Here is a 144179-nt window from a genome sequence, read left to right as displayed (position 1 = left end):
TTATCTCCGTAACGCTTTCGCGATTACTAAATGATCCTGTAAAGAAGCGCGCTGCTCTCCGTTGCATCTTCTCTATCTCTTCTATCAACCCTATCTGGTACGGATCCCACATTGCTGAGCAGTATTCAAGCAGTGGGCGAACAAGTGTACTGTAACCTACTTCCTTTGTTTTTGGATTGGATTTCCTTAGGATTCTTCCAATGAATCTCAGTCTGGCATCTGCTTTACCGACGATCAACTTTATATGACCATTCCATTTTAAATCACTCTTAATGCCTACTCCCAGATAATTTTTGGAATTAACTGCTTCCAGTTGTTGACCTGCTGTATTGTAGCTAAATGATAAGGGATCTTTCTTTCTATGTATTCGCAGCACATTACACTTGTCTACATTGAGATTCAATTGCCATTCCCTGCACCATGCGTCAATTCGCTGCAGATCCTCCTGCATTTCAGTACAATTTTCCATTGTTACAACCTCTCTATATACCACAGCATCATCCGCAAAAAGCCTCAGTGAACTGCCGATGTCATCCACAAGGTCATTCATGTATATTGTGAATATCAACGGATTTGGGGTGTGAGGGGAAATGGCACAGGAGATCTGTTTGCGGACTAGGTCTGGGGGATAGTGCCTACTCAGTATGCTGAGGATCTCACGAAGGCCTTCACAGGCAGGCACTATCTCCCAGACCTTGTCTGCAAACAGCTGTGCCATTTCCCCTCACACCCCCAATCCTCCCACCAACCTCAAAAACAAGCCAGAAAGGAGTGCCCTTTTATCACCCAGTATCACCCCAGATGGGGAAAACTGAACCACGTCTTTCGCCAGGGCTTTGATTAGCTATCATCGTGCCCTGAAATAAGGGACATCGTACCTGAGATACTTCCCATCCCTTCTAATGTGGTTTTCGATCACCCATCCAACCTCCACAACATCCTAGTCCATCCGTATGTCACTCCCAATCCCAACCCCTTACCACAAGGATTGTGTCCCTGTGGAAGACCCAGGTGCAAAACCTGTCCAATCCACCTATGGAGGACTTCCTATTCCAGTCCTGCCAGAGGTTTATCCTACCCCATCATGGGCTGGGCCACCCATGTCATTAATCAGCTCTGCTGCAATCATTGCACAGCTTTTGACATTGGTATGACTACCAACCGGCTGTCCATGAAGATGAACGCCCACCAAGAGCCAAGTGGACCATCTTGTGGCGTAACATGCAGCTGAACGTAACACATTTGATTTCAATCGCTGCTTCACTACCTGAGCCATCTGGATCCTTCCCTCCACGACCAGCTTTTCTGAACTGTGCCGATGGGAGTTATATTTACAACACATGCTCCGCTCCTGTAATTATACCAGCCTCAACATATGGTAAGATACTGTCCCCATACCGTACACCCAACAGTTTCCACTGCCTATCATCTCCTCCCCATCCGCCTGTCTTTTCCTGCCCCTCTCTTTTGTTTGCTCCTTTTTCCCCACCTTACTGCCCCACAACCTCCTGATGCTGCACCTACTGGCAGTCAAGTCCATGCACACTCCACCAGACAGCGTTCATACATTACTGTCTCTTCCCATTCCCCTTCCTGACGCCCTCCAGATTGCTACTTGCATCCCATGCATTTTGGCCGAAGTGCTGGAGATGGCAGTCGTGTGTGCGTGAGGTCTACTTGCTTGCTTGTGTGTGTGAATGTTGTGTGTGTGTCTCTCTCTTTTACTGACAAAGGTTATGGTCGAAAGCTATAGGTGAGTATCTTTTAACGGTGCCTGTCTACAACTTAACGTATCTTCTTTATGGTGAGTAGCAATCTTTCTTTTCCTACATTGTTGATATTCCTACCTGGAGTTTCCGTTGTATGAAACTACCGAATGTGCCAGGAAAGGGAGTAAATAATTCGACGACTGTCTACGTCATGGCTAGTACAGAAAATATCATAATTATATCAGTATGTGTAGAGAGCTGAAAATCTATTGCACTACGTCTCTGTATACAAAGTTCGCAGACATCTTGTCTTCTGTGTGTGATCTATAGCTCTCGATATAGGCGAGCAGCCAACATAGAGCTGTACATTCGAGAAATATGGGGTGCTCAGATGAATACCTGCCACGTTTAAAGTTTCCCCTTGAGTCTTATTTATACTGATCGAAAAGGCCACTTTCAGTGGGAACTACAAAAGTTTAAACTGGAATGGCAAGTTTGTTGGGGTTATGTGGATTCGAGGTGTCAATACTGTCCATACCTTGGCTCTGCCAGTGATTATGGAGGCCTTCACGATATACCTTTCAGATCCGTGACGCATAATTTAGTGCTATTGCACAATCGTGGCGCATCCAGGTTAAAAAGGACAACCACCTTCAGCTCCAACTTGTGACATGGAATCCAAGACAGCACCGATGAGTTTAGAAACTCTGTAGGGTATGAAGTGGCGTCATCTCTTGTCGTCACCGTATGGACTGACGTGTAGGTGGTCGCCTCAACAGATACTTGAGCAATAATTTTTTATTGATGTTTCTCACCGATTCATTCTTAGACGCCAAGATAACTTTCACATAACCACTGATTGTTGCTCAAGTTTTTATGTAAATCGGAAAAACCTCATTAATTAGGTTATATTCTCCTTTATGCAGCATCTGGTACTGGACGTACTTTGGACTGTCCCCGAATTTATAAGAAAAAAGTGGTGTATTTGTCACACAAAAAATTGTCGGAGTATTTTGATAGGTACTGATTTTAACTGTATATTGCGTCCTGGAGATCAGTCTCGATAGGGAATTGCAGGATGTAGTTCGTTTCTTTAAACTGCAAAGTGTATGGATCTGTAATTATGTGCTTATCATTCAGTTTACTTGTTATACTGCTGCTTCTACCAGAAGGCTCGACAGATTTATCTGATTTGATGACGCATGAGAGGATTTTGGCTGTCGATGTCATTCCTCCCAGCTTCACGGACCACTGCGCAGTGTCTGTTACTTGAAAAAACGCATGACAGTTGGAAAAAGTGTTTCTTTTGCCTTGATTGCTGAATGTGGTGCACTTCGAGAATCCCTATGCAGATGAGGCAATGAAGGGAGTGTGGAACAATATTATCCGTTCAACTGCCTCCATTTTGGAATTGTAGCGCATCGTTTGTACTTGGTAAAAAAGTATGCCAAAGCGGCAGTGAGTTGCAACAGAACCACTTGCAGGCACGCAAGACCGTTACTGTTGAAAAGAAAAACACTGCCGACAGGCATTGCGAAGCAGAGCCAGCTGGGTACGGTTTAGCAACAGCCAACACTGAAATTTGCTAGCAGGACAGAGGCCTTTCATCATTTGTTACCACAGAAGTGCTTATACTATATGCTTTAATCCCAAAACGAACGTAGTCTGGAGCTTGTAAATACTCAGCCATTTTTGTACTAAAATATTCTCGTCTCACAGTATCACAGCCTACACCACGAGCATGTGACACGCAGAGCGATATCCTGGAATGCAGTACGGGATCTGCTGTTCGATCACAGAAGAGGGCAGCCTGCCTTGAGTCACGAGAGAGCTGGGTGCCACTCGCTTGCTACAGGGAGGTCATGGACATTGCCAGTTGCGCCACCGTGCTGTCATCATGGGTGCAACCTGGCAGGGGCATGCATGTGACGCCATTCTCGGCCCTGCTCTTGTGCTGTCATCTTTGCTGGAGGTATATTGTTTCGCATGAGACGCAAATGGATGTCTCCACCAAGCTGCCCCTGAGGTACTAGAGCTGAGGGATAGAATACAGAAGTTAAATGAACAACTCCACTGGCCTCCTGTTGCCTCATTTCACTCCCAATGGATGATGACAATCCATGAGGCATCTAACACCAACATTGATGTCGCCTTCTTAGAGCAACCTCTGAACTTAGAGCCTGTGGTATAGTGGATCCAAAAACAGATTTTGATTGTATTTTGGTCATGGAGAAGAAGTAGGATGGTTGTGCATTTTCTAAAGTAGATTTTCTTGAAAGTAGGGAACCATTGGATTCGTCAAGTTTTAGAGGTAATGGAAGTCACAATTGGTTAGTGCCTGTCAGAAGGGCACAGCGTATCCTCGAGGTCATTCAGCGCCATGTAAGGGACACATTCCGGTAAAATGTTATACATGTAATCGTTAGGGGCAAATTAGTAGGCAGTGCTGGGAGTCGAGATGGCTCATCATTAGAATTAAGAATTAAATTAATGTATTTTGTTGTCTTGTCTTGTGGATGTTAGTTCTCAAAATGACTGTTGTCAAGGACAAAGCTCCGACAGAACCAGAGACACAAGGTGTGTCAGAACCGGAAACAGTACACACATTGCTAGAAAATGTAGCACAATTAACAGCGAATATTACTTAGGTTGGTAGAATAGCGATCATCACAACAGGTTGTAAATTTATCAGCTACACGTTGAACTACTCCTTTTTCTGGTAAGGAAAACGAGGATATGCAGGTAGGCTGTGTGGTAGACCTTGGAAATCTGGCTCAGATGTAAGTTTAGTCTGATAAGGAATTATTGAGTGTTTCAAGATCGAGACTAATATGGAAAGCTAAAACTTACGTTGGATGTACAGAAGCCCTTAAGGAAGCCACAACATTCGAAGTATTTAAAGAAGGATTAATTCAGAGATATACTACGAAACGAAATAGTGCCAGACATTATAGGAAACAGTTAGGGGTAATAACTAAGAAAAATATGGAATCTTTGGAACAATCTGCAGATAGGGTATGTAAAATTAATGGATGTGTCTATGATTTACGATAGGATGCTGCAGTGAATGAAATTATTTTGCAGCAAACAGAGCAGAAGGTGCTCGATGCTATTTTAAGAGAGTTGCATACGAAAATGTCAAGACATATACGGAGAAGGGGGTCTGATGTACTTGAACAATGCAGTGCAGTTTGCTGTAGAGTGTGAGGAGATCGTTTTATCGAATGGAATGCAGGGTAAATGGACAGTGATTGTAGCTAATACAAAATGTTTCAGGTGTGGATGAATGGTGATAGAAGGAGGCAGTGTTACCAGCCTGAGGGTGGTGTTGGTAGAGTAAGGGGAAGTAATAGTTTTATAAACATAGGACCAGGGAAGAATAAAGTGTTAAACGCCAACAGGAACCCCCAGTCCACCTACAGTTGCTCCCAGTAAGACTGAATGGTACGAAATCAGATGCAGAGGTGGGTTTGTGCAATAAGAAGGGTAGTAGGAAAAAACGGTTGTAGGATTTTGTTGGACACATGGGCGCGTGTGTTACCCGCCAGTAGCGATCTGGTGAAACATAAGCAGTGGGACCCACCACGGTACAGATTGTGTGGAGTGGGTGATAAAGGTGTCATACCATTAGGATCGGTGTACATAAACTTTTGCCTGGATACACAGTTCAAATTAAACATTGTGTAGAAATTGTGCCACACATGGGTGAGCTCTATGACACGACTCTGGGATTAAATTTTTTATATCAGCATTGTGCCATAGATAATTGAAGCATAAAAGACATAGATTTAACAAAGCGATTGTTAATGGCTAATATGGATATCCTGGAGGAAAAAGAGTGGTACAATAGGGCTGTCAGCCACGGGCAATCGTTGGACGCCATTGAAACTACATTACGAGCAAAAGTGAAGCCCTAGGGAGTGGACGAAAAAGTACTTTCGGAATTTAAGGATTTATTTTTTCCATAAAGACCATTACGAGCTACGTATATTACACAGAACCGCGTACCAATGGAAGGTAAATCATCAATCTACCGTGAACCATACAGAATACATAGGTAGTTGCAGCCAATTTTGGAGGAATTCATCGATCAGTAGCTGGACAATGGAATAATCGAAGGAAATAATACTGCATGGGGGCAGGAACACACATTGTGCCAAACAAATCTATGAATGGAACACGAAAATATAGGTTCTGTTGTAATAGGGACATCTAAATGAGAAAGCCATAATGGATGTTTATCCTTTGCAAGCATCACAGAAACATTGGCTCATTTAGGGCAGTATATATATTTTACAGCAAAGGATTCGAAGATTGGCTATCACTAGATAGAGACTGCACTGCTGGATCGACACAAAACAGCGTTTCTGGCACCCTGGGGACACAAACAATTCAGAAGAATACCATTCAGATTTAAAAAAATGCACCTGCAATGTTGCAGAGATTATTGATTGGAGTACTCAGCGGTTTAAAACCTTGTCAATGCTTAGTGTATTTCGATGGCGTAATCGAGTATGGGAGGGATCTGGGACAGCGTATGCAGCGATTAAGGGAAGTATTCCTAAGGTTAAAAGCAGCGAAGTTAACATTGTGTACAGGGAAGTGTAATTTTGTCATGGAAGCGGTAGCATACCTAGTTCATAAGTAAAGATGTGATTAAAGCAGACCGAAAATTAATTAGAGCTGTATGTAAATTTCCTGTGCCAGAATCCGTGAAGGAGTTGCATCGTTAGTCGTTCTTGGGACTCACGAACTATTGCGGGCAGTTTGGAAAATGATTTGCAGATATTGCCAGACCGTAGAAACAATTGTTAAGAAAGAGTACTAAATGTGTGTGGTCAGAAGAGTGTCAACACGCTTTTGAGAACCTAAAAGAAGCTGTAACATCGAGTCCGATGTTTGTACTTCCGGATTTTTCACAGAGAATTTGTTTTATTAAGTGATGCATCAAACAATGCACCTGGCTGTGTGTCATAACAAGAGGTTGAGGTTGAGGTTGTTTTGGGGAAGGAGACCAGACAGCGAGGTCATCGGTCTCATCGGAATAGCGAAGGATGGGGAAGGAAGTCGGCCGTGCCCTTTGAAAGGAACCATCTCGGCATTTGCCTGGAGCGATTTAGGGAAATCACGGAAAACCTAAATCAGGATGGCCGGAAGCGAGATTGAACCGTCGTCCTCCCGAATGCGAGTCCAGTGTGCTAACCACTGCGCCACCTCGCTCGGTCATAACAAGAGGTAGAAAGCGCAGAATATCCAGTAGCATATGCATAAAAAAAACTAAAATTCAACGAAAAGCATTTATTCCACAACAGAAAAAGAGATGTTAAACTTTATGGAACCACGTATTTCAATGTTACCGTCTGTACGGTAAAAAGTTTAGGGTAATAACAGATCATGCGGGATTAAAATGGTTGTCGTGGTTAAACAAACCTTTTAGTAGGTTGACATGATGATTAAAAGGACTAAGTGAATTGGATTTCAAAATCACAAATAAACATGGAAAGAAGCATAGAAATACGGATGGTTTAAGTAGAATAGTAGCTGTATTAGATATCGGGGTAATAAGTGTAAGACATGAGAAAATTCGCAGAGAGCAGATAACGAATGTGAGCAGTATTTTAAAAGGCCAAAACCATAAACACTTAAAAATAAAATAATGTGAACTAACTTCAAACAATAAAGAAAAATATAAAGTATTAACGAAATCGTAAACCTTAAACAAAATTAACATAAAGGTAATCTAGCAGTCACAGTTTTGTATGCAGGACGGATTGCTATGCAGAGATACCAAGTTGGGATTGTGGATATTGGTACCACCGAAGATAAGGAATAGAGTGCTACAAGAAACTCATTATCACATATTAGCGGGTCATGGAGGTTGCATATCTACCGACAGAAGAGTAGCAGAAAAGTATTGTGGAATAATAGGCAGACAGACGTAAAACAGTATGTGTGGTGCTGCATATGATGCATATAATGTGCACAGGGAGCGGAATTGTATCGAACGGGGCTACTCCTGGAAAGGTTTGCACCGTTTGAATTTCTGCGGATTGATGTTTTAGATCGATTCAATAAAACACCTACAGGGAATACGATGTACTCACAATCATAATTCATTTTTCAAGATACATAGAAATAGTCGCGATAGAAAACCAGCAAGCAGCAACAGTTGCACAAGCACTTAAGAATAATTGGGTACTGAAGTTTGGAATACCTGAACCAACAGTAACAGACCAGGGAACGAACTTCATGTCAGGTAACTGTGGGTTACTGAATGTGTAGAAGTTAAGGACGGGTCCTCTCCATCCACGAGACAATGAGACACCTGAAAGAGTGCATAGGACAGTTAGAACGATGCCTGGATACCACGATGACTCACACTAACTGGGCCGTCAGTTTGAGGTACGTCGCCACTGCCTACAACTCAAAACAGCCTTCCAGTACAGGATTATCGCCATATGAAGTAGTATATTGTCGTAAAATGCCATCACCATTCGACATATTGAAAACGAAGAGAGGGAAGACTGGAGAGTCAGTTAAGGTATTCGCCCGAGTGCTTCGGGAACTCTGGAATAGAGTCCAGAAGGGAAATACACGAGCACTGGATGAACAGGAAGAAGCAGTGGACCGTACGGCATAAATGCTACTTTATAATTTAGTCAGTGGGTAATGATGATGATGATTGGTTTGAGGGGCGCTCAACTGCTCGGTCATTAGCACCCGTAAAAAGTTCCAGTTTTTACATAGCCCATTTTCTTTTCACAATCGAATCTAGTCACTCTCACAAATGATGATGATGATGATGACGACGAAGACAACACAAATACCCAGTCCCCTGGGCAGAGAAAATCCCCAATCCGGCCGGGAATCGAACCAGGGACCCAATGATCCTGAGGCATCAACTCTAGCCCCTAGACCACGAGCTGCGGACCCGAAGGGAAAGACAAAGAAGTTTTTTGCAAAATATCAGGGGTCATACCAAATGGTAGAGACTGTATTGCCAGTAAATATCAAGATTCAATTGCCGACGAGAACGACAATTATGCATGTAGGGCGGTTGAAATCTTTAAAGGGGATCAGGAAGTTATTCTAGGGATAGGAGACGCGGACAAGAAAGAGGGACTGAGGAGAAAGGTATCGGAAGCTAAACAAGAGGTTGTGAATGAAACGGTAACGAGGAACCCATATGGATTAAGGCGTAGGAGATTGTAATTTAATATTTTTAGGTTACTATTGAGCAAGCAGTGAAGGAAACAAAAGAAAATTTGGGACTAGGTATTAAAACCCATGGAGAAGAATTAAAAACTATGAGGTTCGCCGATGACATTGTAGTTCTGTCAGAGACAGCAAAGGACTTTGAAGAGCAGTTGAACGGAATGGATAGTGTCTTGAGAGGAGGATATAAGATGAACATCAACAAAAGCAAAACGACAATAATGTAATGTAGTCGAATTAAGTCGGGTGACGCTGAGAGAATTAAATTAGGAAATGAGACACTTAAAGTAGCCGGCCAGAGTGGCCGTGCGGTTCTAGGCGCTACAGTCTGGAGCCGAGCGACCGCTCCGGTCGCAGGTTCGAATCCTGCCTCGGGCATGGATGTGTGTGATGTCCTTAGGTTAGTTAGGTTTAATTAGTTCTAAGTTCTAGGCGACTGATGACCTCAGAAGTTAAGTCGCATAGTGCTCAGAGCCATTTTGAACACTTAAAGTAGTAAAGGAGTTTTGCTATTTGGGGAGCAAAATAACTGATGATGGTCGAAGTAGAGAGGATACAAAATGTAGACTGACAATGGCAAGGAAAGCGTTTCTGAAGAAGAGAAATTTGTTAACATCGAGTATAGATTTAAGTATCAGGAAGTCGTTTCTGAAAGTATTTGTATGGAGCGTAGCCATGTATGGAAGTGAAACATGGACGATAAATAGTTTTGACAAGAAGAGAATAGAAGCTTTCGAAATGTGGTGATACAGAAGAATGCTGAAGATTAGATGGGTAGATCATATAGCTAATGAGGAGGTATTGAATAGGATTGGGGAGAAGAGAAGTTTGTGGAACAACTTGACTAGAAGAAGGGATCGGTTGGTAGGACATGTTCTGAGGCATCAAGGGATCACCAATGTAGTATTGGAGGGAAGCGTGGAGGGTACAAATCGTAGAGGGAAACCAAGAGACGAATACACATAACAGATTCAGAAGGATGTAGATTGCAGTAGGTACTGGGAGATGAAGAAGCTTGCACAGGATAGGGTAGCATGGAGAGCTGCATCAAACCAATCTCAGGATTGAAGACCACAACATCAACAAGAGGTTACTTGCAGATTTAGTGTAATTAGAATGAGCAGATGCGAAGCATCAATGAATTCGAAGGAGAGGAAGGTAATAGCTGTTCCTGCCTATAGGTGAGGTCCAGAGAAGGCGAAAGAATGCGGTTTCTAGCGGGACTACTGATCTTCGTCGGGGCGGTAGCGTTACGGAACCAGTACCTGGAAGGAAGTGTTTCGTTCGCCAACGAGGATGATGTAGTGGTCACCAGTCATCGCTGGATGATACGGGTGGTATTCAATGCATGGGATATGTGTAACAAGGTGAGAAGATTGGAAGAAACATTCGACAGATTCAGTCAGCAAACGAAAAGGCACAATATACGCAAAGGAAGTGCTGGTGTACGTAAGAGAATACCTGGTGTGCACTAAAAATTAAAGAATGAGATAGCCACGTACAGGGAGTTATTCTGCATACGTGAAGGAAGAGGGATTGGATCGAGGTTGAAGATTGGATTATGACAACGATATTTTGCACTACTGATGAGGAAGACATTTGAAGGGTGAAGACACCATAGAAGAGGTTAAGCAGTAGGCAAAAGGGGACAAAGCCGTGAGTGACTGGCACACTACGCAGATTACAGGTTTAGAGAAAGACGTATTGAATAATAAATGACTGCTACGACTACTGACTGGAGAAGTAATGCTGTATACCAGAGCTACAGAACACTCAGATAGCCGGCCGAAGTGGCCGTGCGGTTAAAGGCGCTGCAGTCTGGAACCGCAAGACCGCTACGGTCGCAGGTTCGAATCCTGCCTCGGGCATGGATGTTTGTGATGTCCTTAGGTTAGTTAGGTTTAACTAGTTCTGAGATCTAGGGGACTAATGACCTCAGCAGTTGAGTCCCATAGTGCTCAGAGCCATTTGACCCATTTTTGAACACTCAGATAAGCAGAATATCAGGGAACTACAAATCGAAGTTTTAGATAGGGAAGTAGTCATGACAAAATGGTTGCAGTCCGTAGAAGATAATGTTTGCGAAGCACGAGGGAAAGTAGCACAACTACATGAAGCTATGCAGCAGGCTCTAAGAGGTCGTCCAGGGGTGAAGTTATTGTCACCAGAGTAGTACGTAGAGGGTCTAAGGAAAGTAGTACAGTAGGAACTATTGCCGGAGTTGGGATTGGTTTTAGAACCCGAGCACAACAACTTACTTTTCATTTTAAGATAGCCACAGTATTGGTGAGAACTGATGGAGCGACAGTTTACATTTCCGTTTCTATACCAGTAGCAGGGAAAAGAAGCATATTACGAGTACTACATAGTTCATCCGTATCCTGTCAAGTAAGGGACATTAAACAAATCTGTAAGAGTAAAAACGCACCGACTATTACTAATTGTAAAAGACAAGAGAAGATATGTAGAAACACGGGGGAAGCAAAGTTACAAAAATGCTACCGAGGGGAAATCGGAGTTTGTCCGAATACGGTAATAATAGGGGCTGTGAAATTGGTAATGAGACAAAATCAGGTTAGAGAATTGAATAAAGAAGTTATCGAGCCAGAATTGTACTTACAGTGGGTCGGCGCGCTTTGGTTTTACTGTACCTTCGGCAAGATGGTAGTATTGGCTAGTTGTTTCGACCGCGGAAAGTAAGTCAGCAAAGAGGCTAGAACTAAAAGGGAGTGGTTTGTTATTAAGTGGAACAACGTGTGAGATAATGGGCCCTACTTTCCGTCTGCCCGCCGCCATGTCAGGGATAACTCACCTGCATGTTTCGCAGCCTCGTTGGTATTGGCCAGAGGAGCCCATCGAAGTGGTACCTGCCGCGAATCTAACCAGCTTACTATCAAACTCTAGAGCCGGTATTAATGCAGTCAATAAACGTGCCTCTGAACCAGCAGGAGGGTCGAGAGTCTCTGGAAATCTTTATATCGGGAAAATCAAGACCAGAAAGAGACAACATTGATTATTGTCATATCAATAACTGGAGCCTTACTTATTCTTCTGAACATAGTCCTTGTATGGTGAGTAGAAGATCAAGCACAAGACTGAGTTCGTACCCCAGGCACCGTTCAGACTCCAATGGATTGAATACCCTGAGTGTGAAAGCAGCAGAAGGAAGATGAACGGAGAAGGGGTTAGTATTGAGGATAACTGCTTCATTTAGCCTGTGTGTTTTGAATAGAGAGTTTGAAGTTATTGTGTATGAAGTCTACTAATGAAACAAGTTCCATCTTGGGCAAGGGCAAGGGGCCCTGCAGAAAAGTGTAAGAATAAGTGATAGGGTAGGGAAACCAATTGTTAGAATAATTCTTAGGAGGCGAGACAGAAGGACTGGTCACCAGGAACTCTAGTGAAAAGGATAATCTAGTTTGGTCGGAACAAGGGAGCGGGTCTTGATAAAAAGGAGGGAAATGTAGCATATCGATCGTATTTGGTCATAAAGTAGGCCAGAGCGGAAATGAGTTGCAACAGAGCCACACGCAGACAGGCAAGAGTGTTTTGCGTAGCGGAGAAAAAGACAGCTGACAGGCATTGCGAAGCAGCACCAACTGGATGTGGTATAACAACAGCTGACACTGCAATATACTAGCAGAAAGGTAGAAGCCCTTCCTCACTTGCCACCACGGTGAAGTGTTTAGAGTACATGCCCTAAGAACCAAACCAACATAGTCTGTAGCCTATAAGTACCCAGCCTATAAGTATTAAAATGTTCTCGTCTCAGTATCACAACCTACACCACAAGCCTGTGACACACGGAGCGACATCCTGGAATGCAGCATGAAGTCTGCTGTTCAACCAGCCTCTCGTGGCTCAGAAGAGAGCATCCGCCAGAACAGGGGCCACCCGTTCACTGGTCGCAGCCAGGGACGTCGCTGACACAGCATCCGAGTGATACCACACTCGGCCCTACTCTTGTGCGGTTCGGCAATGCCAGACGTCTATTGTTTCACATAAGAGCAGTTGGATGCCTCCACCAAGCTGTTCATAATGCACTGCGTCCAAAGTCTGGAATAAAGAAGTTAATTGAACAACTCCACTGTCGTCCTGCCGTCTCATTTCACTCTCCATGGTTAGCAATCCACGGGCATCTAACATAATGGTGGATTCAACTGGAAAAGCGGAGGCTTCGATAAATGTTGATACGATGCTGCGCTGATAGAGCGCAAGAATTTTGGAGGATACAAGAATTTTACTATTTTCTCTTTCGTAGCGTCTATGAAATTACTCGTCAGGCTCCCCATTGACTGCAGACATCAAGAATGTAAAGGCGCAGTTGTTATGGTTGAACCAACACCAAATAGAAGGGTTAAGGATGTGATCCAAACCACGTTCTATGGTAGTAGATGAACTGACTACTCTACATAATCTGATTCGACATCATGTCTCCTTTCTCTCAAGACCAAGGATGGCAATGTTGTGGTGGCACCGAAAGACACATTGTATGCTCTACATCAATTCTGTGTGGCCTGTATGAGGTACCCATCCCTGTCACTATGTCATCCGATTTCTTTGTTCGAGCTCTGGTTGCTGGACATGCACTTACTCATAATCCTGCGAGTTTAGATGCGCGACGTCTATAACCCTGTTGTCAGATCGCCTTTTGGTAAATCGCTAGGATTGGATGGTCTGCCTAGGAAGATGTATGTACGCTTTTGTCGTTTGTTGGGTACTACTTTCACACTGTTTCTGATCGAATTGTTGAGAGAGGGATTAGTGCACATCTCGTTTGAAGTTAGCAAAGTCGTGTTAATTCCTAGGAGTTCTCCTCAGGCAGGAATTGATAAATTTCACCTGATTACTTACATTTTGATTATTAGTCCGTGGCGAGGGCGGTGAATAGTCGGCTGTCTGGGTTGCTGGAGAAAGTTGTTGCAGGCCATCAAAGATGTATTCCTGGTCGTACAGTTCTGACTGGAGTACCTGAAATTCTAGGTGTCATACTTGTGGCCACTGTTACTTCTGTACCTAATGCTCTGCCTTTTTGGTTTTTGACAAGGCGTTCGACGAGACCAGCCATGGCTTCCTTCTGAAGGTATAAATGACCTGGGTGGCAATCTGAGCAGTTCTCTTAGGTTGTTCGCAGATGAGGCTGTAATTTACCGTCTAGTAAGATCATCCGAAGACCAGTATCAGTAGCAAAACGATTTAGAAAAGATTGCTGTATGGTGTGGCAGGTGGCAGTTGACGCTAAATAACGAAAAGTGTGAGGTGATCCACATGAGTTCCAAAAGAAATCCGTTGGAATTCGATTAGTCGATAAATAGTACAATTCTCAAGGCTGTCAATTCAACTAAGTACCAGGGTGTTAAAATTACGAACAACTTCGGTTGGAAAGACCACATAGATAATATCGTGGGGAAGGCGAGCCAAAGGTTACGTTTCATTGGCAGGACACTTACAAGGGAACCTCCCCATCGCACCCCCCTCAGATTTAGTTATAAGTTGGCACAGTGGATAGGCCTTGAAAAACTGAACACAGATCAATCGAGAAAACAGGAAGAAGTTGTGTGGAACTATGAAACAACAAGCAAAATATACAAACTGAGTAGTCCATGTGCAAGATAGGCAACATCAAGGATAAACTGAACGCAGGAGCGCTGTGGTCCCGTGATTAGCGTGAGCAGCTGCGGAACGAGAGGGCCTAGGTTCAAGTCTCCCTTCGAGTGAAAAGTTTGATTGTTTATTTTCAGACAATTATCAAAGTTCAGACACTCATACATAATCAACTTCGCTCTCCAAAATTCCAGGACATGTTCAGATTTGCTTGGACATAGGCAGGATTTGACGGTCTACACACGGAAAAATTTGAAAACATACGTTTTGACAGAGCACAGAGAAAAGTGAGTGATTGTGAAACTGTTATATTCATTTGTTGCAGTTTATGTGACAAACTCATGTTTTCATCACTTTTTGGGAGTAATTATCACATCCACAAGAAAACCTAAATCGGGCAACGTAGAAGAATGTTTTTACCCATTCGCCAAGTGTACAAGTTAGGTGGGTCGACAACATATTCCTGTCATGTGACGCACATGCCGTCACCAGTGTCGTATAGAATGTACCAGACGTGTTTTCCTGTGGAGGAATCGGTTGACCTATGACCTTGCGATCAAATGTTTTCGGTTTCCATTGGAGAGGCACGTCCTTTCGTCTACTAATCGCACGGTTTTGCGGTGCGGTCGCAAAACAGAGACACTAAACTTATTACAGTGAACAGAGACGTCAATAAACGAACGGACAGATCACAACTATGCGAAAATAAAGAAAGTAAATATCTCACTCGAGGGGAGACTTGAACCATGGACCTCTCGTTCCGCAATTTCTCACGCTAACCACGGGACCACGGCGCTCCTGAGCTGAAATTATCCTTGATGTTGCCTATGTTCGCATGGACTACTTAGTGTGTATATTTTGCTTATTTTTTCATAGTTCCACACAACTTCTTCCTGTTTTCTCGATTGGTCTGTGTTCAGTTCTTCAAGGCCTATCCACTGTGCCCACTTATAACTAAATCTGAGGGGGGTGCGATGGGGAGGTTCCTTGTTAGAAGATGCAACAAGTCCACTAAAGAGACAGCTTACACTACACTCGTTCGTCCTCTGTTAGAATATTGCTGCGCGGTGTGGGATCCTTACCAGGTGGGATTGACGGAGGACATCGAAAGGGTGCAAAAAAGGGCAGCTCGTTTTGTATTATCACGTAGTAGGGGAGAGAGTGTGGCAGATATGATACGCGAATTGGGATGGAAGTCATTACAGCAAAGACGTTTTTCGTCGCGGCGTGATCTATTTACGAAATTTCAGTCACCAACTTTCTCTTCCGAATGCGAAAATATTTTGTCGAGCCCAACCTACATAGGTAGGAATGATCATCAAAATAAAATAAGAGAAATCAGATCTCGAACAGAAAGGTTTAGGTGTTCGTTTTTCCCGCGCGCTGTTCGGGAGTGGAATGGTAGAAAGATAGTATGATTGTGGTTCGACGAACCCTCTGCCAAGCACTTAAATGTGAATTGCAGAGTAGTCATGTAGATGTAGATGTAGATGTAGATGTACTGGAGACCGGTGGTTTACAACTGACGTGCACAGCGTCTTGTCTAATTTGTTTACGGGTATCCAAGTTTCTGTAGCTGTCAATGGCCAACTGACACCCTCAATCAATATCGATAGGTATTTTCCTTATGGGAGCACGTCTCCACTGTCGTTGTTTGTTATATCACTTGTGCTCCTTTTTCCAAGGATCGTCGCTCCGTTACGAGTATGGAATTTCATGGGCGTGACGATCCCGATGCATACGTGGAGGATCTGATTGAGTTACTCTGTTCTGCTGCTGAAAATTCGTTGGTCTGGACTATGTTGGATGCCATTTCCCTTGTATCTAGTATCCGAATCAATGAAGGCAAATGCTGGATGATGAAATTACGGGGTTTTGAGAATGCTGTCATTTCGAGGGCAACAGTAATCGATCTTCGAGAGCCATAATTGAGCAGTCTCTACTCCAAATGGCTACACTTAACTGGAAGATGTAAGGTGCTTTCTTGGAAATTGAACGGGGTTCCCTTAATCTGCTTCAGAAAATTCAGATCCTCGATACCAACATTTTTGGCAAAGCATATCACATCGCTCAGATCTCTCTGCTTCGCACCATGATGGCTAGGAAACTAAAGTACTGTCTAGTCGTTATTTATGGAAGCATCACATCTTTCCATTGCGATATGAGGTGGCTGGGCGTGCGCATTTCCTCGTGGATTCGGACTTACCGTTATTCAATGAAAAGCGTCTGTGTTATCTGTGTGGCCAACAGTGCTGACTATCCCTCAAGCAATTCGCACGTTCAAAACTAGTTTATTTTACTGTCTGAGGCCTGGCGATCTTTAAGCGCCTGTCGATGTTGCTCGATTGAATTCCAGTTAAAACATTATGAATTTTATATTACTGTCAGTTATTAGGGGGCTGATTACAGGGGCAGCATCTCACCACCACATTTTTGTTAATGCGTCACGAAGGGATTAACTATACAGCGCCTGTTGAAAAGGCATCACCGCAAAGTTCTTGGAAGACGCTGTGGTTTCATCTTAACTTTTCTGTTGTATTAGGTGGTACACAACCTGTCACCCATCAATAGCGCCTATTTCGTACGAGTCTTAGTGTCACGGACTAATGCAGTAGCTGTCGCGCCGTATACACGCTACAACATAGATTTGCCTGTCATGGTCACGAAGCAATTAGCGCTACGCCAGAACTATAGGTGCTTCATAGCTCTGGCATCACCCCCCTTAAAAACCGCCAAGCAACAGGTGGATGAACAGAAACCCAAGTACGATGAAATGGCAAAGGGGTAAATTCTTTGAGGGTATGTTACCAGCATGGCGGCCTTTATGGATTCCGCCATCTTGGTGCAGCTGGTAATTTTCATTGTTAATTGGGGGGGGGGGGGCTAAGGTGCCATATGAAACGTATGGAGAATTACACGAGAAAAACAACGGTACCTTCCATCTGAACAAAGCTTTAGACGTTCTCGATTTGTGACTAATATTCTTTCGTTCAAAAAATGGCTCTGAGCACTGTGGGACTTAACTTTTGAGGTCATCAGTCCACTAGAACTTAGAACTACTTAAACCTAACTAACCTAAGGACATCACACACATCCATGCCCGAGGCAGTATTCGAACCTGCGACCGTAGGGGTAGCGCTGTTCCAGACTGTAGCGCCTAGAACCGCTCGGCCACTGCAGCCGGCCTATTATTCTTTCGTTACAGAATATGTGAAAGCTAGTGGCTGCATAAGATTCATTGACTTTTTCCAAGGCTGCATTTGGAGAACAAGGGCCCGTCATCCGTTAAATTCTGTGCGGCAGTGGTGCTGCAGTTAATCTGCTTTGCGCAGCGAAATTCCACCACCGTTTCCCATGCAGCACCACGAGGAGGGGGGGGAGGGGGGTGGAGATCTTGTTGGAGAGCTTTTGTCCTTTTTTGTGTAAGATACAACTGTGATTACTCCTTGAAATAATAATTCACGAAATTTAGAAATGGAAAATTATAACATTTCAGGGAATAAATAACACGTACGTGTAGCCGGCCGGAGTGGCCGTGCTGTTCTAGGCGCTACAGTCTGGAGCCGAGCGACCGCTACGGTCGCAGGTTCGAATCCTGCCTCTGGCATGGATGTCTGTGATGTCCTTAGGTTAGTTAGGTTTAATTGGTTCTAAGTTCTGGGCGACTGATAACCTCAGAAGTTAAATCGCGTGGTGCTCAGAGCCATTTGAAACATTTTTTTGAACACGTACGTGTAAACAATTTTATTTGTCCGGGATGACTGGTACAACAAGATGCTGCCACTGTGGTGTCACCGCCAGACACCACACTTGCTAGGTGGTAGCCTAGCAAGTAGTTCTAAGTTCTAGGGGACTAATGACCACAGCAGTTGAGTCCCATAGTGCTCAGAGCCATTTGAACCATTTGAACCAAACCTTATTGGTCGGTAACCTATCACACATACAATCGTCACATTATGTGACGAACGTACACTTTGCTTCCTACACTTAACGGGTATCTCATGTGGCAGACATTTAGTATTTCATCGTCTAGCGCATTAATTTGAAGCTTGGTTATCATACATCACCAAGGACTGCATATATAACAGATTCTGTCTCATCACTTAGATAAAATACCAAATAACGACCTCGGACTCAGCACAGTTATTCGATTTTCGTTATTGCTGTTTTCTTAAATGCTCCCGTTTACAGTAATTCTTGACGCACAGCATGGATAGCAGACATCCTCTTCGAGCTGGATGACCCATTGACGTACGTACTATTACGACCCATTCATAGCTTTAATTGCACCAGTCTAAATTACTTTTATAGTATATATCATTTCAGTTGACTCTGTAACAGAAACCTAGCACACAGCAAGGCTTTGCACCTGAATCAGATGATGTTTGAAGTTAGAGCCGCCCCGCGTGATGTTTTCCTACGCCCCACCCCTCCCCCTTTTCATGGGTGATGTACTTCGCTGGACCCCTCCAAGTCTGGCCGGTTTAGCATCAGCGTTCGAATCAGTCTGTTTTCTTTCTCTGTCACGCATGTTCGTAAATTAAAGGTAAGAGTTTTTAAAATTTTTGATTATTACTGCTGTTTTCTCAGTGTCAATAAACACGCAGTACGTAATTGCTATAGATTTTACGTGGAGCATATGCCAATGGTAATTTTATATTCATGCTTAGATGGCATTCCTAATTGTGATAGCGGGAACTTTGAAAAATCCACCTTCATTTGTGGAGTACTGCTATTCATTACTTGTAACCACAGGATGTGATCATTTAGCCTGTGCTACACACGACACCTGTCGTGCGGAGTGGCCACACGGTTTGAGGCACCGTGTCACGGATTGCACGGCCCCTCCCGCCAGAGGTTCGAGTCCGCGCTCGGGAATGGGTGCGTGTTTTGCTCTTAGCATAAGTTAGTTAAAGTTGTGGTGTCACCGCCAGACACCACACTTGCTAGGTGGTAGCCTTTAAATCGGCCGCGATCCGTTAGTATACGTCGGACCCGCGTGTCGCCACTGTCAGTGATTGCAGACCGAGCGCCACCACACGGCAGGTCTAGAGAGACTTACTAGCACTCGCCCCAGTTGTACAGCCGACTTTGCTAGCGATGCTACACTGACAAATACGCTCTCATTTGCCGAGACGATAATTAGCATAGCCTTTAGCTACGTCATTTGCTACGACCTAGGAAGGCGCCATTACCAGTTTATATTCAGTGTAATAATGTCTAAACAAGAGCGATGTACACCGATTGTGGATTAAAGTTAAGTATTAAATCAACTACGTACTTTATTTGCTACTATTAATTCCCTTAAATGTTCCAGACCTCGCGCCAGCCTGCGGGAGCTTAAGCTCGTGCCTTTCGCTTTCCTCTCCTAGTGACTTGGCTGTCTTGCCAAGTCACAAGAAAAGTAGTGTGTAAGTGTAAGGACCAATGACCTCAGCAGTTTGGTCCCTTAGAAATTCTCTCTCTCTTTCTTTCTTTCTTTCTTCCTCTCTCTCTCTCTCTCTCTCTCTCTCTCTCTCTCTCTCTCTCACACACACACACACACACACACACGCAACCCAGCGGCGAAACATGTAACGTCGTAGCGGATCAGCCACCTCTATGTCAACAACACAGCTGCGCCGTAGTGCTGCGCCGCAAGCCTGGGAGGGTCATGTTCACCGCCAATGTGCATGGATGCTACGAGGATTTCATCGACTGTGTCAATTTTATCAACTGTGTGCTTTAGACCAACTAGATTTTTATCGATATATGTACACGTGTAGCGTTGCCTATCATGTTTCTGATTTTATGCAATGTGGCGGTGAAGACCATACACACAGCGACAGATGAGAAAGAGTATTTTCGAACGATGAATCTGGCAGAGAAACTACACTGAAGAGCCAAAGAAACTGGACACCTGCCTAATACCGTACTGGGCCCCCGCGAGCCCGCAGAAGAGTCGCAACACGACGTCTCGTGGACTCGACTAATGTCTGAAGTAGTACTGGAGGGAACTGACACCATGAATTCTGCAGGGCTGTCCACAAATCAGTAGCAATACAAGGGAGTTGAGATCTCTTGTGAACAGCAATTTGCAAGGTATCCCAGATATCCTCAATAATGTTAATGTCTGGGGAGTTTGGTGGCCAGTGGAAGTGTTCAAAACTCGGAAGAGTATTCCTGGAGCCACCCTGTAACAATTCTGGTCGTGTGGGGTGTCGCATTGTCCTGCTGGAATTGGCAAAGTCCGTCGGAATGCACAAGGTACATGAATCGGTGCAGGTGGTCAGACAGGACCCTTACGTACTTGTCACCTGTCAGAGTCGTAGAGGTATCAGGGTCCTATATCGATCCAACTGTACAAGCCCCACACCATTATAGAGCCTCCACCAGCTTGAACAATCCTCTCCTGACGTGCAGGGTCCATGGATTCATGATATTGTCTACATACTCGTACACGTCCATCTGCTCCATACAATTTGAAACGAGACTCTTCTAACCAGACAACAGTACAGTGTCTGTGTTCACGGGCGAGGCGTAAAGCTTTATGTCGTGCAGTCATCAAGGGTACAGGAGTGGGCTTTTCGCTCCAAAAGCCCATGTCGATGATATTACGTGGATTAGTTCGGTCGCTGACAGTTGTTGATAGCCCAGCACTGAAAGCCGCAGAAAACTGCAGAAGGGTTGCACTTCTGTCACATTGAACGATTCTCCTCAGTCGTGGTTGATCCTGTTCTCGCTGAATCTTTCTGCGGCAGCAGCTATGTCGGAGATTTGATGTTTTACCGGTTTCCTGATATCCACGGTACACTCGTGAAATGATCATACGGGGAAATCCCCACTTCAACGCTCCCTCGGAGAAGATGTGACCCATCGCTTATGAGGCGACTATAACACCACGTTCAAACTCAAACTGCCATTGTAGCAGCAGTAACCGATCTAACAACTGCGTCAGACACTTGTCTTAACAGGCTTTGCCAACCGCAACGCCGTATTCTGCCAGTTTACATATCTCGGTATTTGAATACTCATGGCTATAACAGTTTCCTTGGCGCGTCAGTGTATATTTCTCTTTGGGAGCAAAAATGTACAAACAACAACAGTACCCCAGAGGGGCGGCTGCAGACAGCGTCTGACTATTAGTGAGTGACTGATTTTAGGCTGGACAATCTATTGTCAATGTGGTACGGGAGGGGACACCACTAGATTAATTTCCCAAGCATTACAAGGTATGCCCCACCATGTAAACGAGTCCGGAGTTAAAGCCTCACCTCACTCGGATCTCCGGGAAGGGAACACACTGAGATAATACATACATGAAACGAAGGAGGAGAGAATGAAGGAAGGAAGGAAAAGGATGAAACGTGGACTTCCCTCACACTGCTACAAGCAGGAAAACTGGAAAATGCAAACCAGAAGATGAAAACGGACATATTAGATGCGCTTGGTACGTGTGAAGTCAGATGGGGAGAGAACGGAGATTATAAGCCTTTCTACACAGGGGAAATCAAGAATGTGAAAACCAAGTAAGAATACTGTTTGAAAGGAAATAAAGAAAAGGTAATAAAGGTGCAGTATATTGATGGAAGATTGATGATGATACGACTGCAGAGTAGTTCGAAAGATGGATTAATACAGGTATACATGCAGACCAGCCAGCATAGAGATGAGGAGGTGGAATAATATTATGAGAAGATTGAAGAATTTATTGAGGAAAAAAGTATAAATGCCTGAATAATTGTTATGGGTGACTGGAATGCCGTGGTGGGCGAAGGAAGAGGCGAAGACAAGGTGGGAAAATTTGGGTTAGGTGTAAGAAGTAAGAGAGGGAAATGGCTAATCAGCTTCTTCAAAGAAAATTCACTAGTATTGAGTGACACATTATTTGAAAATAACAAAAGCACACGCTATACATGGATCTCAAATCTGAATTGAGAAAGGTATTAGGCGGATTACATCCTGATACAAAAAAGGTCCAGGAAGTGTGGTGTCTGAAGAATGAAAACGCTTACCTAGTAGCAGAAATAAATTCAGGCTGCAATTTCATAATGTTAGCAATACAAATGAAGTTGAAGAAAATGTGGCGAGATAAAGCAAAAGGAAGATTAAACTTGGAGATACTCAAGGAGGTAAGTAACGCTTCAGGACTGGAAAACAGGTATACGAAAAAATGGGAAAGAGGTAGAAATGAAGAATGAGTAAATGACAAATGGATAAAAATGAGAGAAAGACTCATGGACTCTGCCAAAGAAGTACTAGTAATTAAAGTGTCCAAAGGACTCAGGAAAAAATGAATAAGGGAAAACACGGTGAAAAAGATGGAAGGAAGAAAAACTATAAAAAATGTGGAAAATGAAGAAGGCAAAAAGAGGTACAAGGATCTTAATAACGAATTAAGAAAAGAATCTGAAAAAGCAAGAGAAAGACGGATGAAAGATACATGTGAGAAAATAGAGAAAATGGAGAGAGAGGGAAAGAGTGAAATGATGTGCAGATTGGCTAGGGAGATAATTTTTGAAAGTAAAAGAAGGAAGACTAACACTAAAATAAAAAGAGTGGTTGGTGCATTAGCTGAACGACCACAGGATTTTTTGAGCAGATGGCAAGAATAGGTAGAATGGCTCTGTGAGATGGATGATATACCCAGTGGAATCAGCTTAAAGAGGAGGAACAGGTACCGGAAGATGGAAAGCGGTACTGCATCTTGGAAGAAGTAGGAAAGGTGCTGCATGAGTTGAAGAATCAGAAGGCATGTGAAATCGACAACTTGCTTGCCAGCAGAAGTGCTGAAGAGTTTGGGAAATATCGGAGGGCAGGAAACAGTATACCTCTGTAATGAGACATACGACAGAGTGGAATAGCCTGATGACTTTCTTGCAACGTTGGTGAAAAGAAGAAATACCAAAAAAATATAAAGAGTAAAGGATTATTAGCCTAATTTCTCACGCAGCTAAAGTATTCCTGAGAGAGCTGAATAGAAGGCTGTACGACAAGTTGGATACGTACATTGTGGGAGAACCGTTAGGATTTCCAAGAGGGAAAGGAACAAGCTGATAGATATTTTGAAGAGGAAAGGAAGAGACTGGAAAGAGAGACGGTTGGTACATTACCTATATTTACACTACAAACTAAGAATAAGAATTGGAAATGAAATGTCTGAAGGTAGCAGTATTGGAAGGGACGCTAGCGCTACACAAAGTTGTCTCTCCCCTTAATTGTTCAATTTATACCTGGAAGAGATTATTGTGAAAGTCTAAGATGCAAAAAGAAGTGTGTCTATTACTGGAAAGAGAATAGAACTGTAGGGTTTGTTGATGACACCGGTATTAGTGGCAGAAAGTGAACGAACTGTAAATAAAATGTTAAATAAGATCTGAATAACCGTTGTGTGGAATACGGGGTGAGGATCAATACAGCAAAAACACAGAGTACGGTGATCGGCAAAAGAAGAAGAGTGCCAGATATTAAGATTAGACTGGGAATTATTATTCAAATAAGAGCATTTCAAAATCTTGGGACTACGATTATTGAAGACTCGAGATGCTATCTGCTGGTGAAAACTTGCGTTGCTACAGCGAAAGAAGCGATCAATAGAAAGAAGAGATTATTACGTGGCAAACTAGACAATGTTCTAAGGGAAAAGAAATGGCAAGTGTTTTGTCTGAAGTATGGCACTCTATAGGGCAGAAATACGGACACTGGGACAGGAAGATGAGGAAAGGCTAGATGTGTTTGAGATGTAGATGCGGAGGAGAATGGAATGGATAAGCTGGATGGAAACAGTGAGTAATGAAAGTGTATTGGAAAATGTTGGTGAGGTAACTTACAACATAATATTGTAATTTTTAATTAGAGGAAAGAAAGAAAAAGCTAAGAATAGTGTTGGAGATACAGTAGTTGTTCCTTCACCGGCGTTGCTCAGGGAGGTGGGCTCGGAATATGTCCTCGAGGATGACGTTCGTGGGCAGCGCATCCCATGATTCGTTTATTGCGCGAGAAAATCCACGTCTCGGATGTCACGAGTCGATTCATCTCTCGCGTAAGTGTTCCTGTATCTGAGTTCTGTCACCGTTTTCTCACTGTTTGTGTGTTATTTAGTTAGATTACTCGCTTTACTGTTGTTGTATGTTAATGATGTCTAATTACGGGTTTAACGTGGTGCGTGATGCACGGCCACGAACTCTCCCATTTAATGCTCTCATAGATTTCTGTTCTAAGTAGTCTGTGTGTTACTATTTCATCACTTAGTGTAGTAAATATTCTTCGTTCGTCTCGTTATTGGTGGTAGTGATAGAAGCGCCCGTTGTTCTGGAGTCTTCGTCTGAACTAACGCATTCGTATCGCTGGAGTCTAACTTGTTGTCGATATGGTCGCATTTCTTTGTAGAGAAGGTGTTCCATTTTGGAGATTTCAGCTGTCTGTTTGTTTAATAGTTCTCGTTTGTCTGCATCCCTGAGTGCTTCTGGTAGTGTCTTTGTAGTAATTTCTCGTGTGTTTCTACGTAAGGGGCTGTGCTGCCCACAGTCCAAAGTAAAATGTTCAGGATATCCACACTCCCTATACTGGCAACCGCCAATGTCGGTAGGTGAAACGCGCTGCAAATGTGCCGTATAAGGGCCGCACCTAGTTAGAAAGTTAGTCATGCCACGGCTCGGTTTGTTTCATTCGTAGCCACTCCCTGTAGTCGGGGAAAAAACGTATAGCCTACGACTCCTATCACTTTGCTGTCACTCTCGCCAGATGTGAAGAACTGAGTTGCCGTTTCTGCTCGATATTTTTCCTGCAATTTCCCTCATCTTACAGTGCCTTTCCACCTTCAGCCTGTATGAAACACCTCGATTTTTTACACCCAACGCCACACTAGGTGCCACTGCTGAGGTAGTGCTTAATTCCTCTGACGGCCTCAGTAGCACACTGCTTTATCCATGCCACACAACTATCCTGTTCATCACATGGACTATTCCATGTGCCCTCACACTTACCACAAAACATACCACTGATACATAGAGAGCACATTGGTATGCGCTAATGTGCGTGATGAATAATTGTGATACGTGGTATTTAAACGAGCTAAATTATGTAAAAAAATTTTGCCCTTATTTGTTGTTAGTTTTTTGTGTTGGTTGAAGTTATGTTTGTGCTCGCATTCCAGCACATGTGTTACTGAACAATGGGTAACAACCACCTCACAAGGGGCTGGACAACTCATAGAGTAGATTCTGTAGACTTCATGTTGTTATCACTACCTTTTGCCTCGATCTGTGAAAAATGGAACAATAGTCGAGGATGAATGAAGCAGAGCTCAAAAGAAAGACAATTTTTTTTCTTGTGTATTCTCTATATGGTTTAACATGTTACATAACCTCCTTTCCATTGGAAAATTTGGTTTTGTATCTTGGAAACATAGCACCACAGGTTTTCCTAGTAGACTATCTCGTAGTATTCGACTTTAAATTTCTGTTTATGACCCTTTTTTGTTTCAGAATGGTGATTCCGCACCTACGCATCACAGTGTACATTAAGGACGTCTGTTCATTACTTTCATAGAACCTGCCTTCACAGTTATAATCCCAACGCGTTCCACATGAATTTACTCCTCATGGTAATGCTGAAACTGCCAGCATGAGGAACCAACTGCTGGAAATTGATACTTCAAGCAGAGCTAGATCCTCAATGAGGTGCTGGTGAAGTAAGCGTCCCTGCACCGATTAAGTTCCAGGGATCAGTTGCATCGGAATGACGTAGAACGGGTCATTTTATATTCAAAATTATGTTGTAAATATGCCAACATGCTGATCAGCTATAAGTTTTTCTTTTGAGTTAGTTATTCCTACGCACCACCATTTACTCATTACTGTAGTAGATATTCTTCTGTGGAGTACGAGCTGTCAGGGAGAAAATTTTTCAGTTTACAATCAAATTCCACTTTGCTAACCATCAGACAGTTTATATCAGCTGGGTACGTGATCAAAAATTTTGGTTGCAGCATTGTACACCCCTTGTTATGCTAAACACAATCTTAATGTGGTGTAGGGAATAAATATATTGTGAAGCAGTAGTCAGAATATCCAACTCCTTAAACAGATGTCTACAAGACTGTAGTGAGTGAGCACCGCATATTATCCTTATAGCACGTTTTTGAGCAATGAGGACTTTATTAAAGATGCAATACTCCAGAACATTATTCCAAATTATGCGAAATGTCAACTTACTGTTTTGTCTCTTCCCAAAATTTAAAATGATTGTGGCTCAACTAAATTGTTTTACGAGTTCGAAAATTTCCTTTTTTGATTTTGCAAATGTCATCAATATGTACTAACTTTGAAGTTTTCACTCTTTGTGTTATTTTCTCAACACCTGTTGCGCTTATCATTGGTGTAGTACCCATAGACGTACAGAGCGTAATAAGCTGTACATTTTGAAAATCAAGCGTGAGACCATTCGCAGAAACTCTGTCAATGGTATTTTTTTGAACATTGCTTACCACATTACTTCTGTTGCTGCATGTATGCTTCGACTAATTACAATACTAGTGTCACATGCAAAAAGAACTAATTCCGCTTGTTGTATATTATATGGAAGATGGTTTACGTATGTGATAAACAGTAGTGGAATCCCATATGTGATTTCTTTCTAGCAAGAGTAATGTCCTCAGACTGCAATGGTTGAGTTAAAAAGTGTAAATTTATGCATTATTTTGTTTCTATATGACATTATCCATTGGTTAGTTATAATACTAATCCTATAAAATTTCATTTCATCTAGACGAATATTGTGATAAACACAGTCAAATGGCTTATACAGGTAGCAGAAAATGCCAACCGGCGAAATTTTGTTATTTAATGCTTGCAAAACTTAGTGAGTGGGCACGCAATTGTATTTCCCAATGGAAGAAGTCTTCTGAAATCCAACCTGTGATTTGCTGAGGATATTATTGTTGCACAGGTGAGAGACTTTTCTAGAATATACCACAATCTCAAAAGTTTTGGAAAATGATGTCAATAGTGAAACAAGTCAGTTGTTACTGACATCCCTCTTATCACTTTTCTGAAAGAGGCGTTCAACCATATTTCAGTCTCCCTGGAAAAATACCTTGAGTTAGTGATGCATTATATATTTCAAATAAGAAAGGGCTTATTATTTGAGACAAATATATAGTAATCTACTGGGAACACAATTAGATACAGATGACTTTTATTTTTGAGAGAATATATAATTTTTATAAATTCAGAAAGAGTAGTATGTGATACATTCATATGATTGACTTTCGTGAGAGTTGTTTTTTCAACATGCTACTGTGATTTTTCTGTTAAAATGTTTGCTCCCACGTTTTTTACTGTATTTAAGAAATGATTATTAAACCCATTTGACAGCTCTGATTCATCATTTATGATCCTGTTATACTGTTCTATAGCTGGTGGACCTCTCTCTCGTTTTTCTACAGTCTATATAGCCTTACGTTTGTTGTCGTAATTGTTGATTTCTGACATTATCTGCATGTTCCTTGACTTTTTAATAACATTTCTGAATAATTTTGATTAATTTTTGTAATACGCAACTATTCCTGGATCTCTTGAAAATTTCTCGGGTATTCAGCCGGGTAGCGTCGTCCAAAAGGCGCGATATTTCGGCAGGACAACTTCTTGCCATCTTCAGGCGTTCTTGGTGTCTGACTGATCTCTGATGGATGCCGACTTTTCATAATCTCCACCCCTCTCCCGCAATTCGAACCAACAGTAATGAAAGTTTTCGAAATCGTACTTACGTCAACATACTTTCCGTTCGATGGGAACTACTACGAACAAACTGAGTGAGTAGCGATGGGCTGTCCGCTATCACCGGTAGTGGCCAATATGTTTATGGAGGCTTTTGAAGAAGAAGCTCTCGAGTCGGCAGCCTACAAGCCCTCTTGCTCTTTTCGATATGTAAACGATACATTCGTAATCTGGCCTCACGGACGACAACGCCTCCAAGTCTTTCTGCAGCATCTGAACTCGCTGCACCAGAAGATCAAGTTCACGATGGAGGTAGAAGAAAACAACCAGCTTCCATTTCTGTATATGCTCGTCAAGCGAAGACCAGATGGCACACTAGGACACGGCGTCTACCGTAAGTCTACACATACTGATTTGTACCTGCATACCTGCAGCTGTCATACTCCTTCACAGCGAGAGGGTGTTCTAAGCACTCTGGTGCACAGAGAACGCGAAATCTCGGACTGTGACAGCCTAGCGGCTGAATTGCAGCACATGCAGGCCGTGTTCCGCACGACCGGTTACAACAACCGGCAAATAAAATGCGCCTTTAAGACCGAAGAAGCCGAGACCGCAGCCTTCCGAGGACGAAGGCAAACCGGTTGCGACAGTGATCATACCATATGTCGGCAACACATCGGCAAAGATAGGCAGAATACTCAGAAAATATAACGTCAAGTGTGTATTTCGCCATCCATCCAAAACGAAAACATTATTAGGATCAGTAAAAGACGACTTAGGACTTCGGAGACCAGGAGTTTAGAGCATCCCTTGCCAATGCGAGACGGTACAGGAGAGATGTAGTGAGCATAAACGCCTCACAGCCGACCAAGTCCGCCGTGGCACAGCACCTCACATGGACATGAGGTGAACTACGATGGCACAAAGGTGTTACAGCAATCGAACACCTTCTGGGATTTCCTCAAAGAGGCAGTAGAGATCCGGCTGCATGACGAACTAATAAATAAAGACAGTGGTTTCCAGTTAAGGGGAGCCGGAGGTGCCTATGCTGCCCATGTTTAAATCACTAAGTTTGAGGAACATTTACGAATAAACTACCAAAGAGAAAAATTTGAATTTTTTTTGCATATAAAGTGGTTTAGTATTGCAGTTATGACAGAGGGATTTTGGAGTATCTTTTCTAGTTTCCTTCCAATTATTTTTTTATTAATGACCCAATTTTTTTTTACAAATAATTGCTTTATAATTAAACTGAAATCAAACTACTGAACATATTGCCAAATGGCTGTGTTACAATATAAGTTTGACCACTAGGAGTGCTGTATAAAAATTTCATCTCTCTAGCTTGAGTGGATTTTGAGAAAATGTTCCTTATATTCGAAAATTTCTAATTTACAGGAAATGGCTATCAAAGTTTCTCAATACATTCCTGCATTATAGGATGGATTATCAGGGTCTTCTTCTTCATCCTCCAAAAGCTTCCTCTTCTGTCTTCTTTTCTGGCCTGTTGTTCCACCATACTTCATATGCCTTTCTCTTCTTTCTGCTCCTCTTATCCTTTTTCTGTCAATATTTCTTAGTGCTCGTACAGTGTTCACCCCAGCTGTAAATCCTAATGCCTTCAGAACTTCACACTTCACACTGTTCCCTTGGTTGTAGGTTGCTATTGCATCATAAATGCCAAAGTGCAGTGTTTTTATGCTTACGAACACCCTTTTAGGAATCACTTTCCAAATCAAATTGTTTACGCTCTCATTAGGATTCTGCGTCTTTCCGTGTAGACATTTGTGTAACAATTCTTGCTGTGCTAAGTCATGAAAAATTGGTTTTATTGTTCCCTCCTGATTCTTGTACATACTGCATACTACCCGCTTTATACAAGAAGTATAATACTACCAACAACAGGCGCAACACTGAACTAATTCGAAACGGTAAAGAGCAAAGAGACGATGTTCCGCGCTCTTATTCATTGCAGTATCGCAACTTGGTATTATTGTTAATTTTCGTTTCCCTACGTTCTTCCTCTTCTTACATACACGGTTACTAAAACGTGGCATCGTAACCAGAACAAAAGTGTACGACAATATTAAATGGAGCAAGATGTTCGAAATTTTGAGGAAAATAGGAGTAAGCTGTACGGAAATACGGGTAATATTTGTCACAGAAAACAATGTAGCCAACCCTTGCACAATTGCTGTATGCGTAACATAAGGCGCTGTATGCGTAACAGTCCGAGAAAATCCCAAGCAGTTCGCCAGGAAGTCACGAGAGGGTGTTAGATGCATTCAGCGGCCGACCATTTCCTCTGCAGGCGTGGGGGAAAATGGTAATAACTCCACTTCTAGGGCGAGTAGAACAATAATTCAAAGTTTACATTAAAGAGTAATGTGCCAATTAATTTTCGGTAGCAAAAAAAAAAATCGTAATTTTTTGGATATGACCACCTCCGGCTCCCCTTAAGCAAAGCATGGGATCCAGCTTTGAGTATGATTAAAACACAACGACAGTCTGCACGGAAATCCGCTCCTGTCAGGACACCTGAAGAAGAGAAGAAGAAGAAGCATTTCTCACCACGACGGCAGATTTCCGTTAGCGGCTGTAGCCGCGGTAGGACTGCGGCCCATGATGTGTCGCGGGGCGCCGTGCTTCCCCCACCACGCAGCGCCGCTCTTCCCTCATCGCCGGCTGCGGACCGCTCGGAAATGCCCAGACGGAGATTGCGGGAGGGGGGTGGAGATTATATAAAGTCAGCATCGATCAGAGATCAATCAGACACCAAGAACGCCTGAAGATGGCAAGAAGTCGCCTTGCCGAAATATCGCGCCTTTTGGACGACGCTACCCGGCTGAATACCCGAGAAATTTTCAAGTTTTCTGTACGCCGGGAAAACCTCAGATCACACATTCCTGGATATCTAATTGCCGTGTGGAGTGGCCGCGCGGTTTGAGGCGCCTTATCACTAACTGCGCGGGACCTCCCGCGGGAGGTCCGAGTCCTCCCTCAGGCACGCGTATATGTGTTGTTCGAGGCATACGTTAGTTTAAATAGTGTGTAAGTGTAGAGCAGTTTGGTCCCTTAGGAATTCACACACATTTGAACACTTGAACATCTCTAATTGTCCTTGTCTACCCTTTTCATTTCACAAGATAATACACTGAAGTGATAGCAGTCATGGGATAGCTATGTTCACATGTGCAGATGGTGGTAGTATCGCGTACACGAGGAATGAAAGGGCAGTGCACTGGCGGAGCTCTCATTTGTACTCAAGAGTCTCACGTGAAAATGAGTCCGACGTGGTTATGGCCGCACGGCAGGAATCAGCAGACTCTGAACGCGGAATGGTACTTGGAGCTAGAAGCATCGGACATTGCATCACGGAAACAATTAGCGAATTCAGCATTCCCAGACCCTCAGTGTCAATACCAAATTTCAGTCATAACCTGTCACCACGTACAAGGCAGTGGCCGACGGCCTTCACTTAACTACCAAGAGCAGCGGCGTTTGTGTAGAGTTGTCAGTGCTAACAGACAAGCAACACTGCCAGTGCTTGAAACAACCGCAGAAATAAATGTGGAACATGTGACGAAAGTATCCGTTAGGACACTGCAGAAAATTTGGCGTTAATGGCGTATGGCAGAAAACGACAGACGCGAATGCCTTTGCTAACAGCAAGACATCGCCTGGAGCCCCTGTCTTGGGCTCGTAACCAAATCAGTTAAACCTTAAACTACTGGAAAACAGTGTCCTGGCGAGACAAGTCCCGGTTTCAGTTGGTAAGCGCTGATGTTAAACTTCGGGTGTGGTGCAGACCTTACGAAGCCATGGACCCAAGTTGTCAATAAGACACTGTACAAGCTGGTGGTGGCTCCGCAATGGTGTGGACTATGTTTATACGGAATGGACTGGGTCCTCTGGTCCAACTATACCCATCATTGCTTGTAAATAGTTATTTTCGTCTACTTCGAGACCATTCACAGCCATCGATGGACTTCGTGTTCCCAAACAACGATGGAAGTTTTATGGATGATTATGTTCCCACACTCCCCATGAACCATGGACCTTGCCATTGGTGGGGAGGCTTGCGTGCCTCAGCGATACAGATAGGGGCAGCAGCCTTTTCAGTAGTTGCAGGGGCAACTGTCTGGGTGATTGACCGATCTGGCCTTGTAACACTAACCAAAACGGCCTTGCTGTGCTGGTATTGCGAACGGCTGAAAGCAAGGGGAAACTACAGCCCTAATTTTTCCCGAGGGCATGCAGCTTTACTGTATAGTTAAATGATGATGGCCTCCTCTTGGGTGAAATATTACGGAGGTAAAATAGTCCCCCATTCGGATCTCCGGGCGGAGACTACTCAAGACGACGTCATTATCAAGTGCAAGAAAACTGGCGTTCTACGGATCGGAGCGTGGAATGTCAGATCCCTTAATCAGGCAGGTACGTTAGAAAATTTAAAAAAGGGACATGGATCGGTTAAAGTTAGATATAGTGGGAATTAGTGAAGTTCGGTGGCAGGAGGAACAAGACTTTTGGTCAGGTGAACACATGGTTATAAATACAAAATCAACTAGGGGTAATGCAGGAGTAGGTTTAATAATGAATAAAAAAATAGGAATGCGGGTAAGCTACTACAAACAGCTTAGTGAACGTATTATTGTGGTCAAGATAGACACGAACCCCACGCCTACTACAGTAGTACAAGTTTATATGCCAACTAGCTCTCCAGATGACGAAGAAATTGATTAAATGTATGATGAGATAAAAGAAATTATTCAGATAGTGAAGGGAGATAAATATGTAATGGTCATGGGTAACTGGAATTCGATAGTAGGAAAAGGAAGAGAAGGAAACGTAGTAGGTGAATATGGATTGAGATTAAGAAATGAAAGAGGAAGCCACCTGGTAGAATTTTGCACAGAGCATAACTTAATCATAGCTAACACTTGCTTCAAGAATCATGAAAGAGCCGGCCGGTGTGGCTGTGCGGTTCTAGGCGCTTCAGTCTGGAACCGCCTGACCGCTACGGTCGCAAGTTCGAATCCTGCCTCGGGCATGGATGTGTGTGATGTCCTTAGGTTAGTTAGGTTTAAGTAGTTCTAAGTTCTAGGGGACTGATGACCACGGACGTTAAGTCCCATATTGCTCAGAGCCATTTGAACCAATCACGAAACAAGGTTGTATACATCGTAGCAGCCCGGAGATACTAGAAGGTATTTCATAGATTATATAATGGTAAGACAGTGATTTAGGAACCAGGTTTTAAATTATAAGACATTTCCAGGGGCAGATGTGCACTCTGACCAGAATCTATTGGTTATGAACTGTAGATTAAAATTAAAGAAACTGCAAAAAAAAGTGGGAATTTAAGGAGATGGGATCTGGATAAACTCACTAAACCAGAGGTTATACAGAGTTTCAGGAAAAGCATAAGGGAACAATTGACAGGAATGGGGGAAAAATATAGTAGAAGAAGAATGGGTAGCTTTGAGGAATGAAGTAGTGAAGGCAGCAGAGGACCAAGTAGGTAAAAAGACGAGGGCTAGTAGAAATTCTTGTGTGACAGAAGAAATATTGAATTTAATTGATGAAAGGAGAAAATATAAAAATGCAATAAATAAAGCAGGCAAAAAGTAATACAAACGTCTCAAAAATGAGATCGACAGGAAGTGCGAAATGGCTAAGCAGGAATGGCTACGGGACAAATGTAAGGATGTAGAGGCTTATCTCACCAGGGGTAAGATAGATACTGCCTACAGGAAAATTAAAGAGACCTTTGGAGAAAAGAGAACCACTTGTATGAATATTAAGAGCTCAGATGGAAACCCAGTTCTGAGCAACGAAGGGAAAGCAGAAACGTGGAAGGAGTATATAGAGGTTTTATACAAGGGCGATGTACTTGAGGACAATATTATGGAAATGGAAGAGGATGTAAATGAAGATAAAATGGGAGATATGATACTGCGTGTAGAGTTTGACAGGGCACTGAAAGACGTAAGTCGAAACGAGGCCCCGGGAGTAGAGAACATTCCATTAGAACTACTGACAGCCTTGGGTAGAGCCAGTCCTGACAAAACTCTACCATCTGGTGAGCAAGATACATGAGACAGGCGAAATAACCTCAGACTTCAAGAAGAATGTAATAATTCTAATCCCAAAGAAAGCAGGTGTTGACAGATGCGAAAATTACCGAACTATCAGTTTAATAAGTCACAGCTGCAAAATACTAACGCGAATTCTTTACAGACGAATGGAAAAACTAGTAGAAGCCGACCTCGGAGAAGATCGGTTTGCATTACGTAGTAATATTGGAACACGTGAGGCAATACTGACCCGACGACTTATCTTAGAAGATAGATTAAGGAAAGGCAAACCTACATTTCTAGCATTTGTAGACTTAGAGAAAGCTTTTGACAATGTTGACTGGAATACTCTCTTTCAAATTCTGAAGGTGGCAGGGGTAAAATACAGGGAGCGAAAGGCTATTTACAATTTGTACTGAAACCAGAATGCAGTTATAAGAGTCGAGGGACATGAAGGGGAAGCAGTGGTTGGGAAGGGAGTGAGACACTCCCCGATGTTATTCAATCTGTATATTGAGCAAACAGTAAAGGAAACAAAAGAAAAATTATGAGTAGGTATTAAAATCCATGGAGAAGAAACAAAAACTTTGAGGTTCGCCGATGACATTGTAATTCTGTCAGAAACAGCAAAAGACTTGGGAGAGCAGTTGAACGGAATGGACAGTGTCTTGAAAGGAGGATATAAGCCGAACATCAACAAAAGCAAAGCCGGCCGGTGTGGCCGTGCGGTTCTAGGTGCTTCAGTCTGGAACCGCCTGACCGCTACGGTCGCAAGTTCGAATCCTGCCTCGGGCATGGATGTGTGTGATGTCCTTAGGTTAGTTAGGTTTAAGTAGTTCTAAGTTCTAGGGGACTGATGACCACGGACGTTAAGTCCCATATTGCTCAGAGCCATTTGAACCAATCACGAAACAAGGTTGTATACATCGTAGCAGCCCGGAGATACTAGAAGGTATTTCATAGATTATATAATGGTAAGACAGTGATTTAGGAACCAGGTTTTAAATTATAAGACATTTCCAGGGGCAGATGTGCACTCTGACCAGAATCTATTGGTTATGAACTGTAGATTAAAATTAAAGAAACTGCAAAAAAAAGTGGGAATTTAAGGAGATGGGATCTGGATAAACTCACTAAACCAGAGGTTATACAGAGTTTCAGGAAAAGCATAAGGGAACAATTGACAGGAATGGGGGAAAAATATAGTAGAAGAAGAATGGGTAGCTTTGAGGAATGAAGTAGTGAAGGCAGCAGAGGACCAAGTAGGTAAAAAGACGAGGGCTAGTAGAAATTCTTGTGTGACAGAAGAAATATTGAATTTAATTGATGAAAGGAGAAAATATAAAAATGCAATAAATAAAGCAGGCAAAAAGTAATACAAACGTCTCAAAAATGAGATCGACAGGAAGTGCGAAATGGCTAAGCAGGAATGGCTACGGGACAAATGTAAGGATGTAGAGGCTTATCTCACCAGGGGTAAGATAGATACTGCCTACAGGAAAATTAAAGAGACCTTTGGAGAAAAGAGAACCACTTGTATGAATATTAAGAGCTCAGATGGAAACCCAGTTCTGAGCAACGAAGGGAAAGCAGAAACGTGGAAGGAGTATATAGAGGTTTTATACAAGGGCGATGTACTTGAGGACAATATTATGGAAATGGAAGAGGATGTAAATGAAGATAAAATGGGAGATATGATACTGCGTGTAGAGTTTGACAGGGCACTGAAAGACGTAAGTCGAAACGAGGCCCCGGGAGTAGAGAACATTCCATTAGAACTACTGACAGCCTTGGGTAGAGCCAGTCCTGACAAAACTCTACCATCTGGTGAGCAAGATACATGAGACAGGCGAAATAACCTCAGACTTCAAGAAGAATGTAATAATTCTAATCCCAAAGAAAGCAGGTGTTGACAGATGCGAAAATTACCGAACTATCAGTTTAATAAGTCACAGCTGCAAAATACTAACGCGAATTCTTTACAGACGAATGGAAAAACTAGTAGAAGCCGACCTCGGAGAAGATCGGTTTGCATTACGTAGTAATATTGGAACACGTGAGGCAATACTGACCCGACGACTTATCTTAGAAGATAGATTAAGGAAAGGCAAACCTACATTTCTAGCATTTGTGGACTTAGAGAAAGCTTTTGACAATGTTGACTGGAATACTCTCTTTCAAATTCTGAAGGTGGCAGGGGTAAAATACAGGGAGCGAAAGGCTATTTACAATTTGTACTGAAACCAGAATGCAGTTATAAGAGTCGAGGGACATGAAGGGGAAGCAGTGGTTGGGAAGGGAGTGAGACACTCCCCGATGTTATTCAATCTGTATATTGAGCAAACAGTAAAGGAAACAAAAGAAAAATTATGAGTAGGTATTAAAATCCATGGAGAAGAAACAAAAACTTTGAGGTTCGCCGATGACATTGTAATTCTGTCAGAAACAGCAAAAGACTTGGGAGAGCAGTTGAACGGAATGGACAGTGTCTTGAAAGGAGGATATAAGCCGAACATCAACAAAAGCAAAGCCGGCCGGTGTGGCCGTGCGGTTCTAGGTGCTTCAGTCCGGAACCGCGTGAACGCTACGGTCGCAGGTTCGAATCCTGCCTCGGGCATGGATGTGTGTGATGTCCTTAGGTTAGTTGGGTTTAAGTAGTTCTAAGTTCTAGGTGACTGATGACCACAGATGTTAAGTCCCATACTTCTCAGAGCCATTTGAACCATTTTTTTTTAACAAAAGCAAAACGAGGATAATGGAATGTAGTCGAATTGAGTCGGGTGACGCTGAGAGAATTAGATTAGCAAATGAGACACCTAAAGTAGTAAAGGAGTTTTGCTATTTTGGGAGCAAAATAACTGATGATGGTCGAAGTAGAGAAGATATAAAATGTAGACTGGCAATAGCAAGGAAAACGTTTCTGAAGAAGAGAAATTTGTTAACAAAGAATATAGATTTAAGTGTCAGGAAGGCGTTTTTGAAAGTATTTGTATGGAAGTGAAACATGGACGATAAATAGTTTGGAATAGAAGAGAATAGATGTTTTCCAAATGTGGTGCTACAGAAGAATTCTGAAGATCCGATGGGTAGATCATAACTAATGAGGAGGTACTGAATAGAATGGGGAAGGAGTTTGTGGTACAATTTGACTGGAAGGAGGGATCGGTTGGAAGGACATATTCTGAGGCATCAAGAGATCACCAATTTAGTATTGGAGGGTAAAAATCGTAGAGGGAGACCAAGAGATGAACACACTAAGCAGATTCAGAAGGATATAGGTTGTAGTAGGTACTGGTGATGATGAAGCTTGCACAGGATAGAGTAGCATGGAGAGCTGCATGAAACCAGTCTCTGGACTGAAGACCGCAAGAACAACAACAATGTGCCCACTGTTATTCGTGACTGACATGAGGAACATTCTCGACAATTCGAGGGAATGATTTGGCCATGCAGATCACCCGACATGAATCCTATCGAACGTTTACAGCACGTAACGGTGAGGTCAATTGGTGTACAAAATCCAGCACCAGTAATACTTTCGCTATTATGGATGGCTATAGTAGCTGCATGGCTCAGTATTTCTTTAGCAGATATCAGCGACTTTTTGAGTCCATGATACGTTGTGTTGCAACACTATCCCTGGCAAAAGGAGATCCAACATGATATTAGGAAGTATCCCACGGCTTGTGCCACCTCAGTGTATATTCCCTGTATTGATCCGTGTTTTTTTGCATGGGTATTTCATGTTCTTTCTAATTGACTTATAAGGAAATGTTTTTGAAAATAAAGGTATGAATTTATCATGGAATAAAATGAATTCTATGTTAGAATTTGGTTCATTATACATTTTGTCCTAGAACATCTCTTGTAAACTAATCTTAAGTGAGTTTATCCTGGCCTTATCAATTATTCCAACTGAGGTCGTGGTAAGTTCTTTGAATCAAACTGCTGAGGTTATCGGTCCCTAGGCTTACACATTGTGGTGTCACCGCCAGACACCACACTTGCTAGGTGGTAGCCTTTAAATCGGCCGCGGTCCGCTAGTATACGTCGGACCCGCGTGTCGCCACTATCAGTGATTGCAGACCGAGCGCCGCCACACGGCAGGTCTAGAGAGACTTCCTAGCACTCGCCCCAGTTGTAAAGCCGACTTTGCTAGCGATGGTTCACTGGCAAATTACGCTCTCAATTGCCGAGACGATAGTTTGCATAGCCTTCAGCTACGTCATTTGCTATGACCTAGCAAGGCGCCATTACCAGTCAATATTCATTCTGTAAAACATGTACTGTCAAGAACGATGTTCACCAATTATGGATTAAAGTTAAGTATTCCAGAAGCTACGTATCTTTTTTGCTAGTCTCCATTACTTGACCGGTTCCAGACCTCACGCCAGCCTGCGTGAGATTAACGCGTGCCTTTCGGCTACCTGTCATAGTGGATTGGCTGTCTTGCCAGTCCACAACAGTTGGCGACGAGAATTCTGCGTTCGTAACTATATTGCCCCGATTTACTTGTGTCATGGCTTCGCCACAATCTCCAGATGTACTGTCCGAATTTTATCGCTTGCAGAATCAGCAGACGCAGGCCTTATTGGATGCCCTTGGACAGCTCGTCCAGGGTCAACGTGCGATGCACAACGATGCGGCGACCGCCGCTCCCCCGCTACCGCAGCCACAACATGCTGTTGCAGCAACTTTTCGTCCTTTTGATGCTGCACTGGAAAGCTGGATGCAGTGGTCACGCCAATTTGGATTCCATCTCGCCGCCTACAGAATTCAAGGTAATGAGCGGCAGCCTTTTCTCCTTTCCGCCGTAGGCGTCCAGACGTACCGTGTGATAGTGAAATTATTTCTCCAACGCGACGTAGCAACTCTGTCCTACGACGAAATTTTGTCTGCATTACATGCATCTTTCAAAGAATCAGTCAATGTAGTTGCAAATAGGTATACCTTCTTTCGTACAAAACGTACGGCCGCTCAAACTAATCGGGAGTGGGTTGCAAAGGCCTTACTAGGGATTGTGCACTTGAGTGTCAATGTGGACTCCCTTATTCAGATACTATGGTACGTGATGCAATTGCACAGAATGTTTCTGATGTTCGTATAAGAGAACAGATTTTGAAACTAGTCAGTCCCTCCCTTCAACAAGTGATGGACATATTGGATCGACAGGACACACTTGACTTTGCTCAGGAATCATTTGAATCTTCACCGGCCGTGTGTTACGTTAATCGGCCCGCCACGGAACAGTAAACAGCCCTCACGCCCGTCCGCGCAGCTGCCGCCAAGCTCTCCACCACATGTGCCGTGCAAGCAAGCAAATGCAGTGATAAAATCATGCCCACAGTGTGCTACTAGACATTCGCGGCAGAATTGCCCGTCACGCATAGCTATTTGCTTTTTCTCTAATAAAAAAGGACATGTTCAAAGTGTTTGCCAGAAAAAGCTCAGATGGGACACTCACAACCATTCCAGGCCCTTTGCTTCGCGCTGGAAGCGGAATCGAACCAAGGATACTCAGGCTCGTGACCCTTTGCCCATGGAAATTCATGTAGTTCATTCCACTCCACCCAGTGCCACTCTCTCTAACAGTGACTGTGTTCGTCCCACAAACAATGTGCGTCGACATCGCCAGAAATCCCGTCAAGTCGCAAGAGCTTCTGTACCAGTGTCAGTTCACGTTGCACGAGACAGTCGCTCTTGTCGTCAGCAGGACAATAAACTTTTTGTCGACTTGGACATTAACGGCAAAGTGATAACATTCCAGCTCGATACCAGAGCTGCGGTTTCACTGATCAATCAAGACACGTACAAACAGCTGGGCACACCTCCATTGTGTGCCGCAAATGTTAAGTTAAATAGTTATTCAGGACAAGCTATCCCAGTGTTAGGGCAGTGCAGCCTTCTTGCAACATACAAGGGACAAACAAAACTTGTGTCATTTTACGTACTTCGTTCTTCTTCTGCAGTGAACTTGTTTGGTTTGGATTTATTTCAGTTGTTTAACTTGTCTATAGTCAATCAGGTCCTATCAGTGAACCAGACTGTGCCTTCAGACAGTGTTTCTCGTCTATGTGAAGAGTTTGCAGACATTTTTGCACCGGGCCTCGGTTGCGCTAAGAACTATAAAGCACATTTGGAACTGAAAGTCAACGCGCAACCGAAATTTTTCAGAGCGCGCAATGTTACCCATGCATTGCGTGATGAGGTCGCAAGAACGTTAAACGATTTGGAATGACAAAGTGTGATTGAACGTGTGCAGGCTTCTCCCTGGGCTTCACCCTTAGTAATTTTGCCAAAACCTTCCGGGAAATTGAGACTTTGTGTGGACTTCAAGGCAACAGTCAATCCACAACTAGTGATTGCAACTTTTCCATTACCCCGCCCGGAAGATCTTTTTGACAAACTGTGCCCGGGTAAATATTTTTCGAAGTTGGACCTAGCAGATGCGTACCGGTGGACGAAGAATCCCAGTGCGTTTTGGTGGTTAACATGCATCTTGGTTTGTATCGCTTCAAACGACTGCCATTCGGGTGTGCATCCGCCCCTGAATTGTTTCAGCAGTATCTGCAAACTGTTTGTGCGTCGGTCCCTACTGCAGCAAACTATCTGGAAGATATTGTGATCTCCGGAAAGACGGAAGAAGAACATTTAGCCAACCTCAGAACATTATTTCAGGTCTTGCGACAACATGGTCTTCGCTTGCGGAAGGACAAATGTGTGTTTTCTGCTCGTGACTTACCCTACCTGGGACATGTAATCAATGCCCAAGGCATACATCCCAGTCCCGAGCACCTCCGTGCCATACTTGACTTACCTTCGCCACAGAATTTGAAGCAGCTACAGAGTGTGCTGGGAAAAATCAATTATTATCATCGCTATGTGCACCACGCCTCTTCCATTTCAGCTCTGCTTCATCGCTTACGCCGTAAAGGTGTTCCGTTCGTCTGGACGACGGAATGCGAACGTGCCTTTCGCCAGTTGAAATCGGCGTTGCTTTCCAATACTTGCCTTACGCCATTCGATTCCCAGAAACTCCTTTTGTTGATGGTAGATGCATCGGATTTCAGGATCGGTGCTGTGGTTGCGCACAAAGCTGGTTCGCACGATCGCCCTATTGCCTTTGCGTCCAAATTGCTCTCGTCTGCGCAAAGAAATTATTCACAGATCGAGAAAGGAGCCTTGGCTCTCGTATTTGGTGTTACTAAGTTTCATGATTTCTTGTATGGTCGTCACTTTACCATCATCAAAGACCACAAACCTCTGACATCGCTTTTTCATCCGAACAAGCCTGTACCTCCGCGTACAGTGCAGAAATTCATTCGCTGGTCTATTTTCCTCTCGCAGTACCGCTACGATATCTTGTATCGGTCCACTGCTAAGCACGGAAACGCCGATGCGTTGTCCCGTTTGCCTGTTGCTGAGGATAGAGCATTCGATTCCTCCGAACTTGCTTGCATGTTCATTGATTCGGAAACCGATGACGTGGTCGAAACGTTTCCGATTGATTTTCGTCGTGTAGCTACAGCCACAGCTGCTGACCCTGTCCTTGCTACCGTTCTGCGTTTTGTTGCGACGCAATGGCCCTTGTCAAAGTCACGGATCGAGGATCCGTTGGTTCGCCGATTTTTTGCTCACAAGGACAGACTTTTTGTTCGACGTGGTGTTTTGCTGTTGCGTTCTGATAATGATCAGTCCAAGGGTCGTGTTCCACGTTCGTTACAGTCCTCTGTCTTACGGCTTCTCCACCAAGGACATTGGGGTATAGTGAGAACGAAACAACTTGCTCGTCAGCACTGTACTTGGTTCGGAATCGATGCTGCGATTACGAATATGTGCTCTTCTTGCATGGCGTGTGCCGAACAACAATCCGCACCACCGCGGAAGTTCTTTGCATGGCCAAAAGCCACTTCCCCTTGGCAACGCTTACACATCGATTTTGCTGGTCCATTCTGGAATGCTCGATGGTTGGTTGTGGTAAATTCATTCAGTAATTTTCCTTTTGTTGTCCGGATGTCTTCCACGACGTCATATGCCACCATCCAAGCGTTATCTGCTATTTTTTGCATTGAAGGTCGTCCACAGACTATTGTTTCCGACAATGGCCCACAATTCATGTCCGCAGAATTTCAGTCATTCTGCAAGGCCAATGGTATTCAACATCTGACATCCGCGCCGTTTTCGCCTCAGTCAAACTGTGCCGCTGAACAATTGGTCAGGACTTTCAAGTCACGGATGTTGAAGTTGAAAAAGTCGCATTCTCTGGAGGACGCGTTATTGCTCCTTAGTCAAACTGTGCCGCTGAACAATTGGTCAGGACTTTCAAGTCACGGATGTTGAAGTTGAAAAAGTCGCATTCTCGGGAGGACGCGTTATTGCTCCTTTTGTCCTCGTATCGCTCTCAGCCCCGAGATGGTCGCTCGCCGGCTGAGTTGCTTCACGGTCGTCCTCATCGAACTTTGATGTCTTTGCTACATCCGCCGCATCAGGTTCCTGTGCAGCGGCAGGCACCTGCTTTTGCTCCGGGCGACGTTATCTACTATCGTAACTATCGAGGTTCACGGCGTTGGCTCGAAGGGCGCATTCTTCGCTGCCTCGGCCGCGCTATGTATCTGGTTTTGGAGGCCTCTGGTGAGGTGCGTCGGCATCTCAATCAGCTGCGCCTCTGTCGTCGCACGGGTTCTGCCGCTCCCCGTCTGCTTTCAGCGACGGTGCCGTCCGGTCAGCGCCCCGGGGACCCATCTACTGGCTCGCCTCAGCCCCAGGTGTTACCGACGCTGCCTTCCATTTTGCCCCATGGCGACGCGCCGCCGCCTGTTCTCCCGCCGGCGACGCCCGCAGTGGACGCGTCGCTGCAACAGCCGGGCGCCTCCCTGGGTCGCTGGCCGCCGATCGCTTCCCGTGACCAGCTGTCCTCCGACATGGAACTCTTGCCCGGTCCGGTCCATTTGTCGTCTTCGCCCGTCGGGTGCCCCGGCCTGATGGAGGTCGACCCTTCGGCCCCTCCTGTCTCTCTACGGGCGCAATCACCACATGTTGGCGTGCACCCTGGAGTAGGTTTTCAGGCGTTTCCTAGCTCTTCTCAGACCGAATGGCAGGGTGCGGGTGGCACAGCCTTGCCTGTTGTTAGGCTCCCCACCTCGTCGCATACGTCGACATGAGGTCCTCCCCACGGCGGGCGGAAGCCTTATAACACAACCGTACGCCGATTTGCGGGGGAGGAATGTGGTGTCACCTCCAGACACCACACTTGCTAGGTGGTAGCCTTTAAATCGGCCGCGGTCCGGTAGTATACGTCGGACCCGCGTCGCCACTGTCAGTGATTGCAGACCGAGCGCCGCCACACGGCAGGTCTAGAGAGACTTCCTAGCACTCGCCCCAGTTGTAAAGCCGACTTTGCTAGCGATGGTTCACTGACAAATTACGCTCTCAATTGCCGAGACGATAGTTTGCATAGCCTTCAGCTACGTCTTTTGCTACGACCTAGCAAGGCGCCGTTACCAGTCAATATTGATTCTGTAAAACATGTACCGTCAAGAGCGATGTTCACCAATTATGGATTAAAGTTAAGTATTCCAGAAGCTACGTACGTTTTTTGCTAGTCTCAATTCTTTGTCCTGTTCCAGACCTCACGCCACCCTGCGTGAGCTTAAACGCATGCCTTTCGGCTTCCTTATAGTGGGTTGGCTGTCTTGCCAATCCACAACAATTATCATGTGGAAGAAAACTGGCATTCTACGGATCGGAGTTTGGAATGTCAGATCTCTTAATCGGACAGGTAGGTTAGAAAGTTTTAAAAGGGAAATGGATAGGTTAAAGTTAGATATAGTGGGAATTAGTGACGTCCAGTGGCAGCAGGAGCAAGACTTTTGGTCAGGTGAATACAGGGTTATAAATACAAAATCAAATAGGGGTAATGCAGGAGTAGGTTTAATAATGAATAAAAAAGTAGGAATGCGGGTAAGCTACTACAAACAGCATAGTGAACGCATTATTGTGGCCAAGACAGACACAAAGCCCACACCTACTACAGTAGTACAAGTTTATATGCCAACTAGCTCTGCAGATGACGAAGAAATTGGTTAAATGTATGTTGAGAAAAAAAAAGTTATTCAGATAGTGAAGGGAGATAAAAATTTAATGGTCATGGGTGACTGTAATTGGATAGTAGGAAAAGGAAGAGAAGGAAACGTAGTAGGTGAATATGGATTGGGGCTAAGGAATGAAAGAGGAAGCCGCCTGGTAGAATTTTGCACAGAGCATAACTTAATCATAGCTAACACTTGGTTCAAGAATCATGAAAGAAGGTTGTATACATGGAAGAACCCTGGAGATACTAGAAGGTATCACATAGATTGTATAATGGTAAGACAGAGACTTAGGATCTGGGTTTTAAATTATAAGACATTTCCAGGGGCAGATGTGGATTCTGACCACAATCTATTGGTTATGAACTGTAGATTAAATCTGATGAAAATGCAAAAATAAATGGGAATTTAAGGAGATGGCACCTGGATAAACTCACTAAACCAGAGGTTACACAGAGTTTCAGGGAGAGTTTAAGGGAACAATTGACAGGAATGGGGGAAAAATACAGTAGAAGAAGAATGGGTAGCTTTGAGGGATGAAGTAATGAAGGCAGCAGAGGATCAAGTAGGTAAAAAGACGAGGGCTAGTAGGAATTCTTGGGTAACAGCAGAAATATTGAATTTAATTGATGAAAGGAGAAAATATAAAAATGCAGTAAATGAAGCAGCCAAAAAGTAACACAAACGTCTCAAAAATGAGATCGACAGGAAGTGCAAAATGGCTAAGCAGGGATGGGTAGAAGAAAAATGTAAGGATGTAGAGGCTTATTTCACTAGGGGTAAGATAGATACTGCCTACATGAAAATTAAAGATACTCTGGAGAAAAGAGAACCACTTGTGTGAATATCAAGAGCTCTAATGGAAACCCAGTTCTAAGCAAAGAAGGGAAAGCAGAAAGGTGGAAAGGGTATATGGAGGGTCTATACAAAGGCGATGTACTTAAGGAGAATATTATGGAAATGGAAATACCCTCAGACTATATAATAATAGAATATAATAATTCCAATCCCAAAAAAAGCAGTTGTTGACAGATGTGAAAATTACCGAACTATTAGTTTAATAAGTCACGGCTGCAAAATACTAACTCGAATTCTTTACAGACGAATGGAAAAACCGGTAGAAGCCGACCTCGGGTAAGAGCAGTTTGCATTACATAGTAATATTGGAACACGTGAGGCAATACAGACCCTACGATTTATCTTAGAAGATAGATTAAGGAGAGGCAAACCTAAGTTTCTAGCATTTGTTGACTTAGAGAAAGCTTTTGACAATGTTGACTGGAATATTCTCTTTCAAATTCTGAAGGTGCAGGGGTAAAATACAGGGAGCGAAAGGCTATTTACAATTTGTACAGAAACCAGATGGCAGTTATAAGAGTCGAGGGACATGAAAGGGAAGCAGTGGTTGGGAAGGGAGTGAGTCAGGGTTGTAGCCTCTCCCCGATGTTATTAAATCTGTAAATTGAGGAAGCAGTAAATGAAACAAAAGAAAAATTCGGAGTAGGTATTAACATCCATGGAGAAGAAACAAACACTTTGAGGTTCGCCGACGACATTGTAATTCTGTCAGAAACAGCAAAGGACTTGGGAGAGCAGTTGAACCGAATTGACAGTGTCTTGAAAGGAGGATATAAGATGAACATCAACAACCGCAAAACGAGGATAATGGAATGTAGTCGAATTAAGTCGGGTGATGCTGAGAGAATTAGATTAGCAAATGAGACACTTAAAGTAGTAAAGGTGTTTTGCTATTTAGGGAGCAAAATAACTGATGATGGTCGATGTAGAGAGGATATAAAATATAGACTGATAATGGCAAGGAAAACGTTTCTGAGGAAGAGAAATTTGTTAACGTCGAATATGGATTTAAGTGTCAGGAAGGCGTTTTTGAAAGTATTTGTATGGAAGTGAAACATGGGACGATAAATAGTTTGGACAAGAAGAGAATAGAAACTTTCGAAATGTGGTGCTACAGAAGAATGTAGAAGATTAAATGGGTAGATCAGATAACTAATTAGGAGGTACTGAATAGAATTGGGAAGGAGTTTGTGGCACAACTTGACTACAAGAAGGGATCGGTTGGTAGGACATATTCTGAGGCATCAAGAGATCACCAATTTAGTATTGGAGGGCTGCGTGGAGGGTAAAAATCGTAGAGGGAGACCAAGAGATGAATACACTAAGCATATTCAGAAGGATGTAGGCTGTAGTAGGTATTGGGTGATGAAGAAGCTAGCTCAGGATAGAGTAGCATGGAGAGCTGCATCAAACCAGTCTGTGGACTGAAGACCGCAACAACAATAACAATGTGCCCACTGTTGCTCGTGACTGACACGAGGAATATTCTCGACAATTCGAGAGAATGATTTGGCCATGCAGATCGCCCGACATGAATCCCATCTAAAGTTTACGGGACATAACGGAGAGGTCAATTGTTGTACAAAATCCAGCACCAGTAACATTTTCGCTATTATGGATGGCTATAGTAGCTGCATGGCTCAGTATTTCTTTAGCAGATTTCAGCGACTTTTTGAGTCCATGATACGTTGTGTTGCTACACTATCCCTGGCAAAAGGAGATCCGACACGATATTAGGAAGTATCCCACAGCTTGTGCCTCCTCAGTGTATAATCCCTGTAGTGATCCGTGGGTTTTTGAATGGGTGTTTCATGTTCCTTTTAATTAACTTAAAAGGTTTTTTAAAATAATGCTATTAATTTACCATGAAATAAACTAAATTTTATGATAGCATTTGGTTCAAATGGCTCTGAGCACTATGGGACTTAACATCTATGGTCATCAGTCCCCTAGAACTTAGCCGGGCGGTGTGGCCGTGCGGTTAAAGGCACTTCAGTGTGGAACCGCGTGACCGCTACGGTCGCAGGTTCGAAATCTGCCTCAGGCATGGATGTGTGTGAAGTCCTTAGGTTAGTTAGGTTTAATTAGTTCTAAGTTCTAGGCGACTGATGACCTCAGAAGTTAAGTCGCATAGTGCTCTGAGCCATTTGAATCCCCTAGAACTTAGAACTACTTAAACCTAACTAACCTAAGGACAACACACGACACCCAGTCATCACGAGGCAGAGAAAATCCCTGGCCCCGCCGGGAACCGAACCCGGGAACCCGGGCGTGGGAAGCAAGAACGCTACCGCACGACCACGAGCTGCGGAAGCATTTGGTTCATTATAAATTTTATCCTAGAACATCTCTTGTAAACTATTCTTAAGTAAGCTTGTCCTGGCCTTATGAATTATTCCAACTGAGGTGGTGGTAAGTTCCTTGAACCAAACTGCTGAGGTCATCGGTCCCTAGGCTCACACACCACTTAATCTAACTTAAACTAACTTATACTAAGGACTGCACACACATTCATGCCCGAGGAAAGACGAACCTCCGGCGGGGGGAGCCGCGAGAACCGTGGCAAGGCTCCTCAAACTGCGCGGCTTCCCCTCGCGGCTGTTCCAACTGATTCCCACTGAGGAGTATATACAGGGTGAGTCACATAACGTTACCGCTGGATATATTTCGTAAACCACATCAAATATTGACGAACCGATTCCACAGACCGAACGTGAGGAGAGGGGGTAGTGTAATTGTTTAATACAAACCATACAAAAATGCACGGAAGTATGTTTTTAACACAAACCTACGTTTTTAAAAATGGAACCCCGTTAGTTTTGTTAGTACATCTGAACATATAAACAAATACGTAATCAGTGCCGTTTGTTGCATTGTAAAATGTTAATTACATCCGGAGATATTGTAACCTAAAGTTGACGCTTGAGTACCACTCCTCCGCTGTTCGATCGTGTGTATCGGAGAGCACCGAATTAACGTAGCGATCCAAAGGGAACGGTGATGGACCTTAGATACAGAAGAGACTGGAACAGCACATTACGTCCACATGCTAACACCTTTTTATTGGTCTTTTTCACTGACGCGCATGTACATTACCATGAGGAGTGAGGTACACGTAGACACGTGTTCTTCTACATTTTTTTCTCCTCTACAACTTTCTCAGATATCATGGAAGTCATTCCCTAATTTCCAAACCCATCTCCTGTCAGGCTGTCTCTCCTTGGTGTCAATGTTTTTCACATGTTAATCTCCTCGCCGATCCTGTGGACAGCCTTATCATTTCTTACATAATCAGTCTACTTAACTTTCAGCGTCCTCCTATAGTGTCAGGTCTCAAACGCTTCGATTCTCTTCTCTTCCCCTCTCCCCACCGCTCATGATTCGCTCTCATAAAACTCTGTGCTCAAACGTTCATTCTCACAAGGGAAACTCCCCATAGCACCCCCTCAGATTTAGTGGTAAAAGGGCCCAGCAGACAGCCCTCTCAAAAATTGAACAAGGATCATGCATGAAAACAGGAAGAAAGTGCACTGAACTACGAAAAAAAATAATATAGAAACAGTTAACGGTTCAAGGACAAGAAGACCAATATATGGCATCTCGAAACTGTAACGGCGTCGTACTTAATTGATCACGATGTTGGACTGCAACGACGCGAATGAGTCGTGTTCAAACCTCACTTGCACCAATTTTTTTTTCGCTGTTCGCGGTATTCAAATTTGTGTTAATTTCGTTGTGTAACGACCGTTTGCCACACCGGAGTGTAAGGAAGGGACCTATGACGACAGCTGATTCTGCACAAATACTCTATTAGCTGCCGAAAGGAACTTGCTTTCAAACGGGAACTGTAAACGATTGATGACAAGGTAATTAGTCAACCGAATCCTCCAGCGGAAAAAACGTCTCGTGTGTCACACACGACATTAGTGAGAGTACATGTGTCTTGTGATAGGAATCTCTTACCGACGCACCTTATTTGTACGCCTGGTAAGTGAGTGGGACGTGCCTCCTTGCCCGATCTAGGTGTTCGAATGAATGAGAATGTGATCACTTCCAAGGGAGTGAAGAAAACAGAATAGTTTATCAGCTAAACTGTAACAAATGAACGCAACAGTTTCACAATCACACACTTTCTCTGTGCTTTGCCAAAACATGTTTTTAAGGTTTTTAAGTTCCGTTCCGTTTTCGAAGTTTCGACTCTTGCAATTCTTTGTTGTAATATAGTTCAGACACGTTTATGTGTTGTTTTCATTTCTGTGAGACGTCCATGTGGTATCTCGCCTACTCTCACACCTCATCACATTTACTTGCGACGGCAAAGTATTCTTATTAGGCGCTTCAGTCTGGAACCGCGTGACCGCTACGGTCGCAGGTTCGAATCCTGCCTCGGGCATGGATGTGTGTGATGTCCTTAGGTTAGTTAGGTTTAAGTAGTTCTAAGTTCTAGGGGACTGATGACCACAGGTGTTAAGTCCCATAGTGCTCAGAGCCATTTGAACCATTTTTATTCTTACTACATGACTCATATTCTATAAACAATGTACAGTGTGACAACTCCCAAGATTACAGATTCGTAGTTTTGCGAAAAATGAAAATAAATAAATGAAACGAGGGATGTTTGAACCAGGCTCGTCTACTTTGCAGTGGAACACCGTGACCACTTAATTACGACGCTGTGGCTCTTCCGAGTTCTTCGATGTTGTACTTGTTAAGCTTGGACCCTTCAGAGTTACTGTTTTGATTTTTTTTCACAGTTCATTGCACCTTCTTGCTGTTTTCATGCTAGATCTGTGTTCAAGTTTTGATGGGATGTCCAATGGGCAATCTTACCAATCTGACGGGTGTGCGATGTGGAATTTCCCTTCTAAATCATGCTCTGCTACTATAGAAAAGACTTGCGCCAGCCAACCCTAACATCACCGTCTTTGGCACATCAGTACAATGGACACTCACAGCTAAGTTTATTGATATCGTCCTCGATCGGCTGCTCAACAACAAACATCCATGGAACGCAGCCTATAAGTGTAGATATGTCTCTAGTCATTGCTACAGTAGCAGAAGAAGGCGTTGAGAAGGATCCGTCACTTCGCGCCGGACGGCCATTCTGCTGGCTACACGCGGAAGCATAATGACAGGAAGTGCTCCACAGATTTCAGGAGCAAGATAAGGAACTTCAGCAAGCGGAACAAATTTTGGAGAGTGCGTTAATTCGCAGCCTTTGGCGACAGAACCCACGTATCGACCGCGACAAGTGCTCCGTGCTGCTACCAGTGAGACAGCAGTGCCATTACGGTATGACCTGATAGCCACAGGAGATAAAAAAACGAAGGGCTAATCCGTTTTTATGTCCTTACTTCACCCACCATGTGTTATTTTGCTTTTTAGAACAAGTGAATTCAGTCCACTCCAATACTTGTTTCATGATGGAGGTGGAAAAGTATGGTTGTCTTTTCTTCGTTGGTGTAAGGTCAGTAGGAAGGTAGATGGTACGGTGGCACATGCCGTTTATAGGAGGCCTACTCACACGGACTAATATCTGCAGGCTGATAGTTGGCACCATCCGGCTCAACGTGAAGGGATACTTCGTACCACGGTTCACAGTGCCCACGTCATCCCGAACCCTCAGAGTTTGTCGGCTGAGTTACGCCACCTCGAAATCACCTTTCGTCAGAGCGGTTATAGTGAAAGAAAGATCAGACGTTCGTTGCGCTGTCGACCAACTGTGCGCCGGGTGAGTGTTGATAATATCGAGGCTACATAAAAGTCTACGGCCTTTTTGCCTTCCGCAGGAGGCATTTCAAATAGCATTTTGCGAAAATATAATGTGAAGTATGTTTTTCGATCACCAACTAAGATAAGGGTGCCTTTAGGTTCCGTAGAGGATGATCCCGATTTGCGTAAGATGGGTGTCTACCGTATTCCTTGCAGTTGTGGCACGTCATATATGGCTGCTGTGGAGGACCGGCTTACAACAACCGAGCAAATCCGCCATTGCAGAAGATTGACTTGACACCGGCCATCCTATGGAATATAGCAACACGAAGATTGTGGCAAGCACTTCTATCTATTGGGATCTACCATGAAATTAAAGTAGAAAGTAACCATATACATAGGGATGGTGGGTTTTGTTTAAATTATAAATATATAAATAAATGAGCTGTTGAAATTAAAGTAGAAAGTAACCATATACATAGGGATGGTGGGTTTTGTTTAAATTCTGCGTGGAATCCTGCTCTCTCCCTTGTCAAGAAACAGAAGGACACAGTTTATGCTAACTCACCATTCGATTATTAATTTCACTAACGGTAACTTCTGACGTCGGTCATCTTCGGTTTTTGATGGCGTTAGTGTTTACAGTGGTTAGTGTGTGTGTGTGTGTGTGTTTGTATGTGTGTGTGTGTGTGTGTGTGTGTGTGTGTGTGTGTGTGTGTGTGTGTGTGTGTGTGTGTTATATTTACTCCAGACGATAAAATTTCTTGCACAGAGGTTACTCGCTACAGTCCTGCCTTGAAAGTGGCAGGGCGTACTCATGTCGAAATATCGGCGGTTGTCGACGACGACAACCGGCTGCATTTCTCTAAGTTATTTCAACATTGTACGTGGCGTGAGAAAAAATCAGCACTACACCCCTTATTCCATTGATAACCCGAGCCCTTTGTTATTATATCTTTCATGGCTACCAGGTCATACTGTAATGGCACTGCTGCCTCACTAGTAGCAGCACGAACCACTTGTAGCGGTCGATACGCGGATTCTGTCACCCAAGTCTGCGAATTAGCGCACTCTCCAATATTTGTATCGTGTGCTGAAGTTCCTTGGCTTACTCCTGAAATCTGTGGACCACTTCCCGTCATTATGCTTCCGCGTGTAGTCAGCAGGGGTAGACGTGTAGCGGGATGTGAAATCTTTCTCAACGCCTTCTTCTGCTGCTGTAGGAATCACTACAGAAATATCTACACTTATATGCTGCGTTCCTTGGATGTTTGTTGTTGAGCAGTCCACTGAGAATGACACCAAGATACTTAGCTGTACTCGTCCATTGTACTGTTGAGCCAAAGAGGGTGATGTCCATTGTGGCTGGCGGAAGTCTTTTCTAGAGTAGCAGAGCATGACTCTTACAACAGAGACTCTCCATCAAATACCCCTCAGATTTACTGGTAAGATGGCCCATTAGATGGCGTGTCAAAAACTGAACACAGATCAAGCATGAAAACAGGAAAAAGGTGCACTGAACTGTGAAAAATAAAATCAAAATTGAAACAGTGAATGGTCCAAGTTCAACAATTACAACATTGAGGAACGCAGAAGAGCCAAGCCGTCGTGGTTAAGTTGTCACGGTGTTAGACTGCAAACTGCACGGACCGTGTTTAAACCTCCCTCGTATCACTTATTTACTTCCTTTTTTCACAACATTATGAACTGTCCGTCCGGTCACTGGAATGTTTGTTCTCTTCCGTAATCTTGGCATCTGTCATTGTTTATAGAATATGAGTCATGTGGTAAGAATACATTACTGTCGCATGAAAATGTGATGAAGAGTGAGGGTAGGCGAAATACCACATAGACGTCTCACAGAAATGAAGCCGTTCGGTGTGGCCGCGTGGTTGGAGGCTCCATGTCACGGATCGCGCGACCCCACCCGTCGGAGCTTCGAGTCCACCCTTGGCATGGGTGTATGTGTTGTTCTAAGCGTAAGTTAGTTTAAGTAGTGTGTAAATCTAGGGACCGATGACCTCAGCAGTTTGGTACGTTAGGAAGTCACACACATTTGAACAGAAATGAAACGAACAAATAAACGGATGTGAATTCTATTACAACAAAGGAATTAAAAGTGTCAGTACATCCAATACGGAACGCAACTTCAAAAACGTTAAAAACATATGATTTGGCACAGCACAGAGAAATTGTGTGTTGTGAGGCTGTTGCGTTTTTTGTTGCAGCTTACGTGATAAACTTACAGAAGAATGCTGAAGATTAGATGGGTAGATCACATAACTAATGAGGACGTATTAAATAGGATTGGGGAGAAGAGAAGTTTGTGGCACAACTTGACTAGAAGAAGGGATCGGTTGGTAGGACATGTTCTGAGGCATCAAGGGATCACCAATTTGGAATTGGAGGGCAGCGTGGAGGGTAAAAATCGTAGAGGGAGACCAAGAGATGAATAAACAGATACAGAAGGATGTAGGCTGCAGTAGGTACTGGGAGATGAAGAATCTTGCACAGGATAGAGTAGCATGGAGAGCTGCATCAAACCAGTCTCAGGACTAAAGACCACAACAACAACAACGTGATAAACTATTCAAATTGCTCTGAACACTATGGGACTTAACATCTGAGATCATCAGTCCCCTAGAACTACTTAAACCTAACTAACCTAAGAACATCACACACATCCATGCCCGAGGCAGGATTGGAACCTGCGACCGTAGCAGCAGCGAGGTTCCGGACTGAAGCGCCTAGAACCTCTCACCCACAACGATAAACTATTCTGTTTTCTTCACTTCCTTGGAAGTGATCGCATTCACATTCATATGAACACCTAAATCGGGAAAGGAGGCACATCTCACACACTCACCAGCATATAAATTTGGTGCATCGGTAAGAGATTCCTATCGTAAGACACACATACCGCCACCAATGCCGCGATGACCTATCAGACGTGTCTTCCGGTGTAGGATCCGGATGACTTGTCACTTTGTCATCAGACGTTTGCGGTTCCCATTCGAAAACCACTTGATAACGTGTTAGTTGTGTACAACAAATAGGAGGTACGTAATATGGAGGTTGTCGCAAACTGACTTCACAACATGACACATACACAGTTTTGAATATAAAGAGGAAAAAAAGAAGAAACTGGCGCGAGTTTTTGACAAGCTGCCCACTGAGCCCTCTCACCACCAAATCTGATGGGGATGCGATCAGGAGTTTCCTTTGTTAGCTGCGTAGAAGAAAATGCGGCAATCTGCCGTTCACTTTTAGGAATTGCTACAGTCTTCTTGGAGGCGTCTCTGAATTCGCAGTGGCAGAGACCACAAAGTTTTCTTGAAGATCCTTCTCATTTTCTTTGTAACGTGGGCTGTTTGAGTAATGACCCTTGTGGAATCAGAGACTTTGCAGCCAATTACCAGCTTGCAAAATCCATGATTGAATTCCGGTGATCGCGGAATATATTTCTTACGGTCAACTACTGTACATCTGATTTACGTTAAGCTGTAGAAACAACTGAATGTGATCATTGCTCACATGTTGCTGAAAACTGTGCGTATTAACTAAGGCACCTGCAAAGATTGCCTGCGAGAGCTGAAGTGGAGAGCGGATAAACAGCACTTGGCTTCACTGTGCACGCTGGTCTGTTCGCAGTTAAAACCGCTTCCTGGCGCAAGCCACGTGACGTGGCTGTGAGGCCCTGCACGGCAATTTCGCTAACCGTACATTGTCCTCCCGGGCGCTACTCGCTAGAGCTGCTGAGATCCTGCAGCGCATTGAATGTGGCCCTTTTGAACTGATCGATTACATATTCGTATGATAGTCGTTGCACCTAGAGGAGCATTAGGAGAAATTAACACGGAACGTTGGACAGCAGTGTACTACGGGAAAACATTTTGACGCTGTCGAATTACGACACGCCTGACGGACGTTTCTGCTTTTTACAACAGGCATAAGACGATTTTCTCTCGAGTGACAAACATTCGAGTGCCATTCCTGAATGAAAAACCCGCCACGGAACTCTCCTTATATGCAGGTTGTAGATGGCGTAACTCGTACCTGCAGTAGCGCTGAAAATCCGTGTATCTCAGCACGCCTGTCTGACCTTTGTTGTATGCTGGCTTCCCTCGTGGTGGTCCAATTTCAATTGCCAGCACTATACTTCTAATAAACGTTCACTCAGCCAGGAATAAGCACACCCCAGAATGTCGAAGATGGTTCAATGCGTGGAAAATTAATTTAATTTACAAATGGACAGATGAGAATTACTGGTGGTTAATATTCTGCAGACAACAACGTTATTACAAATCCTGCACAAACTACTGTTGAACAGCGGTGGTGAACTATATCCGCTGTGTCCTTATCAAAGAAACTAACCCAGAATTCGGCTTCGATAATTTAGAGAAAACCACGGAAGAAGCAAACCAGATTAGTCTGCTGGGGATTTGAAGGTATTTCCTCCCACAGCAAGAGAAACATTCAATCAAAGACGATTGTAGATGGGGCTCTTTTTCACACTGTGCTGAGTGTCAAGCAAGATCTACCAACGAATTTTCATGAGGCTAGAATGGGTAACATTATTTGCAGTAGTTATTCTGCAACTTAAAGTAAAGAAAAGAGAAAGGCCAAATGTTAATTTCGTTGTTAGCGTTCCAGGTGTGTCTTGCAGTTAGAAATATTTTAAGACATTTGTCGAGAGATTCTAGTTTCGTCGTACCAAAATAGTGAAGGTCCTCACAATCCAAGTTAGGTTATACGAAGTCAGTTTTTTCGTCACTCGAAACTCGTAGAAAATGCTTACAGTTCACAGAAATATTTCACGTCAGAGACAATTTTCTTAACTAATGCACTTACGTGCGGTAGAACAGAATTTCAGTTCCCACTCTGTGAGTAAAGCAACACAGAATTTCGTTCGAAATTATGGAAAGGAAGAACACATTTTTGTCTCCCGTCGACAGCAATGCCACCAGAGGCAAAAATTTGGTACAGAATCTCATAAAAAATTTACCATTTTATATGTAAAACCAACTCATGGTAATGATATTACCGTTTGTTTACTGATACAGCGCCTCTTATAGTTCCTTCCATACAATGGATCGAACGTTCTTGGTGAATAGCGTAACAACAGCACGATTCGTGACATATCTTCGAGTGCTTGTAGTGGGGTTCTGTTAGTGAGCCAGTCCTCCTAGACGTTGCAGGGATGAGGTGAGGACGCGTTACTGAATCTATCGAAAAACATCAGTCGCTGGTTAACTTTCTTTAACTGACTGGGATCATACTTCCTATGAATTTCTATTTCTACCAACAGGTTTGATTTAGCTTCGCACAGGAATACACTTTCCAAATGGTCCATGGAACTCCTTCAAAGCTGAAGGAGTCGTCATCGCTTTTCTCCTACAACTGAACGGTGTACGCTCTATTTCAGGACTTCTCATCCCCCGCATTCCTCTTTTGCGACTATAGACTGGTCTCCACACTCCAATGGTGAATACATATTTCATCTACGGAATACAGCCCCACGACAACATAAAGAGCCTTAACTTCTTCAGATTAAGTTTGGAAACGCCCATCATTCAGCGTTCTTGATCTGATGAATGGAAACAAATTATGATTATCAGTACTGCACGTAGATTGTTCACACGCAGTACGCACTTCATGAGAAAATCTAATGAAAAATTAGGTACACCACATGCCGAGCATGGCTTCACAGCCTAAACACCCACTTCGTCTCGATGTTGTGTATTCCTAATCGGAGAAAAGTGTTTCGATTGTGAAGCATTCCCCACATTGCGTGCTTCTTTGGTTACACCCGACCTGTCACGAGTATTGCCCTAGATGATAATGATGACGATGATGATCATCATGATACGATGGTGTGGGCTCACGATAGCAAGGTCTTTAGCATCCGTACGAAAGTATTACGAGGCGAGTGTCGATACAATACAGTTGACAGAATTATAAAACTGCAACTACAGCTAAAAATAGCGAAAAATCCGCAAAACATGTTGTAGACACGTACGCACATACACACAGAGTGTGGGAGCGTTATATGCCGACTTTAATGGCGTTCTTATCGGACAATAATTACGAAATACACAGAACTGAGATTAACTGACAAGGGGAGGCCGCAAATTGTGAAATTCAGATTCGATTCATACTGCGCATAATAAAAGCTCATGGCCAGATGTGTAATGTGGCAAAGCACCAAGATGCACTTCTCAGCCGTTGTCGAGAAAATCGACAGTTAAAAGAAGCCGTTGCGGTGAAATACTCTCCAATTGTACCGCCTCCATTTTTCCGTTTTTTTTAACAGGGTGTACCAAAGCTCTCCCGTCCGCACTGATTTTCGACAATGTTATAAGTTGCGCTAGGGACCGCATCTACCTTCTTTCGAAGTTAGCAGGCAACTACGCTGTTATGCGGCGGCTCGTTTCGGCCCATTCAACATCTGTCATTCAAGTGTAACGAGCGAGTAACGGAGTTTATATTTCATACCTGCCACAGCAAATTTGTGTTCGTGGGGTCTCTATACTAATTCGAACGTTTGACTTACGCTATACGTATTCGTTTCGGAATATCGTTTCTACGTCTTCCGTTAACTACAAGTGGTTAACATTATGAAGACAATTAACAACATTTGTGAAATACAACTTTGTTTGCGGAAAACATAGTGATGTTCGAATCGCCAGTTTTTCCACGACAAACGACTTTCAACAACTTATTATATGCATAATTGTTGCAACTGATTGCCGGGAATTATATATATATATATATATATATATATATATATATATATATATATATATATATATATATATTTGAATTATAAAAAACAAATACTAAAAAAAAAGGTTGCATGGCGCGAGATTCGATCCGACGACCTTCGGATTACGAACCCGAGCGCTTACCGCTGCGCCACGACGCTGTAGAGAATTATTAATCGTAGAGAGTATTTCACCGCAACGGTTTCTTTTAACTGTCGATTTTCTCGACAACGGCTGAGAAGTGCATCTTGGTGCTTTGCCACATTACACCTCTGGCCATGAGCTTTTATTATGCGCAGTATGAATCGAATCTGAATTTCACAATTGGCGGCCTCCCCTTGTGAGACGCTGAAGCAACGAAGTGTCTCCTACCTGACGTTGGCACCTCGCTGTTCTACAGCTCGGTGTGACACCACAGTCTGTATTACAATAAATAAAAAAACTAATATTGCCACTGTTTTATTCTCTTCCCGTTTGCGCATGTATGACATCACAATATAACGAAAATTATGTATAACTGCCTTAGTTTATAGAAGAACAGTTGAATGCATGCTGTGTGATGTCAGAAAGAACAGATACCAGCTTTATATAGTTAAGTCTAACCGGCCATTGACCTACTTCTTCTCTGCTGGAAGGACACGCATTGCCCGATCTCTTACGGAACTCGGTAAGATTGTCTGCCGCGAGTAATGAGTGTAATGGGCAGGGGTACTATGAATGTAGTGTGTGGACATTAAGTTGGGAATATTAGTCTCACAGAGAGCGTGCAAGGGATAAATCCCTGCAGTCGCACTTTCCTCTGTGCCCTCGGTGGCTGAGATCGATGCCGGCCCGGTAGCTCAGTGTGTTCGGTCAGATCGCTGGTTGGCATCTGTAATAATAAAACTGAGTGAAAGGATCAACAACGAACTTGAAAAAATGTCATGTGACGTCCGCAACGACCAAACACAACCATGAACAACGTCTGCCATGTAAGCAGAAGATCCCGGGTTCGAGTCCCGGTCGGGGCACACATTTTAAAATGTCCCCGTTGATGTATATCAACACCTGTCGACAGCTTAGGGTCTTGATTTAATTATCATTTCATTTCTTTACCATGGTTGGAGTGGGGAAATGCACCTTGAAACCGTCGCACTATTCTCCTTAATGACAGACTGTCACACAGCACGTCAAACAATTGATTGTTTGATGGAAGACACACCGAATTTATAAATCATTGGCCGTATTCACCTGACTCACCACTTATTATTGCCCCCTTATGTCAAACGAATATGTCTGCGACTTTCAGCATCTCAAGAATTTATTGATCCTTTAAAAACCGTGCTTTTGTAGTACCAACACTAGAGTTAACAACAGAAAAGCACAAGAAGAAGCGTAAACAGTGTTAAAGGGGAGTATTTTGAGAAAACATACAAGCTGCTTATTTTTTAAGTGTCTGGGTAAACACTGAACAGGGCGCTCTCGCATCTCGCACTCGTTCAAATGAAATGTGTAACATGTCAAAAACCTCAGGAAACTTTCTGTGTAGCTCTTCTCTATGCCAGTAACAGGCGAGACTGTGCTGAGGTCAGGCGATGGACTCACTTTCTTCAGCACAGTAGTTCATATTCTGTCCATGTATCGGATTCCCGTGATTTCCCTAAATCGGCTAAGGCGAATGCCGATATGTTTCCTTTTAAAATGTAAGTACAATTTCCTTCCCATCCTTCCCCAGCCCGCACTCGTGCTCTGCCTCTGACCACCTTGTCGTCGACGAGACGTTTAACTTTAAGCATCCTACCTTTTTTCCAGTACAGAAATGTGAGTTTCATTGGCGATTTCCTCGGAACGTAACGAAACTGCGCAGTTGCGTCCTTCAATTATAAATTATTTTATCGCTTTATAAATAGTGCCTACTACACTGAAGCTACTTCTATATTTCCTACTACAGTTTCTTTAGATGTAGAAACATCACTGTGAACGTTCAAAAACTCAGTCAGCTTAAGTGTTTTTGATATGACAGTTTTTCCCCCGTTTTTATCTTTTGCTTTTAACATTTCACTTCCAGACGCATAATGTCGGTTGGTATCTCTAAGGCGACTGCTTATGCTGGTTACCTAGATCTGCATAGAAGGGAAAATAAATTACAAAATAAAATCGAATTCTACTATTTAATCAGATGGCGTTACACATCGGTATAATAATTTGCATTTGTTTTGTATTGCCGGCCAGGGTCGCCGAGCGGTTCTAGGCGCTACAGTCTGGAACGCGCGACCGCTACGGTCGCTGGTTCGAATCCTGCCCCGGGTATGGATGTGTGTGATGTCCTTATGTTAGTTAGGTTTAAATAGTTCTATGTTCTAGGGGACTGATGACCTCAGGAGTTAAGTCCCATAGTACTCAGAGCCGTGTTTTGTAATGAAACCAATGCCAGTTGGTTGCTTCACGTTGCCAACAGAGATCGCGGATAAATGCAAGGTAAGTACGAGGCCAATACTGCAGAATACTCTTTGTAAAACGGAACTTGGATTTCATTCAGACCCGGTGACTCATTTGTTTTCAACTCTTTCAGTTGTTTCTCAATGGCAGGATGCCTATTACTATGTCCTTCATACGAGAGTCTGTGCGATGTTTTAACGACGGTATATTTGTACGATTCTCTTGCGTAAACGTTTTCCTAAACGCGAAATAACTTCCTGTCTTCTACTTTCACACCATACTGGTCAAGGAGTGACTGAATAGTTGCATTCCACCCACGTAGCAGCAGAATTTTCTCGCGTTCTCGGCAAGACTTTTATTGAAGTGGTAGTTGTATCCCTTGCGCACCTATCATTTTTACAGATGCACTAACTTTTGCCTGTCGTCATTCACGTTCAAATGGCTCTGAGCACTATGCGCCTTAACTTCTGAGGTCATCAGTCGCCTAGAACTTGAAACTAATTAAACCTAACTAACCTAAGGACATCACACACATCCATGCCCGAGGCAGGATTCGAACCTGCGATCGTAGCGGTCACGCGGTTCCAGACTGAAGCGCCTTTAACCGCACGGCCACACCGGCCGGCGTCATTCACGTGTTATGTTGTGAACCGAGAGCAGAGTGCAACAGTCTTTGCTTCCTAAGCATTTTCCAAAAGTTATTGTTAAACCACGGTGCGTCTTTCCATTCTTAATCTACTTACACCGAGAGCGCGATTTACCGTCTGTTTAAACTTTGCCCATAATTTCTCTCCATCAGTCGTACGAAGTAAATGATGTCCATTCATTATGTAAGTGAGATACTACAAACTGCTTATGTGCTCCAGAAGGAGATTTTCACTCTGCAGCGGAGTGTGCTCTGATATGAAACCTCGCAGAAGAGTTTCTGTGAAGTTTGGAAGGTAGGAGACGAGGTACAGGCAGAATTGAAGCTGTGAGGACGGGTCGTGAGTCGTGGTTCGGTAGCTCAGACGGTAGAGCACTTGCCAGCGATAGGCAAAGGTCACGAGATCGTGTCTCGACGCGGCACCCAGTTTTAATCTGCCACGAAGTTTCGTTTGCTTATTTACTCTTTTCAGCAAAAATACTCTGCAAGCCTTCTTGATTGTTGTATTAATTCTAGCAAGCGTCGTCGCTATGACGACATCATGAACACTAAGCCCTGTGTCTATACTGACACCCTCGATAAGGTTAGGCCTGTTTGCAGCTACAACGATTAAAATAATTCCATTGCACGTGGATTGCCGAACTACCTGCTCAAGGCAGTTTTCCGAAAACGTGTTCAAAGGTACTTCGTAAGACTGTCTGTTCGTAATGAATCCACAGACATCCCAGTCTATGCCCGGTACGTTAAAGTCGGCTCCAACTAGTATTGCATGATCTGGGTATTACCGCGCTACTGACTAGATTTCCTTTGAATGACTTTAAAACTGTCACAACTGAATCTGGTGGCTGGTAAATCGTCCAGCAATTAAGATGATTTCACGTACATCTGTTCTACGCTGCCGAATAACTTCACTGTCACACTCAAATTCGAGGTCGATAGAGAGTCAGCTAGAATGAAGACTCCACCTCCGATGGCACCCTATGGCATCTAATCTGTATTTCCAATTTACATTCTCTGACTAGCTAAATATCTCAGTACTTTCTACTTTGGGTTTCACAAGCTCTTGGTCCCGAGAATAATTTGAGCGCCAGAAATTTCATCTAGGACAGTAGATTCTGGAACTTCGTCTCGAATACTTCGACAGCTCACTGATAAAAAATTATGACAGCTGCAGTTTCTTTACTTTGAACGCGCTCTTATTCGCTACCTGCGTGTCCACTGGCGAGTGTTATCAGAGTACCTCCAACTACAGCCTGGTCTAAAAAAACCTTGTGAAGTCCATGCATCTCATCTAAATATGGCTTCAAAAATTAGATTGAGATTTCGTTTTTCTGCGCATGAAATTAAAGGTTCTGCGTTTGAGTCATTCAAGTTATACTTCCACTGGTCGAGGTGGCTGATGAAGTCACCCATGTAAAAACCTGGACGTAGGTGTTTACGGGGAACGTGAGATAGCCACTGAACTGCTGGAGGTTTGTAGATGTTTACAATAATTAAATACCCAATTTTTGTAGCAGTTTCGTAGGTACCGTTTGACATTTCTGTAGAGATTCTCTACTGTATAGTGCACGCACACTGATCAGCCAGAACATTATGACCACCGACCTACTATCGATATAAACCAGTCCAGGTGACAGCAGCGCCATCTGGCGAAGAACGACTGCTAGTTAGTACTATCGCAATTCGACCGTGGGCAGGTTGTGATGGCCTAGAGGCTTGGCACAAGCATATCGGAAACTGCACGACTTGTCGGGTGTTCGAGGAATGGTGAGTGTCTTCAACGCGTAGAGAAGATAAGGTTAAACTGTTGTGTTGGCAGAAGAGCCAACACCGTGTTACTACAGGAGGCCGAAATGCACGTGTTGTAGCTCACGCAGGCTGGCGTGAGGAGGGAAGAACTATACTGACGTGAGGTCTGGAACATGAAAAGGAATGAGAATTCAGAAAGCGGACGTAATTAGTTTGATACTTAACTTTAATCCATTAATGAGGAACGTCGCTCTTGACGGTGCATCAGTCACAATATTATCTGTTCAGAAGACATAGTAACTGAATATGGCGCCTTGCTAGGTAGTAGCAAATGACGTAGCTGAAGGCTATGCTAAACTGTCGTCTCTGCAAATGAGATCGTTTATAGTCAGCGAACCATCGCTAGCAAAGTCGGTTGTACAACTGGGGCGAGTGCTAGGGAGTCTCTCTAGACTAGACCTGCCGTGTGGCGGCGCTCGGTCTGCAATCATTGATAGTGGCGACACGCGCATCTGACGTATACTAACGGACCGCGGCCGATTTAAAGGCTACCACCTAGCAAGTGTGGTGTCTCGCGGTGACACCACGGAAACCACGTCCAGACATCGTGGGGTTGGGCGGCGACCACTCATTACAGATGTCGAACGTCGTAGGCTGAGCATACGGGAAAAGAAGGACAGGCGGAGAACTTTGGCGGAACTGACATCAGACGTTAATGATGTGCAGAGTACAAGTGTGTCTGAACACGCAGTGCACCGAGCACTCCTAACGATGGGCGTACGCAGCTGACATCCCACGCACGTGCCAAAATCAAAACACCATGATATCGGCAACTATGACTGAAAAGGGCACATGACTATCGGCACAGGATGTTGGGGCAGTGGTAGAGCGTTGCACGGTCTGACGAATCCCGGCTCGCATTCGAGAGGACGACGGTTCAATCCCGCGTCCGGCCATCCTGATTTAGGTTTTCCGTGATTTCCTTAAATCGCTCCAGGCAAATGCTGGGATGGTTCCTTTGAGAGGGCACGGCCGACTTCCTTCCCCATCTTTCCCTAATCCGATGAGACCGATGACCTCGCTGTTTGGTCTCTTCCCACAAACAACCCAACCCAACGAATCCCGATACCTTCTTCATCATGTCGATTTGACGGCGTGAATCCGTCATCTTCCAGTGCAACAGTTCCATAACATCTGTATTGCGGGACGGAGACAAGCTGACAGCGACTCCGTTATGTTCTAGGAAACGTTCACTTTGGCATCCGTGGCTTCGGTGGAACTCGTGCACGGCACAGTGAAGGACAAGAACTATCGTACATTGGCCGCAGACCACGCACACCCCTTCATGACGATTATGTTTCCCATCTGCAGTGACGTTTTTCACCAAGATAACGCGCCATGTCGCAAGTCCAGGAGTGTGATGGAGTGGTTCGAGGAACACAGTGGCGAGTTCCAGTTGATATCCTGCCCCCAGCTCATTAGTTCTGAACCCGATCAATCGCATCTGGAATGAGATTGAACGTGGCGTCAGAACTCATCGCCCGCATCACAGGAATTTACGGGAATTAAGTGACTTATGTGAACAGATGTGATGACAGTTCCTTCCAGCGACCTACCAAGGCCTCATTCCTTCCAAGCCGCAACGCTTCTCCGCTGTTGTCCGTGGCGAAGGTGGACATATCGGCTATTAGGTAGGTGCTCATAGTGTTCTCGCTGATCAATGTATGTGGCAATCCCGTCAGGTGGATGGTAAGTTGGGCCAAGGAGGTGGTATCATCGTATTTTACCCCTTGTCTTTAGTTGATCCTCATCACACGGATAGCGATGACGCCACCATCATTTTCCAGGCATAGTTTTTATAAATATTGGCATTTATGTTTGTACGTCTCTCTATACGAGGGCCGTTTGAAAAACCCGTACAAAGTCCGAGAGATGGCACTACCGGCGAGTATCGAGGTCATGTTTAGTTAGTAGCATCTTTGGAAAGAACGCACACCAAGTCTCAGCCATATTGGTCTATTTCTTTGTGCTTGACATTCGTGTGAATCAAGGAAGTCGAGTGATAGTGAGAAAGTGGATGGAAAAGAATTTCGTGTGGTAGATCTTGCTTGATACTCAGCACGGTGTGACACAGAGCCCCATCTCCAATCGTCTTTTTAGCTTTTAGAAACAATGATTGAATCTTTCTCTTGCTTTTTGAAGGAAATACGTTCAAATCCTTAGCAGACGAGTCTGGTTTACTTCTTCCGTAGTTTTCTCTAAACTACTGAAATTGAATTCTAAATTAGTTTCTTTGATAAGGACACTGCGGATATACTTCGCTATCGTCGTTCAATAGGAGTTTGTAATGCAGACGTCGGCGGCGGAATGTCAACCACCAAATTCTAATGTGTGTGAAACCTTATGGGACTTAACTGCTAAGGTCATCAGTCCCTGCTAAGGTCACTACTTAACCTAAATCATCCTAATGACAAACACACACACCTATGCCCGAGGAAGGACTCGAGCCTCCGCCGGGACTAGACGCACAGTCCATGACTGCAGCGCCTTAGACTGCTGGGCTAATCCTGGCGTCAACCACCAGTAATTCTCTTCTGTCCATTTTGAAATTAAATTTATTTCCCTCTCCTAAAACCATCTTCGACATTCTGGGACGTACTTATTCCAGGCTGAATTAGAAATATACTGTTGGCAACTAAAATTGGGGTCCCACGCAGGCATTCAGTATGGAACAAACGTCATACTGGGGTGCTGGGATACGCGGATTTTCAGCCCTGCTGCAGATATGAGTAACGCCATCTACTTCTTGCATATAAGGAGAGATTCCGCGGCGGTTTTGTCATCCAGAAATGGCACTTGAATGTAGGTCGTTCGAGAGAAAAACGTGTCATGCCTCATATAAGAGGCAGAAACGTCTGCCAGGCGTGTCGTAATTCAAAAGCGTCAGGATGTCTTCCCGTCGTAGACTGGTGTCTAACGTCCCGTGTAATTTCTCCTAGTACTGCTCCAGGTGCGACAAGTCTCATGGGAATATGTAATCGGTGAGTTCAAGAGGGCCATTTTCAATGCCCTGCAGGATCTCAGCAGCTCTAGTGACTGGCACCCAATAGTACAGGTACGGTCAGAGCAATTGCTTTGCCGTATCTCACAGCCACGTCACGTGACTTGAATCAGGAAGTGGGTTTGACTGCAAACAGACCAGCGTCCAGAGTGAGGCAAACTGCTGCTTATCCGCTCTCCACCTCAGCTCTCGCAGGCATTCTTTGCAGGTGTTTACTACAAATTGTGTCTATTTAACATAGACACTGCAAATTCCCTGATTCCACACGGGTTGTGCTACGTAGCTAACAAGCGAGACTCCCGATCGCGCCACCTGGGTTCTACGTAGCTAACAAGCGAAACTCCCGATCGCGCCATCATCAGATTTGGCGGTAAGAGGGCTCGGTAGACAGCCCGCCAAAAACTGAACACAGATCAAGCGCGAAAACAGGAGAAAGGTGTACTGACCGGTGAAAAAGAAAGCAAAATAGTAACAGTGAACGGTCTAAGCACAAGAATTATAACATAGAGGAGGTTGAAAAAAACATGACGTCGTGATTAAGTAGTCAGGATATGGGACTGAAAGGGGGCGAGCCGTGTTCAAATTCCCCTAGTGCAATTTTCTTTTTTGCTCTCTGTATTCAAATTTGTGTCTGTGTGAAGGTGTACCGTCCGTTTGCAACAATGAGGTTTAAGGAAAGGACCTCCAGACGTAAGTACCTCGTATTTGTTCTACACAAGTAGCACGTTATAAAGTGGCTTTCGAATGAGAACTGCAATTGTTTGATGACAAGGCGATAAGTGAACCGGATCCTCTGCCGGAAAACACGTCTGATGTGTCATAAACGGCATTAGTATGTGTGTCTTATGATAGTAATCTCTTATCGACGCTCTTAATTTATACGCGGATGAGTGACGCGCTATCCAATGGACCATATTACCAGTAAATCAGATGGGGGGGGGGGGAGTTTCCCCATGTGAGAGTGACTGTCTCCTTGCCCGACTTAGATATTCCTATGAATATGAATGCGATCACTTCCAAGTAAATGATGAAAGCATAGTAGTTTATCACATACGCTGCAACAAAGGAACGCAACAGTTTCACAATCACACAGTTTCTTTGTGCTCTGCCAAAACACGTTTTTAACGTTTTTGAAGTTGCGTTCCGTTTTGGAAGTTTTGACTCTTGCAGTCCTTTGTTGCGATACAGTTCACACCCGTTCATGTGTTTTTTTTTTTCATTTCTGTGAGACGTTTATGTGGTATCTCGCCTACTTTCACACCTCATCACGTTTACTTGCGACGGCAAAGTATCCATACTACTCGGCTTATATTCTATAAACGATGTATAGTGTGACAACTGGCAAGATTACAGAAAGAGCACAAACATTTCAATGACTGGACGGACAGTTCATAATGTTTTGAACAAAAATAAAGAAAATTATACGAGGGAGGTTTGAACTCGGTTCGTCCACTTTGCGGTCTCATACAGTGACCGCTTAACGACGCCGCCTTGGCTCTTCCGCGTTTCTCGGTGTTGTACTTGTTAAGCTTGTACCGTTCACTGTTTCTACTCGTATTTTATGAAAGGCAGAACGCTTAAGGAGACTAAAGAGAAGCTCGATAAACATTACGGTGACTCTGCACCTTCGATCAGAACAGTTTATAAGTGGTTTCAAAATTGTCGGAGTAAGCCGTATGGGCACAAGTGATGCTGAACGTTCTGGACGCCCTGTGGAGGTTACGACTTCAGAAATCATTGATAAAATCCATGATGTGGTGATGGATGACAGAAGAGATAAGGTGCGTGAGATATCTAGTGCTGTGGGCATCTCGAATGAACGTGTAAATAATATTTTTCATAAGCATTTGGACATGAGAAAGCTATCCGCAAGATAGGTACCGAGATTGCACACGCTTGACCAAAAACGAAATCGTGTGAAGTGTTGCAAGGATGGTTTGCAGCTGTCCAGGAAGAGTCCGCAGAACTTTAAGCATCGTTTCGTCACTGTGGATGCAACATGGCTACATTACTATGCTCCTGAAACCAAACAACAATCTAAACAGCGGAAGCATCCGCACCAGAAAAGGTGAAGACCATTCCTTCGGCTGGAAAGGTTATGGCGACTGTCTTTTGAGATTCGCAAGAGATATTCCTCATCTTATATCTGGAAAAGGGTAGAACTATTACAGGTGAACGTTATTCATCGTTATCGGATCGTTTTGAAAACCGAGCTGCGAGGAAAACGCCCGCGATTGGACCGCAAAAATGTCCTTTTCCATCTCGACAATGTACCAGCGCACACGTCAGCAGTTGTGATCGCAAAATTAATGGAAATACGATTCCACTTCATTTCACATCCCCCCTATTCTCCGAACTTGGCTCCCTCGGACTACTATTTGTTCCCCAATTTGAAGAAATGGCTGGTGGGACAAAGGTTTTATTCAAATGAGTAGGTGATTGCAGCAACTAATAGCTATTTTGCAGACTTGGACAATTCCTATTATTCGGAAGGGATCAGCAAATTAGACCAGCGATGGACGAAGTGTATAAGTCTAAAAGGAGACTATGTCGAAAAATTAAAAAAAAAAAATGTTTACCACAAACACATAAGTAGTTTTTATTATTCCATGGACTTTTCAAACGCCCCTCGTTATTGTTGTTGTGGTCTTCAGTCCTGAGACTGGTTTGATGCAGCTCTCCACGCTACCCTATCCTGTCTCTGACAGAATTTCAATGTCATCGGCGAACCTTAAAGTTTTTATTTCTTCTCCATGGATTTTAGTACCTACTCGGAATTTTTCTTTTGTTTCCTTCACTGCTTGCTCAATATACAGATTGAATAACATCGGGGAGAGGCTACAACCCTGTCTCACTCCCTTCCCAACCACTGCTTCCCTTTCACGTCCATCGACTCTTATAACTGCCATCTGGTTTCTGTACAAATTGTAAATAGCCTTTCGCTCCCTGTATTTTACCCCTGACGCCTTCAGAATTTGAAAGAGAGTATTCCAGTCAACATTGTCAAAAGCTTTCTCTAAGTCTACAAATGCTAGAAACGTAGGTTTCCCTTTCCTTAATCTTTCTTCTAAGATAAGTCTTAGGGTCAGTATTGCCTCAGGTGTTCCAATATTTCTACGGAATCCAAACTGATCTTCCCCGAGGTCGGCTTCTACCAGTTTTTCCATTCGTCTGTAAAGAATTCGCGTTAGTATTTTGCATCCGTGACTTATTAAACTGATTGTTCGGTAATTTTCAGATCTGTCAGCACCTCCTTTCTTTGGGATTGGAATCATTATAATTCTTCTTGAAGCCTGAGGGTATTTCGCCTGTCTCATACATCTTGCTCACCAGATGGTAGAGTTTTGTTAGGCCTGGCTCTCCCAAGGCTGTCAGTAGTTCTAATGGAATGTTGTCTACTCCCGGGGCCTTGTTTCGACTTAGGTCTTTCAGTGCTCTATCAAACTCCTCACGCAGTTTCGTATTTCCCATTTCATCTTCATCTACATCGTCTTCCATTTCCATAATATTGTCCTAAGTACATTGCTCTTGTGTAGACCCTCTATATACTTCTTCCACCTTTCTGCTTTCCCTTCTTTGCTTAGAACTGGGTTTCCATCAGAGCTCTTGATATTCATACAGAGGTCTCTTTAAGTTTCCTGTAGGTAGTATCTATCTTACCCCTAGTGAGGTAAGGCTCTACATCCTTACATTTCTCCTCTAGCCATCCCTGCTATTTTTTTGCACTTCCTGTCGATCTCATTTTTGAGACGTTTGTATTCCTTTTTGCCTGCTTCATTTACTGCATTTTTATATTTTCTCCTTTCATCAATTAAATCAATATATCTTCTGTTACCCAAGGATTTCTACTAGCCCTCGTCTTTTTACGTACTTGATCCTCTGCTGCCTTCAGTATTTCATCTCTCAAAGCTTCCCATTCCTCTTCTACTGTTCTTATTTCACCTATTCCTGTCAGTTGTTCCCTTATGCTCTCCCTCGTATAAATCAATAAAATTCTGTAAGAGCCCAAAGTATCTAGGTCTTTGGTCCTTAAAAGAATCGTTGTTGATGTTAGGAGCAATACTACAGTGTTGAGTTAGGCGACCACGAGCACATTATAGCTGCTAAGGTCGTTGCTTACTTAGAAGCACTCAGGTGCTTCGTATTGAATACATGAGACCTGTGGTGCATATGTCCACTACAATGGAAAGCTGTTAATGGTGGCTTTTTTGATGTTTCCAATCAATCCTGAGGCTGGAAATGTACTCGGTGCACAGCACCAGTGGGGAGTGCCCATTGGGTGGACGGCGTGCATTTGCAGTCTCAGGACTGATTGAAGACGCCGAAGAAGCGACCAGTAACAGCCGTGCACTGCAGTGCAGAAGCGCACCGCAGTGGGTCACACCTACCGATCTGAAGCAAGGCCGACACCCAACGTTATTATATTGCGATGTCGTACATGAGCAAATGTGAAAAGAACAGAATAGTGACAGTATTGGTCTTTTTTTATTCTTTGAAAAACCGGTGCCAACGTCATGATGGTGACACTTGATTCACTGAAGGCTTCAGTTAATGTCAGTTCTACATATTTCATAATTATTCTCCGACGCCATTAAAGCCGGCAGAGAACAGTTTTAGAAGATCTGCCAACAGAACAAGTGTGGATTCACGCAGATATACGAAATCGATCAAGATACGGGCATGCATTCAGCAGGGATGTTATGTGGCGAACGCAGTGCGGATATTCTTTGAAGCAACCTTGTCTGAGACCTAGGTATGTGATGGTGGTTCTGAGCCTGCTCGAACATCGGTAGTTTTTCTACTGAAGCAGTTGAAGCGAATGGTATATTTGTACCTAATACCTTTCCCTATTTGTGGAGGAGTCCCAAAAATCTTTCTGTCACATTTCCCTGGCCTTAGCTCTTGACTCTTTGTGTGGAATCCAGAACTGGGACCCCAGAATGAAGCATTTCGCCAGTGGCCTCTCTGGCCAAAACAACTTCCCTTTTGTTTTCTTACTGTTGCGCTCGGCCCTCTCTCTGCAGCCGTGTTAGTTCACGCGCAGGAGCGTGTTCACGTCTTACGCAGAGAGAATCTTTCAATGTAGAATGAACTGTTTATCAAGCGATAAACGAACTGTGCAATTTCGTAAAGTTCCAAGGTAATCTCCAATAAAATTCAAATTGCTGTATTGGAGGAAAGGCAGGATGTTTAAAATTTGATGTTTCGTCGACGATAAGGTCATTAGAGGCAGAGCGCAAGTACGGACTGGGGAAGGATGGAAAGGAAACTGTACGTCCATTTTAAAAGGAACCATTCCAGCATTCGCCTTAAAATATTTAGAGAAATCCCGGGAAACTGACGCATGGACTGCATGTGAACCGCTGTGCCCCAGAAAGCGAGGCCATTGTCTGACCTAAGCACTGTCTCGCTCGATGCTGGGATAGGGAAGAGAAGCACAGAAAGTTTTGTAAGATTTATGAGCTGGTACGCATCTCATTTCAACGGGTACGAGATATCAAGGCGCCCTGTTTAGTGTTTACATGACACTTAAACAATAGCAGCTTGTTGGTACAAATTGTTCTATGGTTTCTCAAAATACTCCCCTTTAAATGTTTTTACACTTCTTGTGTTTATTTGTTGTTAACTCTAACGATGGTGCTACAAAAGCATGGTTTTTAAAGGATCAATAACTCCTCTAGACGATGAAAGCACACATATTTTTGTTTGACGTAGGAGGACAATAAGAAGTTGTCAGTCATGTGAATACGGGCAATGATTTGAAATTTCGATATCGTACAGCATGCATCAACTGTTCTCCTATACTCTCTCTCACTCTCTCTCTTTCTCTCTCTCTCTCTCTCTCTACCCTCACTCTCTCTCTTGCTCTTTGTGTGTGTGCGGGGGGGTCTAAGTGTGTGCGCGTGTAAATGTTTTTTTATGATTATTCGTTCTTTTTAATTGTCATTGCAGTTTTATAATTCTGTCAACTAATTTATCGACACTCGTCTCACACCAATTTCATACGGATGCTAAAGACTTTGGTGTCGTGCGACCTCATATCACGCAACCTTTTTTCAAAAGAGAATTAAATAAATTATTCTGATAGTTGGAAATGAAAATGATTTGTTAAAAATTCTCTTTTATGTTGGTTAAAAGCCACGACTAATTGTTTCTCAGGGCGCCACCCCTAGAAATATCATACGTATTCCAACGTGAAGACGTCCGTCTTACTCACGATGGATTTCTAAAAAATCTTTCTTTTATGTTACGTGATAAATCCGTTAAGTAAACTGCTTAATTATTTCTTTTTCTGTGAGGTTTGGTGCTCCAGTATAGCTGCCTATGTGCAATGGCAGCGTATACATTAATAAAAATTATTGCTCATAAAACTGTACCTCTGGCCTAAAAAATGAAACGGAAAATACAAGACGCCGTTCTGTATTTATTAAGATTATTATCTGTAGTATTTCTTGCAAGAAATGACTATTAAAAGCGTTTTTATCATCTTGTCATTAATGGCGTCGCTACAACAATTAATTTACACAAAACAACAATTAAGTTACTCACCGCCATATCAAGATCATGATGATGATGATCATCATCATCATCATCATCACTATCGTCTAGGGCAATAGTCGTGACATGTCGGATGTAACCAAAGAAGCAAGCAATGTGGGGAACGCTTCACAATCGTAACACCTTTCCCCACATCAAGACGAAGTGGGCGTCAAGGCTATGAAGCCCCGTATGCGGTGTATCTAATGTTTCATTAGCGTTTCTCATGAACTGCGTACTGCGTGTGAAGAATCTGAGTGTAATACTGATAGCTATAATTTGTTTCCATGCAGCAGTTCAAGAACGCCGAAAGATGGGCATTTCAAAACTGAATCTGAAGAAATTAGGGCAAATGTCGGACTCTTAATGTCGTAATGGGACTGTTCTTTGTAGGTGAAATATGGATTCACCATTACACCGTGGAGGCCAATCCACAGTCGGAAAAGACGAACGCAGAAGCTGAAAAGTCCTCAAATTGAGTGTAAACCGTTTGGTTGTAGGGGAAAAGCGATGACGACTCTTTTTGGTCTAAGGAGTTCTGTCTTGGTGTAAAGGAAAGGGTACACCAGTGGCGGAGCCACATCAAACCTGTTGGTAGGAATAGTAATTCATAGGGAATAAGATCCTAGTCAGTCAAAGAACATTGACCAGGGATTGATGTTTTCGGATTGATTCAGTAGCGCCTCATCATCTCATTTCCTCAACCCCTAGGAGGACTCGGTCACTAACAGTACCCCACAGGAAGCACTCGAAGACACGTCACGAATCATACTGTTCTTATGCTATTAACGAAGAACGTTCGGCCCATTGTATGAAAGGGGTATGTAAGAGATACTATATGAGCAAACAAACGCTAGCATCATTATGATGACGAAGTTTCACATACAAAATAAAAAACTTTCTGTGAGATTCTGTACTAAATTTTTCGCCTTTAGTGGTATTGTGGACGATGGGACACAAAAATGTGTTCTTCCTTTCCATCATTTCAAATTAAATTATATGTTGATTCATTCTCAGAATAGGAACTGAAAATCTGTTCTACCACACGTAAGTCATTGCTTACAAAAATTGTGTCTGTCGTGAAATATATCTGTGAATTGTAAGCATTCCCTACGAGTGTTTCCATATCAATCTTGCCACAAAAACTGACTTCGTACAATTTAACTACGTTTGTGATGACAGTTACTATACTGGTACGACGAAACTCGTATCTCTTAAGAAAGTGTCTTAAAATATTTCCAACTACAAGTCACACTTGTAACGCTAACGGCGAAATTAATAGCTAGCCTTTCTGTTTTCTTAACTTTAAGTAGTAGAATAACTACTGAAAAGTAAAGCTACCCATCATGGCCTCATGAAAATTCTTTGGTAGATCTTGCTTGATACTCAGCACGGTGTGACACAGAGCCCCATCTCCAATCGTCTTTTTAGCTTTTAGAAACAATGATTGAATCTTTCTCTTGCTTTTTGGAGGAAATACGTTCAAATCCTTAGCAGACGAGTCTGGTTTACTTCTTCCGTAGTTTTCTCTAAACTACTGAAATTGAATTCTAGATTAGTTTCTTTGATAAGGACACTGCGGATATACTTCGCCATCGTCGTTCAATAGGAGTTTGTAATGCAGACGTCGGCGGCGGAATGTAAACCACCAAATTCAGATGTGTGTGAAACCTTATGGGACTTAACTGCTAAGGTCATCAGTCCCTAAGCTTACACACTACTTAACCTAAATTATCCTAATGACAAATACACACACCTATGCCCGAGGAAGGACTCGAACCTCCGCCGGGACTAGACGCACAGTCCATGACTGCAGCGCCAAGACTGCTCGGCTAATCCCGGCGTCAACCACCAGTAATTCTCTTCTGTCCATTTTTAAATTAAATTTATTTCCCTCTCCTAAAACCATCTTCGACACTCTGGGACGTACTTATTCCAGGCTGAATTAGAAATATACTGTTGGCAACTGAAATTGGAGTACCACGCAGGCATTCAGTGTGCAACAAACGTCATACTGGGGTGCTGGGATACGCGGATTTTCAGCGCTGCTGCAGATACGAGTAACGCCATCTACATCTTGCATATAAGGAGAGATTCCGCGGCGGTTTTGTCATCCAGAAATGGCACTTGAATGTAGGTCGTTCGAGAGAAAAACGTGTCATGCCTCACATAAGAGGCAGAAACGTCTGCCAGGCGTGTCGTAATTCAAAAGCGTCAGGATGTCTTCCCGTCGTAGACTGGTGTCTAACGTCCTGTGTAATTTCTCGTAGTACTGCTCCAGGTGCAACGACTCTCATGGGAATATGTAATCGGTGAGTTCAAGAGAGCCATTTTCAATGCCCTGCAGGATCTCAGCAGCTCTAGTGACTGGCACCCAATAGTACAGGTACGGTCAGAGCAATTGCTGTGCCGTATCTCACAGCCACGTCACGTGACTTGAATCAGGAAGTGGGTTTGACTGCAAACAGACCAGCGTCCAGAGTGAGGCAAACTGCTGCTTATCCGCTCTCCACCTCAGCTCTCGCAGGCATTCTTTGCAGGTGTCTACTATAAATTGTGTCCATTTAATATGCATAATTACGAGGCAACATCGCTGCCCGTTAAATAATTAAAATTGCCATTCGGTGTCCCAACGTACCAGCTTGTCTGGTATTTTCCTGCAAATTCCCTGATTCCACACGGGTCGTGACTCAAACAGTCCACGTCACGTAGAAAATGAAAAGTATGTTTAAGAAAACTTTGTAGTCTGCAGCCCCTACGACGCGATTCAGAGACGCCCCCAAGAAGCCTGCAGTGATTTATGGAAATGGACAGCAGATTGGGACATTGGGTTCTACGTAGCTAACAAGCGAAACTCCCGATCGCGCCACCATCAGATTTGGCGGTAAGAGGGCTCGGTAGACAGCCCGCCAAAAACTGAACACAGATCAAGCGCGAAAACAGGAGAAAGGTGTACTGACCGGTGAAACAGAAAGCAAAATAGTAACAGTGAACGGTCTAAGCACAAGAATTATAACATAGAGGAGGTTGAAAAAAACATGACGTCGTGATTAAGTAGTCACGATATGGGACTGAAAGGGGGCGAGCCGTGTTCAAATTCCCCTAGTGCAATTTTCTTTTTTGCTCTCTGTATTCAAATTTGTGTCTGTGTGAAGGTGTACCGTCCGTTTGCAACAGCGAGGTGTAAGGAAAGGACCTCCAGACGTAAGTACCTCGTATTTGTTCTACACAAGTAGCACGTTATAAAGTGGCTTTCGAATGAGAACTGCAATTGTTTGATGACAAGGCGATAAGTGAACCGGATCCTCTGCCGGAAAACACGTCTGATGTGTCATAAACGGCATTAGTATGTGTGTCTTATGATAGGAATCTCTTATCGACGCTCTTAATTTATACGCGGATGAGTGACGCGCTATCCAATGGACCATATTACCAGTAAATCAGATGGGGGGGGGGGGGGGAGTTTCCCCATGTGAGAGTGACTGTCTCCTTGCCCGACTTAGATATTCCTATGAATATGAATGCGATCACTTCCAAGTAAATGATGAAAGCATAGTAGTTTATCACATACGCTGCAACAAAGGAACGCAACAGTTTCACAATCACACAGTTTCTTTGTGCTCTGCCAAAACACGTTTTTAACGTTTTTGAAGTTGCGTTCCGTTTTGGAAGTTTTGACTCTTGCAGTCCTTTGTTGCGATACAGTTCAGACCCGTTCATGTGTTTTTTTCATTTCTGTGAGACGTTTATGTGGTATCTCGCCTACTTTCACACCTTATCACGTTCACTTGCGACGGCAAAGTATCCTTACTACTCGGCTTATATTCTATAAACGATGTATAGTGTGACAACTGGCAAGATTACAGAAAGAGCACAAACATTTCAATGAATGGACGGACAGTTCATAATGTTTTGAACAAAAATAAAGAAAATTATACGAGGGAGGTTTGAACCCGGTTCGTCCACTTTGCGGTCTCGTACAGTGACCGCTTAACGACGACGCCTTGGCTCTTCCGCGTTTCTCGGTGTTGTACTTGTTAAGCTTGTACCGTTCACTGTTTCTACTCGTATTTTGATTTTTTTTAACACAGTTCAGTGCACTGTCATCCTGCTTTCATGCTTGATCTGTGTTCTGTTTTTGTCGCGCTATCCAAGTACCATCTAATCAATAAATCTGAGGGATGTTTAATGGGGAGACGCGCTATCCAAGTACCATCTTACCAATAAATCGTAGGGGTGTTTTATGGGGAGAAAAGACTTCCGCCAGCCAAACTGGACCTCACCCTCTTTAGCACAACAGTACAACGGTCACGCGCAGCTAAGTATCTTGGAGTCATCCTCAATCGGCTGCTGACCAACAAACTTCCATGGAATGCAGCCTATAAGTGCAGATACGTCTCTAGTGATTGCTACAGCAGCAGAACAAGTCGTTGAGAAGGATCTGTCACATCCCGCTGGACGTCCACCCCTGCTGCCTACACGCGGAAGCACAATGACAGGATATGGTCCACGGGTTTCAGGAACTTCAGCACGCGGCACAAATATTGTAGAGTGCGCTAATTCATAGCCTTGGGCAACAGAATCCACGTATCGACCGCTACAAGTGGTTCGTGCTGCAACTAGTGAGACAGCAGTGCCATTACAGTATGACCTGATGGCCACGGAAAACAAAGAACGAAGGCCTCGGATTAGAAAGGGAATAAGACGGGGTTGTAGGCCTGAGTTTCTCACGCCATAGATAATGTTGAAATAACTTAGAGGTCTGCAGCCGGTTGACGTCATGGACAACAGCCGATATTTCGACGGGAGCAAACCCTTCCACTTTCAAGGGAAATCTGTAGAAAGTAATCACTGTGCAAGGGAGTTTACAACCTCGAGTAAACATAAAAAACAGTAAGAGCTGTGCAAGGGAGTTTATAACCTCTAGGAAGGATAAAAAACACACACAAAAACTACTGGAAACACTAGCGCAATCACAAACCAAAGATGACTGAACTCAGAAGTTATCGATAGTGAAATTAAAAATCGACTATTGTGGTAGCATTGAGAAGGGAGAGAGCAGAATTCCAAATAGACTTTAAACAAAACGAAGTGATTGAGGTCTGATGCTGTAGGAGGATGTTGAAAATTAAGTAGACTGGTTGGGTAAGAAATGATGAGGTTGTCCCCAGGATTGGCGAGGAGAGGAATATCTGAAAAAACAGTGAGAGGAAAAAGGGACAGGCTGATATGAGATGTGTTTAGAAATCGGTGAATGGCTTTCATGATACTTGACGGAGTTGTAGAGGGGGAAAATGTAGAAGACGATACAGATTGGAATAAATCCAAGAAATAACTGTGTACGTTATGTGCAAATGCTACTCTGAGATGAAGAGATTGGCACAGGAGAGAAGAAGGTTGATGACTCGCCCCAAAAATTCAGCTAAAACAGGGCATGTTTCTCCGCTTAAGCTTTTATTTACTAATGCTGGAGACATCATCGCAGGCTACTAAAACTCCGACACAAGTTTCAGACTTAAAATAAGCTCAACACGCCGAAATGTCCATACGTATCCGCGCAACGGTACGATTGTGACGTCATGAGAACGCTGCATGATATCGCGTAGTCGAGTGTGTTACTGAGCTTATAACAGGGAAGAGTTGACCCTGTTCGCTACATTTATTACAAATGCGATCGAAGTGTGGTATGTGTAAATGAAAGAAAATCAGCCTCATACCGATATTTCAGATGCGTGCAGTGCGTAGTATAATTGAATGCGTGCCCCGTAGTGTCTTCCCGTGTGGGTGACTGGCGCACGGACTCTGTTTGGCCTTGAGGTGGATCCGCCACCGTTATCGCAGGCGGCGTCTGATGCGTCACGACGCACGCCGCGTCCTCCTAGATTTAAACGCGGCTTCCGGGTGTCGGCAGGACAGTCTCCTCTCGGCAACTGCGGTGCAGTTCAGACCCCGGACAGTGCAGCCGCCACCGCCGGCCCAGATACCAGACGCAGCTTGCCCGTTACAGGTCGGTGTGCGTTCGGCTACCGGTACCCTGTACGGTACATCTAGCATGTCAGTATTTCACACCAGTGCTCCCACTTTTCATTCTATGTTTTCGTTACAAGTAAATTCGTCGAGCCGGTCGCTGTGGCGGAGCCGTTCTTGGCTCTTCAGTCCGGAATCGCGCTGCCGCTGCGGTCGCAGGTTCGAATCCTTCCATGGATGTGTGTGATGTCCTTAGGTTAAGTAGTTCTAAGTCTAGGGGACTGATGACCTCAGATGTTAAGTCCCATAGTGCTTAGAGCCATTTGAACCATCGTTTTTGAAAGTAGTCGACGTCGAGGCGGAAGCGATTACGGGTGAAGACAGTACGACCCTAACTGATAATGTCTACTTTGGTGAAGGTCAGAGCAAAAGTAAGTGTGTACCGAGTACCAAATGCTCTCTCTCATCATGACGCTCAGATAGTTAGGATAAATAAGACAATGCCTCACAGTATTTATACGTGTCAGTGGAAACCAGTTCGAATAACAGATAAGCCAGGACAAACGCATTTAAGAATAGTTTACAAGACATGTTCTACGATAAAATCTATAATGAACCAAATGATAACTTAAAATTTAATTCATTCCACAGTAAACTCATGTCATTATTTGAAAACGATTTCCATATAAGTTAATCAGAAAGGACATGAAACAACCACGTAAAAACACCATGGATCACTACAGGGATTATACATCGAGGTGCCAAAAGTCGTGTGGTGGCTCCTAATACCGTGTCGGACCGCCTTTTGACCGATTTTGTGCAGCAATACGAGGTGGAATTGCCTCAACAAGTTGTTGGAAATCTGCTAGAAAAATACTGAGCCATACGGCTTCTACAGCCGTCTATTAATTGCGGAAGTGTTATCTGTGCAGGATTTTCTGCACCAGCTGACCTCTCGACTACGACCCATAAGCATTCGATGGGATTCATGTAGAGCGATCAGGGTGGCCAAATCATTCGCTCAAATTGTCCAAGAATGTTCTTCAAACAAAACGCGAACAACTGTGGGCTGGAGACACGGGCGTAGTCATCCATAAAAATTCCATCGTTGTTTGGGAACAAAAAGTCCATGAATGGCTGAAAATGGTCTCCAAGTAGACTAACATAACCATTTCCAATCAATGATCGGTACAGTTGGACCAGAGAACCTAATTCATTCCATGTAAACATCGCCCACACCCATACGGAGCTACCACAATCTTGCGCAGTGCCTTGTTGATAACTTGTGTCCATGGCTTCGTGGGATCTGCACCACACTCGATCCACCAACTGAAATCTGGACGCATCTCCCCAAGCCACTGTTTTCCAGTCGTCTAGGGTTCCACTGATTTGGTCACGAACCAAGGAAGAGGCGCTGCAGACGCTGTCGTACTGTAAGCAAAAGTACTAGCGACCGTGGTCTGCTGTCACAGCCCATTAACGCCAAATTTCGCCGCACTGTCGTAACGGATACGTACCTCGTATGTCCCACATTTATTTCTGTGGTCATTTCTGTGCTTGTCTGCTGGCACTGACAACTCTACACAAACGTCGCTGCTCTTGGTAGCTAAGTAAAGGCCATAGACCACTGCCTCGTACGTGGTGAGAGGCAATGCCCGAAATTTGGCATACTTGACACACTGATTTGCAAGACCCTTGAGTTCCATGTTGTCCCTATGCAAAGAAATTTGTGTATGACAACGTTTGACGCCTAATGGAGAAGTTTCCGGGTGTGTAAACTTACCCAAATAGTCTTTTGGATTGACCTTTCTCCCTATACCATGTCCGCAACCTATGGATGACACACTGAGAGGCATTGGCACCTATAGCAACATGACAGAAATTTCATCCTTTTTGCTTCAAACAGACCACCCTTGCAACATGTACTTAATTCAGATGCCGCAGTCTATGCGCCCGGTTAAATACAACGTCCACAAGTGGCATCTACCATCTGTGTACCTCACTAGGAAACACTGGTGCACCAGTACTCACTTCCTTCTGAGGAGTCACCAAACACTGTAGTGCGTAACACAGCGAATACATAGCGAATGATTTTAATTGTTGTCTACAGTGAAAGCGAAGATCTCACACCATGAAGTAAGACCACAAGTAACCCCTACGTCAAAACAGATCTAACATATCGCAAGTTTGTAGACGTTTTTCTCTTATTATTTTGAAGAGTATATATTACGTATCTATTCACAATAGATATATATTAAAAGTAGACGTATAAAATATGCCTCAATTCGAATGCACTGTTGCGTCATAATTTCGAAGCAATCGGTGCAGAACTTTAAGAGCTTTAATGTCTTGAACTAACCACATTTAAATTTTTATATAAATTTCCGCTGTAGTTATTACATATGGAGTGTAACAGGTATAAGTGCAGACATTTATATTGGTGACTGAGGACTGTGTAGCAAACAACATTACATCAGTATTTACATCATTTGCAGACTAAAAATTATAGCTATTACAAGTTGTATGTTTTTAGGTTGGCTAGTATCTCCGAGTAGGTGTGGCATCAATAAGCCACTAATGCTTATTTTCCTCTGGGCAGCAGGTCAGATGTTACAATGTGGACGTGGTGACGCAAAACGTTTGGTCTATACTGACAGGAGCAGTCCACTTGGTGGTGCAGTTACACGGTGCAGAAAGCGTCAGATCGTAAATTTTGTAATGTGCTTGTGGGACGAATGTTTGACGCAGAGAAACACAAACAACATATTGTGTGCGTATGTATCAGTGTACAACATGTAAAAATGTCTTTACTTATACCTGTTAGAGCATGTGTATTTATTTATGGTAGGCATCGTCTATATTATAGTATGCAAATACCATTTTGCGCTAATTATCGTTTGACTGTCTAAGGGAACGGTCAAGGCGTGATTAGTGTAATCAAAGGAACAGAGGTAGTTATTTTGATAGAAGTCTTGATAAGGGAACACTTTTGTCAGGGTCGGTTCATGTCAGAACAGCCAAGCAATTGACTGCTGTTTATTTTCCGGCTCGTACTAACACATACATAGATTCAGGTGATTCAGCCTTATGGTGAGCTTATCACCAGGTGTAAAGCTTGTCTAAAATTATCTACAAACAGAGCTGAAACGAGGATTAAATCTTTTTGACCGTTGATGGGGTGACAGTACGGGCATACTCTGGGCGCGGGTTGCAGCCAAGCAATGTAGCGTTTTGTCAGACCGACATCTTGCTCAATAGCGACCCAGCTCTGTGGGAGATGAAGAACCTTCGGGAAGTTTCCAAAGGGCTAATGTATGAGATAGTACTTGTCTTCCACGTTAAAAGGCCTCCTTCGTCCGCATACAGGGGTTAATTTTTGCCGTAACATACCTCCCAAGGAATTGTCTTTTGAAATCACTGGAACAGGTTGGCTCTGGTAGTTTGAAAATAGAACACTTGCATTAAACCACAGTGTAACTATAATTTACCGCTGTACCTGAACATGACAAAGGCTTAAATGGCTCTGAGCACTATGGGACTCAACTTCTGAGGTCATCAGTCCCCTAGAACTTAGAACTACTTAAGTCTAACTAACCTAAGGACATCACACACATCCATGCCCGAGGCAGGATTCGAACCTGCGACCGTAGCGGTCTCGCGGTTCCAGACTGCAGCGTCTAGAATCGCTCGGCCACGAACGTGACAAAGGAAGATGAACGTCGGTGTGATGAGAAGAGGCATGATAGTGTTCGTCTCTGTGTGTGTGTGTGTGTGTGTGTGTGTGTGTGGGTGGGTGGGTGGGTGGGTGTGGGTGGGTTTCTGTACCGAACTTAAGTTGAGCTTCGTTCCAAAGTTGTGATTGGTCCAAATCAGTAGCCTTCTTGTCAACAGTGTTTTGTTTATGATTGCCAGCAACATCAGCGATCTAGTAGCATGGGGACGTCTGGTGTCAAGTGTATCAATGAGCTGCGGTTGTTTGCTGATGATGCCGTGGTGTACGGTAAGGTAACGAAGTTTAGTGACTGTAGGAAGATACAAGACGATTTAGACAAAATTTTCAGTTGGTGGGATGAATGGCAGCTGGCCCTAAATGTGGAAAAACGTAAATTGATGCGGATGAGTAGGAAGGTCACACCTGTAATCTCCAGATACAGTAGTACTAGTATCCGGCTTGAAAGAGACATATATTTTAAATATCTGGGCATAACGTTGCAGAGCGATGTGAAATGCAACGAGCATATGAGAACTTTGCTAGGGAGGGCGAACGGTCAACTTCGGTTTATTGGGAGAACTGTGGAAAATTGTGATCCATCTGTAAAGGAGACTGCATACAGGATAATGGTGCGACCTGTGCTTGAGGATTGCTGGAGTGTTTGGGAGGTGCACCAGGTCGGATTGAAGTAAAACATCGAAGAGGTTCGCTAGATTTGTCACCGGTAGGTTCGAACAACACGTAAGTGTTGCTCCAGGAACTCAAATGGGTATCCCTGGAGGGAAGGTGCAGTTCTTTTTGAGAAACACTATTGAGGAAATTTAGAGAAGCGGCATTTGAAGCTGATTGCCGAACGATTCTATTGACGCCAACATAGATTGCGCGTAAGAATCACTAAGATACGATGCGAGAAATTAGGGGTGATACAGAAACATATAGATGGTCGTTTTTCCCTCGCTGTATTTTCGAATGGAACAGGATAGGAAATAACTAGTAGTGATACAGGGTACCCTCCGCCACGCATCGTGCTGTGGCTTGCGGAGTGGCTGTGCAGATATAGATATGTAGATGTAAATGTAGATGTAATAAATAACTTAACGAGTGTTTGAACATGAGCATCCGTATAATTTGCTTTGACGAAATCTTGTTTATATTAAATCTTGTCGTTTTGATGGTTTGATTAAATGAGATAGTTCTTTAAAAACTTGACTTTCAGAACATTGCTTAGTAAAAATAATTTCGACACTCCACACTTGTGATTTTTAAGACCTGCATGTGGCAGAGGCTGGCGGGGTCGGGTTGGCGTCGGGTACGAAAAGGCGCGAGGCGGTTGGGTGGAGGGAGGGACGGAAGGACGTAGGGTGTTGGGTGGTGGAAGGGGTGCGTTCTTGCATCTAAAATTTTATTGGTTGAAAACAGTCTTGGTTGCAATTTTAGTTTTTTTTATTTTTCAACGACGCGTTTCGCCTTATTTAGGCATTTTCAGGTTATCTAAATAGAAGACAGAGAAGAAATACATCTATTTAACAATCGCGATCGCGTTGTGCAGACTTGAATAACCTATAAGCATGTATAAACAGATCACCTTTTGAAAGTATAAACAGATCACCTATTGAAAGAGCAAATATCTTAATTTGGTATTTCTTAAGAATCCTTTAGTCAGTGTAGTCAAAGGGCATCGTCGAATATATCAGCCCAACATTGGGTTCGTTAAACTCGGTAAAAACTATAAATATAAAATAGTAAAATCATTACTTTTTCTAGATGGACGCGAGAGGCACCAAGGTCTGCATACCGCGTTCCCGTTCACAGGAGCGAGTAACAGTAAGAAGGGGGCTCAGGTAGTAAGCATAATGCGTCACAGCGTCGTGTGCCAGTACTGAAGCCTCTAATACAGAATCACCTCCGGAAGTGGCGCTGCGGCGCAGCAGTGATTAAAAATCAGAGATCGTAAACTGGATATACATACCCACTATAACTTTATAAATGTAATGCACATAAAACATTGATAAGATGGAATTACTAGGGGCTACAATTGTGCTTAACGTATCCTAAAATTTTGACGAAGTAAAATATAATGAAGACGGTAAATTTAAAATGAGAAAACAAGGTGTATAATAGAACACACAGATACAGTACATAAACAGATTTTTCGTATCATATACCACTAGAATGAGAACATTAAAAACACAGGACCGTAATTCCAAATTAAGAGGCCGCCCTTATAACACTCAATACTGCGTCATTCGGAGCTAGAACATCTAGCAACAAAACTTTTTTTATAAAATACAAGTAAAATTATTGGGCTTAAAAAATACACACCTACGTGAAAGACGGACGTTATGCGGGTAAACTTTTTTTATAGCTCATTGAAATGTGTAACGTCATCATTTAAAGCGACAAACTCGCAAGTATCCTATTTGAGTAAAAAAAAATCTAACGGCTTTGCTAAGACCAGAGAGGAACAGGGCTCATATTTAGGCAAGACTACGAGAGCTCCAGGATTACATTAACAACACCGATTTCATAACTTCTAAAAAAGCCTGATTGGCGTCAATTATTTGGCCGTTAAGGAGAGACAAATCTTTGTCTTCCATATGCCTAAGTATTTCAGTTTGTTCCAAAACGTTTAACTTCTTAACCTTTTGCGCAAAATGCAAAATCTTAAGATTTTGTACGGGCGGAGGACTGTGGCTTTAAGGTGTTGGGCTAAGGCAGAGCTCTGTTTTACCTGTCCCCATCTATTAAGAAGATGTTCTTGCAATCTAATTTTGAAAGTTCTCCCTGTTTGTCCAACATATCCCGCATTACAATCGCGACACTCCAGCAGATATACCCTGATGCCAAAAGGTTGTTCTTTTTAGGTGATTCATTATGTATGTACATAAACTGGAGATTGGTAGCCGCGGAAAATACTATACGAGAGCCCACTCCCCGGAAAAGTTTTGCCAGTTCATAACTAAAATTGCCCATAAATGGCAAAGAAATGTAATTGTGCTCCCCGACAAAAGGCGCATCGGGTGAACTCCGCAGGGGCATCGTTGTTTTGTCTTGGTATATCAACGAGCGCAACACGTATGGACTGAAAGACCTAAAATTTTATAAATTAAGCACTGACCGTACATATACACCCCCTAGCCAGCTGACTGGGTTATCGGCAAGGCACTCCTGGGGTACTGACTGACACCTGCCGGGTGTGTGGGCTTGTCTCATGACGCCGCCCGCCACTCTGCTGACTCAGACAGGCTGCGTGTCAGAGACAGCTGTCTGACAGTCCCAGCCACCAGACCGCCTTCAGTCATTCGTCGTCTCCACGAGACCTCCCTCCGAGGATCATGCCGTAGCGTCACGGTACAAAGCGAGGACCTCGCGGCGCTGAGCAGCTGGGGTCCGACGCCATGGGACGCAGCGCCACAGCCGTCGGTTCTGGGTTCGTCGCCCCGAAGTGACTGCCGCTCCCTCTGGGCCGGTCACCCGCCTGCTCCGCCACGGCCACCTCACTCCAAACCTGTCAGGTAATGCTGACTCGGAAACAGCCGGCCGTCCGGAATGTGGTGACGGCCAAAGCCCCTCGCTACGGGTCTGCCTCTTCGAGAAGTGCTTATAGTGGAGTGCTCAGACCGGCGTGCCCAGGTGTCACATTCAACGTCCGTCGCCTCTGGGCTACTGCGATACGTCTCCTTATGGTTAAAAATAAAGGCCTTTCACAACATTTGGCTACCTTCTGCACCTTCACCCATCTCCAGCAGAGCATCATTCGTGCACTCCATTCTCACCCACACCATTATGAGTTTCCACGTCGTGCGTAGCTTGCTGTAAGTCCAATGGACGTTGACGCCGTTCCCCGCTTTGTACTTTTTTTCCAGGCTCCAGATGGCGCTGCTCCTGGACTCGTGGATCGCCGAGTTGGTCGTCGTCTTGTCGGCGGCCGTGCTCGCCCTCTACCTCTGGTTCTCCAGTAGCTACAGGTACTGGACGAACAAGGGGGTGCCGTACGCAGAACCTACAGTTCCGTTTGGAAACTTCTGGAGAAACTTTTTCGGCCACGAATGTATTGCTCAGACCATGCAGAACATATACAATCAGCTGCCAAGTAAGAAATTAAAATTTTTGTCAGTGATAAACAGACTATAATTATATTCATTATTTGTTAAGTGAATCTGGGACATAATATGTGATGATGTAGACGTGCTCTGTGCGTTTCCAACGTTCCACTTCCTGTCCGCAACTGCGTGTTCGTTCTGCTGCTGCCGTGGACGCCACAGACTGGTGTCTGAGGCGGTCGGTAGCCTCAGAGAGACGGACTGGTCTCTCTTCAGTGTGCTGCTGTGGAGGCCGAGGCGGCTGGCTCAAGGACGAATGGTTCAGTTGTCTGGTCATCACCAGAAACTGTTGCGGAAACCCTTCTGGAAGACATGGCAGGTAGCAGCACCTCGCAGCGAGTGCAGTTAGCGTGTAGGAAGAAACGCGTGAATTCTGTTGCTGACCCTGCCTGGCTGGAAGGGCTCATTGTTACATAATTTCGTGGAGCTACCTGGAACTGGCTAAAGTCGACTGCAAATGCTTATGGCATGCAGGTGGCGAATACTGAACCCACACGGACGGATTTCGGAAGTCGGCAGTCAGTCACTAATGAAGCTGTTGGCCTCTGCAAAACGTTGTGGAAGAGTTCGCAAGTGGCTGTGTATGGGCACCGACTTCGTCACTCTGCTCTTTCCAAGGTGACTGCGGCGCTTTAGCGAACGCATACACAGTAGGCAGAAAGAGGCGGCTTTCGAGGCGTGGAGCCATCAGCGAGCTGGATGGGGACTCGCCAACGTGTGTAACACTTCACAGTAAGTTCCGTTCTTCCGGCGGACACCTGAAGGGTAATGTTTCCGTGTGCCCCCGAAATTTTTTGACTTTGGACGGTTATGCGATTTTGTTTATACAGCAGAGAGCATCACGAGAAGCTGGTAACCATTTACAAATGGAACAATGACGGTTTGTGATGCTCGTTGTCCAATCTAGCGGACGGAATTCATCATTGCACTGATTCGCGGTTTGGTGTAGGAGAGGTGGCTTCCTTAACCTGATGAAGCTGGCTCCTCTTTCTGTAGCACGCGATTGGAACGTGGGCAATGCAGAATATGCGGTTGTCAACGCCGAACAATACCAGGGTTGTTTAAAAAATTCCGGAACATTCTGTACAGCATGGGCGTATGGGCAGGCAGTGGGCATTATGAAATGCATAGAACAAAATTTAGACAAAGGCCATTTATTGGCGAAAGCATGTTAAAAAGGGGTCGCATAGGCCTAGGGAGATGAGGGTGAGCCAGAGAGTAGAGTTTGGCGAGACCTAGTTCGCGAAGCTACCGAAAGTTGTTATCTGCCTAAACTAAGTCCACAGTGCCGCAGCACCGGGAGAAGCGGGAGATGTTCAATGCTACAGGGCACGCATCCGACTCGCAGGTGAGGAAGAATACAAGAGAGAGGGCCCGGCGACGGGCGGCCGGGTATATTCGACGCACCACGCGGCTTCCTCCGCCCTGAGTGGTCGGCTTCGAGAAAACCGTGCAGGCGACATCTGTGGCGGCGTTACCTCGTCGGCATGTGAGAGAGGCGCGTGGCCAAGGTGCCCTTCCTCTGTGCTGACTTCCTGTTGCTAAACAATGGGACGAAAGAATCTACAGACAGCTAACACTGCTGGCCGAGGCTTGGCCGCAACAAGAAAAATGAAGTTACCACTTGAAAGTTCATTTAATAGAGTAAAATTCCCTACTGTCTGGCTGATCCTTTACAATTCGTAATTTCGCGCCAGTGCTGTATTGGAGCGAAATGCGGTTGGCATAGCTACCTACACACGCCTGTCTTTAATCTGTAACTACCGGAGGTTTCATTATTGTAAGTCTGTTAGTTATTGTTGAGTACTGTATTGAGTAGAAAGTTGTGTCGCACAGTTTGGGAAGAGCAGAGTTAGAGCAGCAAAGCGTCTGCATTAAATGTTACGTGCAACTCGGAAAACCTTTACAGAGACTCACCAAATGATGCAGGAAGCCTACAGTGATGAGTCCTTATGCCGTACCCGTTGTTAGAGATGGTTCACAAGGCGGATCGAAGTTAAAAATGACCCTCGTTCAGGGCGCCCTTCGACGTCTACTGACGACGCTCATGTCGGCAACGTCACGAACTCGTGCGTGCCAATAGATGACTGACTGCCTGAGGGGCTGCAGAAGAATGTAACACTTCACTTAGATCATGCCATGAAATCCTGACACAGCATCGTCGAATGCATCGTGCTGCAACCAAATTCGTCCGACGGCTCATGAGTCAAGACCAGGAAAACCTTCGCCTCGCGATCTGTGAAGAGCTTTCGAATCGATGTTCCTTAAGAGAATCATAACTGGTGATGAGACATGGGTCTAAGGTTATGATGATGAAACCAGGGTTCAGTCTTCATAATGCGTCGGAAAAGGTTCTCCGAGACCAAATAAAGCTCGTCAGATCAGGTCAAATGTCAAAGCCATGCTGATAGTTTTCTTTGAGTTTGAATCATTAGTTCATCATGTATTCGTGCCACAGTGACAAACTGTTAATCGATGGTACTGTCGGGACGCGTTGTGACACCTGCAAGAAAATGTGAGACAGAAATAGCTTGCAGAGAGAATTCACGCCTCTTGCATCACATTAACGCACCCGCACATTCATAACTGTTAGTGCGTGATTACTGCACAAAAAACGAAATCGCTGTGCCGCACCTCCGTACTCTCCAGACCTGATTTTCAACGATAGACGAGATAAAAGAAAATTCACAGACGGCGTGTCGCGCGATACAGCAAGAGGTGTACCAAGACTGTTTTCGGAATGGAAGCAGCGCTGTATCAGTGTATATGTTGTGGAGGAGAGTATACCGAAGAACACCACGGACAACAAGTAAAAGGTAAGCTCTTCAGCTCACCCTCCCTCTCATAAACATACACGATATAAACATCATGAATAGAAGTTGGTTTTGAACATATACATCGTTAGGTTGGCAACAATTAAGTAAACACACCAAAGAGGAGGAAACACTCAATGAAACTACAGTATTTACGTTGTTAAAAGCGCAGTGTCCGAAGGAATAATTATATTGAGTGGCAAAAGAACAATTGTATACCACAGCAAACAAGAATAAACACGGTGAACAGCGTGAAACAGGTCGGAACTCGAAATTGTGGTTATATGTCAGCAACAAAGTGAAAGTGCCATCTCCAGACCATATAAGAGGAAACGCTGATCACAACAGATCGTAAGTAATTACTTTTTACATAAAAAAACGGGACGTGAACTGTTTGATAATCTAAAAATAACGAAACTGTATCGTTATAGATCCCACTGATGATGCCTTAGAATGAGAAAAAGGCGAAACGTGTCTGGGAAAAATAAATTAACTGACAGCAGGCAAAGGCGGTTTTATTTATAAAACAAATATTAAAGAGAATTAAACTATACGGATAGCTGTTGAAATTAACGTATCACCCTGATCCATACAGATGTAATTTGAGTTCATGATACTGATTCGGAGAAAAAAAATTTTTGTGAAATTATACATGTTTGAAAAAAAATGGGCATTTTTAGACCCCTCTTTTTTGGCCGAAAAAATACTAAATATCGACTTACAAAAAAACAGCTTCGATGAACCGAAGAGAATTAAATTTGCTTCAGGGGAGTCGAAAAATTATTAAGCCCTGATGAAAATTGTAGCGTGGGCGACGACAGCCATACCGACAAACGTGGTTTTGAGAAAACCGTGTTTAAAGATGGACAAATATTTATCATATAAAAGAGGGACGAAGCTTGTAACTTAAGGGATATCATCGATTCCTGGCCCGTAATAACAATCGCCCCGGCTAGTGGATGGTCACTTTCTGCTACTTTGACCCAATAAGCCCTCATTTTCGTCCTCAAAGCCCTATTCGTCGCTGAGGGCATCGCCGCTGGCGTCTCTGTCTTCAGAGAATCGGCACATTTCGTCGCCGATATTGATTTGAAGGGCATTTCCCACGTGCATTAATACGAGGGTCAGTCAAAAAGTAATGCCTCCTATTTTTTTTTATACGTTTAATTGTCAGGAAATTTAAATGCAATTACATAGGTTGAAAACCACAACATTGAGGATCATTTTGTCATTTTTCAATGTAATCTCCGCCCATCTCTACAGTTTTGGTCCATCTTTGAACAAGGGCATGTATCCCAGCACGGTAAAAATCACAGCTCTGCTTCCTAAGCCATTGACGCACGGATGTTTTGACGGCCTCCTCATCTTCAAAATGAATCCCACGATGAGCTTCTTTTAGTGGCCCGAACAGATGGAAGTCTGATGGTGCCAGGTCAGGGCTGTATGGGGGATGAGGCAAAACTTCCCATCCAATTTTGACAATCTCGTCAGAGGTGTGACGACTGGTGTGTGGTCTTGCATTGTCATGCAAAAGAAGAACATCTGCCATTGATTTTGTTGGGCGAACTCGCTGAAGACGTGCTTTAAGTTTGTTGAGGGTTGTGACGTATTGAACAGAATTTATTGTGCATCCCTGCTCCAAAAAATCAACCAGAATCACACCCTCTGTATCCCAGAAAACTGTTGCCATAACTTTCCCTGCCGATCGCACAGTTTTAAATTTTTTCTTCCTCGGCGAGCTTGTGTGACGCCACTCCATTGACTGCCTCTTTGATTCGGGTTCAAAAAAATGCACCCATGTTTCGTCCCCAGTCACAATTTTTTTCAGAAACTCATCTCCCTCCAAACGGAAGCGCTGCAAGTGTTGGGAGGCTATTGTTTTCCTTGCCTCTTTATTCTGATCGGTTAACATTCTTGGAACCCACCGTGCACAAACTTTTGAGTACCCCAATTGTTTAATAATCGTGATCACACAGCCTTTACTAAGAGAAATAATGCGACACACTTCATCTGCAGTCACCCGACGGTCACCACGAATGATGTCATCAACTTGCTGAATGTTGTGTGGAGTCACTGCACTCACCGGCCTGCCGCTCCGCTTTTCGTCAGTCAACGGTGTTTGCCCTTCAGCTTCCTTACAACGACGAACCCATCGTCTAACAGTGCTGACATCCACTGTCACAACACCATACACTTTCTTCAGTCTTTCATGAATGCGTATGGGCGTTTCACCTTCTGCATTCAAGAATTCAATCACACAACGCTGTCTCAAACGAACATCGATGTCGGCCATCTTACAAACTTCTGCTGTGCTGCCACCTGTTGACACAGAAAGTTACTACTGCAGTGGATTGCAGAAGAAGGTTTGAGGAATGGCGCCAAATTCAAATTTTTCACTTAACTTAATTTCTTTAAGTAGAAAAAAAATGGGAGGCATTACTTTTTGACCGACCCTCGTACACTATGGCCTACAATGAATAGACATACGGCCAAATTTGAAGAAACGTTAACAATTTCGTTTCGGCTTGATGTTATTTTTGAGGTGCATATCACTATTAAAACTTTCGTTCACATTTCAAGTAAAACCGCACAAACAACGCTCCAGCAAATGAGGTTTACTCAAATAGGTATAAATAGGAAACGTACGCGTGGAACCAGCTCTCGCCGAGGTCTGCAGTAAACTCTGGGTTTAAAACCCTCACAGAATCGTAACTTTTTAAAGTTCGAGCATAATATTTTGGGGAATAGTTCTTCAATTTATATACGTTCTGATCCCGTATATAAAAAAAAATCCAATTTTTTTCGACTGTCACCCTGTCGCTCACCTCAAGCGATTTTGAAGATGTAACTTTTAAAAGTAGCTGGTAGGTCTATAGTTTCCACCGACGGTACCTAATGTATTGTATGAGCACAGAGAGGGTGCTTAGACGCACCTCCTCGTCTCGTTTCTCTTTCTCGTGTGGTGTTGCTGCCTGTGCCACACCCTTTATTAGTGTGCATACTTTACTTGCGTGGCAACTGTGAAGTACCCTGCGGCCTTGGGCCGCCCCCCCTCCCTCAGCCATCAACCACACACTGAAATGTGCAACGCCCACCCTCCTGGGGAAAATCGCCCGCGGTGACGCTACAGACCCCCTCTTGTTGGCCACGTGACTGCCAGCTCACCTCGGGGTCACAGTGCATTCCACCAACAGTAACAGCAGGGGCCGAGGCGCCGCCTGCTGCTGACAAGGGAACCTCCCCATCGCACCCCCCCTCAGATTTAGTTATAAGTTGGCACAGTGGATAGGCCTTGAAAAACTGAACACAGATCAATCGAGAAAACAGGAAGAAGTTGTGTGGAACTACGAAAAAAATAAAGAAAATATACAAACTGAGTAGTCCATGCGCAAAATAAGCAACATCAAGGACAGTATGAACTCAGGAGCGCTGTGGTTCCGTGGTTAGCGTGAGCAGCTTCGGAACCAGACGTCCTTGGTTCAAGTCTTCCCTCGGGTGTAAAAAGTTTATTTTCTTTATTTTCGCAAAGTTACGATCTGTCCGTTCGAACATTGACGTCTCTGTTCACTGTAATAAGTTTAGTGTCTGTGTTTTGCGACCGCACCGCAAAACCGTGCGGTTAGTAGACGAAACGACGTGCGTCTGCAATGGGAACCGAAAACATTTGATCGCAAGGTCATAGGTCAACCGATTCCTCCATAGGAAAACACATCTGATATATTCTATACGACACTGGTGACGGCATGTACGTCACATGACAGGAATATGTTGTCGACCCACCTAACTCGTACACTTTGCGAATGGGTAAAAAGATTCTTCTACCTTTCTTGTGGATGTGATAATCACTCCCAAAAAAGTGATGAAAACATAAGAGTTTGTCACATAAACTGCAATATATGAATGCAACAGTTTCACAGTCGCACAGTTTTCCCTGTACTCTGTCAAAACAGATGTTTTTAACGTTTTCAGATCTTTCCGTGTGTAGACCGTCAAATCCTGCGTACGTCCAAGCAAATCTTTACATGTCCTGGAATTTTGGACAGCGAAGTTCACTAGATAAAAAGTTAATCTTTTCACTCGAGGGAAGACTTGAACCAAGGACCTCTAGCTTCGCAGCTGCTCACGCTAACCACGGGACCACGGCGCTCCTGAGCTCACACTCTCCATGATGTTGCCTATTTTGCACATGGACTACTCAGTTTGTATATTTTCTTTATTTTTTTCGTAGTTCCACACAACTTCTTCCTGTTTTCTCGATTGATCTGTGTTCTGTGATCTGTGCCAACTTATAACTAAATCTGAGGGGGGTGCGATGGGGAGGTTCCCTTGTGAGAGAGACGGACGGCAGCACACGCCGCCTCCCCGGTGAGGTGTGATCACAGAGCATAGACGTAAGTGCACGGTTTTTCGCCGTGGCCTCTTCCTGGTCCTCCCCACCCCTCGGGTACCTACCGCGCTTAGCGCAGCACCAGTCTCGCTGCCGTTTTATCTGTGTGCGCTTGTTTACTCACCACTTCATCTCGCCTTTTTGTAGAGTTTACTTAAGATTAGCTACTTGTCAAGTTAATCATACCCTTGCTTTACAGTGGTCGACGGCAGAAGGCAAGACCGAACTTCGTTTAGTGAAGACCGGACAGAAGGTGTTTGACAGTACTCCACAGTACACAGTACCCAGTACACGACCGACGCACGTGACACGGCATTGTACAGTCATGATCCGTTACTAACTCTGCATATTCTTAGCTTCTGAAATGGTTAGTCATCATGCAAATATACGTTATCGAAGAGTTTGCTCAGATGAATAAGTGGCAATAAATAACGTAGCTCAATTCTGTCAAGAAGAAAAACGAAAATGTTAGCTTCCTATCAAAAAAAAATTAAAAATAGAACATTTCTGGTTGAGAGGGAAGACATCGCAGGATGGCGAACACACTTTCATAGAATGATGAGAAAAAAGAGGTGTTCGGGTAAATTTCAATTCCTGTCGGAACCCATCCAGTTCTTAATTCCGAAAACTTAGTAAATTTCTCCTTCCACACCGCCCTGAGTCTCTCGACTTTGCCAGTCATGCCTACTGACTCTGGAACGCTGTACTCTGACGTTTCACGAACTGATTTTCCATTCGCAGTTTTACTTAGAGGAGCATGTGGCATTGCCTTCGCCATTTGCCAGTGTGCTTGTATGGGTACAGAAATTTCTTACATTTATTTTGTGGCCGTCACTGTGAAAGAAATCGCTATGGATAGCGGCTGCAAAGCTCTGTTGGCCTTTCTAGATCGAAGAAAGTAATATTCTGCAGTATTTTTCGGGAGCTTAATTCTTTGTCTCCTTCGAGTAGGTAGGTAACTACTTACTTTACCTGTGTAGTTAAGATATTGTGCAGAAGATGAACAACACTTTACTGTTTTTGGAGCAGCCTGCTAAATTAATCACATGTAGCTTGATCGTTACACGCCACAGTTGCTGTACTAAGATTTGGCATTTAAAATATCGTAACGAGACGGAAACGTAGGTCTGTATTAAGAGGTGGATGGTATCTGCCGTAATATACCCTTAGAGTACAGTTATACTTAACGTTAACGCACGTACAAGAGTTTCATGTTGCTCACTGTCTACCTTTATTCACACTTTTTTTTTGCATCACTGATACTCACCGACTACCATTCCTACTTCCGCCACCTGCATCAAGATGTATTATGTTCTAGCTCGGCGGGTCTGCTTTGTTGTAATTCAGTGTACTGCACAACTTCATCACGATAGAGCAATTTTCCAAGCATTTAGGTTTTATCAGGACAATCACCACATGGAATTCGCAGTTCGTGCTGTACTGAATGTTATTTATGTATACAGATACGAAATTTTTATAGATGTTTTTTGGTTCTCGTTACACAACGTATAACACATTTTGACAGGTAACTTTCCATTATCATTGTATTCTGAATTCTACGAAAATTTTTCTGACGGCAAACAGCCCACGAGATTACATTTGTTACACTGTCCAACAAGTCACCCGAACCTGTAACAGGCTTTTTAGAGGAAGTTATAGTACTTACTGCGCACCCAACTACCACAGTAAGCTTCTTAGAACAGAAATCCGGTTACTGGAAGAAGGGAATTCCATTACAACTGTCTGTCCTCAGCAGTCGCACGCTACTCTGCCATTTAGCACTCATTGAGATTTTTTTCTACCTTTGTAAAGATTTCTAGTGCTGACGCTATATCGATTTAGAAAAGATATCTGAATAGTGCGAAAAGTGGCAGTTGACCCTAAATAACGAAAAGTGTGAGGTCATCCACATGAGTGCTAAAAGGAACTCGTTAAGCTTCGGTTACACGATAAATCAGTCTAATCTAAAAGCCGTAAATTCAACTACATACCAGGTATTACAATTACGAACAACTTAAATTGGAAGGAACACATAGAAAATGTTGTGTGGAAGGCTACAGAAAGACTGCGTTTTATTGGCAGGACACTGACAATGTAACAGACCTACTAAGGAGACTACCTACACTAAGCTTGTCCGTCCTCTTTTAGAATACTGCTGCTCGGTGTGGGGTTCTTACCAGATAGGACTGACGGAGTACATCGAAAAAGTTCAAAGAAAGGCAGCACGTTTTGTATTATCACGAAATATGAGAGAGAGTGTCAAGGAAATGATACAGGATTTGGGCTGGACATCATTAAAAGAAAGGCTTTTTTCGTTAAGACGGAACCTTCTCACGAAATTCCAATCACCAACTTTCTCCTCCGAATGCGAAAATAGTTTTTTGAGACCGACTTACGTAGGGAGGAACGATCACCACGATAAAATAAGGGAAATCAGAGCTCGTACGGAAAGAAATAGGTGTTCATTCTTTCCGCGCGCTGTACGAGATTGGAATAACAGAGAATTGTGAAGGTGGTTCTTTGAACCATCTGCCAGGCACTTAAATATGATTTGCAGAGTATCCATGTAGATGAAGATGTAGATGAAGCCAAGATTCCCGTTACCTGCCCACCTAACAGATGAAGCAGAGCTGATAATCCACCATTGACGGGAAACCAGGGTCGCCGAACCCACGCCAAACATAGTCTGGCCAAGTTTACTGGGACTCTCGTCACAGAGCACGCCTGCATTTAGATATGTCACGCACTCGTCATGTGGTCTTAGCTGTGGATCTACTTAAGACTGAGGGTGAATGCGACAATAATTGTGGTAGGATGTACGTGTTACTACCCAGAGGTGATATCTGTCGTTAATTTAATTCGTAACTGTACTCTGTTTTCGTTTCAGAAGAGAGGTACGTCGGGTTTTACGGATTCCATCGACCACTGCTGCTTATCCGTGACCCTGAACTCATTCGCCACGTCCTTATCAAGGATTTCGGGACGTTCCACGACAGGGGACTGTTCATTGACGATGAAGAACCTCTCAACAAACATCTATTTTTGCTGGCAGGAAAGAAGTGGCGCCAGCTGAGAATCAAATTGAGCCCTACGTTCACATCCGGCAAACTGAAGGGCATGTTTAAGGTGAGCTGTTGTGCGACCCGTGGATAGCCTTTTTCTGTTATAGATCAAGAATCCTTGATGCAAAAACTGTTTCTTGAAAGCTTGAGAATTTTTCCTTGTGTTGGAATGCTGGGAAAGCGCACAATCTGTTTGAACATTGTTGGAGCCTATAGGTTCAGAATCGATCATCGCTCCTTTAACCCTTTCAGACCTGAATTGTTTCTGAAGGAAGGAAAATTTTTCTTTACTTGGTAATGCTCTTAGGCGATTTTTTAATGGTTTTAGAAGGAAAATTTTTACAAAAATATGTACCCATTTTCAAAACATACTTTGTAGACTTGGCTTCATTTTATCGACTAAAATAACTAAATATGAAAGATTCTCTGTTGTAGTAAATAAAATGATCATTTAGTAGTTACCATGCAAAATAACAACAACAGTGGAATACATCGAACCAACCACACCTGTGTGTTCCAGTGGTGACGAGCTGGTGCACATTGCTACTTTGACATGCTAATATTTTCATAGTAATGCCCAACAGCTGTCAGCGCTCGACCAGAATGAGAGGGCTGAATATTCACAAATGTGTGCCTCAGGATTCCATTGGGGGAAAGTACTTCTTTTTCAGCGATGACACATTAAACATTAATGTACACAATGGAAGCCAATTGGTCTGAAAGGATTAAGACGTCGTTATTTAATAATAATACCGTTTAGTTATCTTGGGTCTTCCCCTTACATATCCATATTTCACAATGTCTGCGTTTGAGCCTACATCCCCATGTTCTGTGATGCTATTAGATGACACGGAGCTGATCAGCCGCCATTCAACGGATAAAAGTATACAGTAGCGTTTCAGTACACGTTGGATGTCTATGTAGGATCACGACAGAAATTCACCCTCTGTCCCCTCACAGTTAGGTTGCCATATAGTGTGTAATTTTCCCATTCTACGCATGTACGAGACTCAAAAAGTCTTAACAGTCAATCTAAACGGATATGAGACGAGGACTGAACTGCAGTTCAGGATACCGGCTCAAAACACTACGCCATCTACTCGTCATAATAACGACGTGATAGCCTGCCAAAATATAATTTATATACTGTATGTTTAGGTTGAAGGGCAATTTAGTGTGCAGACAATTTAGTACAGAATATGGAGAGTCACTTCTTTTGCATGCAACTCTTTACAACATTTGAACTGGGTTATATGCTTGTACTAGCTTTAGGTTCAGCACAAGAAAAGTAATGTACATATTGTTTTTAAAGCATGTTGGAGAATGAGTATCCGAAGCAGGATTTCAGCTCTATTGTCACATCTACATCCATACTCCTCAAGCCGGCTTACATTGTGTGGTGGAGAGTACCATTTGTACCCCTGTCATTTTTCCCTTTCTCTTTTGCATTCGCAAATAGTGCGAGTCAAGAATCGCTCACTATAAACTTTCTTATGAGCTCCGATTTCTCTCCCTATGGTCATTTCATGAGACGTATGTGGGAGGAGGTATGACGGCCGTCTCTTGTTGCAGTGTACTGTACTGGTCCCTCTTAATATGAACAGTGATGCTCTCAGTGATACAAAGTATATATTCTGGCGCAATTTACTAGTGCAGGTTACATACATTCAGGAGCAAACTCGATTGATTTATGGCCCCTCAACCTCCCCTTAACCTATTGTTCTGTTAATTGATTTATGACCACTGGTTATCATCCATAATTCTGAGAAACCCCCTCCACCGCTTCCCCTCTTCCTCCACCTCCCCAACCCTCTCGCAAATCCCTCGACACTAGAAGTTTACCTTTGATATCAAATACCTTAGTTGCACTAGGTGTTGACAACTGTACTACATTTACAAGCAGTTTTAGAATGTGTGGCGAAAAGTGATGTCATGAACACATGAGCAGAAGTGACACAAAATCGGTAAAATTACGAAAGTTGTCGCAAAATACGTATGAATTGAGGGAAAATACGCCAAAATGCGGGGAAATGGTTCAAATGGCTATGAGCACTATGGGACTTAACATTGGAGCTCATCAGTCCCCTAGAACTTAGAAATACTTAAACCTAACTAACCTAAGGACATCACACACATGCATGCCCGAGGCAGCATTCGAATCTGCGACCATAGCGGTGTACGCAGTTCCAGACTGAAGCGCCTAGAACTTCTCGGCCACATTGGTCGGCTGTGGGGAAATTCAGGGAGAGTGAGGGAGTACTTACATGTCTGCTTGATGCTGGAAAATTGTTGTACTTAGGAACAGGAATGTGGCAACGGGAGGAATAAGAGAAAAAGTTTACATGGAAGCACTGGGAACCAGAGAAACAGTTATTTTTGTAGACAGCGATAAGATGACTGGAATAGATTGTTTAACGTGGATGACCACGAAATGTTGAGTAATAAATTTATGTATGTTGGATCACAAGGCCAGCATATAGATATTTATAATGTGACCTTAGCTAAAGAGCCTTGTATTACCTGGTGGTGGACGGTGATATACATCTACTGAATGTATTAATGTTTCACCCCGTGCAGAGACTGTTTAGGTGTTTTAAATTCTAAGAAACGATATTTATAATGTGTTTCTCTGTACTCTCCACCAATCACAGCTATTCTGTGTCAGCTAACAAAAACCTCACAAACAGTTTCTGTATGGCTTGTTTTTTTAATAAAATTATGCTCTATGTCTTTTGAGGTAACAGGGATATGTACAAGTTGACTACTGTCTTTGATGTTTTCAAGGAAACGAGAATGATCTACCTCTAAACTGAGATGGATCTGCATTAAAGGATGATAGAAAGTAGATGGTATCATCCGTTGAGAGGGATTGTAATGAGGTAGATTTAATGATAGACTGGCGATGAATTCTGGAGAGAGGGAGATATTTCTGCAGGTCATTTATCACGCATTTCTCTACTTTTTTCCATTGTTCTCTCGGGATGCATTAGTTGTGAGATATAACTTGCATTTGGCTCAAATACAATACCATGCTCTATATGTGACTTAAAGAGCTATCTACCTGCCGTCGTTCACAGCAAACCTCTCTATACCACAGTCAGCTGAGGACTTCCAACACTTGTGTGATGAATCATGTCCATCGATGGAAACCCTATTTCAACATCCTCCTCTAGATGAACGAAGATGTACATGAAGTACTCCATTTCTCTGCCACATCATGGATATAAATCGAGTCTTCAGTTTCATAACTGCAGTGATTCTAAGTTAGTGACAGGGGTTTGTGAGCTACTGCAATCTCTGTGTACACATTTGCTTGACAGATGTTGTTGGTGTTGAAGAGACTGTATTCTGTTTATGGAATTAGAGTAGCATGGCATGTAATTTTACATGTTAAACAATGCACCTATGCATTTGTGTTTATGTTCTGTGATCATTTCTCTCTTCCCAGTAGCTTCTTGATATTGAATCCAAACACTACAAAAATTCTACAGATTTGTTGGCACAAGTTATCTACACAAATGTTTCAAACTCCTTCCATCTGGAGTCCCATCATGCATAATTCAAATGTTTCTTCTTCTTCTTAATAGTCTGTTATATCCTCACAATTCTCTCAAGTGTATCAGGCTCTCATGTACTATATATCAAAAGTAGTGCTAAGCTCCTTCACATGCAAGCAGCTAGAGAGATTGTGTGTAATTGGATGAGTGATATGAGTATATACCGATTACCAGTGCCAGGTCTCCATAGGTGGCAAAGGGGACAGGGGAGGGTAATGGGAGAAGGGTTGTGGAGGACATCTTGGTCTTTGTGTGTTTGCATACATTGGTTCACACAAACAGGACATAACCACTTGAAGTGGAGATGGAGAGGGGAAGGAAATGAAGCTGGTATCAAATTTCAAAGGAATGCCACTACCTGATGCTTCATATGCAGAAGATTAGTGTGGTCCAACAGCTTCGGTAGTCCCTGACCAGTGGCATGCGTGGTGCGTTGAAAGTCAGTGACATGATTAGGAGTTCTTTTTCACCAGATTTGCTTAGTGCGATCTGTAACAGTGTAATTATGTGTGGTGAGTCTTTCATGGCACTATTCCTTGCGCAGTTAGATTAAAAAAGCGCAATATATTTTTAAATATTCCACACTGCCTTGTCACTCACAATTTGTTTCAATAGAATTCCATAGTGTAGTCAATTTCTTGACGAATTCTTTAAATAAATAAATTATATTTCATACATTGCCTTGTATCCTGTATATTGTTCAAATAAACAATATATAATCTATTGCCTTGTCTACCAGAAGCTGTTTAAACAATATTCTATACACTGTAAATGATTTCCCACAAAATTCTTTAAATAAATAAACTATATTCTGTACCTCACTATGTATCCAATAAATTATTTTAATAAATGATATTCCACACATTGCCTTGTCTGCCAGAAATTGTTTAGACAGTATTCCATGTATTGCAATTGATTTCCCACCAAATAGCCAATCAATCAGTATTTCCAGAAGGGAGCGGTACCCAAAAAGGGAAAATGTCCGACACAAAAGGTTATTGATTTAATTAATTAGTCAGTCAGCTTAATAGAGGAGAATGAGACTATTCGACTAACTCAGGCCGAAAGTGTGCTTGTTTCAAAGAGGGTGAGGGGGTGAGGGATGGGGGATTTCCCATAGGGGGAGGGTTAATTAATTTATCATTAGTCATTAATTTAATATCAAAGGTGTGCTTTTAATGTGAGGGGATTTCCCAGAGAGGTGGGAAAGGTAGAGGGGGAGGGGAGGGGCTTCTGAGGAGGATGGATTATCCACAGGTGGTCATAAATCCGTTAAAAGAACAATAGATTAAGGGGAGGTGAGATGGTCGTAAACCAGTCAAGTTTGTACCTGAATGTATGTACCTTGCAATAACAGAGTGCGTCAGAACTTACATTATCCTACTACTCACATATCTGTCATGCACAGACCCCAACTGAACGAGCCCCTGGAGAAATGTGCCGTTCTTCTTTGTATCATCTCTCTCTCTCTTCTGATGATCCTATTTGGTAACAGCCCAGACCTATCAACAATACCTAAGAAATGGTCAAACAATAGTTTTGTAACCCCTACTTTCGTGGTTGAATTACGTTTCATTAAGATAGTCTCAGTAAATCACAGGCCTGGTGCCGGTTTATCCTACAATCACTTTTCTATGGTCATTCCATTATAGGTCGAACCACAATGGGTCTCTTCAGTTAGTTCTGCACAATACGCTACATTTATTTATATTCAGTATCAATCTCCAGTCTCTGCACCAATCTTTGATCCTCTGCAGATATTCCTGCATTTCACTACAGTCTTACGGCATTACCATCTTCCTGCATGCCACAGCATCGTTTGCAAATAGCCTCATGGAACATCCAATGTCATGTCCAAGACGATCTTTGACTCTGTAGGTTTCAGTCATTGAAAGCACACCTAAGAACATACCAGATAAATGGGAATTTCTTGTCTATACAGCTGTTTGAACTCCGCCACTAAAGAGGACAGTGGGATGGAGCACCATCACGTAGTGGCAACATTGCCCTTCACACCAGCAAAAGAACATCCTCCTGCAGGATCATACGCAGGACGTGCAGAATTCTGTACACCCCGCCTGTGAAGCGTTGATGTAGGATCACAGGTCCAACAAGGCAGTCGCCAATAATCGCCATCCTTACAATGTGGCTAACCTAGTGCTGCTACTTTTATTGCCACGGTACCATGGGGATTCTGTGTAGCCACAGGTGTGGACTCGCTTCAAACTTACCAGTGGATACTGTGGTGTCACTTTCGATCTCGCTGTCTCCACATGCTCAGAGACCTCGCTCATATATATATATATATATACAACACATTACAGGTGTAGGAAAGCCATTGGCATTCGAAACAGCTTTCATTCGCCTTATTTCTACAAAATAGTATTATACCATTATTCCTGCAAAACCCTGGCAAGCTCAGGTAATGATGATCACGCTCTCTTCCCTCGAAAGCAGTCTACAAAGGCTCAATACTACTGAGATGTGGCGACTGTGGTGGCCAGGGGAGATGCGAAATTCACCCCCCAGATCACAAAACCAGTTCTGGACAATACAAGCTGTGGGAATGGGGAAGTATCATCTCGCACAACATCATCATTGGGGAAAAAGCATTGTACCTTGGGATGGATCTCATAAGCAAGCAGATTCTTTGCCTGTAATGCGACCTTCCAAAGGAACCATGGGGCCAATAGAGTAGGATGATATGGGTACTCAAATCATCGCTGAACACCCGCCAAGTTCCACACATGGGACACAAACTTGACCAGAAGTTGGAGGAGGTTCGAGTCCTCCCTCAGGCATGGATGTGTGTATTGTCCTTAGTATAACATAGGTTCAATTACTTTAATTAGTGTGTAAGCCTAGAGACTGATGACCCCAGAAGTTTGGGCCCATAGTCCTCACCACAAATTCCAATTTCTTATGGCTCCATGATGGTACATTGTGTGCCACTGGGAATGGGGATTTTGGCTTGACCACACTCAGCAAGAGAGTCATAAAAACCTCTATAAAACCCTCACTCTCAAGGTGTGCTGCGCTCTGCTGATGACATGCAACGCTGTTGAGGTGGAATGGTTGTCAGTGGGCAGCCACTGAGGAACTGTCACACCTCAGTTGTACAAGGCTTATCAGGCCAGTGGGACTTTATGTGAGAGGACCCTTACTATTCTAGTTGTTCATGTGACCGAGGTGGAACCCTTGAAATTTTCTCCTCCACCAGCTCAGCAGAACGGATGGGCCACTTGTAGCTATCAACACCCAGTCTCTACAGCGGTTTTATGAGGTGAGCCCCAACATTCTAGATTTCTTCAGGGGATGCCAGTCTTTTGTAGCGGAACATATGCTTTGGCCCAGAATGTGTTTTTCATGCTTAAACGAAGAGAAGGAAGCTTTGAGAAACTTCTCACTCGAATCAGCTTAGAGCGTGTGGCAGATATTTTAAAATCTGTCACGTGGATCCATAATGGGACACTGTTGGTCGAAACCTCTAGTTTCCAACAACTGAAAAATAGGCAGAACGCGAAAAGCCATGGATAATATGCCACTGAAACCGAGCTATACACCACTCTGAACTACAGCAAACTGTTTTGTCATGCAGGGATCTGATGAGCATTGCTAAAGAAACATTAAAAGCTGAGTAGGCCCAAGAAGGTATTGGTGACATTCAGAATATCATACAAAGGATAGATGGTGATCTCATCAAATCCACTATTTCAGCCTCACTTTCAGTAGTATGAAGTTACCAATGTGTGTCAAGGCATGTTTTCTTCATGTAAATGTGCGGCCTTATCTATTCAAGCCAGTTCCCTGTTTCAAATGCCAGCGCTTTGGGCACACTACACTGGACCATATGGGAGAAGCTACTTGGTAGAACCACCCACGAAGTAGGAGTTTCTTCTCCTTTGAAATGGTTAATTGCTTTTGGGATCACCCTGTCTGGAGTAGGGACTGCAGCATATATCTTGAGAAAAAGAAGGTACAAAAGTTTAAAACTATAAAGCGCATCGCATATGGTGAGGCCAAAAGATGCCTAATGCCTGCTGCCCCCCATGTCTGTTACCTCTTTTGCTTCAGCTCTTAAGAAACCTTTTCAGAAAACCAACGCTGCCATGCAAGGGAGGTTGTTAGTGTCAGCACTAGTACAGCGTTTGTCAGCTCACTTCTGTTGAAACTCCTGTCACGGGAATTTCCCATGTGGTTGTTGACAGGAAACGCATTTTAAAGCATCATGCTCTGTATTACAGGGCTATATCCTCCATGGCAACGATGACTTTACTGGGAAATTAGACAGGGTTCTATGTTTGTCAATAACATGCACCACTCCTTTCCCTCTCTTGGCTGCTGGCCTGCAGGCAGTTACAGTTGAAATTTTGGTGTGTCAGAAGATCACTGTTTGTTTGCTGTATTTATCTCCACAAGATGCAACACACACTGAGGCTTTCACAGATCTTATAGAAAAACTCCTCCGACCATTTTTCCTAGTGGGAGACTTCAATGCCCATAATTTACTGTAGGCCTTGACTTCTGCTTGTTCTCAGGTGTGGGTTTTGGAGAGCCTCATGACATCTCACGAACAATGCATCTTCCACACACGCACTCCCACTCATTTCCATGCTGCTACTGGATCATCCTCAGCCATCAACCCCTCTTGCTATCCTCCAGTCCTCGTGGACCCTGTTCAGTGGGAAGTTGCTGATGATCTTCATTGAAGTGACCACTTCCCACTCTGGATTCATCTGCCAGATGGAGCTCTCACTGGAGGGATGTAGCCATGATGCATGGGCAGCAGAGTCAACTGGACATTGTTCAGCCAGCTAGCTATGTTTGAACGCCTTGACTAAATACAGGAATGGGAGGATAAAATGACCTATTTGATTTGCCGTGTTGATGACTTCTCCATTCCGAAGTCCTTTGTCATCTTAGGAGGTAACCTGTCCCTTGATGAACTTATGAGTGCCCTTCAGTGATCCAGGTCACACGTGTGACTCTGTGCTATTTAAGTGCCGCTCAACGGCAGAAAACCTCGCAGCATTTCGATTAGCAAAGGCCAAGGCTCGAGGCATCATCAGCGAGAGCAAGACAAGGGTATGAGAGGTTTCCATCGACTTTCTAAACAGCTCACATGCTCTGAAATAGTATGGGAAACCATCAGGAGTATTTCCAGTTGTAGGAACAGAGGTGTCTCCAAACAAAAGCTGGAGGCATTGTGCAGACGGTGGCAGAGCATTTTGCACTGATTACTGCCACTACCAACTAGAATACAGTGTCCCATTGTTACTGTGCCACCATTGAAAGGATCGAGTTAGACTTCTGGTCCACCAATTCAGAGTCCTACAACTGTGCATTTTCCATAAGAACTGACTGTCGCTTATGATACAGCACCTGGTCACCACCAAATCTAATATAGCGCGCTGCAACACTTACAGATGTTGTCAAAGGAAATCCTCGTATAATACTTCCATTCCACATGTCTGTCACGTCAATTTACCGACTCGTTGCGAGAGGAAATTTTATCTCTCCTTAAACCAAGAAAGAAACAAACGTGTACCAGCAGTTACCAGAGCATCGCCTTAATGAGCTGTGTAGGAAAGACGCTAGAGCACATGGAGACCAAGCAACTTCTTAGCAATTCTCATTGTGGATTCAGGAGATCTCAATCAACGGTCGACAATCTGATCCAGCTAGGGGCGGAATCTAGCAGGCTTTCCTATGTACACAGCATTGTCTAGTGGTACTTTTTGATGTCAGTGAAGTCTGTGACACTACCTAGAGGCGCAATATTTCCAGTAGCTACACTAATGGTGCTTTTGTGGCCAATTTCCCTCTTTAATCAGTGCTTCCCCCCAAGACAACTTTTTAGGTACAGCGTTGGTGAGATCCTGTCAGTTTTGTGCAGGAAATTGGTTTTCCCAACGCACTGTTTTAAGTGTCACCCTCTTTCCAACAGCTGTTAACAGTGTAACGTCCAGAGTAAGAATTCCCTCCCAATGCTGCTTATTTGTGGACGAGGGATTTCTGGTCCTCTACTAGTCGTCAGTCGCCACTCTTGGTGAAGAGATTGGAGATATGGGCTGCAGAGACTTGGTTTATATTTTCTACAGAGAAGTGTATGTGTTCATTTTAATCGTTCTCGTCGTCTTTTTTTAATTTTACGTGAAATGCATATGTGGGACATAATTCACCCTTTTAAGGACTCTCTGATATTTCTGGGCCGCATTTTGTACTCCAAACTGTCCTGGTTACTACACCTCAACGACCTGAAGCCGAGGACTAGAGGGCACTGAATATGTTGAAGTGTCTTAGCCACAGGTCTTGGGAAGACCGACACGATGTGCACTGTGTGTCGATCATAGTGGCCTTCTTACCTGAAGATCATTAATGCTACACACTATGAGGAGATGAGGCTGGGTGCAGGTACTTACAGAACCAGCCTCATAGCCAGTCTCTATGCTGATGCTGATAAGCTGCTACTTGGAATCTGGCAGCAGTTTCTCATGGTGCATCGGCCATATAAATTCCTCGTTACTCCCCATGCATCAGTACGCTCTGTTAGAATCCGAGGAAGCTGCAATCATGTGGCATAACTCTGGGTTCTTTGACTGCTGTGGGAGAGGGTTCATTGTAAATGCAACATGGGTGATAAAAAGATTTTTCCTGACTTGAGAGTGTCCTTTGCCACTGGAGGGCTTGATAACTTACAACTGTCATAACTATTAAAGCGTCACTTGGTACAGTAATTAATAAACTGTTCTCTTGAAGTACAATGATCAACCTTTACAAAAGTACATTTCCATCAGAGACTTGAATAACTCTTCAGTCCTGCTCGATAATGTTGACTGGTGCAAGTAGGGCCACGAACTGGGCAGAACACTTTCATTCTCGGCTCTATATCGACATCTGTGCAAGGGCACTGCTGTGCTGAGAGAGAGCGCGCGTCTTCGATAGTCTTCTCATGTGTCATTGCCGATTGCAGCGAGACATCGCAAATGCGTGTGGTATCGATTTGTGTTGCCGACTTTGGTGTGGCGCCGGGAAATTTGGACTATAGCTCATACCGTACAGTTGCTCGTACAACTATTAATGTCACTTTAACAATCATCAATAGAGTAACTCTAGATTTACTGCAGTACAGGACAGGTTGTACTACTGCTTATGCTTTTAATACATTCGTTTATAACATTTTAAATCAACACCACAATTATGTGGTTGTATTTGTGAATGGGTCTAAACAGGGAACTCCATTGTTTGCTCTGTGGCTTTCTCTGAGCGTGTTCTCAAGATCCGCCTTCCTGCACCCTTCACTGTTTTCAGCGTGGAATTATGCGCGATCTTGCAGGTGCTGGAGCAGATGAGATGTGTCTAGAGTGCTAAATTCCTCAGCGCCCTTCACCCTCTGCAATGTTTGTACCAAGCAGATAAGACAGTCGACAATATTCAAAAACCCCTCCTCCAACTACAAAGGCTGGCGGAAGAGGTGTCTTTCTGCTGGGTTCCAGGGCACAAGGGTATTTCGATGAAATGAAAGGACGGATGGAGCAGCTTCTGACGGGTTTGAAGTGGCCCGCCACAAATTCCTCTCCTGTGCCTAGCTTATCATCTCTGAGAAGCACTTGTAGTGCATGTCCTCAATTATTTGGTAGATGTATTCCAATCTCGGTTTCCCACTTCAGTTTTTACCGTCTACAGGTCCCTCCAGTATCATCGAAGTTATTCTGTGATGTCTTAACGGATGTCCTACCACCCTGTCCCTTTTTCTTGCCAAAGTTTTCAATCTATTTCTTTCTTCGCCGATTCTCTGTGGAACCTCCTCTTTCCTACCTTATCAGTCTACCTAATTTTCAACATTCCTCTGTAGCACCACATCTCAAATGCTTTCATTCATTTCTTTTCCGTTTTCCCACAGTCCATGTCTCACTACTATAGAATGCTGTGCTCCAAAATACGGTCTCAGGAAATTCTTCCTCATATTGAGGTCTAGCTTGTTACAAGCAGACTTTTCTTGGTGAGGAATGCCATTTTTGCCAGTTGGCTTTTTATGTACTCTTGCTCCATCCGTAGTGGGTTATTCTGCTGTCTAGGTAACAGAATTCCTTAACTTCGCCTACTTTGTGATCACGATTCCTGATGTTATGTTTCTCACTGTTCCCGTTTCTGCTACTTCTCGTTACTTTCGTCTTCCTTCGATTTATTCTAAATTCATATTATGTATTCATTAGACTGCCACTCCATTCAGCAGATCATGTAATTTTTCTTCACTTTCAGTTAGGATAACAATGACATCAGCGAATCTTATCACTGATATCGTTTCACCTTTAATTTTAATTCCACTCTCGAAACTTCCTTATATTTCCTTCACTGCTGCTTATCGTTTCACCTTTAATTTTAATTCCACTCTCGAAACTTCCTTATATTTCCTTCACTGCTGCTTCGGTGTATAGACTGAAGAGCAGGGGTGAAATACTACATCCTTGTCTTACACACTTTTTAATCTGTGTACTTCGTCCTAGATATTCTACTCTTATTGTTATCTCTTGGCTCTTGTACATATGGTATATTATCCATCTTACCCTATATCTTACCCCTATTTTTCTCAGAACTGCGAACATCTTGCACCATTTTACTTGTCGAACGCTTTCTCCTGGTGGACAGATCCATTGAACGTGTCTTGATTTTTCTTTAGTCTTGCTTTCATTATCAACCACAGTCAGAAAGGCTTCCCAGGTGCCTTTAGCATTCCTAAAGCTAAACCAACCGTCATGTAACACACGCTAAGTTTTCTTTTCTATTCTTCTGTATATTATTCTTGTCAGCAGCTTGGATGCATGAGCTGTTAAGCTGATTGTGCGATAATTCTCACACTTTCTGGTTCTTAACACTCTTCGGGAGTGTGTGGATGATATTTTTGCAAAAGTCAATGGCCAGACTCATACATTCTACACACCAACATGAATAGGCGTTTTGTTGCCACTTCTGCCAATGATTTTAGAATTTCTGATGGGGAAATTATCGATCCCTTTTGGCTTATTCGATCATAAGTCTTCCAAAATTCCGTTAAATTCTAATACTGGATCATCCACCTCTTCCATCACATCAGGCAATTCTCCCTTCCCCCCACCCCCCTCTCCCAATAGATGTCGTCAATTTACTCATTCCAACAATCAGTTCTCACCTCTACATTAACCAGTGGAATTCACATTGCAATGATAATGTTATCACTGTTGCTTTTAATTTCATCGAAGATTCTTTGCACTTTTCTATATGCTGAGTCAGTCCTTCTGACAATAATTTATTGTTCGATTTCTTCACGTTTCTCATGCGGCCGTTTCCCCTTAGCTTCCCTGCACTTCCTACTTATTTCATTTCTAGGTGACTTGCATTTCTGTATTCCAAAATTTCCCTGAACACCTTTGTCCTTTCTTCTTTCATCGATCAACTAAAGTTACACGTAGTTTCTTCGCAGTTACCTTCTTTGTACCTATGTTTTTCTTTCCAACTCCTGTGACTGCCATTTTAAGAGATGTCAGTTCCTCTTCGTTTAAACGGCCTCCTGAGATGTTCATTATAGCAGTATCTATATCCTCTGAAAACTTCAAGCATATCTCTACATTCCTTAGTACTTTCATATCCCACTTTTTTACGATTCTTGCTGACTAATCTCTTAAACTTCAGCGTACTCCATCACTACTAAATTGTGATTTGAGTCTATATCTGCTCAAGGTACGCCTTACAATCCAGTATCTGATTTCAGAATCTCTGCCTGGCCATGATGTAATGTAGCTGAAATCTTCCTGTATCTCCTCGCCTTTTCCACGTGTATCTCCTGTTCTTGTGATTCTTGAACGGAGTATTCGTTATTACTAGCTGAAATTTATTGCAGAACTCAATTAGTCTTTCTCCTCTCTCATTTCTAGTACCAAGCCCATATTCTCCAGTAACCCTTCCTTCTACCCCTTCCACTGCAGCTGCATTCGAAAAGCCCATGTCTACTGGATTTTCATTTCCCTTTATGTACTGCATCACCTATTTTCAGCATCCTTACATACTTTCGCTATCTCCTCATCTTCAGCTTGTAACATTGCCATACATACCTCAGCTATCGTTGTCGGTTTTGGTTTGCTGTCGATTCTGATCAGAACAACCCTATCATTGAACTGCTCACAGTAACTCATCTCTGTCCTACCTCCCTATTCACAAGAAACCCATTTTCTGATACTGTTGATACTACCAGATAGTCATCTCACCAGAAATACTTGTCCTCTTTCGATTTCACTTCCCTGACACTCACTATATCTACACTGAGCCGTAGCATTATCCTTTTCCGATTTTCTAGCTTTCCTACCACGTTCAAACTTCTGACATTAACGTTGACTTTACTCTTTCTTCCCCTTGGCAGTCCCCTCCCGGAGATCTATATGGGGGGGGGGGGGTAGTCTGAAATTTTTTGCCAATGGAGAGATCATCATGACAGTTTTTCAGTTACAGGCCACATGTGTGGATACACATTATGTGTCTTTAATGCAACGGTTTCCATTGCCCCCTGCATGTTGTTGATCTTTCCTCATTCTTCCACCTTTAGGGGCAGTTTCCCACCGCAAGAGCAAGACAGCGTCCTGAACCTCAGCAGTGGTGATGATGTGAGAACAATATAATGGATTGAAGGTCTGAACGAAGTTTGTGTTAGGAAAGGCACTGGACTTAGGTAGTCCATCTAGCTGTGGTAGTCGCAACGCTAGAGTGGTGTAATGGCTCGAAGGTCTGCCTAGCAAGCAGCAGACCTGGGTTCAAGTCGTGGCTGTGCCACAGATTGTAATTCATTGCATCGGCTTCCATCCTTATCGAAGATAAAGGAAGATAAACTTGGGAGATGTAGCGCACGCTTCTTGGTGAGTATCTGCGGCTCGCACCCGGGACTGGGCTGTTACCGTTCTTGAAAAGGTTGTCATGAGTTTTCAGGCACGCTGAATGTTGGATAACTCCAACTGTGTGGCGGGCGGGGGGAGGGGGAGGATCGTAAATTACGTTGTGTAAGTAATTAGCAAACTGACGTCGGTAAAATGGCGTTAGCTCAAGAGCGGTGTGAGCGGCTACAACATGGTACCAAAAGTCGAACTTGGAGTGCACATCATCACCAGTATCCACTGCACGAGTTGCCATATATCGTGCATTGACGAACATATGAGACGATGCTCATCAGTATCCTCACTCTGACACATGACGGTCATTTAGTCAGTCCAGTACAGTGAAGTCGCTCGTTCGTCAGGTTTTTACCGTTCACGACGCGGTACCATACGGCTCGTGCATCCGCTGGAAGGAAAGGTACATGGATGTTCTTCAGCGCTCTTGTCCAATGAATAACTGGGCGGAGGCTCTCCAACATATTGCAGGGAGGGGAGGGGATGCATTGCGAAAACAATTTGTAAAACTGTTTCACCCATGGTGCGCTCGTGTTCGGAAGAGCATCGTGTATGCGGCTGTGTATGGGTGACGTGGAAGAGCTGTGCAACACCTTATCGTAGTAGTTAATTATAAAGCGGATCTCCTGGCTTTAGCATCGACGGGACCGAGTCCTTCTGCTGAAGTGGGGAGGGTAAAAGTGTTATAAGGGACCTTAAAGATGGTTCCTGCTGATATTATGTACCCAATGGCCACCTGAAATTGTCGCCCTAGGACCATTGGCAAAGAGAAGATTTGGGTAACGGGTTCTAGCTTCGGCACAACATTGGTGTTGCTGTAGGCCACTGGCTAGACTTTATTCAAGCTGCAGCGGCGATTCTGTTGGATGTGGGCTCATATTATCTGAAGCAAACGGCGGTAGGCCTACGCCGCCATACGATAGGTATTTCCAGTGAATGTGATACCCAGGTAATGGAATTTGCCCATTGTGAGGAACGACAGTGCCCCTTTGTCTTGGAGGCCACTACCAAAGTTCATAACCGCTGATTTGGCTACATTGAGGATGTTTCCAAAGGATCTTCCATACTGTCGGATCCATGCAATGGCGTATTGTATTTCTGTAGGTGAAAGTGCCAGGAGCAGGATGTCATCCACTTATGCCTGGCAATGGAAAGTATGGCTGTGTAGGCCCCTAGACCACAGATGCACTACTCAGTTAGTTACGGGCTATTGCCTCGCTGTTGAGGTGCAAGTGTGTGGAAGAGGGTGTGGAAGAGTGACTGGGAGTGAGAGACAAGAAGCTGCATCCGGTAGAGCCCACAACGTGGACACGGCATACCTCCTTCCAGCCACACAGGTGGGATGAGGTTTTCCTCACTCATCTTCCTATAGGACACAGCTCTCTAAGCGTGGCTTCTTGCTGTGTCGAGAGGACCCTTCAATGTACGGTGCTTGTGGCGTTCAGGTCACTGTACGACACTTTTTACAAGACTCTGTTTTATTTTCAGACCAGAAGAGAGGGGCAGATATGCCAACAGACCTGCCGTCTCTTTTAAGTGACAGTCAAACGAATCTGGTCAGAGATTTTATGTTTCCTAAACTTTTAGGGAGCTTTTTTTAAAGTGTTAAAATGGTGAATGGCTCACCCAAGTTTTCGTGTGGTCAGGTAGTAACTTTTCTCTAAGCTGTTATTTTATCTCTTCTCTCGTATTTTTTGTTTTACTTTCCGTTTTAACATCTTTAAGGTATTTTACAACTGGCTCACCATTGTTTTTCGTATGTGGTCAGCAAGTCACAGTTCTCTATACTGTTATTTTAGCTGCTCTGTCGTTTTACCTAGGTGCTTCAGTCCGGAACCATGCTGTTGCTACGGCGCAGGTTCGAATCAAGCCTCAGGCATGGATGTGTGTGATGTCCTTAATTAGTTTTAGGTAGTTCTAAGTCTAGGGGACTGATGACCTCAGATGTTAAGTCCAATAGTGTTTAGAGCCATTTGAACCATTTCGTTTTATCTGTGTTTTCATCCGAGGTACACCACCTTTCACCTTTTCTCCACTATGTTACGGCATGTAAGATAGAGTGATTGTGTGGATCAACACAAATAAGGTGGGAGTGAGTGATTGAGTGTCGTTTTGTGGGTTTACAATTTTAGATATTTTCTTGACATTCGTTTCTTTTAATATTTTAAGGACGCTGATAATCTCGCCACTGAATGCCCTTGAACTTCAAACACACACATACATAAGCACACACATTAGCTTCACTGAAGAGTGATTTTGGAACTCCACCTCGCACAGAAATTCCATGCTTATGGAGCTCCTTCCGCATTTTTTTTTTTTTTTTTGTGCTAACAGGGTTTGCAAGTGCGCCATTCAATTTTGTAGGGACTTTTGGAGATGTTGTCTTCTTATTTTTCGTGAAAATCCTTCTCACGGCCTTCCGTCATGTTCACTTAAACACATTTTATCCACGGTGTGATCTATCCGATGATGTAGTTCCTTTTCCTGTATGTGATTAAATCTTCAATATGATGCCTCTTGAAATACCAACCACTTCAGCCGCCTGCGTTATGGAGGCACCGACCGTGCAAGCACGACAGATTAGAATTCTCTTAGCTCCAACATAATGCACCTACAACTACACAGAACATTGTTCAGGCCACGACTGACACGTGCAACATGTAGGGGACATTACAAATGTGCTGTTAGTGGTCAAATACAGCAATGAAACCTGTAGGCTTCGCTAGGATCTGCATTCATGTTAAATATTTTTTCGACTCGATTCGGACTTTGCGCTCGACGAGAGATTCGCGATACGCGCATGCTAAGTAAAGGGCCAAAGCTACAGAGTAATTTCTGTAAAATCTAATTGGGATTCCATCCGCACCGGGCGATGTATTTGTTTTCAACTCTTTCAGTTGTTTCCCTGCCCTAGAGATGCCTATTTCTGTGACCTCCACACGAGAGTCTGTTCGACTATCAAACGATGGTATGTTTGTACGATCCTTCTTATGAACGATTTCTTTCTTTTTGTTATCTTCTACTGTTACACCAGATTGACCAATGGCTGACTGGGTAGAAGCCATCGATCAGCTTAGCCGTTTTACTTAGGACCAGAGTTTTCTTGAGTTCTCGGCTAAATCCTTTGCTGATGTATGACGGTGGTCGTTGTCGTATGCTTCGTCCATAGCTCTTTTTACCCACGCATACCTCTATTAACTATTGCCAGTCGTCATTCGCTCATTCTCTTTTGAACCGAGAGTGCAACGATACTCATTCCTAAACATTTTCCAAAGCTGTTGTTAAACCACGGTAGATTTTTCCGTCCTTAATCCACTTTCTCGGCATTGATCTCCAGAGCGCGATTTGCAAAACTGTTTAAACTTTGCCAATAATTTCTCCTCTACTTTCATGATATCAGTTCTAAATGGTCTCCATTCATTGTCTAAGACGGATGCTAGCAACTGCGTATCAGCTCCTTCTACCAAAAATACTCTCTTAACCATCTTGACTGATTTATTAACTTTAGTAACCATAGTCGCTATGATGACATCACGGTCATTAATCCCTGTCTCTTTACTGACACCGTCGATTATATCAGGCCTTTTGAAGCTACAAGGTCTAAAATCTGCCAGGAAGTTTCAAGGTCTAAAATGTTTCCATTATGTGTGAGCTGTCGCTCTAACTATTCAAAACAGTTTTTGAAAAAAAATGTTGGAATGTATTTCGCAAGAATGCCTGTCCGCACCCTCTGTAATGAATCTGTAGACGTCCCAATCTATACTCAGTGGGTTAAAGTCATCCCCAACTAATACTGGATGATCTGGGTATTTCCGCGATACTGAGCACAGACATTCTTTGAATGATTCTAAAACTGTTACGGCGTCATCGGATGGCCGGTAAAAACATCCAACATCTAACTTGGTTTCACCTAGATCTGTTACACGCATCCAAATAACTTCACTGTCACGCTCAAAATCCATCTCATTAGAGGCATTATTTTCTTAAATTGCAGTGAACACTCATCCTCCCACGCCATCTAATCTCTCTTTCCGATATACCTTCCATGACTCGTTAAAAATTTCAGAGCTTTCTATCTTGGGTTTCAGCCAACCCTTATTCCTGATAATAATTAGTGTCCGACACTGTGGGAATCAGTAAATTAGCTGACTTTCCACGAATACTTGGACAATTTACTGATAAAGTTTTGGCAGTTGCGTGTCTTTAACCTAAACCTGGTCAGATTTCGTTATCTGGATGTCCACTGGCGAGTGTTCATCAGAGTGCCTCAAATCACGGCCGAGCCTAAAAAACCCACATGTGCATTCCATAAGTACTCTACTACCCGAGCAGCTGCTTCCTCTATGTAGCACACCCCTGGTCTATCAACAGAAGCCTACAACTCTCCACCCAATAACGCAGGTCCAGAAAATCTACAGCCAAGACCGTTGAAGATTCAACGAAGACTTTTTTTGGGACCCTCCACTCAGTTCCAAACCAAAAGACCCCGACCAACTCTGAGAACAACGGTGCTTGCACACCATGCGTGAGGCTAGCAGCCTTCACCACCTCTGCCAGCTGCCCATTTAAACTGAGGGCGGCCTTAGAACCCAAGCAGCAGACCTCACTGGTACTGACATAAGCGTCCTGTACGCTTGATGGCCGCAGGGAGGGCCTCGCATGCAGCTCAGATGATGCCTCATGATAGACACACCGAGTGCACTCTGGCTTTCTTTTCGGCCTTGAATGTTACTTACTTAAAAGGCTTCATAACGCACCTAACATTGGAGCTCCCAATAACTGGCAAACGCTTCACCCCGTGTGCCTGGACAGACCCTGATGAAGGAGCCAGTCACAGGGTGAATGGGCGAGGCCAAATGGCCAGCCTCCATACTGACCCTCCGCCTGGAGCAATGTGAGTGCATTACAACCCGCCACTCAGACTGCTGTGATGGCGGATCACCCCGTTGGGTCCACTAGGAGATGCCTCAATGGCAGAGCCTGTGAGCTAAATAAGAGACACCTGAAGTGTCCTATGTCATATGCCAGATGCTCCGCCACTGCTGCATCTCAGGAAGCAGCCTGAAGATGCCTGACCGTACCCAAAAGCTGCTTCAGCTGTTTACACACTATGGACAGCTCCTCCTGCATCCACACACAGCATGCGGGCGTCCTTTCCATCCCAGCACTACTAAGAAAACACAGAAAGAGCTAAATACGTAACTTGATGTAGCAGACGAGTGTAGGAACCTGACTGGGCTGAAACAAACTGTTGCTGTCTCTTCAAAACAAACAAATGAATAACAACTGCTCCACAGGCAGCCGGAAGTTACAGTTTAAGTCTCTAGCTGTCTCCTGCTATACACCTGCAGACAGCAAGCTGCCTATTTAACTCTTTCTGTGTTTCCTTACCAGTTTAACTCTTAAGTTGCAAGCACGTCTTTTTTTTTTATTTTGGGAGGTGCATATATACATGCACATATAAATGCATTTACATGTATGTATTTATGTGTATCTACATAAATACACACATGGATGTATGTATATGTGCTCTTTGAGGCAAAAAACGACGCACCATGAAGAAATTGTCCAAATGGGATGGAAATTAGTAGATGTGATGCACATGTAGAGACAAACTTTGTGTCCTGCCTTACGGCAGGTCTTGTCGAGGGGGAAGTCTCGTCAGAGAGGTCCACTGCATTAGCGTCTAGGGAAGTAATTCCAGTGGTGGTTTCCCGTTGCCTTCCACTGATGATGATGAAATGATAATGATGACAACACAACACCCAGTCCCTGAGTGGAGAAAATCTCCGACCCAACCGGGAATCGAACCCGGGCCCCTTGCCGTGACAGACCACCGTGCTGACCTCTCGGCTATCACGGGCAGACCATGTAGAGACAAACAAATAACTTCAGAAAAATTGGAAGATTTATTCTAGAGACAGGGCACACTGAGCAAGTCAATAACGCACTGGTCCGCCTCTGGCCCTTATGCAAGGAGCTGTTCAGCTTGGCACTGGTTTACAGGGTTTTTGGGTGTCCTCCTGATGGATATCGGGCCAAATTTTGTCCAATTGGCGCGTTCTACATCTACATCTACATTTATACTCCGCAAGCCACCCAACGGTGTGTGGCGGAGGGCACTTTACGTGCCACTGTCATTACCTCCCTTTCCTGTTCCAGTCGCGTATGGTTCGCGGGAAGAACGACTGTCTGAAAGCCTCCGTGCGCCCTCTAATCTCTCTAATTTTACATTCGTGATCTCCTTGGGAGGTATAAGTAGGGGGAAGCAATATATTCGATACCTCATCCAGAAACGCACCCTCTCGAAACCTGGCGAGCAAGCTACACCGCGACGCAGAGCGCCTCTCTTGCAGAGTCTGCCACTTGAGTTTGCTAAACATCTCCGTAACGCTATCACGGTTACCAAATAACCCTGTGACGAAACGCGCCGCTCTTCTTTGGATCTTCTCTATCTCCTCCGTCAAACCGATCTGGTACGGATCCCACACTGATGAGCAATACTCAAGTATAGGTCGAACGAGTGTTTTGTAAGCCACCACCTTTGTTGATGGACTACATTTTCTATGCACTCTCCCAATGAATCTCAACCTGGTACCCGCCTTACCAACAATTAATTTTATATGATCATTCCACTTCAAATCGTTCCGCACGCATACTCCCAGATATTTTACAGAATTAACTGCTACCAGTGTTTGTTCCGCTATCATATAATCATACAATAAAAGATCCTTCTTTCTATGTATTTGCAATACATTACATTTGTCTATGTTAAGGGTCAGTTGCCACTCCCTGCACCAAGTGCCTATCCGCTGCAGATCTTCCTGCATTTCGCTACAATTTTCTAATGCTGCAACTTCTCTGTATACTACAGCATCATCCGCGAAAAGCCGCATCGAACTTCCGACTGTCGAAACCCAGAGATGGCTGCAGAGCCTTGCCTATAATGCTCCAAACATTCTCAGTTGGGGAGAGATGGATGATTGAAGTTCCAGAACCATGGGTGGCCTGTGCAGCTAACCAACAACGAAACCGTGCTGCAGAGACAAGGCTGTTGGTAGTACCACCGGAACGTGATACCGCGATCACTGTCAGAGATACCTTCTCAGCCTTCAAGTGAATATACCTCCCTCAGAATGCATTTCCGGCCTTATACCTACATTAATTTTTTTTGTTCCTTGTATTCTCAGGGATTACCTCCTGCAGTTTGTCCCCTCTTAGCAAGATCAGTCTGTACATTGTTAACAGTACTGGTCCTATAACATTCTTCAGGGGTACTCCAGAAATAACCTTCAATACTGTTGATCTTGTACGTTCAGAATAAAGAATTAAGTTATTTCTTATAAAAAAATCTTGAATCCAGTCACAAAAACATGCAAGTTTGCTGAAACACTCTTCTCTGTTATGGACACTGACGAAGTGTATCTGTGTCTGTGACAGACGATCCAGGACTGCGGGCAAGAGATGGTGGACGTGATTGGGGAGATGGTGGACCGCGGGGAGTCGGTTGAGGTGCGCGAGCTGATAGCACGGTTCACCACTGACGCCATCTCCTCCGTCGCCTTCGGCCAGGAGTGCAACTGCCAGCGGAACCCGGAGCACGAGTTCCGGCAGTGGGGACGCAAGATCTTTGAGCCCACTTGGCAAGCAGCCATCTCTTTCGTTCTGAACTTCGTCAGCCCAACATTAATGGAGTATCTAAGGTGAGACCTGCAACGCTCCGTTCCACCAGAGGAATCTCTTTGATATGAGGAGCCTCAAGGCGCAATGGATAAGAGTCTGGTACCATGCTCCAGAGGGTACCTGTCCAAATCCTCACCCAGTTACGCAGATTTAGCTTTTCTGTAGTTTCTCTATATCCCTTACGGCAAACGTCAGAAAGATTCCTGTAGAAAGACACGTCTGAAATCGCTTCCCAATTCAAGCTTTTGTTTCGTCTGTAGTGTCTTGTTTGTCAATAGAACATTAAATCCTAATCGTCCTCTTTCAGAGTTTGGATGTGATGGACAACACCCTGCATGTCACAAACATGGCGCATCCCCATTGTGTTGCTGCCGAATTCACTTCTCAGGGTCTCAAAAGCAATGTTTTGAAGTTACGTCCATTCCACGACGTCTTCATGGACTATTAATGCTTCTATACACTTATCGTGGAGATACTGGACTTGCTAGAAAAAGTAAATTCTTATGGCCTTGCACAACTTCACTGTGTATCGCTGCCTACAGGGTGTTTTCATGACAGTGATCCAAAAATTCAAGAATGATGCCAAGAGCAAGTCTGCCAGTTTGCGATTCTAAAAACAGCCAAGCCGACAGTTATGAAGTCAAAAAGTGTTGTGGGATAACTCAGGCTGTGGAACATGAAAGCCTACAAATCTTTGATTGTACAAATCAATGAACTCAACTGTTCTATACTTTGTGGTTAACATCATGTAGTCATTGAATATATCAGGAGAGTGAAACAAGCAACTTTCACTCATTTTACCATTTCGTGCGCTCTTAGAATATGACCGTATTGATGTTCGGTGGGGTTCCTTACTTCAAATCTTTGTTCAACTATATGTGGTTGGTCACTTTGGTGCGCTAACTTCTTTGAGACGAGAGTTATGCAGAGATTAAGTTATCTCTGGCGATTACCTCCATGGGCATCTCTGACTGGAAGGTGTCGTACTTTCTTATCCATCTTCTGGGGCTTCGTCAAATTCGCATCGCCCGATGTGCAGCGGGACGGAGTGCTATGTTGTTGCAATACCGTGCTCAGAGCCGATTTACCTTCCTCATTTCGTTCTTTCTGGTTACAAGTCACTAATTGTTCTTCGACAGTGGTTCTGCTAAAACTGTGTTGAAACAAACAGCCGCAATCTTGGGGCGTAACTGTGGAATGATCAGAACATGGCCCTCAAGCCGCCCTGGTGTTGCAGTTATTGCTTTTCTGTTCTGATGATTTTGTCTCACCACGGACAAGGCATGGCTGACGCCATTAACTTAACGACCGAGAACGGAGGCGTTTGCGTAGAGTTGTAGTGCTAACAAGAAAAAAAAAGGAAAGAAAAAAAAAAAAACAAGTCGGCATGGAAATAACCGCAGAAATCAACGTAGGACGTACAACGAACGTATTCGTTAGGACAGCCCAGCGAAAAGTGGCGGCAGACAACCGACGCGAGTGTCTTTGCTAACAGCACGACATCGCCTGCAGCTCCTCTCCTGGGCCTGTGACCATACTGGTTGGACCCTAGACGACTGGCAAACCGTGGCCCTGTCAGATGAGCCCCCATGTTAGATGTTGAAATCTGATGATAGGGTTCAAGTGTGGCACACACCCCACAAAGCCATGGTCCCAAGCTGTCAATAATGCACTGTGCAAGCTGGCGGTGGCTTCGTAATGATATGGACTATGTTTATATTGAATGGACCGAGTTCTCTGCTCAAACTGATCCAATCACTGACTGACAGTGGTTATGTTTGGCAACTTGGAGACCATTTTCAGCCATTCACGGACTTCATGCTAACAAACAACGAAGAAATTTTGATGGATGATAATCTGCCATGTCACCAGGACACAACTGTTGGCGATTGGTTTGAAGAACGTTCTGGACTGTTCGATCAAATGTTATGGCTACCTATCGAACGTTTATGGGACACAATCGAGAGGTCAGTTCGTGCAGAAAATCCTTCACTGGCAACACCTTCGCAGTTATCGACGGCTATAGAGGCTGAATGGTCAATTTTCAATTTCCTCCTTACATAATTTTCATGTATGAAGTCACGTTCATCTGGGGCAGAATGCTCAACGGATGCAGTAGTTATATGTCTCCACTGGTCTCGTCGTCCATGGGTGTTTAAAGCCTACTTTTCCTTTAGCGTCCTTCACAACAGAATGTCATATACATCCTCTGAGTACGTTTGCCATTCTTCCTGGTGATGCATTTTTGATGGCCAGTAATGTATTAACAGATCACTAAACTGGCACATGACTTCACCATAACCGACCATGAAGTCTCAAACAGCCGACGTTTGCTTATTGTTATCGGCATTACCTGAACACTATCAACAGGAATCTGCTTGGATTGCGTCCATCTGGCGATTAGACTTTTCTTGACCCCACACTATGGAACAAATGGATATGGACTTGCTAGCAGTCATGTGCCAGCACACATCGTTCTTCGTGCTTCCTGCCACTGTACTAGGAATGGTTCACAGTCTTTTCTCGCTTCTTGTTAACCTTCACAAACTAAGTAACGAGTCTCTTACATTGGCCACTGTGTATAAAATGTGGGATATGTTAGATAAGTAATCTCATTCCACAGTGGAAAAGGAGGAATTGTTGATAGAATCTTTGCTTTAAGCCGGTTGGAGTGGCCGAGAGTTGTAAGCGCTTCAGTCCGGAACCGCGCGACCGCTACGGTCGCAGGTGCGAATCCTGCCTCGGATATGGACTTGTGTGGTGTCCTTAGGTTAGTTAGGTTTAAGTAGTTCTAAGTTCTAGGGGACCGATGACCTCAGAAGTTAAGTCCCATAGTGCTCAGAGCCATTTGAATTTTTTTTGCTTTAATAATAAATAACTTATATTTCTTTTCTAGAATCAAGGGAGGAGGATCGAACGTCAGCAAATATTTCCAGCAGATGGTTGCAGACACTGTCGCTTACAGAGAGAAGAACAACCTTAGAAGGAAAGACTTCATGGACCTTCTCATTCAGCTCAAAAACAAGGGTTACGTCGACCCTGACAAAGGAGAGACAGTGGAGAATGGACAGCAGAAAGGAGTAGGCACCACCGACAGTAAGTTCCTCTTCTTCTTTTTCTCGTTAGTGTTTACCTACACACACGCAGTGCCCTCTCTTTCTGAGGGCCTTCTTCTTTTTGTGCCTTTGTCCCGATCGGCGCAGGGTGAGCACATCCACATCCACATATCCTTCCTGTCATCATACCATTAGCCCTCCAAGACGAAATATTTGCTCCTCAACTGTCTGTTTGTAGTGATGTTCACATAAAAGTGAGCAACGTTTTCTAAATGTTTGCGAATCGTATAACTGAGGTGGCAATTGGGTACCAGCCCGTTATTCACCTAGACGAATGAGGGAAACCGCAAAAAAGAACCACATCCAGGCTCCCCAGCACACCGACCCTCATCATTAATCCGCCAGGCAGAAACGATCCGGGACCGCCGCACCTCCTATCCTGGTATCAACGCCATAACGTGCATGGCTATCTGGACGGGTGGTCTCTGCCTGACGGTACAAAGACTTCGTTACATGACAGTAACTTCATCATATTCTCTGTGTGTCTACGAATCACATAACTACTGATTATGTCTTCTATTGTTTGTGAGTCGTGATTCTGTAGTGTGTATGAAAAGGTCAGTGAAATAAAGAGATAACCCTAAACCCTCAATTTAGTAATAATTAGGGTCGTTGCGTTATCTATTGTGGTTTCGAATGCAGGACATGCTAGTAATCAGTACCACCATAAATTACTGCCTACTAGGTAAATTGTTTTGTCTTACTGTATTTATGATCTTGACTTTGAATGTAACCAGACATATAACATGCAGAAAAGCAACATACTTTCTTGTGGGTTAGTACTTCCTTTTGCTGACCCCTCCCTATATGGAACCAGTTTAGCATTCAGTTTAACTAAAATTAAACTCCGTCCGATCAGGCCTTGGAAGGCCCAACGGTACCGTCCGGCCACCGTGTCATCCTCAGACAACAGGCATCACTGGATGCGGATATGGAAGGGTATGTGGTCAGCACACCGCTCTCCCGGCCGTATGTCAGTTTACGAGACTAGAGCCGCTACTTCTCAATTAAGTAGCTCCTCAGTTTGCCTCACAAAGGCTGAGTGCATCCCGCTTGCCAGACCGTATGGTCACCCATCCAAGTGGTGGCCCAGTCCGACAGCGTTTAACTTCGGTGATCTGACGGGAACCGGTGTTACCACGGTGGCAAGGCCGTTGCCGTTCGGTTTAACACTTGTAGGAGCCCTCCTGTAGCAATAAGCGGACATCCCAGAATATCAGCTCAACTGTTGTTAATGGGTCGTTAATTCTCTCATGGCTCCGCGCACCTTGCAACCTCCCCAATATATTTGTATCTCAATTAGAATTATATTAATACCGTCAGCTGCTGACGGGCGTTGATATATATCAATGGGGACAGAACAAAATGTGTGCCCCGACCGGGACTCGAACCCGGGATCTCCTGCTTACAAGGTAGACGCTCTATCCATCCTTTTTTTTTATTTTTTTTTTCTCAATACAATGTCAGGCTTACCACCTTTGCTGACATACTGACATACGACTCGTACATTTTGTTGTACTACCGCATAAGTAGTGTCTACAATGTCCATATGTTGACAAATAGTGCCTAATTAGAAAACTGTGTAATTAAGGAAATGAATAAAACTGAAAATGCCGAAATGAAAGACATGAAGACATTGCGGAAAGTACAAATGCAAAAGAAACATGCTCCTGTAGCAATGAAATGAAATTCGTGTCGGGGGCGACACCTGCTCACGACCCGACGTTCGATATAGCAAGAGAGCCATCTGTCGACTCGTTCTCCAGACGTTGGTGTAAGACTGGGTCGTCTTCTCGAAATTAACTAAGGGTCCGTAAGTGTGATCGATGTCTATCTCGGCTTCTTCGTATGTCTCATCTCTCACCCGTCACACCCCATCTGGCCGGCGGGTCGGTAAATGTAAGTCGCAAGTAATTAGCGAAGTCTTGCCCATATTTCTTATGCTGTTGCAGCTTCGTGTGTCAATCCAGGAGAAAATGCCAAAAATCAATCTTGTCCTTTTCCGATTAGTTATACACGTTGCCCCCCACCATTCCCCGTACCCATGTCACTGCATTGGTTTTTTGGACCGGAAAAGAAGATTATTGGGGGAACAAAAGTGTGTCTGGTGAAATTGTGTGAGGGACGGAGCGTAACAGGAACGCCAATATCTGTTGTGCCAAGTGCCACACTGGAGCCGTTCCACCACATGCTAAACGATGTTCATCAGTGTCCACTGTTGCGCAGCCTAAACATAGTGGAGTGTCTGCCAAAAGAATCGCATGCCGCCGTTGATTCGTTGCGAACTTCCTATTTACCACCACATGCCATGTTGAGCGTACCGACGTTGGGAGGTAAACGTTCCGTATAACGCGCCATATCTGTCACCAGTTCTTGTCTGGGTACTTCTTTTCCAGGGTATTCCTGGGACACCAGCGCAGTAAGAGTTGGTATACATCTCGCGTCGTCGGTAGTCGTGTTGTTGGGAAGGAATCTCTGACATAGCTAAGCTCCAAAAAAAAAAAAAAGACTTGAAATGTGACAGCTTCGGTGAAATATGGCCCACATTGACTGGGGGCAGCATTGAAGTGGGCGCTAGGACATCGGCCAACGCACCCGAGATATTGGGAAATTGACCGCGCCAATGTCGGAAAATCGTACTGACGAATAACGCCCGTGCCTTTTCATATACGTTCACTAGACCAAGTCAACCCTCTCCAGGTGGTAGCGTAAGTGTTGTGTATTGGATCTTAAACAGGTGTCCCACACTCACGTAGGTTCCGAAAGTTGCTTGTATCCGTGATGCCATTGTGCGCGTTAAAGGCAGGACATGCGCCACGTGAGTGAGTCTCGGTGCTAGGTATACGTTAACATAGGTCACCCTCTGAATCATATCCAACGATCTTAATATCTGTAACAGCACCATTGTCCGCATCAGCTTCAATATGCGTCGGTAGTTTTCCGCTCCTGTCCGCTGCACATCCGTGTGGAACGTAATACCTAGGCATTTTATGGTCTTGACGAACTGACCTTGAAATAACAATGCAGTCAGTGCCCCGTCCATTCACCGAGACCTTTGATCACACGCCGTGTAACAGTCGCATGATCACTAGAATGAAGGCCTGTGGGATTCCCAGTCTGCCCATCACCGCATGCAAAAAGGTATGATCCACTCTGTCGAACGTATGCTCGAAGTCAATAGCGACGAGTGCCCCACGCACTCGGCATGCCGCTGCTAATGCGATGATATCTCGGTAGTCACCGAGCGCCGTATGTACGTTACTCTTGCCGCCGAGGCAAGTTTGATCTATGAGGAGTCTATCAGAAATTGAAGACCGCAGGCGAGCCCCAAGGATGCGCGCGAAAATCTTATAGTCGCAGTTCAAGAGAGTGAGTGGTCTATAATCTCCTGGCCTTCTGCCACCGCGTGGTTTGGGTATTGGGATGATGATACCCTCCGTGAATTCGGCAGGTGTCTCAGTCTGCGGTAACAGGAGTTCGTTGTACATCTGAATCCAGGTCCGTCCCATGAGGTATGTAAAGGCGCGGTAAAATTCAATTGGGAAGCCGTCCTGTCCTGGGGACTTGTTCGGAGCCCCCCTGGCAATTGCATCCGTCAGCTCGTCCTCTGTTATCGCTGTGATGAAAGTCTCTGCATCCAGTGGTGGTCCTCTATCTGGCATTTCCGAGAAGATAACATGTAGTGCCTCGTGGTTCACTTATACAGCTCCATATAACTGGCGGAAATAGTCAGTAAACACATGCGCAATATCACGCTGGTGCACAACTTGCAGGCCAGTTTCAGAGATTAGTTCCCTGATCAATGTCCTGCGTCGCTGTTGGCGTTCACGTACTACGTGGTGCATGGAGGGCGTTTCGGCAGCAGCTGTGTCCGCCAATCTCGCCCGGACCATTATACCTTCCATTCTTAGTCTCGTCAGCTGTAATAACTTGGCTTTTATCCTGCGCATGGCCGTGTGCCTTTCCGGCGATGGTTGTTGGATCATCAGCTCTCTCAGAGCTGTAAAATAAAAATCAGCCGTCGTGCGGTTCCACTGCGATTTGTCCTGCCCGTATCGTATCAACGTTCTCCGTAACGTTGGTTTTGCGCATTTAATCCACCACTGGAGAACCGAGGTGTATGCTCGTTGGCGGCAAACGCAGGTCTCCCAGGCCGCCTCTATCGTCCGGCGACATTCAGTGTCACGTAAAAGTGCACAATTCATTTTCCAGTGACCCTTACTCCGCCATATCTTCTGACGCGTTAGTGAAATCGTACAGACGTACGCCATATGATCCGTAAAAGCCGCTGGCCAGATTTCGGCATCCAGTATCGCCGTCCGTAGAGCTCGTGTCACATACACTCTATCAAGTCTACTCGCCGAATGTCCCGCTACAAACGTATAACCCGGTCTGTCGCCGTGCAGCAGTTCCCAGGTATCCAGAAGCGCCATTTCGGTAATCAACGCACGCAGTTCCATGCAGGGCACATAATGAGTTACTTGGTCCTTTTTGTCGACGACACAATTAAAGTCGCCGCCCACTATATAGTTGTCATAGCGTCCAGCGAACAACGGTGCTATCTCTTCGGTGTAAAAGGTCGCCCTTTCTCTGCGTTTTGTGGAGCCAGATGGCGCGTATAAATTGATGAAACGAACGCCGTCGACAGTGATCGCTATGCCACGTGCCGAAGGGAGAGACATGACATTCTCCAGTCCCATTCCTTCCCTGGTGAGAATCGCCACACCACATCCATTTTCATCGTGCACTGAATAATGTGCCTCGTAGCCGTAGAACTCTGGCGGCGATGTGAAACGCACTTCTTGTAGGAGTACAATATCCACGTCCGCAGCGCGTAACATATCTTTCAGCATTTGAATTTTAAGCGGTGTCCGAATGCCATTAATGTTTATCGTGGCAATGCGGTACGCCTGGCGTGTGTTCATCAGTTGTAGGGCGGTGTCATTAAGCGTCTATCTGCATCCCCGGCGCTCCTCACCACACTAAGTTGTTCAACATTTCCCGACCCCTCCCGGCCTCTGGCCAGGACTATTCTCAATCGTCGCGTTCGTATTTTCATTCTGTTCCTGTTGGTCCATTTCTTGCGCCCAGTCCCCCAGCATATTTCCGGAACTGGTCGACGGATGGGAGGCAACGTCGTCACCGCTCTGATGTTGGACAGTTGTCATCTCCACTTCTGCCTTCCGGTCACCAGAAAGAGAGTTCAAGTTATCGTCGCTGTGTAATTCCTGCATCATCATCTCGGTATCTGTTGAATCCACTGGTCTCAGGTCGATACTGTCGTTGTCGTCCACTGTCCCCTCGGGACTATGGCTATCGTCAGCAGAAGTCAGTCGACGCTTCTTTCTTCTCTTCGGCGAACGCTGTTTCCGTTGCCTTGCTTCCGCATCGGATGTTTGGGTTGCGTATCCTCCGTCCTGGTCCTGGCCTATCACGCTCTCGGTGGAAGCACTGGCAGCCACCACGGATGATCCTGTAGCGGCCGTCAGCTGCATCTCTTGTGTGGTGTCCTGTGTCTGCTGTGGTGGAACCGGTGGTCGGAGTTCCAATCCGTTGGTGTCCATGTTCTGTATAGAGGGCAGCTGCTGGTTCCCATCGGAAATCTCCCTCACATCGCCTCTCAGGGCTTCCACAAAGGTCAACGGTAAGACAGTCATTGTTGTGGCGCCTGAACGTCAGCCCGTAGCGTTTGCACTAAACGTCGCTGGAGGCATTCCGAGCGGACGTGACCTTCTTTCCCGCACCCCGAGCAAGTGCGAGGTTGCCCATCATAGATTATAATCGCTCGACAACCTCCTATGTGCAAATAAGAGGGGATGCGCTTTCGCAGTTCTATCCGTATTTGTCTCACCGCATTTAAAACGGGGTACGTGGTAAAACTCGTCCATTTTTCGGCCACATGGGATAGAACTGTACCGTATGGTCTAAAGGGGTCGGTAACAAGTTCAGGCGGGACCTCAAACGGAAGTTCGAAGACTCGTATAGTGCGGATCCCCATTCCCGCGTGATCGACTGTAACCGCACCAACATTCCCGTCGGCATGACAGAAACGATACCCGTTCGGTGATCGTTGTAGAAGTCTTTCGCAAGCAGCCTCGTCAACAAGCTTGACATAGACGACGCTAGAAACGATCGATGAATTGATTCCCACAATTTCCTGTGGATCGAATTTTACCTCTTCTCTTAAGAAACGTTCAATCTCGTGTGCCTTTGGTCGTGTGTAGTCGTTCGCAAAACTGAACTTCAAAGTCGTTTTTCTGTACGAGTGTGCCATCTCGTTCTTGACTCACAACACCGCACACGCGAAGCTGCTCCGGCGTAAACAAACAGGCGCGCGCACCACAGCGCGGCCGGCAGGCAACACGGTCCGCACTGTGTCACTGCCGAAGGCAGACTGCATCCCGCTTGCCAGACCGTATGGTCACCCATCCAAGTGGTGGCCCAGCCCGACAGCGTTTAAATTCGGTGATCTGACAGGAACCGGTGTTACCACGGTGGCAAGGCCGTTGCCGTTCGGTTTAACACTTGTAGGAACCCTCCTATAGCAATAAGCAGACATCCCAGAATATCAGCTCAACTGTTGTTAATGGGTCGTTAATTCTCTCATGGCTCCGCGCACCTTGCAACCTCCCCAATATATTTGTATCTCAATTACAATTATATTAATACCGTCAGCTGCTGACAGGCGTTGATATATATCAATGGGGACAGAACAAAATGTGTGCCCCGACCAGGACTCGAACCCCATGTGTCTGCTATGCAAGCAGGAGATCCCGGGTTCGAGTCCCGCTTGGTGCACACATTTTCAACTGTCCCCGTTGACTTACGTCAACGCCTGTATGCAGCTAGGGGTATTCATTTCATTGTAATTTCATTCTAACAAGCTGCATGGTCACTGATGGTATCTGTTCTTTCGGAAATGTACGAAAGATCAGATACCACCTTCATATACATATAGATTACAGAATGATTATAGTATCACCATCATAAAACTCGCACAAGGCCCACAAAGAAAAAATGAGTAAAATGAGACCTCGTACTGAGGCATACACAGTTGTTTTCCCCCGCTCAATTTGCGAGTGGAACATGGAAGGAAAAGACAAGCATTGGTACAAAGTACCCTCTGCTCTATACCATACAAAGCTTACAGACTATGTACGACGGTCGTTCAATAATTAACGCCCCACATTTTTTTCGCAGAACATATTTATTATTACGAGTCAGAATTTGGTGAGAATATACATCAACATATCTCGTCCATGTCCTATTTTTCTACGTAATCTCCATCACGTTCTATGGCAGTACGCCATCGTTGTGGAAGAGCATGTATTGCCTGCTGGTAAAAGATCTTGTCCGGTAGGCATAGCCGTGTTTTCACTGCATGACTGACATTCTCGTCATCTTCAAAGTGTAGAGACAATTGTCGAATTGTGACTCGCCGGTCGATGCGAATAATGGCATCCGCACGATTCAGCATGTCTGGAGCAGTGGCTGTGACAGGACGTCCCGAGCGCAGCTGATAATGGAGCTCTGTTTCTGCATTTCTTGATTCTGCAACTCTCTTTAGCCATCGCCCAGCTATACTCCGATCAACTGCAGCATCGCCATACACAGCGCCCAAACGTCTTTGGATGTTCAGCACGGTTTCTTTTTCTGCTCACAAGAATTCAATAACAGCACGCTGCTTGTCACGTGAGTCGTATGTAGACGTCATTTTGACGCTGTAATACAGCTCTCCCACCTGCCAGAACGGTTCAGAACTTCACCAGCGCACAGACGTCAAATGTGAAGCAGCAACAAGGACGTTTGTGTATGCATATTAATGGCTTTTTAAGAAAGTTTAGGGCATTACTTATTGAACGACCCTCGTATGTAGATACAGAGAAAGAAAAGCCTTTACAATCAGACAGCTGAAGCTACTACTTAGTGTCTCGCTGCCAACAATGCCAAATGACTACCCCATTCTTTATGGCTGAACACGTATTTCAAAGAAATTGTGCAAGTTTCAAGGGACTAATGAGAAGTAATGAAACAACTGATACATTTACTACCTCGCTGGCAGCGCTAGCATGTCTGATTTGGTTAACTAAATATGGTGAAGGCTACAATTTGAGACTCCAAAAACATTCCTTTTTGTTTTGGTACACAGTCTTCGACAATGAAAGTATTATATAATTCAATGATATTCCCTTTCACATTTCACGTTTTAGTCTTTTGTGACTTTTAACTTTCTTTTACCTTTGTATAGAGTTGTCGATGGAAGACATGGCAGCGCAGGCGTTCGTCTTCTTCGCTGCAGGCTTCGAGACTTCTTCAACAGCGACGAGCTTCACGCTTCACGAATTGGCGCTCAACCCTGACATACAGAGCAAGCTGCACGATGAAATTGACGCCGTGCTCGAGGAAAACGGCGGTGAAATTTCCTACGACGCCATCGGCAAAATGACTTACCTCGACAAGGTTATATCTGGTAAGGAAAATCTGTCTTCAGTTTCAATTGGCTTGCTGTGCGAACCTTCCACATCATGGACTGTCATCATTCACGTTAGGAGAGTCAATGGGTTCACCCACACACTTATTAGATGGCGGAAGACGGAAGGAATAAATATCACTAATTAAAATTCTGCGAACATGGAATTCCTTGGAGACTGTACTTTAACTCCCATTGAAATTCTTGAGGAAGGGTTTCACCTTTGTTCTTGTTCGAGGAAGCATCCCGGCCCCAAATTAAACGGATTAAGAGAAACAATAGAAGCTGATTTCAATAAACTGTCAAGATTTTCGAATTTACGGCTTAGTTAATCTAAGGAAAGTGGTGGTTACGATTGAGAGTGTGCTCGACCCATCTGAGAAAGTCAGCTAAGGCAGCTGCCGAATTTGGTTACGATTCAGACTGCGTTCGACCCAGCTAAGAGCTCAGCTAAAGAAGCTGCGGAAATTTTGCGTAAAATTACAGTAATTTGCGAAGCAATCCGGAAGTCTGAGAGTCTTCCGGACCCATATTTGTACTCTGCCTCTATCCACAGATTCGCAGCGCTCAGTGCTAAAATCCCGTATCGATTACAATTACAGTACCAACTACAAAAAACCGACCTTTTCGAAAATTTACATTTTTCAGGAAAGCGGAAGAACGTTGTAAATCGTTGTATGTAGTCGTGTTCTCAGTTATATTTTGACGGGCGTACCTAAAACATTACTATACTTTGTTCATCATAAGAATAAATCTGATGTAAAAAAAACCACAAGCGCGATGATTGGTCAGCAACCGTACCTCTCGTACACTTATGTTCCGGTCTTGGAAGCTGGTCCAACTTATGTATTATTTATCTTATTGCTGTCACTGTAAGTGAAACTTTAAGATGTATTAACAGTCATCAACGTTTTTTCAATCATATGTTAGCTAAGTAATTTTTATTTAAAAATCGTGTGCAGCCACAGTCTCTGTACTGTTGTGCTCTGATTGTTAATACGTACTATGAAAATGGATGACTCTGCTTCGCCGGCCGGTGTGGCCGTGCGGTTTAGACGTTTCAGTCTGGAACCGCGTGACCGCTACGGTCGCAGGTTCGAATCCTGCCTCGGGCATGGATGTGTGTGATGTCCATAGGTTAGTTAGGTTTAATTAGTTCTAAGTTCTAGGTGACTGATGACCTCCGAAGTTAAGTCGCATAGCGCTCAGAACCATTTGAGCCATTTGAACCATTTGATTCTGCTTCCTGGTGGATCTAGCACTTCTGACGTCGACCAGCAGGCTCCTACCATGCGGGTATACAGCCCCCCCCCCCACCCCCACGCGCCCCACAGTAAGGTGGCGTAAAGCCAGCGCATTGAACGGAGTGTTTTGGTTGGCAGGAGAGCCAACACCGTGTTACTAGAAGGAGGCCGAAAGGCACGCGTTTTAGCTCACGCAGGCTGGCGTGAGGTCTGGAAGAGGACAAGGAAATTAGAATTTAGAAAAACGGACGTAGCTGGTGGAACACTTAACTTTAATCCGTTAATGAAGAACGTCGGTCTTGACCGTACATGATTCAATATCAATAATAACTGATAATGGCGCCTTGCTAGGTCGTAGCAAATGACGTAGCTGAAGGCTATGATAAACTATCGTCTCCGCAAATGAGAGCGTATTTTGTCAGTGAACCATCGCTAGCAAAGTCGGTTGTACAACTGGGGCGAGTGCTAGGAAGTCTCTCTAGACCTGCCATAGTGGCGACACGCGGGTCCGACGTATACTAACGGACCGCGGCCGATTTAAAGGCTACCACCTAGCAAGTGTGGTGTCTGGCGGTGACACCACACGGAGGTACGGAGATCATGTTGAAAAATACGGTTTCGTAGCGAAAGGAGTGGGGAACAGTTTGAATCTTGAACAAAACCAACCTGATTTCAGAAAGAGAGGGTGCTGCACTACTTATTGAACACCCTACGAACTTAATGATAATGATAGCCAATGAGTGCCAGCAACAATCGGAAGCAATTCATAAGTCTCTCTCGCCAACGCGACACTAACTTTGAAGGCTTGAGCTCTCGGCTATTTCTCCGTCAGATGCTCAACTCCGCATAGGCCGGTGGTACTCGATTCGTAAGTAGCCGATTCGAGTACCTACCGCCCTCATGCTGTTCGTGATCACTTTCTCGAATCAGTTCAGCGCATTTCTGCCTTTCAATATTTATATTTTTTTCATTTCGGTTCCAGAGTCTCTCAGGAAACACCCCCCAGCAGCAGTACTGAACAGAGAGTGCAAGCAAGACTACAAGATTCCAGACAGCGACGTCGTTCTGGAGAAGGGAACTCCAGTAGTGCTGTCTGTGCTGGGCCTGCACCACGATCCCACGCATTTCCCTGACCCCGACCGCTTCGACCCTGAGAGGTTCTCCGAAGAGGTCAAAGCTAAGCGCCACCCCTATGTGTACCTGCCTTTCGGGGAGGGACCACTCATTTGCATAGGTGAGTACTTAGTCGTCTGATACCTGCATTAAGTTACATTGTCACCTCATGGTAGATCAGGCTGCCAGTATGACCATCTTATACCGACTTTCGTATGGCCGATCGTGTACTGTTGTGTTCTGTAATGCCGCTCGGTCTTTGGTCACAGAAAAGATGTGATTCACTGCCCGGGGCCAAACTTGTGGACTGTCTCAATAAGACTTTTGTTGCTATATACACCGCTTTCTTAGCTACCCTTACCTTACATCTTCATCCATACTCTGTGAAACTCTGTGAAATGCATGGCAGACGGTACTCTGTACCAGTTTCCAAAGCTTTTTCCTGTTTCATCCACGAACAGAATGCGGTAAGAATGACTACTTAAACGTTCTGTGAGTGCTGTAAATTAGTCTAATTCTACACGAATCTTACAGGAGCAATTTTCAGGGGATTATAATGTATCCCCAAACTGATCACTTAAAGTTGGTTCTTGAAACTTAATAAGTGGGATAATTAACTGGATTTTAGAAAATCTGGGCAGTCGCAAACAAACAGGTATTAGTTGTTTTTTGTTATAAATAAGGAAATCGGGACAACTGTACAGATCGGTCTGTCAAATGAGCAACATGAAGCTAATGTTAGGAGACTAGGTGAAAAAGTTTTTGCTAAGATTGCAACAGGCAAAATGGAACGTAGAGAAGAAGTAAAACACATAGCGTTAAGTTTTTTAGGACTACTTTCACAAAAGATTGCAAACTTGTTCAAAAACCTTAACGTTCAGGTAGGATTCCAAACGGTTAACAATTTGGGGAACCTGTTGAGGCACGGTCTGGAATCTGTACAAAATAAGTTTTGTAAAACTGGAGTACATAAAATAAAGTGCGGATCATGTGAATGTTTTTACGTGGGACAAACAAGGCGAGAGTTCAAATCCTAGTTTAAAGAACATGGGTATGCTAGCGATAGTAGCGCATTACGTCCCCATTTGAACGATAAAAGCCATATTCAGGCAGAATTAGAAACTAGCATGACAGTCCTACACACAGAGAGGAAGGGGAACAATTGGGACATCTTGGAGGAATTTGAAATGGCTCGGAGCACTATGGGACTTGACATCTGAGGTCATCAGTCCCCTAGAACTTAGAACTACGTAAAGCTAACTAACCTAAGGACATCACACACATCCATGCCCGAGGCAGGATTCGAACCTGCGACCGTAGCGGTCGCGCGGTTCCAGACTGTAGCGCCTAGAACGGCGAATTTGAAATACGTGCATTCAGTCAAGTGGCTCCAGAACTATTAATCAAAGAACTAATCAGTAGTGGTAGGGAATGGTTTTTAGTCATTTTGACGATTTGTTGTGAGAGGCACGTAAAAACTATTATCACCCTCCTAACCACTTTTCTGAAATAGAGTATATAGACAACCACTTCTCCCTTTACTATTTTTCTTTGCGCTCTACAGTGATTAGCAAATACCACGTAAAAATATAATAAAAATATTTAAAAAGAATAAAAAAATTGAACCTTCAAATGTACAGTCCCTTCCCTATGTACCATTCTGATTAGTGAATCAAGACAAATTTTCTGAAATTTTGTAACGTTATTCTTTGAAGCTAAATAATTTTTTAATTGTTGAAAGGTACAATCTCGTGCCCAGGTATTACAGTGATGCTTCTTTTACTGAGGTTAAATGTGAGCAGGCAACCACCGTCCCTTTACTATTTTTTTTACGTGCACACAAACTACATGTGTTTTTGTTGTTTTTAGTTTACTGCTGTAACGGGCAGTAAACATATTGGCATATGAACAACCGTAATAATAAATTATAGGGTGGGACAAATGTCTTCACATTTGACGTTTGACGAACAGTGCAGAAGTGTAATTACAAATCTAAACATTTCTTTTTGTAATTTTTGACAAGTCATGTCTATCCAAAACAAAATACTGTTTTATACAATTTTGTAATGTACTTTTCCAATTTAGACAAATCCTTTTGTAATCTTCGACAACTCATGCTTTTCCAAGACAAAACATTTCTTCTACAATTTTGTAATGTACTTGGTACTACTGCAATGTGTGTTTGCCAATGTGCAGGCACATAAGACATACTTTTACTTGTTATTGGTTACTGGTTTGACTTTTGATAAACATATCGGCATTTGCACAGCCGCAATGCCGTAAGGTGGTGCGCTCTTGCACCGAGTGGTTTCCATAGCAACTGCGAGCGCACTGAAGTAGAGGTATTCCGACCAACATTCCATTTTTCCAGGTTTAAATTATATGTCACACCTTTTGGTTCGTGAATGTATGATTAAGGAACAAACTGTCAAAGTTATTTCTGGTATGAAGTGGTATGTATTGGTCCTAACACTTTGTTCGATTTTGCGCTTCCTTGTTAACATCTGGTGTTTTAAAACATGTATAACTAATTATTTGTTGCAGTGTTTACACCAGGAAATCAGATGATGTGCAGAGCCAGAAACATATCAACTGGAATGTATGCATAAAAACACTAGAACCTGTTTGTATGCGACTACTCAGCTTTTCTAAAATCCATTTAATTATATTAATAATAAGCTGCCAATCAGTCATTGCACCACTTGAAAATCTTGCTAATATCTGACTGAATACTCGTGCATGTTTTTCAGAGAGTACTCTATAATGGATAATTGCATCATATATGAAAAGGCTGAGGTTTTTGTTAATATTTTCTGCAAGGTCATTAATATACATCATGAACAATTTCATGATAATACCGCGATATTTAGATGCCTCTGACAGAAATATGGTAATATTGAGAGAAGATGTAATACACAGATAACATGTTTAGAGTCCAGAGTTCCATCAGACTACAGTGCACATGGGACAGATAATAACGTCAGTTGGACAATACATTTATGAAAGTGTCAGGTGACATAGCTAGGCTCAAAGTTTACAGCCAGTGCAATGTCCTCCGCTTCCCCACCCAATCATCCCACTTTTTAGCTGGACGCAGCCGGCCGCAGTGGCGGTTCTAGGTGCTTCAGTCCGGAACCGCGCTGCTGCGGTCGCAGGTCCCAATCCTGCCTCGGGCATGGATGTGTGTGATGTCCTTAGGTTAGTTAGGTTTAAGTAGTTCTATGTTCTAGGGGCTGGTGACCTCAAATGTTAAGTCCGATAGTGCTTAGAGCAATTTGAACCATTTGAATGTAGTACAGTTGCTAATAAGCTTGCTTTTCTTGCCGATCCAGACATTGAACATACCAGCCTAGATGCTAAAACCAGAAAAGATCAACCCACCAGTGTATCAACCGTTATGAAACTTCGCGATGGTATATAACATATCCTGTATGTTTTTTCCACCGTATACAAACTCTAGGGATTGATCGACGAGAGGATATGGAACAAAAAGGGCCAATGAACTTATGTCTGCAAATGCATGGTTTCCATGCGAGAGAACATTTATTCAGTCATACTTTGTTACAGAATATACACAGTATGGCCATCCGATAGCAGGGTGTGACTACGGCGAATGCCCGGTGAACGTTATCTGCCAGCGTGTGTAGCGCCAACAGCAAAATTCGGAGGCGGTGGTGTTATGGTGTGGTCGTGTTTTTCACGGAAGAGTCTTTTACGTGGCACTACCAGAGCACAGACCTACGTTGATGTTTTAAGCATCTTATTGCTTCCTACTGTTGAAGAGCAATTCAGGGACGGCGACTGAATCTTTCAACACGATCGAGCCTGGGTGGAAGGGTGGTGGGGAGTAGGGGGGGAATAGAATTCAACTCTGTTACCTTACCACCAACGTCATTGGCAGAAATAAGAACTGTCATTATATCACTACGGATTAAAACTTACTACCAGATATACTGAGGTAGCATTTTTTTTACTTCACTAAACACAGCAATATAAAAATTGCTTCTCTGTGTCACTGTTCTTCTATTTGCAAAGGTATCAAATACTGTAAAAATTTTGCGTTGAGAATCGTATCGTAACTTTTCTATTTCCATGAATAAATAATTTCTAGCATAAACCATGATTCAAAATTATCTGTCCTTTGCGTAATACTCTTTAAGCAAAAATTTTATCTGGAGAACACGAGTTATTTATGTGATAGGAAGCGTCGTAATTCAGTCTATTCTGCATGACACGGCTCGGTGATGTTGGCGTGTGTGGATTAAGAACGAAAAGGACTCTCTGTGGTTTTAATCAGATAAAGAAAATGCTGAAGAAACAGAGATTGTAACACTCTCGGTTCAAAAAAGTGCGCACAGATGTTGACAGCCAAAAATTAATAGAAATTCGTGCTCCCGCAGTGCGGTAAGCATACACCTTCCATCATTATACCTGGGAACGATCTTGCCAAGAACCCAAGAAAATTATGGTCCTGCGTAAAATCACTGAGCGGATCGATGGCTTCTGTCCACCCACTCGTCAACAAGTCTGGTTGTGAAAAATACAGCAAAAAGGAAGCTGAAGTTTTAAATTTCACGTTTAAGCTATCATTCCTGCAGGAGGATCATATAAACATAACGTCTTTTGACTGTCTTACAAACTCACGCATAGAGGACATGGAAATAGGTATCTGTGGCTTAGGGAAGCAGCCGAAAGTGTTGGAAACAAGTAAGTCATCAGGTCCGGGTGGATACCCAGTTCGGTTTTACAATGAGTGCTCTACTGCACTGGAGCCTTATTAAGCTTCCATCTATCGTGAATCTCTCCCCCCCTCCCAGCGCAAAGTCCAAAGCGAATGGACAAAAATGCAGCTGACTTCTGTGTATAAGAAAGGTAAAAGAACGGACCGCAGAGTTGCAGACCAATAACCTTAACATCGGTTTGCTGCAACACTCTTGAACACATTACGAGCTATAACGTAATAAATTTCCTTGGCACAGAAATGCATGTGGCCACAAATCAGCGTGGTTTAAGAGAGCGTCGCTCCTGCTGGTATCCACATGCCCTTTTTTTCGCATGATATCCTACAAACAATGGATGAATGGCAACAGGCAGATTCTATTTTCCTAGATTTCCGGACAGCATCTGACACGGCGCCCCACTGCAGACGAAGGTCGGAGCATACAGTTGAGGTTCTCAGACACGTGAATTGCTCAAAGACGTTTTAAGTAATGGAACCCAGTTCGTTGTCCCTGAAGGCGACTGTTCACTAGAGACAAGGGCAGCGTGAGGAGTGCCCCAGGGACGCGTGGTAGGGGTGCTCGTATTCTCTGTATACATGAATAGTGATCTGACGGATTGGGTGGGCGGCAATTTACGGCTGTTTGCTGATGACGCAGTGGTGTACAAGATGGTGTAGTCGTTGAGTGACTGTAGGAGCATACAATATGACTTAGAATTTCTAATTGGTACAAGGAATAGAACATTGCTCTAAATGCATAAAAAAGGATGTACGTTAATTCGGATGCCAAGGGAAAATAATCTTCTACCGTTCGAATGAAGCATTAGTAGCGCGCTGCTTGACATATTCACATCGATTAAATACGTGGCCGTAACGTTGCAGAGCGATATGGAACGAGCACGTCAGGTTGGTAATAGGGAAGGCGAAGGTTCCACTTCGTTTTATTGGGAGAATTTTGGGGAAATGTAGCTAATCCACAAAGGAGACGGCGTATAGAAAGCTACTGCGACCCATTCTTCAGTACTGTTCGAGTGTTGTGGACCCCTACCAGGCCAGATTAAAGAAAGACGTCGAAGCAATTGAGAGGCACGCTGTTAGATGTGTTACGGTAGCTTTGGTCTGCACGCAAGTGTTACGGAGGTGCTTCGTGAACTCAAATGGGAGTCCTGGAGGGAAGACCATGAACTTTTCGTGATGCAACATTCGGGAAATTTAGTTAGTAGGCGTTGAGACCGACCGCAGAACGATTCTGCTGCCGCCAACGTACATTTCGGGTAAGGACCACGAAGATGAGATGCGAGAAATTGGGGTTCGAGCGGAGGTTTCTAGACAGTCTTTTTCCCTCGTTCTGTTTGCGAATGGAACAAGAAATGAAATGACTAGTAAGTGGTACGTGGAACCCTCATCCATACATCGTACGGCGGCTTGTGTAGCATGTCTATAGATGTGGATGTAAATCAGTTTTTTGGGTGTGATTGAAGACATGGCTTTCCTTACAACTTCTGAAAGAATTACTATCTTTTGACTACATTTAACTACATGAAACGCTTTTTTGTCGTGTTTCATAAACGTTGTTATTATTCTACATCCTCGGTTCACAGAGAAGGCAACCAAGCACAGATAAACACGTCAACTTCTTAATCGACCGATCGTTGACTTAAAGTATAAAAATTATCTCTGTTGACAATTTTGCCGTAGTTACATTTGCATCCAAAACCAATAATTACGAATAAACATACACTGAAGTGGAGGTATGTGCAGAGAAATGAGACTTATTGTCATTATCTTTTTATAAAAGAGGCGCCCGGGTTCTCCTCGCATGTAGAGATTGTAACATTGTCGAAAAGGGTTGAATAATTGAACTTATTTTCCTCATTTAATAGTTAATGTGGGAATACAAACATCTGTTTTTCTAATTTATAATATTTTTAATCTTCACCCCCTTTCCCTCTACATCTCCTTCTACATCTACCACATACTTGTATTTTTGGTTTAAGCAGTGTTCGGCAAAGGATGAATCTGGCTTCTTTAATCTCTAGCTTCCATATTGTACTTTTAGTCTCTTACGGATTGGCTTTCCAGTCTGACCAGTATACGAGAGGACTAACACTCTTGGTAGATGATCTTATAAACCACACTTTTCAGTTAAGGCCGTTTTGTTTCCCTTTTGAATTAAAGAAACATCTACCCAGCGTCTGTGGGATATATAAAGACAAAGAAAAACCCTTTGCCTTTAAAATTTTGCTCATTCTACTAGAAATTTTATCTGTAACAGTTAAATTACAAAATATCCTTTGCAGTCTATCTACAGTGCCCACTGGGTACTATAGTGATCTGGCTTGCTTTTACAAGTTTTGTAGAGAATTTTGTCAATAACGCTGAATTCAAATTCAGTATTTCTGGCTATTGTTTTTATTGTATTACGTCCCTGGTCATAGCCTTCTTGGGACAAATATTAAGAGGATGGCTTGTTTATCTATGGTTGGTTGCCATTTTGGGGTCAGTTGTGTACTAAAAATGGGCTTTCGGTTAGTTAATGCAACACACAATGTTTCTTCAAGAACCCACTGTTGAATCAATTAAATGATTGGCAGGTATGAACGAGCTACACTAGACTAGAGATAAAGAAAGCATTGTTTTCATACTGTGTCAACTCTGAATTACGTGAAACATTGCTACTTCATTTCGAATTACTATTATAACCTCGCCTGACAATTAAACGATAGCAAGTTAATTACCAAGCTATTGTGCTGTGAAGAAAGCAGCCTCTTTTACTTTTTACACATACATCCTCTACTCGCAAACACACAACTCTCGAACATTACAGAACACACCTACCTTCGTGCATGATGAAGTGTCTTGGCTGGCATGGTGTGTGACTCTTTGCTTCCGGCCTGGCCGGGGGTGTTGGCCTGCCTGGGCCACCAAGAGGGAGCTCGGAACCAGCCGATCTTCACCCTCCACTGGTCAGTACCCCAGTTGAAAAAGGATCCACCGCAGCCTTCTGTTGAAGTCATTCCATGTAAACACTAAAAACCAATACCGGTTTCTCGGTGGCGCATTTCAGCACCAGTTCTCAATTAATACAATTATAGTTTCTCAACTGATTGAGAAACCTCCATCTCTGATGCTAAAGTCACATTGTAGAACGAGCAAATTAATGCAAAGTCATGATAATATCCTATCCCGCTGTTACTTCCGCGATTGTCACCTTGAGTTCCTCAGATGAAGCAAGCAGGTGACATTTAACATTTTGGTTTCATACTGAAACTCGAAACATTTTAAAATCGGAAACTGATACCTCTGGCTTCTGTGATGTCAGTAAATATCGCCAATGTTGTTAGAAAGAAAAGGAAAAAACGAGAGAGAGAGCAAAAGAAGGAAAACGGAGCCTAGCATATGCCTACATAGCACCAGCACATGACACCTTATCCGTGGATACTTATTCTGATATGCCTTGCGGACAAACAACAGTAACGTTTAGAGCTTACGTTTATAACAAGTCCAGGGAATTCATCGAGTAAATGTATCTATGTGTCAAAGTATACAAATGACCGCATTTTACTGTCTGAAACGTACACTATGTGATCAAAAGTATCCGGACACCTGACTGAAAATAACTTACAAGTTCGTGGTGCACTCCCTCGGTAATGCTGGAATTCAGTATGGTGTTAGGCCACCCTTAGCCTTTAATGACAGCATCCACTTTCGCAGGCGTACGTTCAATCAGGTGCTGGAAGTTTTCTCGGGGAACTGCAGCCCATTCTTCACGGAGTAATGCGCTGAGGAAATGTATCGATTTCGGTCGGTGAGGCCTGGCACAAAATCAGCGTTCCAAAATATCTCAAAGGTGTTTTATACAATTCAGGTCAGGACTCTGTGCAGGCCAGTCCACCGCAGCGATGTTATTGTCGTGTAACCACTTCGCCACAGGCCTTGCATTATGAACAAGTACGCGATCGTGTTGAAAGATTCAGTCGCCATCTCCGAATTGCTCTTAAACAGTGGGGAGCAAGAAGGTGCTTAAAACATCAATGTAGGCCCGTGCTGTGATAGTGCCACGCAAAACAATAAGGGGTGCAAGCCCCCTCCATGAAAAACACGACCACACCATAACACCACCGCCTCCGAATTTACTGCTGGCACTACACACGCTGACAGATGACGTTTACCGGGCATTCGCCATACCCACACCCTGCCATCAGATGGCCGCACTGTGCACAGTGATCCGTCACTCCACACAACGCTTCTCCACTGTTCCATCGCCCAATGTTTACGCTCCTTACACCAAGCGAGACGTCATTTGGCATTTACCAGCGTGACGTGTGGCTTATGAGCAGCCGCTCGACCATGAAATCAAAGTTTTCTCACCTCCCGCAGTGGATCCTGATGCAGTTTGGAATTCCTGTGTGATGGTCCGGATAGATGTCTGCCTATTACACATTACGACCTTCTTCAACTGTCAGCGGTCTCTGACAGTCAACAGACGAGGTCGGCCTGTACGCTTTTGTGCTGTACTTGTCCCTTCATGTTTCCACTTCACTATCACATCGGAAACAGTGGACCTAGGGATGTTTAAGAGTGTGGAAGTCTCGCGTACGGACGTATGACACAAGTGACACCCAATCACTTGACCACGTTCGAAGTCAGTGAGTTCAGTGGAACGCCCTATTCTTTTCTTTCACGATGTTGAATGACTACTGAGGTCGCTGATACGGAGTAACTGGCAGTAGGTGGTAGCACAATGCACCTAATATGAAAATCGTATGTTTTTGGGGGTGTTCGGATATTTTGATGACAGAACGATACAGAAAAGCAGTTTCTTTCTAATGAGGAGGCACAGTTTATGCTGATTTAAAATCACTCCCCCCAGCTCTATAATTTGATCTGTATACATGTTTCAGGTATGCGGATGGGCCTGTTGCAAACCAAAGTGGGCCTCACGAACATCCTCTCTAAGTATAGCGTGCGAACCACGCAGAAGACAGTAGCAAACCATCCACGGTCTCCAGTCCTCATGGCTAAAAGTGGAATCCATCTTCAGTTTGTAAGGCGTTTCTAGGAGGACAACAAGGAAGAATGATCTTCACGAGCAAAGTGATCAGTATTGGTGCTTGAAATTGTAATAACTGTGTTCTGTGTTGTCTTTGTAATTAAGCATTGTAGGTCGTAGATAATCCTTACACAACATCTTTACTCTATGAATTACTATTGCGTGAGATGCAGACAACTGACATTCAATATTGTACTTTTAGCACATTTTGTGCACTTATTTTTAATAAATAAACACACTACTACGTATTTCACTTAAACTGTAAGATGATGATTGCTACTGCAACTGCCCTTCGTAATATTCTCTAAAAGGGAAACCACAGTGGCCATCTAATGGTTACTTTATACAACTGGCTCCCAGTTGAGTACCTATGCCATAGATGACAATAGCGATGCTGAGATGCCTCTGTGGTATAGAAATTGTACATCAGGAAGACAGATACCTATGCTTTCGTAAAAGAGCATTTTGAGGTGATTTTATGAAATTGACATTCAGACAAATGAAATAATCTGAATAACTTAACTGTTGTCTAAAATGTGTAGGATCTGAAGTTCGTATTTTCATACTTCCAAGAAGCAGTAATATTTCTGATGTTCTCAGTACCATGTGTGCTGAACTGTTGTTTTGCCAGCTGTGGGGCGGCGGGTGGAAAATTTTAATTTTTTTGTATTATTTGTTGCCGTTCTCAACACAAGCTCTCTAACTACGATGTTGGCAACCAGAACGTGATTACCAAAAACGTGATGCCTGTAATTAAATTTCACTGTGCCAACTCTGATGGAGAAATAAAGTTATTGATCATTGAAGTCCGTTACTCTGAGGATTTAGGATGTCTGGGATTCATAGTATATGCAGTTTACTATAACATTTTTCACTATATTCTGAAAATGATCAAGCGTAAAATTCCAGATAAATGTTTTATCAAGGAGTGCTACTGTCAGCTATTGTACTATCAGAGCTGTTCAGAGTCTACTGCGTAAATCGTATTATCACTAGATTACGAAACTGTTCAATAATCTTTATCGATGTAAATGTTCAAAGTGAATGCTCGCCAAAATTTGATGTTAATACTCATCAAACGCCACGCTAGTAATGATAGATGGTCTGTCCTACAGCGACACGTGAAAATCCAACACACGCAAACTGAGAATAAATCACTGGAGTCGTTCCGCAATTAACACTTTACCCCAATATGAACTCATTGTTACGTGCATACCGAGTTACGTAATACGGCATCCAAGGCTGTTCCTTGCAACGCGACGAGGCTTCCAACACTGAGTGCGCTCTGATACGAACCTAGAAGGGAACTGGGGCCTTACTCTAGCTCACAGAGCTCTTATTTATATAGCCGCGCTGCGGACCCGCCGATGGCACAGCCAACAACATTTGCCTTCCTGCCTTGGCGCTCTGCCCGTAAAGCACCACTTCAAGTTGTTGTTGTTGTTGTGGTCTTCAGTCCTGAGACTGGTTTGATGCAGCTCTCCAAGCTACCCTATCCTGTGCAAGTTTCTTCATCTCCCAGTACCTACTGCAACCTACATCCTTCTGAATCTGCTTAGTGTATTCATCTCTTGGTCTCCCTCTACGATTTTTACCCTCCACACTGCCCTCCAATGCTAAATTTGTGATCCCTTGATGCCTCAGAACATGTCCTACCAACCGGTCCCTTCTTCTCGTCAAGTCGTGCCACAAACTCCTCTTCTCCCCAATTCTATTCAATACCTCCTCATTAGTTATGTGATCTACCCATCTAATCTTCAGCATTCTTCTGTAGCACCACATTTCGAAAGCTTCTATTCTCTTCCTGTCCAAACTATTTTCGTCCATGTTTCATTTCCATACATGGCTATACGCCATACAAATACTTTCAGGAACTACTTCCTGACACTTAAATCTATACTCGAAGTTAACAAATTTCTCTTCTTCAGAAACGCTTTCCTTGCCATTGCCGGTCTACATTTTATATCTTCTCTACTTCGACTACTTCAAGTTACTAAATAATTAATTGCTTCATTCGCTGAATGCCAATGAAGCTCCCAATTTAATAGTGCTATCAGCACACCGGTAAGTGTCTGTAATAAAATTCTGATGTGGCTAGGCTAATTACTTTTGGCGAGAGAATTGTTTT

At 43.9% G+C, this 144179-nt stretch overlaps 1 protein-coding gene across 1 annotated transcript; it reads left to right on the top strand.

Moving 5' to 3' along the window:
- Positions 1-78070: 78070 nt before the first annotated feature.
- Positions 78071-142209, top strand: LOC126484484 (cytochrome P450 6k1-like). The gene is made up of 8 exons (XM_050108016.1): positions 78071-78145; positions 85684-85910; positions 96008-96246; positions 118093-118355; positions 121232-121431; positions 129700-129921; positions 132148-132399; positions 141903-142209. Exons 2-8 carry the CDS (start codon positions 85691-85693, stop codon positions 142058-142060), a joined length of 1554 nt encoding a protein of 517 aa, XP_049963973.1. The 5' UTR covers positions 78071-78145; positions 85684-85690; the 3' UTR covers positions 142061-142209.
- Positions 142210-144179: the final 1970 nt, after the last annotated feature.

Source organism: Schistocerca serialis, chromosome 6 (genome assembly GCF_023864345.2).
Source record: "Schistocerca serialis cubense isolate TAMUIC-IGC-003099 chromosome 6, iqSchSeri2.2, whole genome shotgun sequence".
Taxonomy (NCBI): Eukaryota; Metazoa; Arthropoda; class Insecta; order Orthoptera; family Acrididae; genus Schistocerca; species Schistocerca serialis.
Note: the sequence above shows the minus strand (reverse complement) of the source record. Positions and strands in the feature narration are given on the sequence as shown.

Excerpts from the sequence above, each read along its gene's own strand:
- LOC126484484 (XM_050108016.1), top strand. The coding sequence starts at position 85,691 with ATGGCGCTGCTCCTGGACTCGTGGATCGCCGAGTTGGTCGTCGTCTTG. Across the intron at positions 121,432-129,699 it reads AGGAGTAGGCACCACCGACA|AGTTGTCGATGGAAGACATG; the intron begins GTAAGTTCCTCT and ends ACCTTTGTATAG. Across the intron at positions 132,400-141,902 it reads GGGACCACTCATTTGCATAG|GTATGCGGATGGGCCTGTTG; the intron begins GTGAGTACTTAG and ends TACATGTTTCAG.